A 144,179-nucleotide genomic window follows, 5' to 3' on the forward strand; every position below is an offset into this window, starting at 1 on the left:
CTAACTAAGATACCACCCTTGGCTACATAGTGAGGTTTTTTAATTAAACTAAAACCAAGCCAAACTAAAACATAAGAGAAAGATAATTATTAACACACTTTTAAAAACGTAATTTCTAGGTGGTCTCTTAACAAGAAAACTCCTATAAAGTAACAACACTGGTAACATGGGCTACTATAGTTTTGGCTTCATTTTTGTTTGTTTGTTTGTTTGTTTTTGGTTTTTACGAGGCAGGGTTTCTCTGTATTGTTTTGAAGGCTGTCGGTCAAGCCCAGCCTTGAACTCACAGAGATCCACCTGCCTCTGCCTCCCGAGTGCTGGGATTAAAGGCATGCACCACCACCACCAGGCAGTTTTGGCTTTATTTTAAGCCATATAAATGATTAGTTCTGTGAAACAAAATAGACACTGCATTAAGTCACATATAAATTTTCTGAAATCTTTCTATGAGACAGGGATCTCTCTGAAACACCTTGGGAAAGGTTCCAAGACTCTGTGGTTTATTTATCTACAGTGGTATTCATGAGTTCAGTGTGATGGCATGTAACAGGGAGGTGGGTTTAAGATCAACGGTAACCCATAAAGATTTCCAAAGTTAGGAAGTGATATTTTCAGAAATTAGTTCACTAATATACACAATAGCAAACTACAGTGTTTCTTGGTTCAAAGGAGGTACATTTATTTTAAGATAACATAACAATTGTAGCTTTACAATTAAGATTTATATTAACAAGCAGACTTTAAGCTAAAACAATTTATTATTGACTATTCTGAGAAGTACTGAGTATCATTTATCATGTAGAATTTTTTTAAGAAGCACAATACTAAAATTTTTGTAGGGTTTAGTATTTGTGAAATTTATATAATTTGTAGAGGGAAATTTTGAAGTTAACATATGTGTATTTAGTGCATTTTTTGCAAAACATTCAAAATATTTCAGCTGCTATTATTTTTACCTCTATTTTACAGACAAAAAAGATTAAGAGTGATACAGATGGAAACATTGTAATTCACTATTCTCTTACCATATTAATTCATCAGAATATCTTATTTATTTTTATTTTTATATTATCTTTCCACCTTACAAACAGACCCACTTATAATAAAGCAATAGAGAATAGTGACTATGCTTACATTATGGGTATTACGCCCTTGGGACAATGACAAGACTTATAAAGGATCTTTAAATAGGTTATTTAATTTTAATCCACATTAACAAGGCTTCCATTTATATGTGATAATATAACTTATAGCCAAAATTAATTTGTATTTTTTCAATTATTTTACATTCCATGTACTACTGAGAACATTCTAGGCCTGAGGCATGATAAATACGCAGCTAAGCATCTCTGTGTATACATGAAATGACTAAAATTTCAAAGCAGGTGAAATTAAATAAGTATATTATACTATATTTGCACATGTATATTTCTATATTGGTACAATAAATAATACCAGACAAAGAATGTGGAAAAGTCTAAAAAACACAAAACAATACAATTAACACTGAAATAACAATAATTTTATAAATAAGCTGATGCAGATCAATTTCACATTCAATAACTTAGAAAAATAAAGCCAGTGTTTCCTATTTTCATAAGCAAAAGCAAAGTAATGGTTGGAGTGTATGCAAATTATACAAAATACGTCTTATGGAAAAAGATACATGAATCTATTTTAGGTATTACATTAATAATATATAATACATGCAATACATAAATATATTAACTTAAAGTCATTGTTTATTTTATAATATCCTTGTATAAACCAATTTTATCAGGTAGTCAAAGTTGTATTAAGTATTCTAAAATTCTTTTTCAATGTGAAAATCTAGGATTTCTTTTTCATCTTTCCTTCTTTCTTTCTTTTTTTAAATTTGCGGTGTTGGGAATTAACTCTGAGCCCTCAAACATGATAGGCAAGCCCTCTGGCACTGAGCTACTGCCCCAGCAGTTTTTACTTTTAGCAGGATTTGTCCAAATTGCCCAAGTTGCCCAAATGCATCAGAGCCCAGGCAGGTCTTGAGTTGCGACCTTTCTGGCCAGTCTCTCAAGTGAAGAAAGTTTTAAGACATTGTTTCAATATAAAGAGTTATACACAAATGGCTCATCACTGCTGGCTGTTTGGATCAATTTTGCATGTGGTCCTTTTGCAAGAAACAAAAATTTATCTTCTACCTATTAAATATACATCAAACTTCTAAATCATTTATATTAGTTTGGATGCTACACACATAGTTTTAACAATATCCAATATGTTACTAATATTATTTCCATATAGTCTGCTTGCAATTAGGAGCAGCACCTCGTGCCCTCCATGGTAATTACTACTACCACTGTCCTGGCTTCTAACATCAGCACTATGTTTTCTTAAAAAAAATCTAAATTGCTTTTTTAAATAAAATACCTGAAATTCTGTTGACTTTGGTACAAAAACAAAATACACAAAAACAGCAAAAACAAACAAAAATTTACACAAATCCAACAATGTATATTACATAAGTACTTTTAAAAGTTGAAAGTACAATGTAAACCATCATATTATTTAGTAAATTTTCACTTGTTTTCTGAAACTACTTCGGTATAATTAAATACAAGGTACATAACAGGAACTTACTAACAAACCTAAGGGCCCTAAGACAAATCGGAAGCAATATTCACTGTCTGAAAACAGGTTCATAGTCCAAACCATAAGAAAATGTGTTTTTGTTTATAAGTTATCTAAATTCTATGATGCATAAATTATTTTGAAATAAAGGACATTTCTAATAAATAAATAAACAATCTAAATACATTCTCAGATAGTCATCGGGACTACCCAAATACTTGTGAAGGGAATGAAAAAGTTCAGAATTCAGTCAAATCACTGTGAAAGCAGTAAGTTTTCTCTTGGTGGTTCTAGGGATCAAATCCCAGGCTAATTAGAAGATTCAATTTTCCTCTGTTTTACATTGATGAACTCAGTTCAAGGAAAAAAATGTCATTTCATAGTATTTCACCTTTCCCTTTCTTTTCTGCATGCTCTGACTTCACACTTGGATCCACGCTCATAAACTTGTTTCATGCTTGTCACATAGATCATAATCCTTCCATCTTTGCTTTAGGAGGATCTAGTTAAAAAAAACCAATGCCAAAGCAATATTTATGTAGCTCAAGGTAATGACATTAAGCAAAATTTTTACAAAATTATGCAAAACAGTAAGGTATCTAATTAAAAACCATTCATATGAAATATAAGAATGACGTATTTAAAAAACACTTTGAAAGTTCATAGCTTTTAAAAAACTATTTATCTGTTTACTGATATTTGTGATGGGACAGTATTTGAATGTGCCATGGTGTATATGTGGAAGTCCATTATCATCCTCCATCATGTCGATTCAAGTCATCAAGGTTTGGGCATTTATCCACTAAGACATCTCACTGGCCCAACTTCATATTTTGTTAAGAAACTTCTTTAGTACTCAGTTTCAGAAAGGCATAGATTTAGGTAATCATTTTGAGTTGTGGTTCAATGCACTAATACATATCATCACGGTTCGTGTGACGCTACTTCAAGTCAGATGGGAACACCATACACAGGAATGTATAAATGCGACAGTACTAATTTTTCAGTGCATTGTTCTTGTTTCATAAGGCAGTACACAATTTCTTACAATAGAGGTATGGAAGACCCAAGTAGTGAAAGCATATATTAAGAGAAAAATAAGCCCGCTTGTCTCTCAATGTCTTGGACCACTATTGCCCAAAGCACATTCCATGTAATACTCGGCCTCCAAGCTACCTCACAAAACACTCATAGAAAGACAAAAACAAATAGTAGCATAGTGAGAGTTGATAATTTTTTTTACATTTCTCCAAGGTGCCAGGCTGATGGTTGATTATGTTGACAGCTTGACAGCACCTGAAATCAATGGCCATGGCAGACAAGCCTCTGAACACAGTTGTGGGGAGCTGTGCATATTGCAGAGTCAGGTGGGGTGATTCCCCACTCTGACTGGATTTTGAGCTTTATAAATGGGGACAGGGCAGTAAGCAGCAGTATGCAGTCACTGCTCTCTGCTTCCCCATGGAGCAAGAGCAGTGACCAGCAGCTTCATGCTCTTGCTGCCTTCCCGACAGGATGGACTGAGTACCATAGACTATGAGCCAGAGTGAACCCTTGCTCCCTTAAGTGGCTTTTGCTGAAATATCTGATCATAGCCACAGGACATATAAAGACACAAAGAAATTTCTGTTTTTCTTCTTAAAGACTGTTACCAGCACCGTGAGGAACCACTTTGGGAAACAAGGGATTCAAACTTGAGGAAAATCGTAAGGAATACATCTAAGAACATATACTCATTCCTAAAGGAGCAGCAAAACCTCCATCTTGGGAACCTAACACGACTGACCAAAATTATAGTTATTATTGATGTATAAAAACAAAAACAATCTTCTTTCTGGAGGTTAACAAGCTTGAGATATTTCTTTGATTCAAACAAAACCAGGACAGACTTCCTGAACTTCTCAGGGCACAGCTGTCTAAAATAGAAGCATGACTTCAAGACCACAGAAACCAAGAGTAGGGATGTGAACCAGTGGGAGAGCAGCTGCCTCGCATGCCCATGGCCCTAGCGTTGATTCTGAGCAATGCAAAAAAGGGTGAGAAACTTACCTATGTGTGAGAATTAAAATAAGAACACAGCTTAGTATAGTGCCACACACCTAGACGCACTCTTTAAAAGTAAAGCTGCCATTCTGTGGCAACAATTTAAAACCATGCTCTTGGAAAAGAGTAACACAAACTCCCTAGACGCTCAAGATCTATTATAAAGCATAGCTTAGATTTATTATATTGTACTTGAACAGATACAGAACTGTACACTTAACATAAAAAATTCCTTCTTTCATTTTCGCTTCTTCAGATAGTGTCTCACATACCCCAGCTTGCCTTGGAACGGGATACGTAGCTGAGGATGACCTTGGATTCTCCTGCTTCTGCCTTCAATGTTGAATGTTGGAAGAGGGTTCGTGTGGTTCTGGAGATGAAACCCAGGGCCTCAGGCATGCCCGGTGACCAACCTAGCTAAGTCCTCACTCCCGAACACACACTTTTTAAACCAGGATGCTCTCATTGTCTCCCCTGTAGGTAATAATTACATTTCTTTCAGCTATTTTCTTCTCTTATGGAACCTGGGACTTAACATGTGCTCTATCATTGTGCCCTAGTCCTAATCCCTTCCCAGCTATTGTTTAGATGCAATAGAAATATGTCTATTTACTTATTATGGGAAAAGTAGACTAACCCTAAGTTAACATACTTATCTGCTATGAAGTTCTTTTTTCAGGCAGGATTTGAAGGTCGGATACTTCTGGACTGTTTTATAACCCTGTGGAATAAAGGATTACAAATGTCCAAATGTATGTGAGGGAGATCTGATATAATTTAATTTCTATGTTGAATCTCTAAGGCAAACTTATGGACACAGAGCAGGATGATGGTTTCCAGCGGCTGGGAGGATTTGCAGACACAGAAAGAAGGGAAGCACAGGTACAAATTCTAGTCACACAGAAGGAAAGCACTCCAAGACCACTTGCACAGAATGGTGACCACAGCTAATAACCATGTGCATGTCAAAACTGCTTAGACTAGATTTAAATGCCTCACACTACAAAGAAGTACGAGATTATATCAATCAGATTAAGATAACCACTCCACAATGTACTCATGTAACAAGTGTGCAAATACTAGTAAGACACTGTGGGAGCAGAAGTACACAAAGCATGATCAACAGAAGTGAGACTCATCGTACTTAGAGGGAAAACCACGCCCAAAGTTTTCGAATGAGCAGTGTCGTTCATACTAAATTAAACCCTGTTATTTTTGAGAAGAAATAAATGGATTCCTAGGTACAGCCTTACAAGTGTCTGAAGCTACATGTGAAATGTTAACAAGCTACCACTAGGTGGCACTTATGTACAACAGCATCTTCTCCCAGACAGTTCAGGCTGAAAGTCATAAAACAAATCTTTGAATTACAAATGTCCAAGATGATAATCTTTCTTTTTTCTATATGTGAATTCTTCTACTTCAAATGTTTATCCCCGACACAGAAAGAAGACTACAAGCTGCTAGTTTTAAAGGGATTTTTTTTCCTCATCTATTTCTGGAATGTCCATTATGTATTTAACTTGTGTAAACATTTACTAAGCCATATTATGGGGCTGAAATTTTAAAAAGTGATATTTAGAAAAGGGAAGATTATCTCCTATTACTTTTTAATATGTCAATGGGAAAATAGTTCAGGAAAAATTATTTTGACTTTATTTTATAGGAATGTATATGCAGTGACTTAAGAGCCTCAGTTTCCTAAAGGAAACATTCAATGTGCAACACGGAACAGTTATGTTTCCTTATTTACAACCAAGTCTGAAAGCCAATGAGAAGATCACATTGAAAACAACAACAACAAATGGCAATACCCTCCCCCCAAAACAGCAAAAAAGACATTCCCTTAATTGAATACAACGATGAATTAAGTGGGCAGTGGTGGCACACTCTTTTAATCCCAGCACTCAGAAGGCAGAGGAAGGTACATCTCTATGAGTTCAGGGTCAGCCTGGTCTACAGAATGAGTTCCAGAACAACCAAGGCTACACAGAGAATCTGTCTTGAGCCCCCCAAGGTCCCCCAAAAACCCAGTCTCCCCCAAAAGCTCCAAACAACCCCGAAAAACGCTGAAAAAAGAATTATAAATCAAATTTATTATATATTTGTATTTTTAAAATTATCTTTTATCACCTTGCATTGTTTTTGAAAGGTGGTAAGGCCTACATCATCTTAGTTTTCTAAACAATCATTTCATGTTTATAACCTTAAAATTTTACATAAATTCTTTTTGAACTTAGTTTTCAAAAGGATTATCAATAGGTTTGAAATCTGCAGACTTACCCGGAATCCTCTATGGAGTCTGTCTTTCATAATTCCAATAAACTCTTTATAACTTAATTGGTCATCTTTGTCAACATCGAAAATCTTGAATATGGTGTTCACCAAATGTGGTGAAAGTTTCAGTCCAGTAGCTACATAGACAGCACGTTTAAATTCATCTAGATAAATGTCATACACAAAAAAGAAAAAGCAGTATCTTTTTTTAGTCTATGATGTTAATTACTACAAAAGATGTAAAAAGTTGTTCTCTAAACATGAGCCATAATGGAAGATAGCACATGATTTTCACGGATGAACCTGAAGAAACTTCTGTGAGGGAGAGGACCACAGAGTATGCTGACAAGGGGCAGTCTTGGTGAGGTAGAACAGGGAGGACAGAGGACCTGGGGCAGTGTTGGATAGACGGTGAGGTCAGGAACCTGTACACTCTCCCAACAGGCATTTGGGAAACTTGAACAGTTTTCCAGCAAAGGAAAAGATATTATTCCAACGTTTGAAAGAGTGACACAATAAAAATTTTCCTATTTTCTAGTTCCAGGAAATAATAAAGCACCTTTCAGATCTGAACTAAATAATCTGATACTAATTTCTTTTTAAAGGATCTATTATTCCAGTAAGATATGCTATATAAAATATATTTATATAATATGTGATTTAAATATACCATATATCATTTGTGGAGACATATATATACATATATATAAATAATTTGTGATAACATACATCATTTGTGGAGACATGCCTCTAATTCAGTGAATAAAATGAGGCTATACAACAGACATAACATGTGAGTGTTGAGTGTTGAAGCTGGGGGTTTGAATCCAGGCCCTCATGATTCAATGCTCCTACCCCTTCTACAGTTTTCACAGAAGTAATTATTATCAATATTTGGTGGCTGTAGTATGGCTTTTCACTAGAATCTGAGATTAAAAACTCAAGACTATACTTTGAGTCTAACCTATTAGATTCTGGCAGAGGCAGATAAAATTGCCTTAAAGACACAATCATGCCCTACACAGCAAGAAGTTTTTATAAGGATATGGTTAGAAGGAAGAGAATCCTAGGAAAAGGATTTGGCATTTTAGTCAACCCATGAGCAAAGAGTGAGAAGATCCTGAAGACACCAGTATTTGAAGTTATATGACAGATGTGTTTCTTTGTAAATTAAAAAAAAGATAATCAATTTTATATCAGTCTCAAAAACTGGTTAATGTAAGTTATTAAGTGGCTATGCTCACGTATTTCTGGTTTCTGATTAGGCAAAGATCAGTGAGAATTTGTCACAGGCTGCCATGTGTTCCCTGATGTTACCAAGTAGCCACAAGGTTTCTTCTTAGACCCTTTACAATAAACATTATTAGTTTTTCCTCATTATGTGAAATTAAAGGTCAAAAATAAGCCCAGTAAGAAATCAGCATATTTCCCTAGACTATGCATACTTTTGAGTTTTAGACTGATTTCCCACAGAAATTATAAAACTAGACTTTCAGGTAAGCTGATGCATGATCAAACATATCTCACTAGCCTCTTTCCATAGTCTCTAGGAACAAGGTAGAGATGTCTTGACTTTAAAATTTTGAAGAATGATTGCTTACCTTGTCCTATGGAACGGCTTGCAAAGTTATACATATTGAGAGCTATTGCAAAGTCTTCTAAGTTGTTCAGAAATTGGAAAAATGACCGGAACTCATCAAACGTGATGCCCTATTTTGGGAAAATAAATGTGAAACAATTAGTATTGACAAATATATTAAATTAATTGTAACACATTTAATAGGGGGAAATATTAGGATCTGAAAAATACTTGCAGATATTTTTCTAACTAAACAGTAGGACTCACTCAGACATATTTCTATTGGGTAGCACTACTATTCTGGTAACAGTAAACTGAAGACACTGTCCTGTCAACATCAAGTTTCAAAAAGTACTTCAATTAAAATAGCTGGAAAAGTTCCAATTATGATAATTCTCTAAACACCTTGTCTTAAACCCATAAAAACATTTGCTTTGCATATTTATCCTTTCACATGATTCAGCATCAGGTCATCAATATGTTTATAATGACAATACAAAAATCAAGATGTTGACTAAGCGTCAACTGTCACTTATTGAACTTGTTCAGTCATTCAAAGACACCAGGGGGAAGTGCAGTGACTGCAGATGGCACCAAAGACTTTGAAGGACTGTGTTTATTCAGAACAACCTGCTTTGGGATGGTTCATAGGCTGTAGTTCTATTATTGGTGTTACTTCAGTTAAATAGGAACATTATTTGAAATAAGAATAAGTATCTCAGGTTTAGATGTAATCAACAAAATTTAAATAATTGAGAAATACGCAGGGAAAAATCAAAAGATCAGAGAGCCAACAGTTCCAGCTTCCCAAATCCTGGCTTTGACGGCAGGGTAAGTGAAGAGGAGCATTGAGAAGGCAGTGCTGGGTGTCCAGGGAACTAATGAGGAAGGTAATTTTCCAGACCTCAACTTTGAAATTCAAGCATGGTGACAGCTTTCTATCATTCCTAGTATCACCATGAAAATTACACCTAAGCCCCCTACTTCTTTTGGTCTTCTGAGTTCTATCAGAATTGACATGTATCCAATTCTCACTTCTCACCACCCACTGTTTTCCTGGTTATTTATGAAATATCAAAGTATTTTCTCAAATAAATTAAGCTTGTTCTGTCCCCAGGCCCTTACCATTTATTGTTCTCCTGTTTAATACTCTTCATCTGATTTTTTAAAGCATTTTTCCTTAAATTAAAAGCAATCTTACTTTACATACTGATCCCAGTTCCCTCTCCCTCTTATCCTCCCATTCCCCCTACCATCGCTCCATCCCACCCCTCATCCACTCTCCAGGGAGGGTGAGGCCACCCATGGGGGGTCATCAAAGGCTGTCACATTATTTGGGGTCAGGGTCTAGGCGTTCCCCCATGTATCTAGGCTGAGAGAGTATCCCTCCATAGGGAATGGGCTCCCAAAGTCCATGCACTAGGGATAAATACTGCTCCACTGTCAGAGGCCCCATAGACTTCCCAGGCCTCCTAACTGACACCCATGTTCAGGGGGCCTGGTTTGCACCTATGCTGGTTCCCCAGCTGTCAGACTGTTTGCACAGCCCATTACATAAGGCTCTGTTCAAAGCTCCTTCTGAAGAACTCTACCAGCCTGTTGTCTTTCTTCAGTATCTATATTCTTGGTTCTTTTCATAGCCTTTATCTTCACCTGAAAGTATCTCTTTGTGCTTACTTATTTTGTTTTTCTAGTAAAATATATTCCTATTGAAGGAGAATTTGCCTATCTTGTCATTTTACCATTTGTGCCTGTAATAAGGCCTCTTATTTAATATCTGTGAATGAAAATGAAATTAGTTTGGAAATGTTAAGTGCCATCCAGGTATCAGCTTTTCCTTCTTTTCTGTTACTGGGGCAAAAAGGATGAGCAGTGGATGGAAGGGAAAGATTGAAGTAGAGGACAGTACAAGAATCACTTGCTTACAGACTTGGGTTTGAGTGGACAAGTATCCAAAGTCCTTACTTTTCCAAAAGAAATATGCCAATGCCTGCAAGGTTGTTCTGTGAGATGATGAAACAATCCAGAACAAGCAATCACCATACGATAATAACTGTAGAGATATGTCTACAAATTAGTCTTGTGGAAAAACTGAATTTAACTTTAGATGTTTTTATTTTCAAATAAGTTTAGATATAAAAATTATTTTTAAAAAACTATGAAAAGTTTCTATAAAGTCATCCTGTAATTTGACCTTCAGAGTTCGTTTTATAGATTAAAAGCCATGTATAACATTATATAGCTTGAATAGCATAATATATAATTTTTATTTCAAGGGAATTATCTACTAGTTAGGAAAATCCAGCATAGTGGGTAAAACAGATAAAAGTTCTTTTATTAAAAGATAATGTAAAGTAATAGCTAAATGCATCAAGCCTTTTTTTTTTTTTGGTCCCCTCATTCCTTAGGGCAGTCTGAGAGTTGTTAAAACTGTCACAGTGTCTACTCTAAACAAACTCAAACTATTTGCAAGTTTTCTTGAACAGTTTAACCTGATCCTTCCATAAACAAACAGAAGGCAATAGATCCCAAACATCCCAGGCTTAAAGGGACACTTGTGACAGCAGTTTCTATTTGGTTGCAATGAAGCATTCAAATGCCACTAGATAATGCAACTGCTCAAAAGGCCTGACACCACATTGGCTACCAAGCAAATACACAAGGGGTTGTCCTGGGTTCTTAACCATTCATGGCATCCAAACTTGTTGAAAAGCCTCACTTCAAATGCAGATAAGATCACTCACTCATCAATGGCACTTTTCAAATGACCTTTTGTTAGAGGTGCTATACAAATGAACAGAGGGTGACAGAAATAATGTCAATATCAGCTGCCTTACATGTTTTGGTACTAGTCAAAACACCTAACTCACCAGAATTCTTTCAGAAAATAATAATAGTTAAAATTTGAAAAACAAAGTCTTAAAGATTTTTTAGTATATCTAGGAATATTGATCTCTATTTTAATTCAAAATTAACAGTCGTTGGAATACAGAGGGAAAGAATGAAATATATCCAAAAATAGTTTTTAATTCACAGAGGAGCTAGATTAATAAAATCATTTAATAAATCTATACAAAATGCCACTTTGTAGATAACATGTTTCAAAATAATGGATGTAGCAAAATAAACATAAGGGGCTAAATACCTTTTCTTCGGGTATACTGTAGCGCACATTTTCCAAAAATACCGTTGTATTTTCCACATTAGTATACCGTAGAAGAATGTGGGCAAAATCTTCTTCACTGATAGTATTCATTCCATTAGAGTAGGAAAGAAATTCTATTTCTAGAACTTCTGTTTGTAGGTTGTCCATAAATCTGTGGCAAAATAATGAAAAATAAACAAGATAAATGACCAAACATTTACTGTCCTAGAAAAGGTTATATGGAAATAATTTAATTATATAATGGCTCAAAGCTTCACTCTCTGAGAGAAATTACTGCTCAGTGGCTGTGCTACCTGAACTCATGTCTTCTCTGTCAGGGCTTGAACCTGCCCGTGTACAAAATGGTTAACAGAACCTTGTCAGGTAGAAACGATACTGGCCATTATTACTGTACTATGGCTTATTGAGATTGAGGGACTGACTAAGGGACTTTCTTCTAAATACACAAGATGCAGTAATCTGTAAATACACATTTTCTCTATCTTTCAGTAACTATGTATTGTAAATACAATCAGAGGCAGCAACGGTAGTGGACACTACACGGTATATTTTCTGTTAAGACCAGAGTAGCACAGTATCACTGTACTAGATGATTTCCCAAGATCACCTGACTTTAGCAGACTAATAGTTTTCAACAGAAATTTAGCTCACCTATAAAAATCTTCAAAGTTGAGCTCAGCTTTTCCTTTCTTTCCAAAAAAGTGTACCAGCAGTGTAGTGTCTGCTACTAAGCTTGTGATGTCATCAGCACGCTTAAAAACATAATATAAAGTTAGCAGTAAAAAGAAAACAAACAAACAAAAAACAAAGCAAAACAGGATGCTCAGTATTTCTCTGAGAAGTCTATCAAAATATAAATCAAGAGGTGCTGGAGAGATAGATCAGAGGGCCCAGATTTGGTTTGCAACACCCACAAAATAGCTCACAATCAACTGCAACTCCAGCTCCAGAGTGTCTAATGCCCTCTTTTCATTCCACAGGCACAGGCACACACATGGTACACACACATACATGAAGGCCAAAAACTTTTACCTAAAGAAATAAAAAAAAGCATCTAAAAAACAAAGAATGTAAAGATACAAACATTAGAATGAAGAACAAGGGATATAATCATGAATGTAACTATAACTAAAGTGGTCAAATTTTAAAAACTGAAATTTGAACAACACTGATCCTTATTCTTGAAAATGTTAAAGTCATAGATATATTTTAAAAGTATCCTATCTGAAATTATTATGAACATAGAGTATCCATACTTTATATTATCTAAAGATAGTTTATTTTGACATCATTTAGTTATGCTGTTTTATTTAATTAGTTTTTTTCTTAACAACCTGAAAAATTCATTCAAAAGAGGGATATTCTCCAAAAATACTGACCACATGGAGATGACAGAGAATGAACCCAAACTTTCACAAAACAGCTTCCTTTAACAACATTATGTAACAACTGATTTTTAAAAATGTTACAATGTGTTTAGAAAGAGGAACTACAGTAGTAACCTGTCACTATACTTTTTTTTTCAAAGAAAAGCATCCTGTAACTTTTTGGGTGGTCAAGAAGTTAATTCCCCAGAATCTCCCCTTCTTTACTCAATTCAATAAACTATGTTTCAGCAAACACATTCGTCACGTGTGTGATTATCTGTGATTATATTCCTCATGTGTGCAATTATCTGTGTGTGATTATATTCCTCATGTGTGCAATTATCTGTGTGTGATTATATTTCTCACGTGTGTGATTATCTGTGTGTGATTATATTCCTCAGTGTGTGATTATCTGTGTGATTATATTCCTCACGTGTGTGATTATCTGTGTGTGATTATATTCCTCACTGTGTGATTATCTGTGTGTGATTATATTCCTCATGTGTGTGATTATCTGTGTGATTATATTCCTCATGTGTGTGATTATCTGTGTGATATTCCTCACGTGTGTCATTATCTGTGTGATTATATTCCTCACGTGTGTGATTATCTGTGTGATTATATTCCTCACGTGTGTGATTATCTGTGTGTGCTTATATTCCTCAGTGTGTGATTATCTGTGTGTGCTTATATTCCTCACGTGTGTGATTATCTGTGTGTGATTATAGTCCTCACGTGTGTGATTATCTGTGTGATTATATTCCTCAGTGTGTGATTATCTGTGTGTGATTATATTCCTCACGTGTGTGATTATCTGTGTGTGATTATTTCCTCACGTGTGTGATTATCTGTGTGATTATATTCCTCAGTGTGTGATTATCTGTGTGTGATTATAGTCCTCACGTGTGTGATTATCTGTGTGTGATTATATTCCTCATGTGTGTGATTATCTGTGTGTGATTATATTCCTCACGTGTGTGATTATCTGTGTGTGATTATCTGTGTGATTATATTCCTCAGTGTGTGATTATCTGTGTGTGATTATGTTCCTCAGTGTGTGATTATGTTCCTCAGTGTGTGATTATCTGTGTGTGATTATCTGTGTGTGATTATTTCCTCACGTGTGTGATTATCTGTGTGTGATTATCTGTGTGTGATTATGTTCCTCAGTGTGTGATTATCTGTGTGTGATTATATTCCTCACATGTGTGATTATCTGTGTGATTATATTCCTCACGTGTGTGATTATCTGTGTGTGATTATGTTCCTCAGTGTGTGATTATCTGTGTGTGATTATATTCCTCACGTGTATGATTACAGTCCTCACGGAGCTGAACTGCTTATGCAACCTCAGTGCCTCATTAGCCTTCCTCTCTTGTGTCCCTTCCTTCTCTACCTTGTCATCAATTCACACTTAATTTATAAATTCAAGTACACAATTCAGGAAATTCAAATGATCACAACTCACAGGAAATGTAAGAAAAATAAGCAGTACTACCATTTTCAATATGAGTAAATCGTTGCGCATGTCCACTGAAGGTGAGTAGCTAAAATAGTACTCATCAGTGTCACGAAGCTGAATGTTTTTCTAAAACAGATGGGTCTCATGGTAGTTACATTTCACTCATCATGTCCAAGATACATTTTGGTATTAATGTGGTTCCTTAAAATGCTCTTCCTTGTCTTTTATAAAGCTAGTTGTTCTAGTTTTCAATATTAGCTGGATCTTCATTTCGTTTCTCTTGGACCAAATATTATTTTCTACTAACGATTAGCACGTGGCGGAATTAGGTGTCTACTTCCCCTCTTACATGATCCTCTTTAACTCTAGCACACTGCTTTCTAAAAAAGTATTCCATTCTACTTCGACTACACTTATCTTTCTTTAAAACTTGAGTTTTTGAGCACATGACTTTAATTCTAGCATTTGGGAGGCTGAGACAGGAGAATCAATAATTCAAGGCCACCTGGTGATATATGAAATGCTATCTCAAAAAACTAAACCCAAACCCAAATCCAACGCAAAATGCCAAAACCTCTTATCTACCCATTCTTTTATAATCAAGTATAGATTTTCCTATGCTTCCTTATACTTTGGAAGAACCCTAATATCCATTTCTCATTTTAATTTACTGAGAAGTCCAAAGTACCCTCAGAGGTCCAAATCCATGAGGAAAGCCCTATTATGCTCCAACCTCTTTGAAGATTGGAAATCAGGTAGCTGAGTATCACATACTATCTTAAAAATGTTTGTTTGAAAGCCGGGCGTTGGTGGCCCACGCCTTTAATCCCAGCACTCGGGAGGCAGAAGAAGGCGGATCTCTGTGAGTTCGAGGCCAGCCTGGACCGACAGCCTCCAAAACAGAGAAACCCTGTCTCGTAAAACCAAAAAAAAAAAATGTTTGTTTGAAAAGCATATTATTAATGTGTCCCATGTGCGGAAGGAATGACTCTGAAAGACATTAATTCACCAATAACAGGGTGGAGGAGGTAGATTGTTCTAATGGGAAAAAGACAGGATTTAAAACCAACAGTTTCACTGATCTGGATCTTTAGCTTAATTTATCTTTAAAAAGGAAATAATCCTGTCTAAACAACTTGAAGGAGAATACTACAATACGAAGATAATAAAGTATACACATGTTCCTGTCGACAGTCATAGGTGCAAATATCACTGGGAAAATCAACTGATGTTACTCATATATACTTATATGATTTTTGAGTAGTCTCACTCAATTTACTTTTCCCTGAAGAGCTTAACTGTAAATAGGGTAGGTACAGATATCTTGGAGAGACACTCAAGTTCAGCTTAGTAGTAGGCACTAGCCTATTAGCATGAAGAACCAATGTACCTGTCCAGAAGCTAGAGAAATAGAGCAGGAGGTAGGTTTTTCCTGCTTTTTAATTGAAAAAAAATCACACAACATATTCTGATCATTTTTTACTTATTTCTGTCAAGTTTAAGAAGTTGAAACATGACTTAGATAACAAAATGGTAATAATCTCCAAAGATGATGGAAAAAAAGATCTTCACTTCCAGTCTTCAGTGTCCATCTCATCAGTTTCAGTCTGCACTTATTCAGGCAATCCAGATCCACAGAGGGATGAGTAACACTGGACATTAGAGAGCACACAGAACAAAACAGAAAGTGCAAATGGGGGCCCCTCCCTTACTGCAACTGAGCACTGGAGGCATTGAAAGCTTTACCAGTCTCCTTGGTATTCTAATAGTTTACTTAACATTGTAAGAATGTGGAAACAAAATAAGACTTTCTCCCTCTGAGTCTTGTGATTATTGTAAAAAAAAATGAATTCAGAAAATTTCATAATGAAGTGAAACAAACCAAACAGACCCTTACAGGCCATTTACCCTTAAGTTCACACTCTAAATCTTTTTTGGTTAAAAGTTGTATTATTTGGGAAGTAGCTCAGAGGGAGTGGGATACAGTTTAGAGGTACTGGCAGTGTGTGTTAGCATGGTTCAGTTCTCAGCACCAATAATAAAAATATCACTAATGTTATTTTAATTTTCAAAATTTATATAAAATACAAACACATCAAACTATAAAAATAAAGTTTTAAGACAGCCTTTTTTTTTTTTTTTGGTTTTACGAGACAGGGATTCTCTGTATTGTTTTGGAGGCTGTCGGTCCAGCCTGGCCTCGAACTCACAGAGATCTGCCTGCCTCTGCCTCCCAAGTGCTGGGATTAAAGGGGTGAGCCACCACAGCCTGGCTTAAGACAGCCTTTTAAAAATTCTATTTATTACAATGTGAAAATAACTTTAATCTACAGCAAAGGGAAATCTTTAAAGACAACATAATGAAGTTTCTGAATAATCTAGGGCATAAATAGAATTTACAGAACAGAAAAAATTAAATTTCATTTATAAAAATCAAAATTTTGAGAATACTTGTACTGATGAACTTATTTCAGTATGATATACCTGTTATACCGTACTCTGAATTTTACTCAGAAATTAATGCTAGCTGTGACATATAAAATTTTTCTTTATATCATTTTACAGTAATTTAAAAAACCTGGTTCTCTATAATTTAAAATATCAATAGTTTAAGCAGCTGTGCAATGAGAAGACGAGAGACTAAGATCTAAGTTACCTATATCTTAAGAGTTGCATATTATATGCAATGAAGAAATACATAAGTATATGTACAAGCTTTTCTTCTGAACCAGTTTGAATTCTGTCATACTAGCAATCCATAGTAACATGAGAAATTCTAGTAAGTTGTGACTTATAGCTAATTCTCATTTTCTATAATGTAAGAGTGTAGTAACAGAGATCTCCAAACGAGGTCCCACCTCAAACTTTAAAGAAAGAAAAGCAAAAGAAGTCATACATGATTGTGATGTATTTCAGCTTGTGTGTGTGTGTGTGTGTGTGTGTGTGCGTGCATGCGTGCACGTGTGTGCACAGGAATCAATGTTAGAAGTCTTTCTTACACTATCCACCTAAGTTTTTGAGACAGGGTCTCTCCATGATCCTGAGCTTTGCCAGTGCAGCTAGATTGCCAGCAAGCAGCAGGGACTTGCCCTCCCGTCTCCTCCTCCTGCAAACTGCTGGCACCAAAGAACAAACAGCGTGCCTCTGTGCCCGCCCTTTCATGGATGCAGGAGGCCTGAATTCGGGTCCTCATGCTTGCATGTCAGCATTCTAACCCTGAATCCTATAGTTAACGTTTAGAAGAGAAATGAGATCAAGCTTAGTATTAAAGATGAAAGCCTGTTGACGGTGGCACTACATGAGTAGGGAAGGCAGGCAGGCTGTCCTGAGTGTAGCACTACAGGGTCCACCAGCGTCAGGTTCAAACCCTAATAAAGCAGAGTCTGATTTGGCTGGGTTCTTATTTAAACATGGATGGCAATCGTAGATGATGTAAAGGTAAACTACTTCTCCATTCCTTGAACGATTGTGCACTTCACACCATTTTACACTTCTGTAAACCGTTCACTGTATTAGTTGAGGAAGTTTAATTGTTCAAATAGAACATAAGAGTTAGCCATCTTTTATAAGTGAAGCTTTTAGCATTTCATGTAACACCATTGTTGTGTTGTAGGATAAATAGTCTAAGAGAATTTACAAATCTGTATTACTATTTCAAGTTTCTAGGTAGTGGTCCTGAATTAAAACTTACTATTATTTCCTTTTAATAAAAGGAAAGTTGTGCCTTATATAATAAACAAATCCAATTAACACAGACAATAATAGGCACCTCCTGTCAGTATAATGAATATATTAAAATATTTTTTCTATACTGTAATTATATATGGCACATAGAACCTATCAATTTACTGAAAGAAGAAATAGAAAAACCATACATTATTTTTGCTTCATCTTGTGAGTCTAAAACAAAATGAAGATTAGATTAACAAAATGACATCTAGTGCAAGGACCACATGGAGGCTTCACTGTACCTCTGCGAGGTCTGAAAAGAGCGCTTGGCTTGTGTTACGTCTCAGGGTATCCCAGTAGCTTCTGGAGACGAGTTCTTCAGTATCTGTTTTAAGTACCTGCACAAGTTTTAAGAACAACATCATAAGTCTAAAGAATTGTCACAGAGAGGGACAACTTACATGATTTGCATATCTTTTATCTAAGAGAAGAGGGCCCATTAACTCACCTTTATTGTCTTGCTGCTGTACACAACAGTATTATGTTACAAGCTAGGAGACCCATGGTACTTCCAGGGATGAAATAGTATAAACATGTTTCTAAGCACAATGTGGCTATGCCAAAAAAATCAAACTCTCCAATCTAATCTGCCTTTTTGTTGAGACATACATTTACTTCTACAAAAGTATGACATATGGAGATTTTTGTAAATTTGTGGTAACCTGTTAAGTGCATATCTAAATTAAAAATTAGTTGTCTTATCATCCATCTTGCTAGACTAACAAAATAAAAATAAATGTATCCATACCTAGTAGATACAAATTTTAATACAAAGCTTGTAAATATGTGATACACACACACACACACACACACACACACACACACACACACCACACACACACACACCTGTTTAAATCAAGTGTAAACCTATTCCAGGATTTGGCAGCTGTGTCTACTATGAAAGATAAGGTATATTTAATGCTCATAAGGGCAGGGCATTCATTTTCATCTCATTATTGGCCGGTGTGATGGAATTTCTAAGGTCAAAAGCTACTAGCCCAACCTGAAACTCTAAACAAAAATAATTAAAATCAGCTTCTGTCTAGACGTTCAATGAATGCTGAAGTAATCAGGCTTATACATCTTTTGGTTACTGAGAGAAAGAAATATCCTATTGCAGGATAATGGAACTTTTCCCTTTTTCTTCTGTCTTACTTTTTAAAAGGCAGGTATCAGTGAGGTATGGTGCATATCCCAGATATTTTATAGAGTCTAGGCAGGGGACTGTTTGATCCTAAAAGTTCAGGGCCTAATTGGATAACACAGTGGGACTCTATTTCAAGCAAATAAAAAACTGTAGCATGCACTAGGAATATTTCAAAGATATTTTTCTAATTTTTGCTACCTTCATAATTAACTAAACTTCACCGTCCACTGCTAACAGTTAACAGACATGCATGCTTGTTTATCAATGTGGCCCCAGGACAAGGATCTGTCATTACTGCTTTTTCTGACTGAGCTGATGACAAACAGTTACAAAGTACACCGGGAAAACTGGCTAAGTACAAAAGTAGCATAGTGCATTTTCCTTTATACAAACTAGAAATAACCTCAATAGATACTAGATTAACAACTAACTCTTATTTTATTGACATATTTTGAACATTTTTGCATTTTATCTGTCACTGGGAACATTAAAACATGATTTTAAAAGGTGTATTAAAGCCTGGCTTGGTGACGTATGCCTTTAATCCCAGCACTTGGGAGGCAGAGGCAGGCGGATCTCTCTGAGTTCGAGGCCAGCCTGGTCTACAGAGCGAGTTCCCGTCCAGGCTCCAAAGCAATACAGAGAAAACCTGTCTCAAACCCCCCCCCCAAAAAAAAGGTGTATTAAATTTACTAAACCAGAAAATATAGCTTATTGGCAGCTATCACAAGAGCTAATGAAAACAACTTAGTGAATCCATGCTAGTAGGTTTTTACATGTAGAGAAAAGAAGCAAATTTATGAACTTAGAATAATAATCTGGCCGGGCAGTGGTGGCGCACGCCTTTAATCCCAGCACTCAGGAGGCAGAGGCAGGCGGATCTCTGTGAGTTCGAGGCTGGACTGATAGCCTCCAAAACAATACAGAGAAACCCTGTCTCGTAAAAACCAAAATAAATAAATAAATAAATAAATAAATAAATAAATAAATGAATAATTAATCTGCATGGCAGGCTACCAGAATTTTTTGCCTCTTTCAGCTTCCCTACAGGTAAAAACACTAGAAAATTTATAATTGTCTGTATAATTTACATTAAAATTAAGATATTTAAAACATAACAGCTATATAGCCTCACAAAAGCTTTTCTCTCATTCTTCACTTAGCTCTAGATTCTAAATCATGCTAGAATATGAGTTTTTAGATTGCTGTAACTGTCTAAATTTCTGTTTTATCTTATACCATCTCTTAAAACACAATGCTTCTAAGGGAAGATTCAGTATTTTCACAGCTATTATTATTGTAAGTCAAAGACAGATGCTAGAGCAGTGGACTGCTGGGCATTCCCACTGATGCCTATCTATGTCTGGTCTCAAGGTAGTATTTAATTTTTAATGAATAACTTTAATGATATAATTAACAGTGAATTTTTGTAACACACAAAACTAGTAGGAAGATTTAATAGCAGAAAAATATAAATAGGGCTTTGCAATAAAATCCTCATCTTCTAGTAGATAAGATGCTTAAACTAGAATTTAAAATGAAGAAATACAGAGCAAATTTAGTATTAGAATCTTTAAATTTGAAGGCAAATGGATGGCACTAGAAGAAACCATCCTGAGTGAGGCAACCCAGTCACAAAAAGACAAAAATGATATATACTCACTCATATATGGATTTTAGACATGGAGCACGGCATTGCCAGCCTACAATCCCACCACCAGAGAGTCTGGGAAGCAGGGAGAACCCTGAGAGAGATATGCATGGTACCTTGGATCAGGGTTATGGGACGAGATCTCTTAATTGGATTGGGAGCTGGGGGGGCAGAGAGATGGGAGAAAGAGAGGGGGAAAAGACGAAGGGAGAGGAGGACATGGGAGAGCTTGAAGGTTGAGCCAGGGTAAGAATAGAGGAGAGAAGGATGAGAGATACCAAAATAGAGGGAGCCAGACAGACTCTAGATATCCCCTATGTGGAAGGATTTGGCAATAGGGTGGGAGGGAGGGGGGGAAGGGGAGTGCGGGAAGAGGGGAGGGAGAGGGAACTGGGATTGACATGTAAAACAAGCTATTTAAAATTAAAATAAAAAAATGATAAAAAAAAGTTAATCAAAAAAAAGTTGGAGGAGAGATCTGGCACTAGTGAGATCTTCACAGATCTACAAGAATGACACCAACTGGCATTAAAGCTACCTTAAATGCCCTCCCATGATAATGAGATATACCACCTTATATGCCATCCTAGAACCCTCATCCAGTGGCTGATGGAAGCAGAGGCAGACACCCACAGCTAAAAACTGAACTGAACTCCTGGAACCCAGCTGTAAAGAGGAGTGATGAGCAAAGGAATCAAGATCAGGCTGGCCAAACCTACAGAGGCAGCTGACCTAAACAAGGGGGAATGCGTGGACCCCAGACAGATGACTAAGAGGCCAGAATGGGACTGATTCAGACACCTGTACCCCTGCCCCAAACCTGGATGTCAGAGAAGAGGCCTTCGCAATCTGTGGGACCTTGGAGAATAGAGCAGTATTTATTCCTGGCATATATATAGACTCTGGGAGCCCATTCCACAGGAAGGGATGTTGTCTCAGTCTGGACACATGGGGGAGGACATAGGCCCTTCTCAGGATGATATGACAGACTCTGAAAATCCCTAATGAAAGCCCTTACCCTCCCTGGGGAGCAGAGGGGGCGTGGAGTGAGATGGGGGATTGGGAGGATTGGGGGGTCAGGAGAGAAGGGGAGGGAGAGGGAACTGAGAGTAACATGTATAAAAAGTTAAATAAAGAATATAAGTGTCAGGTTAAAGAAAGATATTAAATGTACAATTGTAACAGATAGCTCCAATCAATGCTTTTGCATATAAACTGAAGGCAGCATTAAAGACTTCTTGAAGACATCTCACTGTGTGATCTCAGCTTTCAGCCCTTTACCAGTGGAACAAGTGCAGACTTTCATTAAAATAGAGAAAAGAACACATGGACTGTTCAATAGAACTTCAAAAAAGAATACAACAGGCAAAACGATGTTCTACCAAGTCTGACCTTTCTGTCTGTCTGCCTGTCTGTCTGTCTGTCTGTCTGTCTGTCTGTCTGTCTGTCTGTCTCTCTCTCTCTCTCTCTCTCTCTCTCTCTCTCTCTCTCGGTCGCTCATATTTGGTTAAAACTCAGAGACTATATATTAATGGGATTTCTTCTTTTTTTTTTTTTTTTTTTTTTGGTTTTTACGAGACAGGGTTTCTCTGTATTGTTTTGGAGGCTGTCGGTCCAGCCCGGCCTCGAACTCAAAGAGATCCGCCTGCCTCTGCCTCCCGAGAGCTGGGATTAAAGGCGTGCGCCACCACTGCCCGGCATTAATGGGATTTCTTAAACTTTGCTAAGTTGTTTTCTTTTTTTCTGCCAAAGCAGGGTCCTATTCAAGTAATTCTCTAAAATCCCATCACTGATATCTGTGATAGGAGTGCAGAGATGGAGGAAAGAAAGGTCAAAGGCTGTTCAAAAGAAAGACTTAGTGATCTGTCACTGTGATAAGCAGAATGACTCCCCAAAGCTATCCATGACTAAAAATGCAAATACTTTACACACTTAAACCACAACCAAAACCTAATAAAATTATCTTTATATTTTGTGTCAAGCAAGCAGGCAACCAACAAGAAAAAAAAAACCTTAGTAATCATGGAATTGCAATTTAATGTTGTTAAGACTAGTTTTCACCAGGTCTGCCAAACTCGCAGAGAGAAGCTAACAGACATGTAAGACAAAATGAGTGTCCATGAAAGTCTAGAAAGCGGTGGAGGAGAAAGATGGGAACTGCCGTCAGGTGAAGACAATGAGTTCTCAATAATTAAACAATGTCCTGTTTTTGAAGCTCAAAAACACCCACCATAGATAAAAGCAGGGCATAGAGGCTCACTGAAGCAGGACTACAGAATAACAAAGACAAGGAAGACTTCAACAACAGTCTACTATACTCACTGAGATCAGTGCTTTGTTCCACCATCATCAGAGAAGCTTCCTCCTACAGCAGATGGGAACAGATACAGAGATCCACAGCCAGACATTATGTAGAGAGTGAGAAACCCTGGAACACTCTGCCCTAAAGGGGATGCTATCAAAACTAACACACCCTTCTGTTTGTTTGTACTGTCCAATTCTGATGTGTTAGTATTCATTTTATTATATTTCATTATTATTCTTTAGAAGCCTGTATGGTTTCTAATGAGAAAAAGGGCATGGATCTATATGGGAGGGGAGGTATGGAGAAACTAGGAGAAGTAGAGGGAGGAGAACTGTAATCACGATGCATTATATGAGAGCAAAATCTATTTTCAATAAAGGGGGGGAGGAAAGGTGGGCTGGGAGGAGTCCCAGCTTACCTACGAAAGAAAAATAATTACATTCAGAATTGGGCTTTTAATTTCATTTATAGAAGTGAAACAACAGTGTATAAATCTTATCATCACATGCTGAGAAGCATATATTAAGATAGAATAAAAACATTTTCACAGAGAGGTTTGTTTGTTTTTCTCTTTGGTTGTGATGTGTATTGAATCTAGGGCCTTAGACATGCTAAAGTTCAATGGTAGAGTTATCACTGAGCTATATTGCTAAATCATCATTTTCTCTTTTAATTCATGAAGGGACTTGCTCTTGATGATGCATTTTAGAGTATTAGACTAAAAGGTTTAGAAAGAGGTAAGATTAAATTAATTGTGTGGACTAGTGGTACACATGCATATATACATATGCATGATGCATGCACAGGGCAGATGCCAACATTAGTTATCTTCCTGCTTCACCACTCCCTACCTTATTTTTTGAGACAAGATCCTGTACCTAAAGTTCATCAGTTTTGCGAGGCTGGCCCATGAGCTTTAGGGTTCCAACCATTCTTGTCCCACATTCCCTCGTGCTGGGATTACACACATGTCCCACTTAACCGACCTTCATGTGGATTCTGGGAATCAAAACTCAGAAGGGTAGGTACTTTATAAATGGAGCCATCTCCTTAGCTCCAAAACAGAAATTGAGTAAAGAATGGTAAATATGTAGGTAATTCTAAATGAACCCTGACTTCCAGGAGTGGTGGCACACATCTGTAACCCAGCACTTGAGAGGCTGAGGCTGGAGAATCAGGAGTACAAAGGCAGCCCAAGTTTCAATGTGACATTATCACAGATACTGATGGTATGTATTCAAAATATCTAATTTGAGATATCAGAAAAAAGAATAATGCAGATACTATACAAGAATTCAATTATCTGTGCTGAGAAGCATCAGAGATAGTTAACCATCCTAAGGGTCTCTGTTACTAAGGAAGAGCATACAGATATTGCCTAACACTTTATTAGTTTGGGTATATTCATAAAAAATTTGGAAGGCAAACATAGAAATATATTAAGTGTCTTCTAAACTTAAAGAAAAAATAAATTTCAGTTAATCTAAAGAAGGAAAGGTAAAGCTAGGAAAAAAGAACGACTTAAACAGAGAAAAATAATTAAATTCCACCTCAGAAAGCGATCATAGTAATGTACATCAACTGAATTTTCTAGTTAAAGAGCACAGACTATCAGCTAGGAGAAAGAGAGACGAGTACAATTCACAAAATATACCATTAACAATTTCCCAGTTAATGAGAAAAGCAAAGCTGAAAAGGTAGAGTAGGCTACTGTTGATGAGAGACCAGTCATTCGCAGCAGCTTGCTCAGTGTGAATAAATGAAAAGGCCAGGCAAAAGCTAACCCAGACACATCTTAAAGACTCTTACAGATACTATCTGCCTTTGGTTTTGTATCGAGACGTGTACTGATAGTACAAAAGCAATGAATGCAAGTCCTGGTAATTGTGCACAGTGAGCTGAGACAGTGCCATCAAAGACCAACGTCACCACAATCTCCAGTGCCACACACTCTCAGCTGGGGAAAAGACTCCATTTAAGAATGCTCTTGCTCAGACTTCTGAGTACAGATTTTCAATATCTGGTGTAGCCATACAGGAAGAACCCATGGAGCACTTTCACTGCATACACAGGGGCTGGAACTGCCCAGCAAAAGACAGTCTGTTACAAGCTGAACTAGTACCATGTTCACTCGATAGATAACTGATAAAGCCACTGCTTGCAGCAATAAAGGAGACGAGTTAGAACTACCTCCAATGACTCCATTCATATAAGGTGTAAAATGAGTAAAACTAAAGTATAGTTTCAGAATGCACAGGTAGTGAAGCAAAGCTCTTTCAATAAACCACAGAAGCAGGGATCATTTTGGGGACACAGAAGAATCATGACCCATGACCAGGGACAGTATGAAGGGATATAGCAACATTGTATTTCCTGAGCTAGTTTATAATTATTCATTTTTTCCATTAATTTTGAGCTAAAATATTTTTAAAATCAGGAAAAGCTTTATTACAGGAAACAATAATAAAAAACCTAACATATTAATTAAAAAGGTAGTCTATATGTATAACTAAACTAAAGATTTTATAAGGCAACCCCCCAGAAATCTAGTATAGTACCTACCAGAAATTTAGCTAAGACATAATTAATTAATCTATATTCTTATACATGTAATAATGTATCAAAATAGATAAATAAAAATGAAGAACATTTTGAATGGACAGTTAATCTGTAATTGTAACATTTATTTAATATACCAATTGACAAGGGCTGGAAAGATGGCTCAGAGGTTAATATATCAATTGACAGATCAAGCAGACAAAACTGCCAGTCATGACAGAGAAGACTGAAAACATATAACTAGCATGTATGGCAATATATATGTAAAATATATGTACATATATATTATAACTCTGCATCATAAACTAGAGAAGACATTCTTTTAAACTAATGATTATTTATGAATATCAACATTTAGCTCATAAAACATATTTCAACATGTGATGAAATACCAGAGAAATGGTATTAAAAATTGACACATTTTCTGATAGAAATATAATTGGGGTAGTTAAGAAACATAGTCTAAAAAAGTCATATAAGGGATGTTGAAATCAAACATTCTTGGTCTTGGTTACTTGAATTACTTATTCTTTGAATTTTTTGTATGTCTTCATTACTGTGGAAAATAACCAAGACTGACTACATGAGAAATATAAAGCAGTCTGGGTTATTCACAGCAGAAGTGCTACTGAAGGAAACTACTATATTCACAGACAAAAGGGAACAGCCTCAGCCTTCTACTGCAGCAGGAAGGGTTAACACAGGCAGACCTGGAACAGGCTACTTGAGAGGTCAGAGTGTTTGTCTTCATGTTCAGATCCCACTTCCAGGAAGTGCCTCCTTCCTGAAGGACTTGAGGATAATCATCACTAACTGATAAGAGACTTTCTCTTATAGGAAAAAGTTCCTAAAAATCAAACAAATTCTTAAAAGAGTTAAATTATATAATCCACTTGAGAATGTGGATTAGAACATGAAGTTATACAACATCATATTCATGTGCATTTTACATATGGACAGAAGCTGTCCTCAATAAAACCAAATGAAAAATGTGCTAACCAACAAAATAAGAAAATGTTTTCCTGGTCAAGGATAATGTGAATAAAATATACACTGTTTAAATGTGGCTATTGAGAATCTCTTAAGGCCTGAGGCTGTGAAGTCTGCACAGTTGGAACTACATGGTAACTACTTAAGAAAGTAAAGGAACCATTAAAACTGCCACAGTTAAAAAGTGGCTCATACAATGACATGGAAAATAAACCATAAAGTCATAAATACTATTAACCATATGTTTAAAAGTACATGTGATATTCTAAGGTGAGATTTTCACTTTATAAGTTCTTACAAAATTTTAAATGATTATCAGAGAAACATCAATTAAAATTTCTCTTACTGGGAAACAGCAGTACATTCTATAGAAAATGTTTCCCATTTCTTAGACAAATTTAAACAATTAGGTATGTGAGTCCCACAGACTCTCCAATTAGTCCCTGTTCTTCCTTATGAACAGGCAGGATTCCCTGTGCTTTATGCTGAAACTGTCTCCAATATGTGTTCAAATCTAAAGTAAGTGTTTTTATAGTTTAGAGTAGCTAATTAAACAGCACAGAGGTGATATGCCTACTTTTAGGATTGGGTACCTTAAACACTTGCCCCTGAATTCAACGAGTTTTCTGGTGGAATTTCTACAGGCTTGAAGGACAGCTGGGGAAATTAAATTAACTACACATGTTTATAGGAAAGGATCAGGTCTATTCTGAGCAGGTTCTTAGGTGCTGGGCTAACCAATAAACTGTTCTCAAGAGAACAGAAATGTCACAATTAGGGCATTTATAGAAATTTTCACAACAAAAGCATGAAGTTCACAGTTGATTTGTGTAGTAATGTAATGAGTAGCATCTTATACATCTTATACATCTTTTTAATAGACCAGAGAAAGTAGACAAGCAACAGAGTTTCAGAAAAGATGATAATGGAGAATTTAAAAGTCTATTAACAGGCTTTTATTGGAACTGACCAAGTCTAGATTTTGATTTTAAAATACCCATGTTCTTCAGGAAGCAAGCCTATCTGCTGTATTATTTTTGTATGACACTTCAGATATTGCTGAAAAATATAAAATTTCAATTACTCTACCAGAATTTCTGGTGGCACTTTTTCACTCACATTTATTTTAATTTACAGATACATAACTAATAAAGATATACAATTGTTTTCTATATTTTTGTCTTATAAATTAAGAAATTATTTTGGCTTGATTGCATCTTACTGTATTCAACAAATTCCAAAACATTTTAAATAGCAGATACAGCTTTCTATAAAGAAATAACGTTATCTAATATAATAGGTGAGGGCTATATACATAAAGAACATTTAAAGTGTTGTACATACACTATTAGTAGGAGAATGGTATCCATACAGTTGAAGACGCTGACATAGAGCACAAAGGGCCAAATGAAGTGTCACATTTCAGAATGAACCCAAGTACAGCAAAAGAAAAAAAGAAAAAGACGACAAAATAATCAATTAGGAAGGGCAAATCATTATGCTACATTCTCTATAAAGCACACACACATGTGAGATAAATGTTAAAGATGAGTAGCAAAGTTTTTAAAATCTAATATAATTAAACATTAAATGAATTTGGTTCATTTCAACCATTTTCATTGTACGTGAGAAAACCACAGCTGTGAGTAAACATGCTCCCCTTAAGCATGTAGGTTTGTAGAGAGGTTTCAGGATCTTCCATACGATGGGATTGCTAGATTCAGCAGCATGGAGGTGACAATGGTATGACAGGCCTACTCTGGAACCTACTCTCTACCATGGTGGTTATGACAACAGAGTCTGTGAAGCAGTATTAATACTTACCTGGAGAAGTGAGGACTACATGAGAAGGACCCTCTGTGTGGTCTTAGCACAGACCTTAGTACACAGTGGCCATTTCAGACTTTTATTGACACAGAAGTATTTTAAAATTTTGATTTGGATAAGCTTTTTTTGTTTTGGTTAAAGAAACCTTGAAGTTGTTATTAAGGCTACTGGCTAACATTTTAATGTTTATTATTATAATTATATATTCTACTAGTAGGTAGCTAAGCATTTTAGTTCATTTAATCCTTATAAAATTATTCTATCATTTCAACTGTAAAACTAAAAATATCGAGACAGAGAGGTTAAGAATATTGCTGAAGATTACACAGGCACAGGTAATATTCAAACCCTCCAAACCAGGCTCAAGAGTCTGGTTTACTTTCTTTTGGGGCTTTTTCTTATTTTTTACTATAAGGCAAATTTTAGTTGCTTCAAGTTCAACCTACTGTTTAGAACACATGTACATGTTTACTATTGTTTGTATCACTCTGACAAAAGCATTTGCATTTTACTTGATCCCCTATAGACAAAACAGTATAAAATAACTTCAGATTATAAAGTATGACTAATGCACTGAAGCCAGTGCTGTCACTATCAAGTACAGTAACGAGGATTTGTAGAGCACTCACTGCTGAATGGTGCTGTCAGTGAGAGGCAAACTAAAGACTGCTTCAGAATCCCTGGAAGGGACATCTGAGAACTAAACTAGGTAATTAACAGTGCCTTTGAGATCAATTACTGCAATGAAATCCTTTACATATATAATATAGTTATACACAACTCATGTGTTATTTTTACTTGTTCTTTAAAACTACATTTCTTTCCCAATATATTTGCTAAGGAATGTATCATTGACATAAGACAGATCATCTATGAAAAGCTGATCTAATACAGATTTCATAATTTACCTAGATATTGCCTAATTAATCCAAGCTAATGTGATTTCCATCACTATTATGAAATACTCATTTATCTTGTGTTTTTTGTAGCACTATAGCTTTCTCTTCTGTGTTGTGTGCGAGTCCTCCCTTTCTTCTTTCCCTTTGTTATCCAATGTATGTATTTTTAAAATGCTAACGACTAGAATTATACTTCTTGTTAAATATCTATTATATATTAACAAAAACATAGTATACTTCTGGTATTTAAGTAGCATATGAATAACTGAAGATGGATAAAAGTACAGAATTCACAGCTGGCCACCATAGGTTCAAATTGTGACTTTGCCATTGAACAGTATTATAACTTTGGATAAAGTATTTAAACTTTATAATAATCAGTTCCTCATCCTTAATTATGTAAAACAGGAAGGTTGTTGGATAGATTAATTGACAAGATGCATGAAAAGCATCTACCCTTGTACTTGATAATAAGGACTTAGGGCCAATCTGTTATTTTTATTATGTAAACTGGCCTGTTATGAAGACTGAACTATCTGGGACAAAAAAATGAAGACTGAAAGGATAAAATGCTGTCAATTCCAACTTCAGAACAAAGCACTAATATGTAACCCAGAAGAAGAATCTATACTATTCCTAAGAAATGCAGAAAGCCCATATTACTTCCTTATATTTGCCATTCATTATGTTACATTATCATTAAATTCATTCACATAATTAAACCTTTGCATATTCACCTTTAAATTTTTACATGCATAATGATCTTATTAATCTATTATAAGATATACCCTTCAAATCTCACAGATAACAACAGTATGGATGAAAATGATATAATGAATATGACTGTGGGTACAGATATTTAATATCAATATTTAACATAAATATTGATATTGATGTATAAGATACTGAAGTAATTTTATTACATTAAACCTTCAGAAAGTTTTCAATAAGGGAAAAGATCCAAATTTTAAATGTTACATTGTTTCAACATGTACAAAATAATTCTCACCTGGAAAAACCCACTGAAACTACTATAAAGTATGTCTTACCAGCATTGCACGTTTTTCTTCATCTCCTTTAGTTTCTCTCTTTTCATTTTTTTTCCTGAATATCTCCTGAAGCTATAAGGAAATAAATCAGGAACCAAATTCCATCAGAATTGAGTCACCTACATATTAGTCTATGCTAAGTACCTACTAAAAATAAACAAAATAGTTTCAACACCATTTAATCTACTCTAGATATATTTTCTGATGGCAGAATTTTTCACAAGGAAAAATACATTCTTTGGTACTGGCAATTCACAGTTGAGTTAAATGTGTCTAATGTCACAGTTTCCTTTGATCTCTATGACACAAGACAGTGAGCCTGAGGCATAGACAGACAGAGATGGAAACTGCTGGGCTGTAAACAACATGGGAGCAGTCCTGAAGGACTCTGTTAGAGTCCAGCTTTGGTCTCACACTAATGTCATTTCAGGCCACTCAGTGCTCTAACTTGTTTATGTATGAACAAAGGACAAGATCACCTGTAAAGTTCTTGCATTGTAGAGAGACGACTGCTGAAATCATGCCCCAGATAAATTAATTGTTTAAGGCTTATTTTCTGTACATGGAAAATGAGGAAAATCTCTTGCCTTAGAGAGAGCTATATAAAATAAGTATCACAATGAATTACCTACCTATTATTTCTAATTAAATGTGAGCTAGAGATTTAAACAGTATTATAAATAAAACAATTCTTTATATGCCACCTCTTTTTCCTACTTTTAAACAGGAGAATATATAGAACGGCAGAATTGAACATTGATATTAAAGGGAGATTTTGCTACTCTAAGAAATAAATTATCATTACTTTTTATTTCAGAAAAAAACAGAGAAAGCATTTTGCCATAGGAACAGATGTAGGACACAGAAGTAAGAGAAAAAAAAAAAAACCAAAACCAAAACAACCCCAAATTGGAAGGGGCAGATGGGAAAATGAGTAAGCAACTACAGACTCTGACAGACCATGTAACAGGAGAGGAAGATCAGAGGTCAAAGCTCTTGGTCAAAGAAAAGGAAGGGGACAGGGGAGTGGGTCCACACACCTAAAGTATAATAGTGAGTGGAGAGAAAAGGAGAAGGGAACGGTGAGTTCAAACTGATAAAAAGGAAATCCTATGGTAAAGAGCTGCGGCAAGGTGGCCAGCAGGAGAAGCTGAGTATTTGTTGCACAACATAATCTCAGGAGGGATTATTATCCACCAAGTACAAAGTACCTGACAAATTCCAAACTTCCACCTATATTCATCTTTAAAAACACAATATAACTTATACTTCCATAATATAAACATTATTTGAAGTATTATTACATTAATATCCTAACAACAAAAAACATAACATATAAGTAAGCAATGTTTAATTATTAGAAAATACAGTATATCATGTACATACCACCAAAAATTCCTTTTTATCCACCATCTCATTTCCATCTGTGTCAAACATGTTGAAAGCTATTCGAAATCCTGCATGAGGCTCTGCCAGAAAAAAAAAACCCGGAACAAGTTTTGATAAAATGAAAAGAAAAGTATTTCAAAGTACAAAATCCATGCATTCAACAGATAGATACATACACTGCAGAAAATAACTAATAAATGAAAAGCAATATGTTACTATAAGTTAAATACAGCAAAAGTTATACTGAGGGGTACATATATTTTATTTATGTATTGCAAACTTAGTAGCAGAACTCACAATAAGCTTTTTAAGTACTTGACTATTACTTACTGGATAGCATTAAAGAAAATATTTGACATCTGTCTCTCTAAAAACAAATATCCACATTCTGCCTATTTGTTAAAAAGCAACTAGGAGGTAACTTCATTTGAATTTTCCTGGATGTTCCACTGCTTGAAGTGACAGAAAAGGAATAAAAATACAACATAATGCACCAGTTAAAATTCTTCAGAAAAATTTAAAATCACCTGTGGAATAAATGTGATCATGAGAGGGTACAGATTTGGGGTTAAACTTTAAGAAGCTTCAAAAACCAGAAACTTTGATAAAGTGTCTTAATGTGTAATTCCAGGCTCTTCAAAATCTAAGACACGATTTTCTTTCTGAGAAAGACTTTTATGTCCTGTGAGCCAAATTAATTTTATGAGCCTTTTCCAGAAGCTCATGCTTTTTTATTGTTTGGTTTTTCTTTTGCCATTTCTCGAGTATAAACAAGAAAATCTGGATGGAAGAAAACTTGGATTATCTTTCAAGGAGGAGTTCTCTGAACAATACTTTTTGGAAAAACTTCACCTTATACCTCTGAATTGGCTAGCAAAAATCTAAAGGCTCCCCCTACTCAACTAGTAAACTTGCTAGCCCAATCGATCTGAAATCCTGAACTTTGCAAAGAAGCGGATAGCCCTACTTTCTTAATCCATCATAACCATCTCTGGAAATATCAGAAATGGAAGCCAGTCCCTTATGAGCTTATTTCTTGTAGGTATTTTAGGAATATGCATTTACTTTTATATTATCATTCATGAAAACTGACACCATATATGATAATCAGATTCTATATTTTTTAAAGATCTGAAAAAATACATGTGTAAAATAACCTTTATCAGCACTGTTTAGAAGGGGAAATGACAAGGAGGAAGCATACACAGGCACATACCATATATAATGTGCCCACTTCATCATAGTCTCTTTTCACGCTTTTATTAAGTCTCATAATTTTTCTGTCATACTCTTAGAAAATGTCACAGCACCAGACAATTTAACCTGCCCATAGTAAGCAAGCCAACTATGTATTTTCCTTACTCTCACACCACACCCTGTCCCATCTAACTAAGTGGCTTCCTAATCAAGTGTCCCTTTTAATTCTCCATCACGGTTTATTTAGGTATTTATAATTTGCATCTTTGTATCCAAAGACAATTTTAAAAACATCTCTGATATACCCCTTAACCCTCTGGTTTCATGGTAGGATCATCACAGATTAGGTTACAGGTTTCCAAGCTGGATCAGTCTCGTGTGGCCTGACTATCAATGGCAGAATACTCATTTTTTTCAACACTAAAATCTTAATCATATTATGAGAATAAACAATGTAAGGGAAAATAAAAGATAAATTTTGTTATATAAATGGATTCACATGTTCGCATCTCCCTTTTTTTGCGGCCATATCACTCACAACTAAGGTAAGAATAGCACAGTATAAAATCTCTAAGCACAGAAATCAAATATTGAAACAAATTTGTTTGTTTGTATACATTTCCATAGATTTCCTCATCTGAAATTTCTTAGAGCAATACTCTTTCTTTTTCTTCATTCACTCAACTATTTTCTGAAAGGGTACTATGAATAAGACATTGTTCTTGATATATACAGATGGCCCCAAAGGGTAACATTTAGCCATTACAGACCTTCCACTGCTGTCACACGACCCACATGTAAGCCAATAGTTTCACATAATCTAAGTTCTGTGAAGGAAATAACGCACAATGAAGGGATTAAAAGAGAAGGGCAAGAGAGCTATTTCAAAAGCGGGGCCAAGAGTAAAGACTCAAAATTTTGTGTCAAAAGGAATCCTGAATGATACTGCCCTTAGGAAGCTCTCTGAGAAAAGCTGATGGCTGAATGGGCAGGGATTTCCTCCTTGTGGAGGGAGTTTAAGAAATGGACAGGCCAGGCGCTGAAGCACAGCGAGTACAGCACACAATTCCTCTGCTGGAGGAAAAGCAACTGAACAAAAAGCTCTAGTAAAGCTTCATATACTTCATAAACACTACTGTGTTTGTGCCAGAGAGAGTGAACCACGGCAGTGGACGGATGATGGGTATTTGGACGACTCGGCAGCAGTGAGGAGACACGGGCTTGCTACTCTTTCACAGTAGATTTGCAGAGAACCTGGTTTAAATGCATATAAGAGGAACTTAATAAACCACTGTAGGTTCTTATCTTTAGAGTCTTATGTGGCTTAATCTCCAGAGAATAATATATTTATATATGAACATTTTACTATTGTCACAAGACAAAGTATATAGGTTTTTGACTCTGACTGTGTTACACTTGATATTTTCCTGTGATATTTAGACATGAATTGTACAAGTCAACATACACATGAGGTAATTTCCAATATTATGTTAAGAAAGACATATTTTTAAGATTATAAGAAAAAATCATCTAGAAATAAATTTAACACATGTACTTACTTGTTAAAATACATAAAAGAAAAAGATATTCAGTGTAAGAAATCACACCTAGAAGAAAACAGTATCAATTAATGCTTTGTAAAATACTAACATTTTTCACAAACATAAAAGTTATTTTACACAAGAAAAACTATGAATTGGTTTAAGACATATGCTAAAGATTGTTTTAAATGAGATGACAACTTTACAAAATAATTGCAAATGTAACTAAATTCATTTTATTTAAAATTTTCCACATGCCGCTACAAAATGTCCATTCATGATAATATACTGGCAACAAAAGCAAAATTTAAAAATTGATTTACAGTTTAACTTTTTTTTTGAGACAGGGTTTCTCTGTATAACCCTGGCTATGCTGCAACTCCCTCTGTAGACCAGGCTGGCCTCAAACTTAGAGATCCGCTTGCCTCTGCCTCATGAGTGCTGGGATTAAAGGCATGCGCCATCACCACCAGGCTACTTTAACTTGTTACTTGTTGTTAATGTATGAAACTAACATAAAAAAGGTCAGAAATGCTATAAAGAGCTTAGTCACTTTTTATGTAACACTTGAACAAAACATTTATATTTACTTGTTTAGTTATTTGAGGTGTATTCAAAAATAAAACCTTATACTTACCAGTTTTGGGGGGTCAAATGATCATTTACTACTTTTCTGACAGTTTTCATCCTTAATTCATTCTATGAATTTTTTTTAATTCAATGGCCCTCAGTTTATGTTTTCTGAAACTTGAGTTCTCTGTATCCCATAATTACAAGTTTTACTAAGGATGTGTATAAAGTAAATACAGATTCTATTTACACATTTTTCACTTCAAGGCTACACTTTTCTATTCTTAAAGCTAGAATTAATAGCTTAATTGACCAAGAAAATACTGAAAAAATTAAGTTCAGGAGTAAGTCTACAATATTTACATAGATTGATGTTTGGGAAAAGGTATGAAAAACAAACCATCTTAAATAGATTATGGACTTAAAATCTCCACTTATCATGTTCCTTGAGGTTCCACTAACTCTTTGTTACAGAACAAAGAGACTAGGAGTTACTGTCAGGCAGTTTGTCAGGGACCTGAGGGAACTACCCAGGGGCTAGAAAAGCATTCTCTTTTGTTTATACTCGAACATTGACCTAGAGACAGACAGTTCTGGATGACTGCCATGAAAGTTATGGGAGAGTTTGAAATGGTCAATGGTCTTGAAGACACAATTACCTAAGAGTCCTCTTACTATACTAATTCACTTAGTAGATGACAAAGATTACAGTTGATATTAAGTACTTGAAAATGCCATATAATTACTGATGACTAATCCAAGACTTCCCCTATGATAGGGTGAACTAACAGGAGACCTAATTGACTGCAGAGGGTCATGGCAGGCATTTTTCTGTAGGACTACCTGGCTACTGAGTTGGATTAATATGCACCCAGAAAGAGAGAACAAAATGATATAATTTAAAGAAAATAGTCAAGAAAAAAAAATACTATGAGAGCTGAACTATAGACTCACAATGCTTCCTAACTATAAACATAGAAAACCAGAAGAAAATTAGAAGATTAACCCTTTGATTTACTCGAGGCTAACTTAAATGTGACAAACAATAACATAAAGTCAAATGCGCGTATCTAGTGATGGTACAGTCTCTAGAAGTGAAGGAGAAAGAAGATGTTAATTAAATCACAGAAATTGGGAGGTTTAGGCAGGATGGTAAATTCAAGGACAGCTTTGGGCTTTTTAAAGAGACCTTGTCTTGAGTAGTAGAGAGGGAGAAAAGATGACAACTAGGTTTTGAAAATTCAATTAAAAATTTTTAAGAATTCCCTTAAAAACATGACATTGGTAAATTACTATTTCTTGATCTATTATTGTTTTCCTATGTGTTACATACTACTTTTATAAGAAGCTGCTTATTTTTTTTACTGAGCTATAGCTAAGAAGATAAAATCAGTTTTTAAATTAATGTTCAGTAATTTAAATATTTAGCTTTAAAAATTTACCACCACTTAATCTTTGTACACACACACACACACACACACACACACACACACACACACACACGTAAATCAAGTAGTCAGTGTTTCTCAACTACCTAGCAAGCTGGTTTTAAACTCTTATAAGACCACAGTTAAATGATCTTGCTAATATCAAGAATATAAGACAGATACAAAGTATCTTGTAGGTAATTAATGGGCAGGCATAGTTATTTAAATTTTGACTAGTCCAAATAACTAGACTCCTTATAGCAGCAACATTTGGAGAGCTCAATAATCACAACTGACCAATGGTTTCTATATAAAACAGAAAAGAAATATGAACAATTCCATCACTGCAAACATCTTTACTAAACAGTGCTAAATGAATACTCCCCCCTGAAAAATAAACAAAAGCAGAAAGAAAACATAAAAGAAAATAAGCATATAACATTCAAAGGGTTAGCTTTTCCAGTCTAGTGTTTTCTTAGGTAAAAAAGAGAATTCTTTCTTCTATGTATTTTTCAGATTATATTTGATCCATTTATTTTTCCCATGAGATATATTAAAGCAAAAAAATTTAAAATTCATTATACTTACCTATTCTTTTTGAGCTTTGAAAATTTTCAAGCAATTATCTCACTCTAAAACATGAATAAAATTATCTGAGAATATTTTTGCTTTTGGATATGTCTTTGCTATGTAGTCTAGTTTGGCTTCAAACTCAAAACCCTCCTTTCTTCAGGCTCTAGAGAAGCTGAGATTACTAAACTGTATCATCTTGCCAAGATCTCCAAGGAGAATTTTAATATACCTGAGTCCAGAATTTAAATTAAATTCTAGTTTTAAAAAATGTCCACAATAAAAGAGTATCTCTTCCATTCATATTCATTTGAACAATTGGAAAAATAGTATAAAAGAAAACTGCAATTAAACCCAAGATACTTCTTTTGCTTTTCCCCCCCTCTTAATCAGGGCATCATGTAGCACAGGCTAGCCTTGTGTATTCACTAACTGCAGAAGTAACTATTATTCCCTAGATGCAAAATGAAATGAAGAAAACTAATATTTGATTTAATATTTTTGAAAAGTATTTTCTATAAGCAAATGTAAAATGCTTTTCAGTATGGTTAAAAATGATGAAGCTAAAGAGTTCATGAAGTATATATATATTTGTGTATGCATATAGTGATAACATAGTCCTTAATCACACTAACCAAAATGACATTACCTACCCAGAAACATTTGCATTTTGTGATATATATGTATACATGTATATGTATGTATATATGCATATATACAAATACATATATACACACATATATGTGCATATGTACATATATTCAGACACACATATTGCAATTTTAAATCCATGTCAATATTAAAATGCATAGGCACTCAGGTTAGCTTACCTCTTTCTTTAAGACTTCGAAAGAGCTTTGATGATCCCTTCCAAACTGGTGGTGTTTCTGAGAGCATCTGACTTAATTCCTATAAAAGAAGGATTGGAATACTAATAGTAGTCAAATCAATTTCTTACAACATGAATCTTAATAAAAATGTAAGCATCCTCCCCAGGAAATTCTTTTAAATTACCAGAAATGTCATTTTATATGACATTCTATACCTGTGCTTCATTCTACTACAATATTTGCCCATAATGCAAATATCTAAAGATCCTATATTAAAATTGGAGTCATTCAAAATTTCAGATAAATTTCCTAACTAGATGCATATAGCCAAGATGACTACATTAAGATAAAACAGCAAGCTTGAGTTCTGGAGTGAGGAACAAGGGATTGTTTTATAAAAGCCATGTGTTCTCCTCATTACAATCAGGTGACCAGCTGATTCTATATTCCTCTTTGCTACATGCCCGGATTGATCTGGCTTTGATCAAAAGAAGCAAATGAGCAAAGGAATACTCTAGGAATGAATGGGGTATTTTAATGGTGACTCAAAGAATATTAATACTGGGTAAACAGAATATGGATTTATAGTCACATTTCTAAGGGTAAATTTTCACTGCTGCTGAGAAATTGTTGGAGAATTTAAACAGTTGAACCATTGCTTACATAAAAATATTTGAGTAGATTATACATATTTTTAAAAAAAGAATAAAAATAACAAAGTAACAGCTATAATATTGTTGTAAAGAAAACAAGTGAAACTATTTGGTAAAGAAAATGAAATAATCTGAAATTTAAAAATGACTTTTCTGAATAACACATTTTTAGTAAGACATTTTTAATGCAGAAGCCACTAGTACTAGATCTGATCCTTATCTGTCACACTGTGTTTTCCAACAAAGCCAGCATCATCTAAAAACTTAGGGAAATGCAGAGTAGCATTTCCTCCAGACCTTCTGCACTAGACTTGTGTTATCCCCGATTGCGAGGTGATTCTTATGCACATTCAAGTTTGAGAATACCTCAAACAGACTTCCTGGTAAGTGGAATCTAGAAAGTGACTGTGATTTTTCCTAAATCATACTTTTAAATTGCAAAGCTGAGGTATCAGGAAAATAAGGAAATCCTTGGGATGTCAAAAGCAGGAGTATTTTTAGGGGATTTGCAGACTCCTGGAAGCCTGTATGTGGATTCTAGCATTCGTTTCCTTAATGGGTTCTTCTACACTGCAGGTAATACATGCCTAGCTGATGAGCAGTGCCCAATAGGGGATCATGGCAAACAGGTAAGACTTCAAGTGTGAACGACAAGGAGTCTGGGATATTTGCTGTTTAGATGAAACTAAAATATTTTCATTAAATTAAGAAATTGAACAAAAACTTTTAATATACTATACATACTTAAATTTATACAGTTTCTGTTGCATAAACCTTCTCCCATCATGTCTCCCGATCTCTGTTCTGAGTATTGCAAGTAGGGAACAAATATACATTTGCTGAATTAATTTTACTTTCCTAAAGTTAAAGGTCTTTTTAAAATACTTAGGTAATTTTCTTAAGTGAGTATAGTTTTTTTATCATATAATCAGTATGTGTACACACACACAAACACAAACACACACATGAATCATACAGAAAATTTGTTTAGGTGTAGAAAAGAAAACTTATACTCAAAGACAAACCGGGCTTCAATTTTATTTAATATTATTTTAATACAACTCTCTCAGCATTTTATTATTGTAAATATTAAATATTTACTCTATATATACTGTTTTGTACTTTCATCTTTGTTTTTTACATAATAAGGACATAGCTTCTTGCCAATAATCTTTATTTTGAAATTGATAACTCTACAGTGGCTGTTCATGATAGCACTTTTGAAAGTCAGTTGTGATAACATCACTTATGCAATCTTCAGAAAAATCTGCTGATACCCATGAGAGAATGAGGCTGAATAAAACGAACAGCTTCTCAGAATCAGGAGGATTACTTTGATTCCCCAGGTCCTAGACAACATCAGCATCCTGCCACTTGCTGTTTGCTCAACTGTATCAGTTAGGTCTACAGCCGGATGCACACAGCTCTAACGCTTACTTGTTTTATTCTGTATTACCATGTTATCTGCGGTATGACACTTTACAATTATTTGATCCATTATCCCAATGACAATTTTTGTTTCTAAATATTTTGTTCTTCCATCAGTGTGTTAGGAAACATGAATAAGATAGCAAGTGTGAACATTTAAACCTCTCTAGCATACATACCTATAAATAGGACTTCAGATACACATTTTAAATTTCATCAGCCATTACCAAATCCCTCCCCAAAGCAATTGGCTTCTTCATGCCCTTGCTCATTACTGACAATGTCAAATTTCTGGAAGCTAAACATTTGGTGGATATAGAATAGAATATTATTGCTTTAATCTGCATGTCTGTGGTTATTAGCAAGTTAAACTATTTTACACACATTTACTAGCTATTCTAGTTATGTTGCACACTTATTTCTTATTGAGATGATTGTCTTTTTAGTATCCATTTACAGAAGTTCTAGATAATTGCAAGATCCTCTTTTAGTTTTTGGATGATAAATTATGAAAGCATTTTCATAATTTGAGATTTTACAGTATACATATATAACTACAGGAGTATATTATGATGTGTTCACCCTTCTAAGTATATGAAATATATTTCAATGAAGAATACAGTTATTAGGCATGATGCTTGGGAAAAAAGAATATAATCTACCTGCAATTAGCTTTTATAGACGGTGGTGGGTTCTAAAGATTAGCTTCATTTGACCCCACAGGGAAAGCCTCTTATTCTTACACATGACTGGGGCATCAGTCTTTTCTCTAATGATTTACAGATCTTCCCTAAAATGCCTCTGGATTTTTCTATTATTTATTATTCACATTCATCTAGTTAAAATATCCTTGCAATCATATATTTTAATTATAAATCTACTATTAATCTTTACCAATCTTATTAATAGGAATCATGTGTTTTCATCTCCATCACATCTTTTTTATTTCCTTTTAAAAATTATTCTAAGTATTTTAGAGTCCTAACCCAAATGTTTTAAAAAGTGAAAATTAAAATCAATTTTGTCAAAATTATATTAGAGTAAGACTAGTATTAACACTGATTTATAGATAAATTTGAATATAAGTATTTTATAACTAGTTTAGTACCCATGAACATGATACTATAACTATTCCTTTCCTTGAAAGGCAATTTTAAAGTGCTGTACTCACTCTTTAATACATGTGGTGGTTTGATGCAAATGGGTCCCATAGACCCATCTTTGAATACCTGGGCTCCAGTATACTCTTGGGTGGCTGTCTAGGGAGGATTAGGAGGTGTGGCCTTGCTGGAGGAAGGATGTCACTATGGATCAACTTTGAGGTTTCCAAAGACCTATGCTATTTTGAATCAGCTTTCAGATCACAAAGTGAGCTCTCAACTACTCCTGCTGCCATGCCTTTGCTTTGCCATCATGGTGTCCAACCCTCTCACACCGTAAGCCCAATTAAACACTTCTTTTGTAAGTTGCCTTGGTCCTGGTGTTCTGTCACAGCAATTGAAATGTAACTAAGACAGACACAGGCATTAGGGAGTGGGCTGTTGCTGTGACATACGTACCCATGTGGGTTTTGGATGAATGTGAAAGACTGGGGTTTTGAACTAGAGAAATGGTTGAAAACTTACAGGGATTAATGGACCACCCTACTAGGAGCCTGAAAGGCAGTCCTGAGAGCTATGTGGACCTTGGAGGCCCAGGCTCAAGCGACTTTAGAGGGAAGCTAGGACTTTAGGACAACTGTACTAGAGGCCATTTTTGTGCTATTTTGGGAAAGAACATGGCTGCTTTGTGCCCTTGTCCTAAGAATTTTCCTGGGGCTAAATTAAAAGGCAATAGACTAAATCCTTTGACAGAGGAAATTTCAAGACAGCCTACCACTGACTCTATCAGATGGTTATTTATAATCAATATTATGCAGGTCTAAAAAGAAAAAGCACAAGTGGGGAATAAGAGATATGAAATGTACAGTTATAAGAAACAAATAACATCAGGAAATTTAATGTTGGAGTCAAGACTTGTGCTGAAAGGATAAAACTGAAGAAAAGCCTGATCTAAAACAGAATAGAGAGCAGTGTCCTCAAGGGTAGGTCACAAGTAGCTTTCAACTTGTGAAAGGAAAAGGCCTAAGGAATCCCCCTTCCTAAAAATCAACAAAGGAAAGCTGTTGTACATGTAATTCAAGGGGGCTCCATTCCAGTGGGCAGCTAAATCCAACAGTTTCATCTACATGGTTCTACACTAGCAAAGGGGTTACACAATCTTCTCCATGACAAAGGAGAACAGCTGAGGCCAGGCACTGTGTGGCAGGGCAGTACTGCATGATGGCCCTGAAAGTTCATTGTGTGAAGCTGTAAAAGTGAAGCCTGGATTGATGTTAGACGTGCTGGAGACATAATTATGTTCCAAGGAGAGCCACCAACAGGGAGTGGAATCATCCCAAGAGAAAAGTTATGTTGCAGAGAGCAAAGAAGGGCAGAACCATTTCATCTCTTTGATACCAGACACAAAACTACAGGATTTGGAGTTTGCCCTTCTGGCCTTCAGTCTTGCTTTGGTCCAGTATTGCCTCACTGTGCCGCAATGCCTCCCTCGGGGAATGGCAATGTAAATTCTGTGCCACTGTATGTTGGAAGTATGTATTTTTGCTTTTGATTTTGGAGGCATTACAATTAAGAGATTGCCTTGAGTCACAGACTTTGGACTTTAAATTGCTGTTGAGACTGGAAGACTATGAGGACTCTTGAAGTAGAACTAAGTTGATTTCACAATTTCAAATTAAGTGGTCTGGGGAGGGGAATGAGGTGGTTTGAATGAGAATGACCCTGGAGCATCTATGTTTGAATATTTGGTTTCCAGTTCATGATGGTTTGGGGGTACATTAGAAGGTGTGGCCTTGCTAGACAAAGTATGTCACTGGGGGTGAAATATGATGTTTCCAAAGACTTGTTTCATTTTGAGCTAGCTCTCTGCTTCCTACTTTTGGATCAAGATGAGAGCTCTTGTTTCTGCTGCCATGCTTTTGAACTGCCATCTAGAACCATGAGCCCAATGAAATAATTGCTATCCTAAGTTGCTTTGGTCATTGTGGTTTGTCACAGAAATAGAAAATTAACTAAGTTAGTACACTTTTAAGTACCTCATAGATTTTGTTGCTATTGTGAAATATATCTTAATGCAGTTACATAATTGCTATTATTAATTTAAAATTAAATATCAGCATGTTATTACCTTTGATTCATTTATTTTTATATATAGTAATAACTTACAAAACTTTTAATGGATATGATTTTTTAAAATTGTATCACTATAGTCCTTACAATTCCTCTTCTCCACGCTCCATCCCTATTTTCTACTTCTCTTTCTCCTTGACACACTATATATTATGGCCATAAAACAGTACTTAAGAACCTGGCTACTTTGGAGACAGGTCCTTCAAAAATACCACTAAAGTTATCATTTGAGATCCCCCTAAATTAGTAGAGGAAAAACCAAGTGAAACAGAGCCAGAAGATGGCCATAGAAAATGAGAAAAGCCCTGGAATAAATCACCCTGCTAATGCCCTGATCTTAAGTTTCTAGTTTGCACAACTGTGAGAAGATAAATGCAGTTTCAGCCACTAGGCAGTGGTACTTTATCAGAGCAGTCTAGAATTCTCAGCTAACGAAGTATGTCTCCTTGCTAGCCCTCTCACTAGGACGGCATCTCCCTCTAACTTACACTTAACCATAAAGACAGTGTTTCTGAAGTTTCACAAGGAAGCATGCATTTGCCATTATACGCTTTTGAGAATTCTCCTTTACTAGTTAAGGAAGTTAAAAATAGCTATGTTAAAAGCAGACAATCATCAGTGTATTAGAAGCCACTCTGAGGCCTTCCCTGACGACAATACCAATTGCCTGAATTTTATGTTAATTTTCCCTTAGTTTTGCCTACTGTGTATGTATTCTTAAATACTGTAGTCGTACTTCCCCAGTTTTGAATTCTGTTTGAATGGAGTTATATGTTTTGAAAATCTGTTGGGTCTATTACTCATATGCTTGTTTTTTTTTAAACCATGATGAACAGTCTACATACAGACTTCTGAACATTTTCTGTGTGTAACTGATGGTTTCTCTAGGTATGAGCAGCAATGTGAAATGACCTAGTCATAAAGTACATTAAGCTTGACTTTCCTAGGTACATGTGAATGTACTGTTGTAGAATTAAACCTCAGGCATGGACATGTTGGGTAAAGAGTCTCTCTCTATATATAAAATTTAGTAGATAATTCTAACTGTTTAAACAAGGAACACTATACTAACACATGACAATTAACCACTATCTTCACTAGTACAAGGAACTGCCAATTTTATTTACTGATATTACGAAGAAGAATAATAATATCACCATTATGGAATTTTCATTTGTAAAAACCATATATGTATTATATATAATCAGATAACGTGCATGTGTGCTTACACATGTGTGTATTGTGTGTGTACATGCATATGTTGTATACCAAGAGCTTTAACTTACCTGTTTAGAAAGTGACTTCCACGTTTTAGCAACTAAAATAAATATAAAATAATTAGATAATATTGTATGTAATGTAAATTCATATTTAGTAACCATATATAACTATAACTCAAAATCAAGCTTTTATCTTCAAAAGCAAGTTTTTACCCTTAATATTTGAATCTAAAATATGATATTCTCACCATATCTATTTATCTTAAATACTATAACTTACAATAAGCAAAATAAATGTCACAGGATTTTCCCCCATAACTAGATTACGGTTGGGCCCTTCTGAATCCATAAGGTAAGTTATGCTACTTAACGTTAAGTATTTATGGGACTTTAAGGACAAATAATGATACTTATAAAATATTCATGTTGGAATGAAGTGAATGAGTATTTCTGGAAATAATTCATAGGTGAGTGAGGTCTGTCCAGGATAAAAATGATAGTGGCAAAGAGATGAAGAGCTAATAGGTGAGCTGGGAAATTTCTTATCCAACTGGCATTCTTACTTGTGTATACAGCTGTTCTAGAAGTATTTTGAAGGCAGAACTGTAGCAGCTGAATAAAATATCATTTTCTTGATCATGTCAGTGATCTCAGTTTAAACAGTTAAATGCAGGGATAGATGCACAGCCCAAATTGTTTCTCTTGTTCAGCTGTTCTATTGTAAATAGCTAAGAATTATATACAGGTTGGTAGTCATTAAGTCCTACAGTATATTTGCATTAGGAAAACTGGCTATCAACAGTTGTTTTTACACAGCAAGTCTGTACAATTAAAAATATATAAATTTAAAGATATATGGAAGATGCATTGCTATTAAACACTTTAAGGCAACATACTAACTCATCTTAAGATCAAATGTGAAGATATACTTTTATAAAATTTGGAGACTAATTTTTCTTGGAGATCAATTCTCCTCCATTTTACAACGAATCTTTTACCTAGTAGTATATATTAATAGGTGATCAAGCACTGAAATCACAAGAATTTGCATGTAGCCTTACCTATGTTACTGTACACATAATTCTGCAATGGCTCTTTTTAGTGAGTAGAACAAAGAAATAACAGTTTCGGAAAAGTGAAAGAAAAATCTATAAAAAGTACACATACATGGACATGTTCTTATGCAATACTCAGAAACTATTTATCCAACGAGGAAGTTAGATTTACTCTTGAGTTTGTGGTTTTATGAGATTTCCACAGTAGATTATTCACAAAAGACATATTCATTCTGCAGGAAATGTACCATGTTCAGTATCATTAGCTGTTAAAAAACCATTAAGGTAAGTCTTTAAAGGGTGTTCGACTTTCTAAATTCCTTATTTTATATGAAATCAGAGTATATAGTGGGTATATCTCAGTGGTAGAGCATTTGACTGCAGAGTATATAAATATAACAGGTGGAGGGAGGCATTAAATCTATGCTAGATTTAATATTAGAAGTATTTCATTTCTCAGGTTATAGGCTGATGTTCATCGTATCTGTGATAAATTTTTGTATTTGATATATTTTAACAGTGTATTTTAAAATATAAATTAAAATGATTCTTGAAGCAAAATAACTACATATTCTGATCCTAGAAGGGAAATTTATCTTTCAGACTCTAGTCTAAAGGGAAAAATAAGGAAAACTAATTTCCAAAAAAGTTACAAACCAACAGGTGGTATATTTTAGAGTTAGCACTTATTTGAGCTACAATTATGAAATAAAGGCATTTTCCTATTGATTGTAATCATAAAGATGTTAAAAATCTGATTATGAATTAAAATAGTAACAGTGATGGTGATGACAATAGATCCAAAACTTGTTCTATGCTGCCAGCCACACACAACTTATTCTCAAAAAATTCTTCATGAGGTTATTATTATTTTCATGTTAATAAAATTAGTATAGAGTACTCAAAAATAAAGAATAAAAACCCATATTATGTCGGGTCAATTAAGTCAAAGGGCTATAAATCTTACATTAGCCTTATAATTACTATTTAAACAGCCCTACTCAATCACAACTTCTACTTTTAAATTTTTGGAAGGTTAAAATCTTGCACTATCAAACCTCTACCTCAAATTCGAATCCAGCTGCATTCCCTTTCCCTGTCAAGAGTCAAACATCTTGAACAGGTAATTGTCAGTCACTGTCTTCATTTCTTTATCTGTTATTCCACTCTGCAATCTAGTTTTTGTCCTGGTCAATTCCTTGAAATGTCAGTGAAAAGTCATCAGCAACCTTCATCTTATTAAGTCTGGAATATTCCTTGTCCTTATGGAACTTGACTTCCCAGCAGTGTTCCACTCACTTGACCACCCTAACTATTTCCTTTGCCTCTATGACTGAACCATTCTGGTTTTTGTTTTGTTTTGTTTTTTCCTTGTTTCTCTGAATAGTCCTGGACCTAGCATTTGTACACTCAGTTTTTGAACTTAAAGAGTTCCTCAAGGGCTAGCTTCCAGTTATGTAAAATATTATAATATTTCTCTGGACAATTTTAACATACATAGCTACTAATCATGTACAAGCAAATCCTAATGTTTAGACCTCTCCCTGATCTTCACTTCCCGAGTAGTCAAAGCATCAAAAGTCAATCATTGAAGGTTGTGATGAAACTCAGCATATACAAAGCCCTGGGTCCAATGTCCAGCACTGAAGGGAAAGAAAGAATTAAAAGCTAGTCTGCACAAGTTTGACAAATTATTGAAAAGAAATAATATTTGGTTTTTCTCTCAAGTAAAATGCTATAGTTGCTCTAGTGTAAAGTATTATATATTTTATGAGAAACTGAAGCAAATATTAGCCAATTTATTGGTGCATTAATTTTTAGTTATCTTTCAGTGAGCTGAAACTAGAAAAATCCAACTTGTACATATTTGATGTATCTCAAATACATCAGTCAAAAATTTAGTGATGTTTATCCTCCTCAACCTCATTCTTACAACCCAGCTGTCCAGTTAATCTAGCCCAACCCCCTTCATACTAGAGAATCTTTCAGTACCATCTTTGAGAGTTTGAGAGCCTGAACAACCACTGGCAAGTTGTGACAGTGTAAAAAGAGAATAGCCAAGCTCAGAAGAAAGTGTCCTCCCTTTCCTGACCACCTTTGTCTGTAAGGGGGAATTTTCTTTCTATACTTCATTGAAAAGAACATATTAAAACAGGTTGAACACAAAAGTGTATAAAGAATCTTGTTACCCTTTACTAAGTCAGTTATGAAGCAACTGTCCAAATGTTTGAAATCCACTCCTTTAACATATGGAAGAGTGGGGAAGAATTAGTTCATCTTTATCCTTCAGGAGGCAGGACAAATACAGAAGACATAAAAGCAAAATTCTTGAGCAAGGATAACTTCAATGCCAGGCCTCTAAGTTACTTTATTCATTTTGGACATAGGAAATAATAGGTATAACATTAATTTCTTCTAAGAATATCTAAAGTAAGTGGTATTTAAGAGAGTGACTCAAATTTTCTGCAATTTTCAGTCTGCAAGCATTGCGTAACAGAATGAATTCTGAATTATTAAATCGCTTTTGTTATGTATTCTAAAATATGTATATTGTTTCATATTTTTACAAAATAGAGATTTTTCTCTTCAAAGTTCATTTTTATTGTCAACTTTGTAACCTGCCCAGACTGCTTAGTATCTATTACCTTTACCACCGTTTTTGGAAATGTTTGAAAATTATCATGAAACCATTAACATACTAAGATTATTATGTAGGTAATTTAGAATCTTTACTTACATTTGGGCTCATCTGTTGTAACAGCCAAAATAAAATCATATGGAGTCATGAATAACTGTCCTTCACATTCTATAGATGCAAATAAGCGAAATCGTTTCTCTCGAGATGTAGCATAGAGGTCCAAATCTTCACTAACAACTCTGCCAGTAGCAACCTGTGGTTAAGAAAGCAGGAAAATATTAACTGGGAGAAGCACCACCACCTTTAAGAAGACTGATGCTTTTAAACTATTAGAAGTGAATTACTCAAGTGAATCTAAGACTGAAAACTATCTTTTTTGTAACCTCAATCCCTTCATAAACCTTCAATCTCTACATAAGGAAATTTTTTACAATAATTACATGAATTAATGTTTGAAGGATCCTACTACAATGTTGCTAAGGGGTTGAGTTTTAAACTGTCATCCATCAGAAGTCCTTAGGGTTTAGTTGGAGAGAACATTACAGACCCACTGGCACGGGGACACCAGTCTTTGCCAAGTGCTTATATGTACTCTATGGACTTGTCTGTCTTTTCTAGGGAGAAACCAATGCCTTGAGGGTTGTTGCTTATAGCTTGTGATACCACTAGAAAAGCCTTGGGGCAGTGATGCCTGAGGGCTGGAGCTGAGATCATAATCTAGAACAAAGTACTGGTAGCACCAACAGTATTCTGAATTTTGCACAGAGCCAACATGAACAGGATTGGCAGGGCATGCACATAGGCATTTGAAGAGTCCCCTGCTTCTCTCAAGGCCTTTCTTAGTAGACAGACACATAATGCTTGAAAATATTTAACAGTATCTACAAATAATACTTTGGGATAAATTCGTAGAAATGACTGGTCAAATAATCTTTTAGATACTAGCAAGCTGACTTCAAGAAACGTATTTACCTGATTACAAATTAAGTATTTACCTGTTAAAACTACTTTATATTAGAAATAAATCTTATTTAGAATGAGAATATCATCTATCTTCGTTTTTGTCTAGGAAATTATAACACAGACTATGTACAAACTATTAAAATCATCTAGGTATCTAATACACTGGGAAGCTATAAGAAAATAATTTAAAGGAATTCTCTACAGGCGTTGGTGGAACACATGGGAGGCAGAGGCCCTGTGAGGTCAAGGCCAGCCTGGTCTACAGAGCAAGTTCCAGGATCGCCTCCAAAGATACACACACACACACACACACACACACACACACACACACACACACACACACACACAAAACCTGTCTCTAAACCCCCCCCCAAGAAAAAAGTAATCGTCCATACTAAAAATGTTTTTATACCCCACTCCCCAGTCACACCAAGGGCTGTGGACATGTTACTTGGTCTTCAGTTATAGTCTTAGCCGCCTTCTACTTTTTTATGGGTATATGAGAAATTGAGCATACGGTATCTGTTTTGAAGGAATCTATATGGAATAACACAACACTAGTTGGAGAGAAAAGGAGATAAACATGGAGGCAGAGCGCCAGTCAAATGAAACCAAACAGAAGAAAAAAAATGCATTGAAGTGGTGATTATACAAAGGCCTGGCTGTGATCTAGAGAGAAGGCTCAGTATACTGAGCATACACTGATTCAGCACATACTGCTCTTGCAGAGGACCCAGGGGTCCCTGAAACTCAGTCTCATAGCTCACATCCTGGTGACTATTACATAATACCCCGTGATTGTGTTCTTAGCAGATCATCAGCTTCCAGCAACCCCAAAGCTAAGAATGTCAATGAAGGAGGGTCAGAGGAATAGGGGCTGATCTGGGAAACAGGGACTGTCCCCTTTAAGAAAGGCTGTACTTACTCTGGGACTTACCCTACCCCAGAGGAGGAGACAGGAGATGGTCAGAACTCTGTCCCATTGCTCTCTTGTTGGAGCCCTCCCAGACCCTTTATAGGCACTGTTTGTCGTTATAATAGTTTGTCATCTTGCTCATTTTCCCTGGTGTTTCTCTATTCCCATCAATCTGTAATTTTGTGTTCAGGAACTTCAGGATCTCTACTTTCACTTTCAGGCATGCTGTAACATTTCTGCCTTAGATTTGTATACAATATCTGTCTGTCATATTCATCCTGGCTCCCTCTCTCCATGTCTATATGTAGACACGCTATGTCTAACACCTTCTCCCCCTTCCATCTCCCCTCTGTGACCCTCAATCTATTTCCTCTCAACTTCATTTTCTCTAATTTGTTTTTGACAACCTGTAGTTCAACTGGTGCTCTCCATATGTGCATGAGTATGGGGCCATCAACCTAGGCATGGGCAACATATAAGCAGCCATGTCCCCAAAGGAGTGGTTCTTCATTAACAGCTATTATCGATTACCCACCGGTCCTCTCCCACTCATGTCAGAAGTTTTAAAACTTAGCTTACAGACTAGGAGGTATCTGTAAGGCTTCTTCATATACCCTTAGTATAGGTTAATCCAGTCTCAGCCCCTTCTCTTCCTGCTGTCTCTTGCCCAGTCCCATCTACACCTTCAGCCCAGGGTATTACTCCTGTTATTTCATGCCACTCGTGCATTAGTATCCCCTCTGATTTTAGTTTTTTGTTTGCGGTGCAGGATCATATAGTTTTCCCACATATTATTTACTTCGGTTTAGCTGCATACTACCCCATCACCCCATCCCTCACTCCCTTTCATTTTTAATCTTTCCAATCTTGGCATTCATTTCTTTAAAAGATAGTTTATGTTTGTTTGCATGCATGCATGGAGTGCCCATGGAGAGATCAGATCCCTTGAAACTGATGGGATCCGATCCCTTGACACTGGAGTTATGGAGGGTTGTGAGCTGCACAGCCACCTCTCCAGCTCAACTCCACCCAGTATTCGTGTTTTCCATTTTCATCTTGCCCATATTTTACCATCTCCACTCTTTTGATGCATCTGCCCCAACATCTTGTTTCCAATTACCCAATTTCCACATGCATTTCAAGTTAAAAATACAACACAAAAAGTCATCACTAGGACCTAGATACGCCATTGTTTTGTGGGTTTGAGCGATATCACTGATATAATTTTTTCTTAGCTCTACTTGTTTGCCTGTAAGTCCCTTTTTTTAATATTTTATTGCTGAGTAATATTTTATATTGTATATGTACCACATTTTCTTTATTAATTGTTCAATTGATGGACATCTATGTTGATTCCATTTCTAGCTATAGTGAATACAGTAGCAATGAACACAGAATGGGATTATTTCCCTGATTTCTTTTTCTGCATGATTCATTGGAATGTTGACAGGCTACTGCATCTTGTGTATTACTGTTGTATCCTGACACCTTATTGAACATGTTTATTAGCTCTAAGAATTTTTTGGTAGTCTTTCAGGTCTCTTATAAAACTGATCATACCTGTATTTGTTGAGTATATATTTAAACCTGTATGATCCTTATCACTTACTCAGGATGAAGTGACCTTTATCTTCTCTGATGTTTTCGTTAGAAGTCTGTTTACTCAGATAATAGGATATACACTATATTTTTAATTTTGGGTGTTAAGATAATCTCACAATATCGATTTTTCCAACCTGGTAATATAGAAGTCTATTCAGTCATCTCTGACTATGTTTTTTTTTTAATTTAACAATTTCTTCAGATAGTCTGGCTATGTAGCCACAGTTGGCCTTGAACTCAGAATTCTTCTGCCTTGGTCTCTAAAGGGCTAAAGCTATAGGAATGTACCATCAATATAAGATTGAAATGGTTATTTCTGATATATACTAAAGCTCTCGACTTTCATGCATTTGTTTTGTATTAATATACCTTATTCAATATTTTTATCAATTTAATAGTTTTTCTTAGATGTTTCCAAGTAAATAATTATAAATTCTTTAAAAAGGTGGCAGTTATAGCTTTATCCATGTGAACTGGCTTAAATATTAAAAGTCTATGCCTGTAAACTGACATTTAATAATCCTAAAAATTTAAGAATTCTTGATATGTTTTGGGTTTTGTGGATAATGAGTCTAAAGAATTGCAAGTACCCAAAAAAAAAAAAAAAAAAAAAGAATTGCAAGTAGCCGGGCGTTGGTGGCGCACGCCTTTAATCCCAGCACTCGGGAGGCAGAGGCAGGCGGATCTCTGTGAGTTCGAGGCCAGGCTGGACCAACAGCCTCCAAAACTGTGAAGAGACACCAAGACCACAACAACTCTTAAAGAGGAAAACATTTAAATTGAGCTAGTGGCTTATAGTTTCAGAGGCTCAGTCCTTTATCTTCATGGCAGGGAGAGAGAGCATGGCAGTATGTAGGCAGACATGGTACTGGAGAAGGAGCTACTACATGTTGAGATGCAGGCAACAGGAAGTGGTCCGGAAAACCGGGCCAGGCTTGAGTATATATGAAACCTCAAAGCCTGCCTCCACAGTGACATACTTCCTCCAACAAGGCCACACTGACTTCAGGGCCACATATCTCAGTATTTTGACGGCAGAGTTTGGGGGCCCTCACTACCAGACGGGCTACAGTTCATTAAGTAGTTTCAGTTGGCTGGTCTCTCTGCCTCACTTGGCCCAGATGCAGGCATGAGGTGGTGACCACCAGTTTCTGTGAGTCACATGGGGGACAGGCTCCAGGTGTGCTGCGACACGCCTGGTAGAAGAGTGCCTGTCAGTGATCGAGGATGCAGAAGGTTGGTTAATTAAGAGGCCACCCAGGGCCACTGCTTTCTACAGTCAAAGGTATATTGGCAAACTCCCATCTTCCTCTTGGGGCCTCAGTGGGCACACCACTGACAGGTGCTCAACTACTTCTAGGTGCAGGTAGAGGAGCTGTGCTGACAGCTACTTCACTGAGCCACACTATTCAGAGAAGGCTTCGAGCAGTTTCTTGTGGGGTACAGGTTATCAGTCTTTACAGGTAATAATGGTGATGGCAGGTTAACTGTTTCATTTAACTATTTCAATCGAGGGAAGATTCTAGTTTTAAAAATCCCATATGGAGGAATATACTAACACAAATCTGATTTAAGTATTCAAGTTGGAAAGAATTCCTTAGACATTTTTTCTAACAGATTAAAATATATAAATGTGCATATTTAGATTTTATTAGAGAATGCGTGTACGCATGAGTGTGTGTGCGTGTAAATGGAGTTCTTAACTGGTATAAATAATAAAAGCTCAGAGTCAGAAAATCCTGAGAGATCAGAGAGGAGGAGGAAGCCAAAGCCACCTTTACCTTATTGGCTTCCCAGCAGGAAAGAGAACAAGTTCCTATTTCTCTCTGCTTATATCCTTTCTCCGCCCAGCCATCTCACTTCTTGTCTGTCTAGAGCTCTATGGTTAGCTAGTGGCAAGCTTCATCCTCTGATTTTCAGACAAACTTTATTCGTCCACTTTTCAGAAATGAGCAAACCAAGTCAGGAGAGCAGCCTGGGTCAGGAAGAAATTTAGTCCTTGGAAAATTAGCAAAAGGTCACTGGGGTACAGGGTAGGAATTCAGGAACTTTCTTTAGACATAAAACTGGGACCAAGTCACAGGGATCAGTTCTATCAACAAAGTTTAAATGACCTTGTGAGCAATGAGCTCACTCCTTACATATTCCTATTGGCCTGATGTTTGTGGTGAAGCTGGCACTACAGGTAGACAGTTAGGTGAACTTTCATACTAGGAGAATATAGTTAATATAACGGAGTTAATTTATCTTCATTAAAATATCATCTCCTTCCACCAATGACAAGGGCCCTTTTAAGTTAACCACTTCTCTATTTGGCAATTAGTCTCAATTTTTCAAATGTAATAATCACTCTGACAAAAGAGAGTTCATCTCTCTATTATCTATGGATCCAGAAGGATATTCTAGGACTAGGGTTGAATGTGGGCTCAAGCCACTGTGCTTCACACAGCAATTCATAGACCCGGGGTATCGATGACTGCCACAGTCCATCAAGAGGAGGGAGAAAGACGGCAAGGAGGTTCATGTGGGAAGCACTTACGTCAGGACTAGGAGACGCCATCTGTCCCTGCTCACGCTGATCTGAAGAGAGTTTAGTCACTTGACCACACAAGGGTGTGAGATGCTGGCAACTGAAGAGCAATGCATATCCTAACTAGTACAGAGGAAGGGAAGAGATCATGGCTAACAGTTTACACTCTCTGTCACTCTATGCTTTGGAACATCAAGTACTTATGTGTCCAGACACAGTCCAAGAATAGAGTTGTATGAGAATTTTGAGTGCTTGTGAGAAAATGCCAAGAAAACAAGAATCTTGTGACCTCAGTTTCTTCAAAACATGGAATTGTTCTAGGATCGGGTTTCTTGCCCCTTCCAGGTATAGCAGATAGGAGTGAATTTACTTCGATTTACTCCTCATTACAGCTGACTACTGTTATTTGTTTATAGATTTCCAAAGAAAAACATGATTTTTGCCACATGTTGCTTGTCCTTACGATTTTACACTTTATTCAGGAGACTCTTCTTAACCTGCAGAGTATAAACTGCCTGGCGCTCTGAATAAAGTTGGCTATTGCATGAGACTTTAGTCCATCTCATTTTTAGGCCCTGATCTCCCAAGTTCATGTCACCAATTAGAAATCTAATCACTCATGTCATATAAAGGACGAGGGAGAAAAATACTACAACTATGGATGTGAGAGGGATTTATAGTAACAACAAATAATCCAAAACTGAGGTATTAAAAGATCCATGGGAGGTAACATCTGAATTGTCTTCATCAGTTTGCAGGGACACAAGCTGCTGTGACTCACTCTGGCTGAAGTCCACATCACATTTATAGCCACACAGGCGTGCCTCTCTCAAAGTCTTCAATACAGCCATCATGGACTTTAAATTTAATGTTTGTATTTGCCTTTTTTTTTTTCTGGCTTTGTTATTCTCAGATTTGTCACAATGCATCTGGAACTTCCTTCCCTGCCACCCTGCCCCCATAAACACTGCCCTATGATTAAGAGGAGATTCTGATCTGGTTTTCTCACCCTGCATGTTGAGATGCACATGGTTTTTGCTGTTTTTCAAAAAAGCTATCTATGTATCTAGAGGAACCCAAACAGTAATTACCATTACTGCCCTATAATTTATAAAAGGTAATTTCAACTAACTACAGCTGAGCAGATCATGATCTCCATATTTTACTCTTTAATTAGAAATTGAGGTATTCCTAAACTAAATCTGGTGACAAGTTGCTATAGTTGGAATATCAACCAAAATAACCAGAAATCTAATCTAAAATTCTAAAAGTTAAACTTCTTTCATCGTTGTTAGCAAACTTCACTTTGAAAATAAAGTACCATCAAATTTCAAAATAATGAAAGAGTACATGAATAATATTTAAAAATATTATCAATTGAGTGTAATACAACTAGAATTTTGTGCTTTACATTGAAAAATATGCTGCCTTTTGCAGGGAACATCACATTGTCCATTCTTTTGGTATTCCTCACAACCCCACGGGACAGGCTATTGTGGAGCGCACCCATGCCACTCTCAAACAGTATTTTAAGAAAATAAAAAAGGGGGAGTATGTTACCTCCCCCAATATTCAGTTATCCACCATACTTTACATTTTAAATTTTTTGACCATAGACCATAATAATTTGTCTGCTATGGAGAGACATTGGAACAAACCCTCCCAGTCCTTGGGATGGGTCAGATGGAAGGACTTAATTACAGGAAAATGGCAACCACCCACCCCCCCTATTAGCTAGGGTCCGAGGGGCTGTTTGTGTTTTCCCTCCAGGAAGTGAGAAGCCTATTTGGGTCCCCGAACGGTGCATCAGGCATGTCAACCCCAATACTACTCCGGATACTAGGAATGCTCACCATGATAAAGATGATCCAACCATTGCTGAACACTCAGGTAAGGGAAATATGGGCGTTGGTGAGGATTCCCCCCCATGTTGATGCGAGATAGTTATTCCAGCTCCCTGTTCATCAAATTTTATAACACCAATAATACATTGGGAGCGGCTGCCACCAATGAGATTAAAAAGTCAGAAACTAGACATTCTGAGTTTCCCCCTCCTAAGCCTGATACCAGGGTCAGGAAGTAGGGGAATCCAAGAGATTGCCAGTGGCATACGCCTTTAATCCCAGTGGCATACGCCTTTAATCCCAACACGCCTTTATGAGGGAACATCCTGGGTTGAAAGTTGGATTGAAAATGGGTGAATAGCCGGGCGTTGGCAGCACACGCCTTTAATCCCAGTACTCGGGAGACACAGGCAGGCAGATCTCTTGAGTTCAAGGCCAGCCTGGTTTACAGAGCAAGTCCCAAGACAGCCTCCAAATAATACAGAGAAAAAAAAATTGGTAACAAGCTGGGCGGTGGTGGCACACGCCTTTAATCCCAGCACTTGGGAGGCAGAGGCAAGCAGATGTCTGTGAGTTCGAGGCCAGGCTGGACTGACAGCCTCAAACAATACAGAGAAACCCTGACTCAAAAAAAAAAATTGGTAACAGTAAAGAGGTACTGGGATTAAGTAAAGAAAAAGAAAAAGACAAAGGTATATAGAATGGAAAATTTTGTTTACATTTAAGTTCTATTTTGTGAGTCATCTCTAAAAACTTTTGGCCAAAAGCCTGGCCTCTCCACCTCGCATCTACAGAGTTACAAGGAGTAGGTACAGCTGTACCCCATGACTGTAGCTCAAATGGAGGAATGATAAAGAACATACAGGACTTTTTAACCCTTTTAGTTCAAGGATTGGCTGGAGTTGTTCTTTTACATAGATTTCAATTAAGGAAGCTTCATTGCAACAGACTAATCATGACCTAGGGAAAAAGGATGACTAAAAGATGCATGTATGTTCTGAATGTATGGTGTGGCCACACCGGTATGTATGAAATGTGATTGTGAATGCGTGAGTGTGAACTGCTTATATGATTAAAAGGATACTTAAATCCCTTCAAAAATAGCTAAGACGCTACCTAGATTGCTTTAAATATAGCCAAAAGGAACATCCAGCCAGTCTGTTAATGTTTTAACAGAAAAATTTAAGATGCAAATGAGGCCTTCTCAGCTAGTGAGAGCTCTACAGGTTAGATTGGGAAAGACTGCTCACAGACTTCAAATAATTTTCACAAGTTATTTGGACACATTATAGTTTACAATCTTTGAGTGATTTTCAGAAGTTTTTGGGAAATATTTAATGGAGATGTCCTTTTTAATGGGCATCTACAAATAATCTAAGTAGTAATCCCAATTTACCTAGATAGTTAACCAAGGAGGGTAGACAAATCCTTCTACTATTATGGTCCAGCTTCAACAGTTCAAAAAAATTTTTTAGAAAATAAAAAAGGGGAATAATATCCCCAGTCCCCACATGACTCATCAAATAATACACTCCTCATTTAAAAATTTTATAATGTGAATGCCAGTGAGCTTCAGACAGATTCTGGCATGATGGAACTTGAGCAACCATTGCTCAGGTCAAATGGAGACATCCATGTACTAGACAGTGGAGAAGACCCTAATTTGGGGTCGAGGGCATGTTTATGTTTTCTTGTAGGAAAAGAATAAAAGCTTCGGCATGGAGCAGAGAAAAACTGGACCTGAGACCATGGGAGCCTACCTAAGCCAGTTTGAGTGAGATCTCCTAAATCAGTGTTCCTGAACCTTGATGTCATCGAATCTAGAGCCCAAGAAAGAAAGAAAACAGTCGGTTCGAGATTTCCAGTTTCTCAACAGACCTGCTGCATCAACCTTCCGGACCCATGAGTTTTCATCGTGAAGCCAATAGATAAAAAAAGGACCCATTTAAAACATTTGGACATTCGTATGGACTGTGATGAGGGGCAAAAGCCTCTTTTCAGTAATTGAACAGGACATGGTCACTTGAAATATCAGACTTGATGGTTCCTGTTTCTGGAATCACGACTAGGCCAGTGTATTTTTCTAGAGAGATGCAACTTGTCCTAATGCGACAAAAAGGAGACTTTGACTCAAGTCGCATAATCAGCTGACGTTAAATCAACAAACTGCATCACCACAGGAACAAATTGGTGCTCTGTGGATAGTGCAACAAGCCCATTGTTCATATTTTTCATAATGCTACATGTGTAACATCAATGATTGTACCTAATGTATCTGTGCAAGTGCACTTTCTAAATGCTTTCCTGAGCAGATCTTGGAACAATTGTAAACTTTATCAAATTGTAAATGTAAATCACATGTGGGTTACCCTTGTAACAGAATGTAAATCACGTGTGGGTTACCCTTGTAACAGACGAAGGCTGGTAGAATGTTATGGCCCAGATCTGGTGATGGGTACGGTGATGGAGAGGCGCTATGTCAATGGGGGTCCTGGAAATGGTGGCAGTGGCAGTAGGCATTCTGGCTTTATGCCGAGCTCAAACGTGCCTTGTTCCAGAGGCAAGAGATCCGTAACCAAGTATTGCTTAGCCTAGCCCATGGCAATCCCGATAGCCATGAAGGTTGGTTACAGATGATTTAAAGTTGGGGTGCTCTGATGACGGGCAACCTGTGGGGAAGACCCCTCCCGCCTAAGACAGGGGTTCAAGGTCCCCCAAAGACGGGAAAGGGAGGGTGACCCTACTTGACCTAAGCCAGGAGTGCCTCATTTAAAAATAAAAAGGGGTGAATTGTGGGAACACCAGACCTTGAGCAGAGACCCACTTCCCCTTCTGCCTGGGAGTAGGCAACTGTAAGACAATGTTTACTAAAAACATGTTTACTAAAAACAATACAATGCCCGGGAGCAATAAGTTCCTGGAAAAGGCCTGCCCACAGAAACCACCCTGACCTCGACCTTGTCCAAAGACTAACCGCCCCTTCTGCCACGCCCAGATCAGTTTCTGGAGTCAGAGCAGAACCAGCCAGGGTAGAGGAGAGAGCAGAAGCTTCTCTGGTGGGAGCCTTTCTTAGGAAGTTTTCTTGAACCTTTTTGGAACCTGCTTAAAGTTTTCTTTACATCGTTGAACAAGTCTCTGTGTTGTCAATCCCCGACACCCTCCGCACGTTCTCGGACACAGGCCGCGCAGCAGTCGCGACATTGCTATAGTTGGAATATCAACCAAAATAACCAGAAATCTAATCTAAAATTCTAAAAGTTAAACTTCTTTCATCGTTGTTAGCAAACTTCACTTTGAAAATAAAGTACCATCAAATTTCAAAATAATGAAAGAGTACATGAATAATATTTAAAAATATTATCAATTGAGTGTAATACAACTAGAATTTTGTGCTTTACATTGAAATATTCTAACTAGACATTGAAAAAATCTTATTGCACTCTCTTTTTAACAAAACAAGAAAATAAAGACACCATGCACTTATGGTAAGACATTGCCATTGTGTTTTAAAATTCTTTGTAGCTTTGAAATATGATCTGAGGAAGCCCGGGCTCCTTGTACAGCTAAGGATGATAACTACCTTCTGACACACCAGCTTCTACCCCTGCGTTCTGGAATTACAGACATGTACCACCACATCCGATTTCATCTGGTACTTGGATTTGAATCCAGAGCCTCATGTATTGTGGGCAAGTGTTCTACCAATTCGGCTCCACAGACCCAAACGTTTTTTTTTTACATGTAGCAAATTTTGTAATGAACTGGAATTTTTTCACATTAGATATTATAAAGCACCCATTTAAAACTACCCAAGCACGGGTCTCAAGGCTGGCACATGTATTATCTGTTCTAACAAGGCCACAGAGTAGAAGACAAAATCATAGACTTCTAGAATTATCAGAAAATTTAAACTTGTCTTTCTTGTCTTTGTACATCATTCCTTCTAAGAAACTGCATCTAACATTTCCTAGAAAACTGGAACAGTGTGACATTCTTCTTCACATTAGTGACAAATATTTGGGGATCTTTTTTATTTTTATTATTTATTTTTAAATTTAAACTTAAATTAGAAACAAGGGATCTTATCTCCAGGAAAAAAATGTTTCATTTCTTCACTATTAAAAATCTGTGAGCTTCACTTTAGGTTCTAAATCTTATGTTTCCTACTTCCCCCACCCCCCCCAAAAAAAAGGAGATTTTGGGGCTGAGGAGATGGCTCAGCAGATAAAAATATTTATTTATTTATTTTACAATAACAAGGACCTTTTTTCAAGCCCTCTGCACCCACATAAAAGCTGGGTGTGGATGCATGGGCTTCCAACTCCAGAGTTGAGGGTGATAACAATTACAATGGCCACCCAACTAGTGTCAGGTTCAGTGAAGACGTTTTGACAAGGGGGAATGAAGCACAATGTTATCAGAACACCCAGTTGATCCAGTTGATGGCCTCTCCTGGCCACACGTACACAGCAAGTGCATATGCTTACTAATGCACACACATTCACGTGAGTATGATTGTGCATGAGTGCACACACATAATTAGCAATAAAAATTAGTGACCATCTTTAGGTTACTGGGTAGACCCTCTAAAGTCAAGCTGACAGAACTAAGATGAGCTCACAGGGGAAAATTTTAAAAGCTGTATTTGTAATTACCATGCTTTCCAAAAGAAACAAAAATAATGTGTCAATGCAATTATCATCCTGGAATTTCCAAGTGCAAACCTTTGCAAACAATATTTAGACGTTACTTATTACTGTAGTTTAACTAAGGCCTCGAGGCAACAGAGCACATCATTATCCTTCCTATGAATAACAGAAAGCAAAGGTTCACTGCCAAGACAGAATCTCATGTTACTTCGGGTCAGCAATGTGAAAATTTACTCTGTGGTAAGGTCTGATTTTCCCAGGGAGGCAAGATTAAATGCCAGATAAAGGATTTACTACTAGACAATTAGAGAAATTAATGCCTACAAGCTGATAATACCATAAAAAGGTGATTTGAAACAATTACTTGAATAGTGTACAATGAATTACTTTTTAGCAATCAAGAAACAGAGAAATGAGAATGAAGAGTAGCAGGAAAAATAAGTATCATTTGTATTAATCTGATTATTTAGAATAGACATCATTACTAGTTTTCTTTAAAATACATTTTTAATTCAAATAATACTAAATTTTAAAAATAAAAATAATGTATTCAATTATACATAGGAAACTGAACATCTGGTTATACGTCCTATCTGATCCTGGCAACTGTACCAACATTTTTATAAAACCTTAAAGATCAAATAACTTTTTACCTTTACATTTAAGAATCTGTTGGACAAGAATCTTATGGGACATACTTATGACTCTATTCAAGTAGCTAGAAAAACTGTTCATGGTAGTATTATGTTTAACTTTCTCATATGACTTGAGGCGTATTTAAGAGCCTAAGAAGATAAAAGAGGTAACACTTTCTTAGCTTGCTGGGTGGTCCAAAGGTTAAACATCAAATTCCTGGTGCAGGAAAATCCCTAAGAACTCAAGGTAAATGTTTTGATGATTAGCAAATATATCTATATGGAAAAGCACAGATGAATACAAGTCAGTAGTATATTCCTGGATGAGATTAGATAAGAATAAAGGTGTTAATAAAGAAGCGATCATTTCTGAGGGGTTGTTTTGCTTCATTTTATGTGCATGGTTGTTTTGCCTGCATGTATGGCTATGCACCACTTGCATGCCTGATGCCCACGAATGTCAGAAGAGGGCAGCAGATACTCTGAACCTGCAGTTACAGATGGCTGTGAGCCTCCCTCCAGAAAGGGTGCCAAGAATCAACCCTGGTTCTCTGAATGAGTAGCCAATGCTCTTCACTGAGAAGCCATTTCACCAGCCCCAAGTTTTATGTTTCTATCTGTATTGCTGCAGTAGCTTATTCTTTACAGGTTTGTATATTTCTTAACTGATAAGCTAGAAATGAGGGCATTCTTAAGAAGCAGTACAACACCAAGAGCTTTCAGTTTAGCTCTTGTCTATTGAATAACTTATTCTGCTAATACTTTCCCTGCTTGACAATTTCTTCCTCTACTGAATACCTATTGCACTACTACTACTGCCCTAGAAAGTCTGTCTTACTTCCCCATTTAGCAAGATGCCTTCTCCTCCCTCCTACTTTTTTCCTACCTTTTCCAGCAGGGCTGTTGGAAGAAGAAGTCTAACATTTCCTGTCTCACATTTCTTCTCATTCTCCTTTGAACTTAAGCAGGCTCTACGTTCTTCCTCTACTAAAACTATTTGTCAAGGTTGTCAATGACTTCCTTCTTGCTTAATCCAAAGGTCAATTCTCAGTTTTCACCTTACACCATTTGACACAGTTGGTAACTCTGCTGAAAAAATTGTTGTATAGTTCCTAAACCTCATTCTTCTGCTACTCCTCTGTCCTTCTGGCAGTTCCTTTTTTTAAATTAAGAATTTATGTTTATATGTATGAGTGTTTGCTTGCAAGTATGTTTGTTCACCATGTTTATGTCTAATGCCAGGTGCCAGACTTGTGAGAAAACTCTATGAAACCAAGACAAAAGTCTTGTGATTTCAGTTTCTTCAAAAAACATGGAATTGTTCTTTTTTTTAATTGTATGGTTAACCTTTTCAAGTTACACTGATTGATTGATTGTATGTGTGTGACTGACAACCTGTGGAAGTTGGAGGCCTACTTGGGGGAGTTATTCTTGGAATGGGCTTTCTAGCCCTTCCCAGGTGTAGCAGATAGTGAGTTTACCTCAGATTAGTCATTACAACTGACTATTGTTATCTGTCTATAACTCTCTATGGAGGCATGTGTTTGCTGGGCATGTGTGGCTTGCCCTTGTGGTTGTATACTTTACTTATGTGACTCCCTTCACCTTTACACTATAAACTGTCTGATACTTTGAATAAAGTGGCTATTGTATGAGACTTTAGTCTGCCTCATTTATTGGTTCCATTCTCCAAGGTCCTGCCACCTCTATGGAGGTGACACCCAAGGTGGCCAAAAGAGGGCATAAGATCCTTTGGAACTGTAGAGAATGAACAGACAACTGTAAGGTGACTTGTGGGTACCAGGAATCAAACCCTTGTCCTCTGCAATAACAGAAAATGCTCTGAACCACTAAGACATCTCTCTTAGTCACTCGGTTGGGATACTTTTCATTTACCCCAAGTCTTAAAAATCAGCTCTTAATCTTTCTTTTCTTTTTAGCTACAATTATTCCTCATGATGATCTCATTTAACACATAGGCAAGAATTATTAATTATTTAAGTTTCCTGGGTTTCCCAGTGTCTACAAGAATTTCTGGCTTCTAACTGGTTCTCAAACATCTGCTGAATGAGTGAAGGTATGAATGTAGTTGTAAACCTTACTGTAACTGCTAAATGAAGACTCTTTTAATGATTACAATATAGTTGTAAGAATTAGCATCAAGGCTAGAGTGTACTCAAGTGAGTGCAAGGTGAGCATGAGTGAATCCCTGGGACTGATGCTCAGCATTGTGAAAAAAGAAAATCAAACAAACGAATACCAATAATCTGATACTTTGTTATAGTTTAGGTATTATATGTTCCCCCAAAGAGGTTCATGTGTTTGGATCCTTGGTCCTCAGCTGGTGACAGTTTGGGAAATCTGTGGAACTGTTAGGGCATGGGGCCTAACTGAAGAAAGCGTGCCATTGTGAAGCCAGGCTCATGTCACTAATCTGAGGCTATAGAACCTTTGGAAAATGGACAGTTGGAAGTGGATCACTTAGCATAGACGGGATCAAGTCTTAATGTTATTGCCCTTTCAGGGTTCCTGTCCTTTTGCTTCCTGAGTGCAGCAACTCCTGCACCATGGAGCTCTTAATTGTTATGCCTTCCCCATCATGATGATGGACTGTATAGTCCGTATCTCCTTTTAGTTGCTTCTTGTCAGGTATTTGGTCATATCAATAACAAAATTAAAAAATACATATCTCTTAAAAATGCTTTAGTTGACTTTAGAAAATGCAGATGTAGAAGTATGATAGTAAAACATAATCATGTTTCAAAAATACTCAATAAAATACTGGAAAATCGGATCCAAGAACACATCAAAACAATCATTCACCACGATCAAGTAGGTTTCATCCCAGGGATTCAGGGATGGTTCAACATACGAAAATCCATCAATGTAATCCACAATGTAAACAAGCTGAAAAACAAAAATCACATGATCATCTCACTAGATGCAGAAAAAGCCTTTGACAAAATCCAACACCCCTTCATGATAAAGGGCTTGGAGAGATCTGGGATAACAGGAACATACCTAAACATAATAAAAGCTATTTACAGCAAACCAACAGCCAACATCAAACTAAATGGTCAGAAACTGAACACAATTCCTCTAAAATCAGGAACAAGACAAGGCTATCTACTCTCTCCATACCTTTTCAATATTGTACTTGAAGTTCTAGCCAGAGCCATTCAACAACAAAAGAAGATCAAGGGGATACAAATTGGAAAGGAAGAGGTCAAACTTTCACTATTTGCAGATGATATGATAGTTTACTTAAATGACCCAAAGAACTCTACCAAGGAACTCTTACAGCTGATTAACACCTTCAGCAAAGTGGCAGGCTACAAGATCAACTCAAGAAAACCAGTAGCCCTACTATATACAGATGATAAAAGGGCTGAGAAAGAAATCAGAGAAACATCACCCTTTATAATTGCCACAAACAACATAAAATACCTTGGGGTAATGCTAACCAAACAAGTGAAAGACCTGTATTGCAAGAACTTTGAGTATTTGAAGAAAGAAATTAAAGAAGCCCTCAGAAAATGGAAAGATCTCCTATGCTCTTGGATAGGTAGGATCAATGTAGTAAAAATGGCAATCCTGCTAAAAGCAATATACAGATTCAATGCAATCCCCATTAAAATCCCAGCACAATTCTTCACAGACCTTGAAAGAACAATAATCAATTTTGTATAGAAAAACAAAAGACCCAGGCTAGGCAAAACAACCTTACTCAACAAAGCAACATCTGGAGGCAACACCATCCCCGAACTAAAGCTCTATTATAGAGCTGTAGTCCTGAAAACAGTTTGGTATTGGCACAAAAACAGACAGGTAGACCAATGGAATCAAATTGAACACCCTGATATTAACCCATACATGTATGAACATCTGATCTTCGATAAAGAAGCTAAAAATATACAATGGAAAAAAGAAAGCATCTTTAACAAATGGTGCTGGCATAAATGGATGCTGGCATGTAGAAGAATGAGGATAGATCCATGTCTATCGCCACGCACAAAACTTAAGTCCAAATGTATCAAAGACCTCAACATAAATCCAACTACACTGAACCTCTTAGAAGAGAAAGTGGGTGGTAACCTTGAATGAATTGGTACAGGAGACAGCTTCCTGAACATAACACCAGTAGCACAGACAGTGAGATCAACAATTAATAAATGGGACCTCCTGAAACTGAGAAGCTTCTGTAAGGCAAAGGACACAGTCAGCAAGACAAAAAGGCAGCCCGCAGAATGGGAAAAGATATTCACTAAACCCACATCTGACAGAGGGCTGATCTCCAAAATTTACAAAGAACTCAAGAAGCAAGTCTCCAAAACACCAAAGTATCCAATTTAAAAGTGGGCTACAGAACTAAATAGAGAATTCTCAATAGAGGAGTCTAAATTGGCTGAGAGGCACTTGAGAAAGTGCTCAACATCCTTAGCCATCTGGGAAATGCAAATCAAAACAACTCTGAGATACCATCTCACTCCTGTCAGAATCAAATCAAAAACACCAATGACAATTTATGTTGGAGAGGTTGTGGTGAAAGGGGAACACTCCTCCACTGCTGGTGGGAGTACTGACTTGTACAACTACTTTGGAAATCAGTATGGAGATTCCTCAGAAAAATGGGAATAAACCTACCACAAGACCCAGCAACTCCACTCTTAGGCATATATCCAAAAGATTCACATTCATATAACAAGGATGTCTGTTCCACTATGTTCATAGCAGCATTATTTGTAATAGCCAGAACTTGGAAGCAACCTAGATGCTCCTCAACTGAAGAGTGGATAGAGAAAATGTGGTACATTTACACAATGGAGTACTATTCAGCAGAAGAAAAAAAACCAATGGAATCCTGAAATTTGCAGGCAAATGGATGGCACTAGAAGAAACCATCCTGAGCGAGGTAACCCAGTCACAAAAAGAGAAACATGGCATGTATTCTCTCATATATGGATTTCAGACATAGATCTGGGGAATGCCAGCCTACAATCCCAGGGCCAGAGAGCCTGGGAAACACAACCTTCATTCAGTGGCTGATGGAAGCAAAGGTAGACTCCCACAGCTAAGCACTGAGCTGAACTCAAGAAAGCCAGTGGCAGAGAGGGAGGACTGATGACCAAAGGTGTTAAGACTGGGCTGGTTTAACCCCCAGAAACAGCTGACCTGACAATGGTTAGCTCTTGAATCCCAGACTGACAGCTGTGAATCCAGCATGGGACTGATCAAGACCCCCTGAATGTGGGTGTCAGTGAGGAGGCCTACATAATCTATTGAGCCTTGGGTAGTAGATCAGTATTTATCCCGGGTATACAAATAGACTTTGGGCTCCCATCCAACAATGAGAGATGCATTCTCACCTTGGACTCTTGGGGGAGGGTCAAGGCCCTGTCCTGGATGAAATGACAGACTATGGACACCCCCATGGAGGGCCTCAACCTCCCTGGGGAAATGAGGGGATATTGGGGGGATTGGTGGGAGGGCGCGGGAGGAGGGGAGGGAAATGGACCTGGAATTGACATGTGAAGCAACCTTGTTTCTAATTTAAATTTAAAAATTAAAAAAATGTAAAAAAAACCATAATCATGTATCTTCCCTGGAATGGGACATTTATTTTAATGATCTATCCTTAATTTTCAGATACACATATTACAGACTACTTGACATAGGGTTTCACTATGTAGCTCCTGATTATATGGAACCTGCTATACAGACAAGTTTGACCTCAAATTTACCAAGATCCTCCTGCTTCTGCCACCCAAGCGCTGGTATTAAAGGTGTGAGCTAAGATACCTAATTTTTATAAACTATTCATTTTGTGTGTAGTAAATAAACTGAAAACTAAAAATAGAATGTTCAGCTTTCAACCCACTAGAAGGACAAAAACCAGGAAAATGGGCTCAATCTACGCCAGAGGATATAAATGAAGGAACACATATTCACAAAACAGTAAAACAAATGCATACATGTTCCCAATCACAATAAGTAGATGCAATCTAATGACAAAAGACACAGAAGGAACATATAGTAATAAACAACAAAAGCAAATGTAAACTTGTTTCCAGTCACAATAAATACAACAGAGTTAAAAACGCCTCATTAAAAAAGAATGCTTCATGGGGTTAGTGAGATTGCTCATTAGTACAGTGAATGCAAGATTCCCAGCTTTCATTTTGTGCTTTTCAAAAATTGCTATGTGTCTCTTAGAACTGTCAGAGATAAACATTACTGATAATATCTGAAAATACATGAAATTTAAGGCTAGTATTAAATGGGACAATGAAAAACTCATAACTAACCATGAAATAAATAGCTATAGATCATTGAGCAACTATTAGAGAAATGTATTATGAATTAAAAATCAGAGTTGAGGTTTTGATAATTCTCTATTAAAGTAGAAAGAATCCATATAAGAAGATTTGAATAACAGAACACAATATGATGATTATTAATACTGTTTGTAATAAATAGACTATATAAATTAACCATTTATCACAACAAAATTATCAATAACATAAAATTGTGAAAGTAATTGGGCTGGGAAATAAATAATAAAAAACTTTTAAAAGGAAGTATCAAGAATTAAGTAAAGTAGAAAATTGATTTCTCTATGACATGAAGATTAAAAAAAAATCACAATGATTTTCAGCAAGAAGCTAAACTTCCTGAAAACAGAAATAAATTACCCACGTTACTTGGGAAAAAATAGGGAAGGTATATAAGTTCAGTGAACTATTTATAGAGTAGATACTTGCACATAAAGTTCAGGGATATATAAGTCACAATGAAATTACCTGCATGAAAATGATAAAATCAAACTCAGAACACAAGAATAGGTGAAAGAACGCAAGAATAGACAATTAATAGAAAAGAAATGTTAAAAGGTTCTCTACTACAAGTTGGGCATGGTGGCCAGTCCATGCCTTTAATCATAACAGTCAGCAGGCAGAATAGGTGGACCTCTGTGAGTTCAAGGCCATTCTGGTTATATATGAGTTTCAGTCCAACCAAAGGTACATAAGGAAACCCTGTCTGAAAATAAAATTAACAAACGTCTCTACCTCACTTATTATTAGGAAAACAGAAATTAAATTGTACTGAACAATATTAAGTGAAGGTGAAATATAGAAGCCTATTCTACTAATTGCATATGAAATATATTTTGGCAAAACCATTTTAAAAAAGAATATGGACAATGAATTGGATACAGTAGATTTAGGGGGTGATATAAAATTCCCAAAGCACATAGTCGGCAAAAAATAGTTATAGAAAATTTGGTCTTAAATTTTCTTGTTTATAAGAAATATATGTTTAAATGTAGATACACAAATCTTAAAATGGTGTATTACCTTTTTTTAAAGATTTGTAACTTGGCTGGGCGGTGGTGGTGGTGGTGCACGCGTTTAATCCCAGCACTCGGGAGGCAGAGGCAGGCAGATCGCTGTGAGTTCAAGGCTGGGCTGGACCACAGCCTCCGAAACAATACAGAGAAACCCTGTCTCATAAAACCAAAAAACAAAACAAAACAAAAAAATTTGTAACTTTTGTTGAATTTCTTCTTTGATAATTTCACACATTAAGTGCATTCTGATTACCCTTTTCCCTCTCGAATCTCTTTATCATTCCACTAAGCCCTCTCTTCTCAAAATTCCCTTTCAAATACCTCCTCCTTTGTTTCTGAGATCCATTGTGTCTCATCTGTGTGATCTTGGGTTTGGAGCCAAATGGACACCTCAAGGAATAGGCAACTAAAGATCTTGACTGCCCCTACCTTAAAATCCATCAGTAACCAATACTCACTTCATTTGAAACAGGGTAGGCCCAAGGGACTTGACAATACATGACTGACTGCTTGCTGGTGGACTCAGTATTGTGTAGGTATTGTATGAGGTTATGACTACAATGGCTCTGCCATTCCCCAAAGCAATATTCATAACCATTCTCCCTACCATCCGGCTCTTATATTCTTTCTTTTACTCTTCTGCAATGACTCCCTAGCCTTAGAGGTGGTGGTATAAATATCCTTTGGTGGACTAAGCACTCAACTGTTAAGAATAGTTATCTTTTACAAAAACATATTTCTAAAATTATAATATATATAATCAGTATATTATCTTTTAACAAGCAAATAGAAAATGTATTATTCTAATTTGAAAAGCGTTAACAGTCTATAGAGGCTGTCACCAGTGTCACACAGACAGCAAATGAATCTAAGAGTAGAAGTCAGTTGTTTTGATACCCAATCCAGTACTCGTTCCTATTACACAACTTGGTATACTGGAATAAAGTACACTGCTTTTGCAATCCTCGAGGCTTACATTCAAATGTCAGCTTCCCCACTTTCTATTTAGGTAACCTTTTGGAAAAATACTATCTCTCTGAACTTTAGCTTCACAATAGATAAATACCTATAAATTGTAAGGACAAAGCAAAAATTAGTGGGGATACTTCTTTCTCTGACAGTCAAGAGAATCTCCTCTTTGTTGGCTAACTCTTGAAATAGTCAAGAGGCTCAGTTCCATGCCACAGGTTTAAACTAAGTTTCTCTGTGTTGCTGTAGGTTGGATGCTCACTACATTTGTCCACAGTGATACAATATTACAACTACCTGCATTTCCTTGAGCTTCTCATCTGCCTTAAGTCCTATCACTTTTCTCTCAGCTTCACTCAGTTCCAACCACTTAGCATATATAATACGGTGAGACTATTTCTTGAGTCACAGCTAGCTAAACACTCAATTATGACCAGGTAGGCCTGGCTATACAATGCTTCTGCTATGGTTTGAAGATGAAGGTCCCTGTTAGAGTCATGTGTTGAAAGATTGGTCTCCAGCTGGTAGCACATTTTATTTTTTTGAAAATTTAAATTTAAATTAGAAACAAGGTTGCTTCACATGTCAATCCCAGGTCCCTGCAGCACATTTTAGGAAGTGCTGTTAACTGTAGCAGATGGGGCTTAATTTAAGAAAGTCAGTCACTGGGGGAGTTTTCTGGCAGTGTTGTGTCTTATTTCTAGACCTTTCCTCTCATTTCACTGTTTCCTTTCTGCCATGACATGAAGAACCACCTCTTCCCCATGCTTCGTTCTCCTGCAGCCATGGTGTTCTGCTTATGGTGGTTCCCTAAAAAACGGAGCCAAGGGCTAAACATTAAAATCTGGGAAACCTAGACCCAAAATCAATCTTTTAAATCAATATATATATATATATATATATATATATATATATATGAGAGAGAGAGAGAGAGAGAGAGAGAGAGAGTTTTTCTAGGTGGCAATTAAAAGAAAGGAACAAATACATCACCTATGTTTACACTATTTCTCTCAAGTATGTCACCTTGAATTTAACAACTATATTACTCAGCTTGGGCTGCCAAAATAAAATACCACAAACTTAAACAACAGAAACTCATTTCTAACTGTTTGGGGTTTGAGAGGTAGAAAATCTGAGAACAAGGTGCTGGCGTAGGTGTTTTATTGCAAGGGACTTGGCTTGCAGATACCCACTTTCTGTTGTGTCCTCCCTGAAGAGGTGATGATGCCATCTCTGTGCCATCATTTAACCGTGATTAATACTTAGCAGCCCAATCTCTGCCACAGCCACACAGGTTAGAGCCTCAGGATAGATTTGCAGAGGACACCAACATTCAACACATACTGCCAATCATAGAGCAACTCATCTGCTCCCTTTCTCTACACTCTCATGCAAGCTTAACAGATGCTCCAGCAGGCCATTCTTACCAAGTGGGCATTTCACTCTGTGAATGTTTTAGAGCACCTGAAAACAAACAAGACAGTTCTTAATATCACATCCAGAATCCCTGGGCACCTGGTCTCTGTCAGGGGAACTGTCTGCTTCTTTGACCTATAAAAAGGTTAACTAGCCAAGACCCTCCCTTGAAACTCCTGCATCCCCAGGGTTTGTGAGGAGGTCGCCCACATGACTGCATTAACCAATGGCACCCTACTGCTATGATTTCACACTGACAGTTCAAGGAAGCCAGTCTCTTTGTCTGCTAGCCTTGGCCCAGCACCTGAAGGTTCTGTAACTACTGAGAAGACTCAAATTCTGACATAGGGAGAAAGTTTTCCTTCCATGTTTGCTTATTTCTGGAGTATTCTTCCAAATCTTAGTCTTTTCTTCATAGCTAATCGCTCATTGTGATATTTTTTTTATAATACTACAATAGTAAATACATACCATTAGACATTTGTTAAAAACCACAAATGTGTAACACCAAGAGTGGAATTTTAATGTGTGTATATATTTCTATCTACCAATACTGGGTAGTAATAACTTGTAAATGCAAGTCTATCAGTTGCATCAAATATATCATGCTGCCAGATAGTGGTAGTACAGAGAAACTGCATATGTAGGCATATGGGAACTCTGTGACAAGAGTTTTATTCATAACTCAGGCTGGTTTTGACCTGGAAATCCTGCGGTCTCAGCCTCCTGGGTGCTAAGATTATAGGCATGCATAACCACACCCAGCTAAAATAGTGGATTATGGAATGGAAATAAGATTAAAACAACCACTAACCAAATAAGATACTACTTAGCATTAAAGATCTTTATAGGTGAAATGGACCTCATGTATCCTAATTCCATGACACTTCTGAAGTGATGAAATGATCTCCCTGAAAGGTTAAATGGTTTAATTATTGTCAAAGAGGCTAACAGTGGCAGAGAACTCAATGTTTTTATACATTCTGCCTTATTTTAGAAACACTTTTAAAGGCACAGTTAACACACAATTCTAAGGAAGCTTTTATGATTTCACTCTTGCAGACTATTTACTGATGCATATTTAAACTACTGAAGAAAATGTTGGAAATGGCCCCAGTGTGAGACAGTCATCCACAGATGCAGAGAACAAGTCATTCAAATAGATCAAATTCTCTTAAGTTCTCATCCTCCAGGACCCACACAGCTTTTGCCAGAGCAGGCTCCCAACCTGCCACTGGATCATACAATGCTCTTGAGAAATGCTAGGTCTGTCGAGGTATTTAAACAACAAAAACTAAAGTCAATACATTGTTCCTACTGTGAGGAAACTGTGATGCTCAAACAAGAAAGCAGATGAGTCAGTTTCATTAATCCAGGTGGATGCATTTTTGTAGGCTGACATTATGAAAGAGTGAACATATATTGATATGTGTACACACACATACACACACATATATAATATTATATACAGCTATGTTTATAAAAATTCTTTGATTTGGGATTTTATCTGTTTTTTATCTTTTAATAATTTTTAAGTAAAATATAACATTCTTAAAGTGAGAGCTTAAATATTAAGACCGATATTTGAAATGGGTAGTATAGAAACTACATTGACTATTAATAAATTAAAAACATTTACTGAAAATGTATAGACAAGGGGTGGGGGAATATACAAAGATGTCAAAGATTTGTCAACTAGGGGAGACAGTTGTTCTTGATGGCTAATACAACATACATTTTCTCACAAGAGAATTTCCAACTTAGTAAGGTGTCAACTTAGAAAAAAGAAAATTTGTTGTATTTAAAACAGAATATACATTCATTCTAACTTCATTGCTTTAGATGGGCAGTATATTGTGCTTTCAGCGTGACTCAAACAGGATGAACAGATTCAGTGGTAACTGAAAACATAAAGGGGTAATTACCATATTGTGCACTGGAGAAAAAGTTGTTTCATATTGAAGGGCTACATCATTAAGGAAGATTCCCCTGATTCCAACCAAACCTGTTTTCCCTCCTTCCTAAGCATGTAGCTGGAGTACATTTCTCAATCCCTTCCACTTAGAGATAGCCATATTACTAAATTTAGAATGTGTAATAGGAATGGATGGAATATATGTCATTACTAGGCCTGATTCACAAAACATCCTTATCTATGTTTCACCTGTTTTTTTAAACCTTGTAACTGTGTAGGATGTCAGAATTCTGATTAATCTTGGAAGCTACCAGCTAAAGAAAACAAGTTCATCTTACACTCTGGGTCCCTGAATAATCATATGCAAGACAGAAACATGGAGAAGCCTTGTTAACCATATACCTACTTATCAAGAAATGTTACATAAATAAGTTTTACTGACTTAATCCACTGAAATTTGAAGGTGTAATTGCTATTGCAAACTAACCTACCCTATACAATGATATTAAAAGATTACACTGTATATTAACTTGAATATGGGTCTTAGAGATGATGTGAATGTCTTAATGGGAAACAAAATAAAAGCATATTGTCAGATAACTTAATCAGGTGTTTCTTTATGGAGAAGAGTACTGTGGAATAAAATATTTAACTAAGTAAAGATGTATTACATTTGTTTGTGTTACAGAATAATTGTTTAACCATGCAAAGATGTGTTGCATTTGCTTAACTATGTAAAGATGTGTTACTGTTTCACCTTGCCTGCCTAAGGCACCTGACTAGTCTAATAAAATTTGAAACCACCAATAGCTAGGCAGAGGAAGCATAAGTGGGGCTGGTGGGCAGAGAGAAAAGGGGGAGCCAGTCAGCCAGCCATGATTTAGAGGCTGAGGTCTGAGAAAGCCTGCTACAGAAAAGCACATCTCAAGGAAAAGAAAATCCTCCTGGAATGTGCATTATTCCTGAAGGGAGCTTATTCAAGGATTTTGTATTGGTCTAAAGTAAAATGTTTGCATTTAAACAATTTTCATTTACCTTTAGAAACTCAACCTATCCCCAAGAATCCAACATATTTAATTAAACTAATATTCTCTCATCATTTACTAACCAATTTTTGGTGAATGATGATACCCTGTTCACCTCTGTTTCTAATTTCCCCTGGCATTTCTGACAGTTCTAAGCCACTAATGCTAACAAAGGTGGCTATGCACTGATTCTATATCGATTACCACCTTGCCAGTAGCAACTTGTAGTCATTTCTACTTAACTTTTTTTTTTTTTTTTGGTTTTTACGAGACAGGGTTTCTCTGTATTGTTTTGGATGCTGTCGGTCCAGCCCAGCCTCAAACTCACAGAGATCTGCCTGCCTCTGCCTCCCGAGTGCTAGGATTAAAGCCGTGCACCACCACCGCCTGGCTTTCTACTTAACTCTTAAAGAAGACTTCTATACACAACTCATGGTCTTCCTCACCACGCCACATCATGTCAGAAATAACTCCAGTGTTCAAATAGATTGATCATTTAGTAAAGCCTCAAGGCTCACTGATATCCTAACATTAAGCCAAAGGTGCAGGATTTGCTAAGTACCCTAAATCACCCTATAGCTAGCATTATCTCTAACTCCTGACATATTGACAGAATTGACAGCAAATACAAATATGCAAATTGTGATTTTCTCTCACTGGCTTCACAGGGAAAATTCTCTTGTGGAACTGGGAGAAAGGAAGCAAGGTGAGAAGTAGGCAGACCTACTTGCGAAGAAGTAGTAAGTTGAGAAAAATGTGTATCTGGTAGAAAATTTCTACCTTAAAAAACGAAGAGAGATCATGTGCCTGTATCAAGAAGAGTTGAGGAGAGCCTCACTGGAATGTCGGGCGGCACATGCTCCAGTTTCTCAGAAGTTTGGATAACACAGAATCAGTCCATTTGACCCTTGACTTGTCTGCCTCTCTACCTTGCCTTCTGCCCTTTCTGGTCTTTTTTTCCCCCTAGTCAAGACTTCTTCTGTGAAGAGACACCATTCATGGCAACTCTTATACAGGAAAGCATTTAATTGGGACTGGCTTACAGTTCAGAGGTTTAGTCCATTGTCCTCACAGAGTGAAGAATGGCAGCATGCAGGCAGACATGGTGGAGAGATAACTAAGCTTTCTACATCTGGATTAGCAGGCAGCAGTTGAGAGGGAATGACATTGGGTCTGGCTTGAGCATCTGAAACCTCAAAGTGCGCCCCAGCAACATATCTCCCCCAACACCTTCTAGTGAAAGACTGCTACCCAGGGCCCCCCTAGGAAAAGAAAAACAAGGCCAGGCCGTTGCCTAATGAAAAAGCCCAGACCAGGTGCCTCGCCCAACTGGCGCTTCAAACAGGATGTCAAACAGGATCTGTGGTCACCAGAGCAGTCATGGGACCCAGATAATAATTGCTGAAGCGTGCCGGGGTCTTTCATGAGGTAATACCAGGAAACTTAGTCCGTGGGAACTACCCCTGTCCCCAAGATGAGCCAATGAAATGCCTGTTGCTATGCTGATACTTATGTAACCATTAAAACTCTATAAATATTGTGCTCCCTGCAAGCCCAGTATGCTCTGCACCCGTGTTGCAGTAGCATCCACAGGCGCCTGTGTACTCAATAAATCACCTCTTGCATTTGCATCCAGTGGTCTGGCCCCGGTTCTTGGGCAGAGGGTTTGGTTCAATGCCCGGCACTTTGATACCGAGGTTTTTCACTAATAGTACCACTCCCCTTGGGCCTATGGAGGTTATTTTCATTCAAGTACTAGACAAAGGGCTACACCCCTAACTTTAAAAAGAATTTCTAGAATAAGAGAAATGTGAGTCCTCACCTGACAATGTCAAACTATTTTCTGAATGTGTACAACTATAGCCAGTGGAGGAGAACTTTTGTTGCTCCACATCAGTGCTGACAGTTGGTATCAATTATATTTGGTCATTCTAATTGGTAAGAAAGAATTCCTCAGTGTAGTTATAATTTGTATTTCTCTAGGGTTAGTGGTGGTGAATACCTTTTTGTGTATTTGTCAGCCACTTGAGCATTTTGTTTTAATTTACCTGTCCACTTTGCTAGTCTCCTTCTGCAGTCTTTTTGTACTAATCTGTAGCCCATCACTAGATACTCTGCATACTTATTCCTGTCCAATGCTGTAGTACATCTTCTGTTGTTACAAGACTTGTCTACTTCCCCTTCTAGATTTTACTTTTGTTTTGAAAATCAGTATCTACATTCAGACCCTAATATACTTGAACTAACCGGATTCTGATCATGTTACAAGGAAGAGAATTTTATTTTTGTTTGCCACAGAGTGTTTTAATAGTCCTTTAAGCTTGCATAAAATTATTGTTCTATATTTAGGATAAACCTTGTTTCACCCTTTTCCTTTATCTCCTATAAACAGTGTGCATATGGATAATACAAGTCACATCATATTGTCAGATGTGTAGGAGAATGGAAAAGTTTAGATGGCTTCTATGACATCCTTTCCAGGGAACAGAATAATGCAAAGATCTTACCTAGTCAATATTCAGTATCAACTCGACAGATATCGTGATAATAAAAAGGTAGAAAACAACAGAATTATTTAAAATTCTTGTATATTGTAGTGGATTGAAAGAAAATGGTTCCCAAAGGGAGTGGAACTATTAGCAGGTGTGGCTTTGTTGGTGAAGAAAGTGGCTGACTTTTGCCCTTATCTAAAGAATCTACCTAAGGCTGAAGTGAAGAGTTTTGGATTAATTCAGTTGGCAGAAGAAATCTCAAAACAGAATGGACTCTGTTGTGTGGTTTGTATTGGTAATACTAAAGAAAATTTTGAGAAGAAAAAGAGCACCACAAAGTAGAACGCAGCAAAATACTTGTTCAAGAAATGGAATAAAGGGAGTGATGATCTCAGGGCAAGATCCCACCCAGCTAAGTTTCCAAAATTTGGCTTGTGAAAAAGAACTAAAGAACAGCTTAGAAGCGTCTGGGGTGGGGGCACACTTTTAATGCCAGCACTGGGAAGACAGACACTGAGCAGCATGATCAACAGAGCAAGTTTTAGAATAGCCAAGCTTAGGCTGTCAAAGACAAAAAGCTAGTGAAGATGTAATTGAACAAGGAAAGCAAGTTCTAGTCCCAGCAAGCAGCAGAACTTAATGGCTTCTGCCACATGGTTCTGGCTTTAGATTTAAGGACAGAAGAAAGGAGTTATGGAATAAAGTTGCTGAGGCCAGCCTGTGACAGGGGTGACCCTGAATGGAGGCTTAGTAGAGAGGCCATTGCATGAAGCTGATAAATTGAACCCTGGATTGCCTTGGGGAGCCTAAGATGTGAGAGATGTCAGAGCTGTAAGATACCTGAGAGCTGCTAACAGGGAGTAGAGCCAGTTCAAGAGAAAGAAATGTGTTGCAGTCAACAAAGATGAACAGAATTGGACATCTGAAGGGTGTTTTGACATCAGTCATAGAGATGCAGAATTTGGTGTTTGCCCAGCTGCTACTCTGCAGTCTTGCCCCCTTCCCTGCATTTTGGAATGGTTATATACATTCTGTGTCATTACATGCTGGAAGTATATCATCTGCTTTTTGATCTGCCATGCGTCTCAGAAGAGACTTTGGACTTTGAAACATGTTTGAGACACTTATAGACTATGGTATGTGGTGGTTTGAAAGAAAAGGCCCCCAAAGGGAATGCCACTATTATGTGCATCCTTGTAGTCACAGAGTGTCCCCACACTGACACACAGAAGTGTGTCACTGTGGGGGTGGACTTTAGGGTGTTTTGCTCAAGCTTCCCTTAGTATGTCTGTCAGTGGACTTACTCTTGCTGTGTGTCTGCTTGCAAGCCACGATGCTCCCGTCATGATAATAATGGACTGAACCTCAGAAAGTATAAGGGAGCCACCCCAATTAAATGTTTTCATCATAAAAGATGCTATGGTCATGGTGTCTCTTCACAGCAATAAAAACCCAAACTAAGGCATACATACATGTTCAACCTTGGACCCTTGTGAGGGTACAAGAAAGAGTATATGCTCTGTATTCTAAAATATTCACATTTTCAGACTATATAATAAATACATCAAAGAATACAGGGGTATAACCTGAAGTCCACAGAAAAACCCACACCTACGTTGAAGACTCTCCAAGGCTGACTAACTAGAAATTCCTGATTGTGAAGAGATGGAATGTCACAAATCCAGGGCCAAATGATACCGGGCTAACTTTCCAATAACCATTAATTGCCTCCCTACTTCTGATATATTATTCTATGACTACCATTTGAAATTTTGGGAGATGTATTAACTTAATTGACCATCAGCTTTTTTTCACCAACCCAAAAGGGATGAATGTTACTGAACAACATGTAAAACCTACACCACAGATTTCCCACTTTGCTATACTCCACCTACCTACCTGGTGTTTCCACCAATTTCTTTTGTTCTGTAACAAAAAAAAAAATCCATGAAGTTTCATTAATGAAACCACTACCATGTAAGAGCATGGTGTCTGTTCCCCTAGAGCACTCCTATTTGGGTCCTGAATACCCTACCTTATTCCCTTTGAGGTGATGATTGTTTTTACATCCACAGCCAGCCAGCCAGCCTTCTGTGGTAGCCTTCACTGTTACTGCTTCCTCTAAGTACCATCTTCAACTGGCTTTCATGACCCTCTTACTTTCTTTCCCGAGTCTGGACCTTACTTCTCCTATCTTCAGTGCTCTACTGTCAGTTCTTTAAGTCACTGATGCTCACAGGGCTTTCCCCTTACTCTGCTTTGCTGTTCTCATATTGTAAACCACACCATCCATTCGTATGATTTTTAATACTTATTTCCAACTTTATGTCTATCCCACAGAGAGTTCTCAGGAGAGTGTGATCTAAGTATCAAACTGGAAAATTTTCTTTCATCATTACCCTCACCTCAGTCTTTAATAATTTTTTAAAATTTTATTTTATTGATGGAGATACTGGGGTTTGAACTCAGGGTCTCCTAGGTGCTGGGCAAGTATCCTGCAACTATACTACCCACCAGTCCTCATTTCCCTCTTTAAAAATTCCTACTTAGTTCTCAAGTCTCATCTTAATGTTACTTATTCCAGGAAGACGCATTTTTTAAGGTGTTAAGTCTAAGGTGTATTTCTTTTCTGTGTGGTTCTATGATACATTCTATTTGTGGTACATTATAGTTATTCTGTGTTCTCACTAAATTATAAGCTGAGACCATCTATGAATTTTATTTCATTTATCACTCAATTTCCTAGTAGCTATTTAAATGTTAAATTTTTATTTATTTTTGAGAAAGGGCCTTGTTATGTAGCTCAAGTCACTATACTGCCCAGGCTGACTTCAAACTCATGATCTTCCTGCCTCTGTCTTCCAAGAGCTGAGGTGACAGATGTATACCATCACATTTGCCCTTAATAAATAGTCTATGAATAAAACATTTAAATGAACAATGAACAGATGGATATATTTTATTGTACTTTCAAATGGAACATGAAACAGAAATCTTAGTACTACATCCAAACAATGTTTGGGACAATAGTTTAAAAAATATTAATCACTTAGGGCTGGAGGCACAAATCAATAAGGTTCAATCTCCAACATCATCAAAATAAATAACTCAGAAACAATTATTTACACAGACTATGTCCACTACCACAAATGATTGTCTCTAGAAAATGTATTATGCTTTAGCTTACTTATCAAAGACAATTACCATGTGTATTCTTAAGAGAAAAAATAGGTGAGGGGACGGCCACTGTTTCAGCCTGAAATGTCCCCCATATGTTTCTGTTTTGAAGGCTCCTTCCCTCGTTGGTGGTGCTCTTTAAGGAATCCTAGGAACCTTTATGTATTTGAGTGAATCAGCAGTAACTAATTATGGATGAAAGGAGTCACTTGCTGACAGAATGACTCAATTTATAGCTATTATGAGCCAGGTGGTCAGCAGTCTCGATACTTAATTTTACATGTGCAACATCTCAAACTAAGAAAACATAAAAGCATTTGATTAAACACTAATGCTGAAAAACTAAAGATGTATACAAAGAAAACCACTTTATCATATACTTAGAGTGATGAAAGAAACAACTGTATATATTTTGTATCTGCTATTGAAAAAAACTATAATTATTCTGTTCACACCTGTTCATGCTAATATAACTCAAGTTTCTAGGCATTAGTCCTCACAGCTACATGGTACAACATGTGACCCCCAAAGGGAGTATCACCATTAGTAGGTATGGCCTTGTTGTAGTCTTGTTAGAGGAAGTCTATCACTATGGATGTTGGCTTTGGGATCTCATATATGCTCAATCCACACTCCATGAGACAGTCCACTTCCTGTTGCCTACAGGATGTAGGATTCTCAGCTACTTCTCTAGCATCATGTCTGCCTGCACACTGCCATGTCTCACCATGACGATAATGGACTGAAGCTCTGAACTATAAGCAAGCCACCCCAATTAAATGTTTTCCTTTATAAGAGTTACTGTGGTCATGGTGTCTCTTCACAGCAATAGAAATCCTAACTAAGACACATAGTTCTAAGTCTTAACCAAAACAATGTGGCCTCTCATAAATTATGCCTCAATGAAAAGAAAAGATCCAAAATAAAAAACTGAAGATAAGATCTGAAGGTGAGATCCTATGACAGAAAACACCTTAGAAAGTAATGTGAATGCAGGTTCAAAACATTGAAATACTTTTTTGTAAGACTATCCAGGTTATAATGTAGTCTATCATTTCATGTTCATCACTAATTACATTTTATTTTTAGACTATTCGTTCGAAGATTACTACATCTGGAGGTGAGGGTCAGCAAGAATGACAACAGGTCAAATACTAGTTCTCATCTACTGGCAAAACCTGATTTACACATCAACCTGAAATTTCCACACTTTGCTTTACAATGGTGGTACTGGGCGTCTGTTAGATACAGGGGGAAAAAGTGATTTGAATTTTCTAAAGAAGTAATTTAGGATGACCTCAAATGGAGTTTGGAACTGTATGTTGTTTCTTCTTGAAATGTTTGCCTTACCTTAATAAATTAAAGGTAAAAGAAAAAAAAAAGGAAAAGTCGGTAAAGCTGGTAAATTAGCTCAATTTAATCTTTCTACAAAGCATGTGTGTGAGTTACTTTTCTGTGATAGGGTACTCTGACAAAAAGCAACTCAGAGGAGAAAGGGGGTTAATTGGGCTTAAGATTCCAAAGAGGTTACAGTCCATCACTGTGGGAAAGGCATATAGCAGAAGCACCAGGCTAGTCTGGCAGGAAGAAGGCTGATCACACTTCATTTGCTCACAGGAAGTAGAGGGAGAACAGGAAGTAGGGCCAGGTTATAAAACTCAAAGCCTGTCCAGGAGACACACTTCTTCCAGCAAGGCTGTACCTCCTACAGATTCTATAGCCTTCCCAAATAATGCTTCCAGCTAGGGACCAATCATTCAAACAAATGAGGCTATTAAGGATATCTCATATTCAAACTGCAACATATATGTGTATATATACACACATATATATTATACCACATATGTATTCATTTGTGTGTGTGTGTGTGTATATATATATGTATATATATATGCCACATGACAAATAAATACATGAATGCAACAAAGTTTAGGGTTAACATAATTGTTTTATGATTCCAATTGTCCGCTTTAACCTTTAGATAAAGTATCATTCATTTCTTTAAAATTATTAAAGATAAATTATATAATCAATGTCTAAAAGGGTGGCTACATTTTCTTAAAACAGTCCAGCTCTGTGGTGGTTAATATTGGTTGTCAACTTGACAGGATCTAAAACCACCTAGGAGACAAACTTCTAAGCATGTCCACTACGGAGTTTCTAAACTGGAAAATTAGTATGGAAAAAGCCCATCCCAACTGTGGATGACACCATCCCATGCAGTGGACTGAATAAAAATCAGTGAGCTGAGCATGAGCCTTCATCTCTCTCCACTTCCTGACTGTGGCTGCAGTGTGACCAGCTACCTCACACTTCTGTTGCCAAGACTTCTCCACCATGAAGAACTCCTAGGTGACACTGTGAGCCAAGATAACACTTTGATTCCTTCAGCTGCTTTCATCAGGTGGCCCGTCTCAACAATTAAGAGGTACCTAACACAAACTCTAAATCTGGCTGGATTTGGAAGAATAAACACTTCTTTCTTGAGGTTGTATGCAAAACCTAGACTTCTAAAAGTGAATGTATCTTTGTAGTCACACTGAAGACTGGTTTAATGCTCTGTGGATGCTTTTTCTTTTTTAAAATTAAATTAGCATTAGAATTAAGTTAGGATGTCAGCTTAAATTCAGACTCACAGCAGTTCCAGAAAAGAAAAAGAACTAAAATAGTATAAAAAACATTACCAAAAACTTTTAAACATGAATTTCCATAATGAAAGGTCTTTAAGTATCTAGCACAAACAATGAAAAAAAACATTCAAGCCAAAGCTCATTATGGTGAAAATTCTAATATTTAGATAATAAAAAGATTATAAAATGTTTTACAGAAAGAAAAATTATCTCCTGCAAAGGTGTGACAAGGGCAAGGGTACTCTGGCAAGGGTAAGACACAGGATTTTAGTATCATTTTACTTCTAACAATACACAGAAAGTGAAGCAATAATAATTAAGTAAATAAATACAAATAATAAAAGAACTGAGGAGATTATTCAGTGGTAGAGCACTTGTGTAGCATGCATGATGCCCTAGATTTGATCGCAAGTAACATTAAAAAAAAACCCTCTAAATATGAACAAAGACAAAATAAACTCACTGACTACTTACCAGATGTTCCATTCTGTTCCAAGTATATTAACTCATTTAATCCCCATAACCCCCTTTGAGCCTGTTAGCCTCTTTTACAGATGAAGGAACAGGCATTGAGGCATACATACTTAATTTATAATGCCACCACTAGTAAGTGTCCAAGTCAGATGTCTAGCTTTCTAAGCATAGTCATGTAACTATGTGTCAAGGTCTGTCAAATCTAAAGTCAATTTTTAAAAAGAAGGAAAGAAAACACTATTTGCATGCTCTTTACCATGTTAATGTTTCCAGATCAACCACAGCTGACTAAAGTTCTTGCATGATCAATCAAGACACAAATGTCATGCTATTCTCCTAAGCCAGAAAACAGCATATGTGTCGTGTGGAGGGCTGAAGGCTGAGTGTTTGCCAGTACTTTACTATTTCGTTTTTTGGATAAAAGTACTTTACACAGTGTGCTTGTGATTTAGCACTAAATGAAGGTGCTTGGTGTAGGTTCCCTAACTTGAATGCACAGCCAACTTCACCCAACACACACACAAAAAGCTCTGTACTTGTATCTGAGCACTACTGTACACTTACAAATGGCATAAACAATATAAATTTTTAATAAGGTTAAAAAGGGCACAGCTGCCATTTTCCTAAATTATTTTCACCTAATCTAGTCTTCTATTCTTCTAGACTCTCTAGACCAATTTCCTAAATCATGTACATGACAATTAAATACAGAGCTGAATGAAGCACCACACCCTTACTCCTGCCTTACCTTACATCACAAACTTCGCTACAGTTCAACATTGTCATGTGATGCCTCTCCAGCAGTAGGCCACCTTTGCTGTCCTATCTATGTTCTGTTTGTTTTGTCACCTAGGGATTCAGGTTTTAATGAAAAAGAGAAATGTACTTCTTTTGAACAAGTTTCCCTTTCTTTTCCAGTTTGGCAGCATCTTTCCTGGGATTTCCACACACTAATGCAGCAGGTTTTGATCGAAAGGCACCTTTAAAACTCAGCCTGCGCCGGGCGGAGGTGGCGCACGCCTTTAATCCCAACACTCGGGAGGCAGAGGCAGGCGGATCTCTATGAGTTTGAGGCCAGGCTGGACCGACAGCCTCCAAAACAATACAGAGAAACCCTGTCTCGTAAAAACAAAACAAAACAAAACCTCAGCCTGGGCTTGCTTCTCTTAACATTTTCTCTTGCCTTGCCCAGTTGGTTTCGTTCTCCCATTCACGCGGTCCTCCATTTCTTCTTCGTTTTTATGTCTGTCACTTGTGGTGAGGGGGGTGTGTAGTTTGCATTTGGTTGCTCCACGGTCGCTGCAGCAACCTCTAGGGGTCCTGATGCATCGGTGACAGCATCCTCTGCATCTTCCCAGCATCCCTGCGAACGGGGACGCCTGGCGTCGATCTGTGTCGCTGAGTGGAGGCTGCCCACTCGCTGTTGAGGGTTCACAGTGCCTCCACAACCTGCACTGCCAAGCGTCGCCGTGGCCCCCAAGCCCTCCCCGAGCAGGTGGGGACACCTGGCAGCCCCACCCTCCGGGGGGTCACCGGGGCGCGCAGGCGCTCAGGCACTCACCGTCTCCTTAGCGGCGGCCACCGGGATGGGTAGCAGCCCCCTGGCCCGGGGCAGGTCCTCGGGTTCCGGGACCGCTAGCTCCGAGGGGTCTGCTCTGGGGTCCCCATACAGCTGGTAGCACACGAAGCCGACCAGCCCCCCGCCCGCCGCCGCCGCGATGCTCAGCTCACTCCAGCGCCGCCGCCGCCACGCCGCCTCAGCCACGGCCCCCTCGTCCTCCTCGCGGCAGGAGAAGGGCCGGCCCGACAGCCCGGGAGCCGTGCCCGCAGGCCGCCCCCACGGGGACAGGAAGGGCTGCTGAGGGCCGAGAGGCGGCGACAGCCGAGGCGGCGGCCACAGGAGCCTGCGGAGCGCGGCCATAGCGGGAGCCGCGGCGGGAGCCGAGGGTAGCGGCTGGGGGACGGGAGGGGGCGGTGCTGAAACCTCGCGAGAAGTCGCTGCGGTGCGAGCCCGTGCTGCGGCCGAGCGCCCGCAGCCGCCGCCCGGGGCCTTTCCGGAGCAGCTTTGGGGGTGCCGGGTCACCGCGGGGAAAGCTATGGAGCTGCTGAAAGGCCGGGTTGTTCCCCGTCGTGCCACCCCAGCTCAGCCACGCCGTCGTCTTAGATAACGGCCCCCGCAGCCCGTGGCACCTGGCGAGGGAAGCCACGGGGAACCGCTCGTCGGCGGAACTCCAGGAGCGGAGGCTGCGGGGGCTACCCGGCGCCCCTCCCAGAGACGCCCCGCTCCCCTCCTCCCCTGACACCCTGGGAGAGACTGGTGGCAGTGTCTTCACGTGCACAAAGAAACGAATTAAGAAAGGTGCAGACGTTTGCTTCAAGTCCCAAGGACTGCGGTTCTGAATCCAAAATAGGTGTTGGGACTGCATGGTGGTGGTTTCTGGACGGGCAGGCGCTAATGATTTGTAGTTAGCGGTAATATGTTTCGGGAACACTAGTATACCTGATAGCACTCAGTCCAAGAAGACTGTCCAGTATGTAAAACAACGGATTTTCAAAATTCTTAAGGCTCGGTTGGCATCACTGACAACTGCAGGGTGCCCTCGTTAGGTTTGCACACGTTATACTTTTTGTGTGTGCACATTGTCGGTGTCAGCTTTATGACTTGAATTACACTTGCCCTGCTCTTCAGGTAGAATGGTGCCAGGAACCCCTGGAATGTTTCAGGTCTAGGATAGACAATAAAGTCCAGTAGTTTCAATTAGTCGGTTATGATTCTTGTTAAAAGCTAAAGACAGAGACAATCAAAATGAGGTTTTCTAGCCTAAATCCTGCTATTTCTGTCCCTCATCTGCAAGTAATCTAACACATATGCTGTGATACGTTTTGCTTTAATATAGGCTCATAGAACTTTATTTCCTTGAAACTACTAAAAATGGTAAAAAAAAAAAAAGTCTGTGACATATAAGGACAATGTCTATTTTAGGATATTATTGCTTTTCCACTTAAGCCTGTTAGTAACCAACAGGAAGACATGGCGGCTCCTTACTTTTCCAGACTTTTTTCTCAATGTTTATAGTTTTCGAATTCTAGAATTTTTCAGATTTCCCAAAGCATGTACTTCCCGAAGTACATGTACTTTATGTATACACGTACATAGTAGTGTGTGTATCATAGTTCCTCTAAACTTGTCTTCTTTGAGCTGAACGCAATTTCCAGATATTTTTGTAAGTTTTCCAACATGAACTATTATTAGAAATTTGGACAGGCTAGATTTTTATTGATGGCATGTTAAAAGCTAAGACTCCAGCAGTCTATGGGACCTTGGGTAGTAGATCAATATTTCCCTGGCATACAAATGTACTCTTGGAGCCCATTCCACGTCAAGGGATGCTTTCTCGGCCTGGACACATGAGGGAGGGCCTAGGCCCTGCCCTGGATGAAATAACAGACATTGGAGATCCCCCGTGGAGGGCCTCACCCTCCCTGGGGAGCAAAGTGGGTATTGGGTGGTGGGGTTGGTGGGGAGGAGAGGGAGAGGGAGATGGGATTGACATGTGAAACAAGCTTGTTTCTAATTTAATTTTTTAAAAAACTGAAATAAAAAAAGGACTATAAGTGAAACTGGAAAGAAATATATACTGTCATCCAAAGAGGAAATCAACGAATTAGCCAAGATGGTGTTACATGTATTTGGCTTATGCCCATAGTTACTATTTTCTCCATTTTAATAAAGTTATAGGTCATATTTCTTATAAGCATTTTCTATGTGGATAAGCCAAATTCTGTTGTAAGAGTATAGGGCACTCAAGTGTGGGATAAAAACATCTCACTGTGCACAGAAGTTGTCCATCTTCCCATACTTCCTTTTTTTAAACCCCAGCTCTGTTAAGAATACTCATTGTTTTCTTCCCTTGGTATATGCTCTGTAACAGTAGCTACAGCAAAGTAGCCAAATTGCCACACTCTCTGCTTATCCTTCCAAGTTTACTCCCTGAAACAAAAGTGAAAAGAAAACATGGTATTAGGAATTTGGAACTTCTTGAAATTTCAGATACTATGTTTGAATAAATATTAGACTCAGCCTAATTTCCATCTGGGGTCAATTTTAAAAGGGAATCAGTGATTACCCTCCCCCCCTGCAAAGCCCATGTTCCATACTAAGAACTCATAATTTCACTATGGTCTAAGTGAAAAATAGTGTTCTGAAAAAAAAACTAAAGAAAATTCAAGGATTAAGCCAGAAATGGTTCTTGAGGAAATTATTTATATTAAACAAGTAGAAATTAGGGGCTGGAGATCTGCAGTTTAGTCCTGATTGTACAGTAACAATTATAGTGTCTTGAAGGCTACACTTCCATATCAATAGTGGCTAAATAGGTGGCTGACCTAATGAATCTGTTACAGATCTTGTTTCATTTCATATGTATATAACATGGATTTTCTAGTATTTGTTTTTGTTTGTCTTTTGTGTTTTTTAGCAGTTGTAGGGCACAAAGCATCTCTTACATGTTATATCCTTAAATCTGCAATTGCAAATGCCCTACTTGGCCTTGTGTATTTTCAACTTAAAAATTACATTTCATATGCCAGGAAGTGGGTGTATGTCTTTATTCCCAGCACTTGAGAAGCAGAGGCTGGTGGATCTCGGAGTTCAAGGCCAGCCTGGTCTATAGAGTTCCAGGACAGCTAGTGCTACGCAGAGAAACCCTTTGTCTTCTGAGATTCATGCAGTCTCTTTGCTGTACTCCCCTATAAAAGCAAAATAAAAAAATACAGATCACATGCTTCCAACATATGATGGCATAAAATATACATTACCCTTCCAAAATGAGGGAAGGGAATATAGGAGGAAATCCTGGACCAAAGCAAGACTGGAAACAATCCAGATAAACTCCAAATTGCATCTCCATGTCTGATGTCAAAATGCTCTTCAGATCTCCAACTCTGTTCAACTTTGTTGACTGCAACACGCTTCTTTCTTTTGGACTGGTTCCCTCCATTAGAACCTCAGCAGCTATCTCACAGCTCTGGCATCTCCAACATCTTGGGGTCTCCAAGACAATCCAAGCTTCACTTTCACAGCTTCATACAATGACCTCTCTAGGCCTCAATTTAGAGACACCTCAACACATGTCTGGTCTCAGTGGCTTTCCTTAGTCATTTCTTGACTTTAAAGCCAGAACTATGTGGCCAAAGCTGCCAACTTCTGCTTATTACATCTTCACCTGCTTTCTGGTTTCCATCACTGCTTAAGCTTGGCTGTCCTGAAACTTGCTCTGTAGACCAGGCTGACCTCAAACAATGAAACCTACCAGCCTTTCTGCCTTCTGAGTGCTAGGATTAAAGGTGTGTACTGCTACACCCTGCTCTGAGCTTTTCTTTAATTCCTTTTCACAAGGGGGAAACTTAGCTGGGTGGGATCTTGCCCTAAGGTTACCACTCCCTTTATTTCATAATGTATATCTCCTTGAACACAAGCCTTAGCTCAATTCCACTTCCTGGTGCTCCTTTTCTCCTTGAATTGGATATTTTGCATTTTTCCTTACTCAGCTTGCTCCTTTTCATTATAAATCGTCACTAGAATTAACACTAGTAACCACACAAGAATTTACACAGAAGAGTCTATACTAGATTGTTTTGAGACTTCCTCTGGCAACAGAATCCAAAACTCTTCACTTGAGTCTCAGGTAGGCTCTTTGGACAAGGGAAGAAGCAGTCACATTATTCACCAAAATATCGCAAGACCAGTCTGTAGGCAACATACTAAAATTCTTTTCTCTGAAGCCCCTTGAGCCAGGCCCCTGCAGTTCATCAAATCACACGGCACCACTGTCTTCCATGCTCCTACTAGTATGACCCATGAAGCATTAAGTAAAGCATTCAACTTTTTTCTAAATCCACAGTCCCAAGGTCCATATTCCTTCAAACAATAGTATGGTCATGCCTATCACAGTGATACCCCAGTTCCTGTTACCAGTTTCTGTCTTAGCTAGGGTTTCTATTGCTGTGAAGAGATACCATGGCATGGCAACTCTTACATCATCATTTTGGCGTACAGGAAGATATGGTGCTAAAGAAGGAACTTAGAGTTCTACATCTTGAACCACAGGCAGCAGAAAGAGAATGTGTCACACTGGGCATGGCTTGAGCATAGGAGACTTCAAAGCCCACCTCCACAGTGGCACACTTCTTCCAATAAGACCGCACCTACTCCAACAAGACTACACCACCTAATAGTGTCACTCCCTATGAGCTTATGGGGGCCAGTTACATTCGAGCATCCTGTTCTGAAAAAACAAAACAAGAAAAGTGGCATCGCCTGACCTAACTATGTTAGCTTTTTGATACTTGCCATCTTGTAAATAAGGGAGTAACTTTTACATATTGAAAGTGTGAAACTTAAGTATGCCTGTCAGAAAGAGCTTAAACTCCCATAGAAGCTTATCATTTGTCTTAATTTGTGCACCTGAGCTCCCAAAGCCTGACTCGCTGGAAGAGAAGCACATGCTCGTATGTGCACGCGCTCTCCCTCACCTCCAGGTCTGCTCAATCCTGATTACAGCAGGACTGTAATAATCCCAGTCTTCTCCTTGAGGCAAGCTGTCCCCAACATCACCCCCAGTCTTGGAGGCTGTGAGACTTAGAGGCAGTTTGTACTCTGTGTGATTACAATCCTCCCTTCTCTTTTGTCCTGAGAGCTAGCCACCAGGACCTGGAGCGCAATTCCAAATGTCTGAGTTTGTGATAATGAAGTTAGTTACCCGAGGCATGAGGGATTCACTTTTTTTGAGAATCCCCCACCTTCAGGGACAATGATCTGTGCTTAGCCTCTTTGCCTTACTCTGACCTAAGGTGTAGCTGAGCAAAGTGGAGTCAGAACAATTATGCAGCCCAGCTCCTGCCACATGACAGGGCCTCAGTAGTTAGTTAAAATGAAGGGATTTTAATGTGATTGTGAAATGGAGAGGAGAATGTGAGGATACAGAACGAGAATGGCCCTTTTTAAATACACAGGACTCCAACAAATGTGCCTATTAGATAAAAAATAGATTTATTTCCTGAAAAATCAGGCTGCATATCTGGAGATGTGATTGATTCAAATGGTAGTGATGATTTTTCTTGATTATGTACATGACAGCATTTTGAATGATAAGAGATACTTGTGTGTGTGAGAGAGACAGACACACAGAGACAGACAGACATACACACACAGAGAGAAAGAGAGACAGAGACAGAGAGAGACAGAGAGAGCCTGAGGAGGAAGGACTAACTAAGAGACAGCAGATACCTGCCCTCAAAAGTCACCTTACAGAAAGAAGGTGGCCCAGATACAAAGCTACAAGAAAATCTCAGGGAAAGCCGCATGTTCCTGTCAGCCCTCTGTAGCTTCTTCCCGGTTGGATCAGCTGCTGCAGTCTTCCCAGTGACTTAAGATTCCAGCCTCTTCAGCCTTCCATTGTGGACCAAATACCAGCATCTTTCCATGGAGCTTTTGGGCCTTTGGTGCTAATTTGGAGCCACAGAGGCATTCAGCTTCATGGGCTGAGCAGGTACCAGGTATTTCAGCTTCTTTAGCATGCAGACAGCCATTGTTGGACTCCCTCACCCTGTCATGTAAGCCAGCCTAGTAAATTCCCCTTTATAATATGCATTCACTCTATTGGTCCTGTTTCTCCAGAGAACCGTTGCCTACTGTAGAGGTCAAATGGAAAAGTGAAACGATCAGAGGTGGAAGGTAGTCATGGAGAAGGGTTAATTCAAGAACATGTTTTGGGATTTTAATTCAGAGGCTAACACTTTAAATATCTAGTACAATCACATTGGGCTAGAGCATGAAATCCCAGTTCTTATGACCCCCTATGGAAGTCCAGCACAACCCATGGCCAATACTCACTGACCGGACTGGTCACACATCCCTTTTTATTATCATGTAGCTCTCTGTTAGCAGTAACCAAATTGTTACTAATGCACATTTATATTCTAACATCAAGCCATTCTAACACCAAGTCATGTTTGACCACACACATTACTCCTATTTAGTGTTTTCATGTTTGACCACGTACATTACACCCATTTAGTGTTTTCACTGTAATTTTCAAGGTCTTTTCTGTTGGTGCTTTATTGCTCAACTCCTACTGTGTAGTCCTTAAAATTCCTGTCTTTGCCTGCCACTTGCTGGTAGGGACTTTTCCATTACTTAAGGAATATTATAGAAAGCGGCTCAGACTTGCTATCAGCAAAGCTCCCTGTCCAAAGCAAGTGAGCCCATCTTATTGTCACTCTCCTTTTGTTCATGTGTTGTGGTGGTGTGGATGAAAGTGACTTCTGTGGGCTCCTAGGGAGTGGAGTGTCGCTACTAGGAGGTATGGCCTTGGTAGAGTAGGCCTGACATTGTTGGAGGAAGTGTGTAACTGGAGGTGGGCTTTGAGGTTTAAAATGCTCAAGCCAGGCCCAGTGTCCCTCCGTCTTCCTCTTGCCTGCCAATTCAGATGCAGAACTCTCAGGTGTCTCTTCAGGACCATGCCTGCCTGTGCACTGCCATGCTTCTCGCCATGATGATGACAGAAAACCTCTGAACTGTGAGTGAGCCATGTCAACTAAACGTTTTCCTGTCTAGGAGTTGCCAGGGTCATGGTGTCTCTTCACAGCAATAAAACTTTGATTGAGACAGAAGTGATAGTAATTAAAGCTCCATGCCCATCAAATCTGGCAGAAAATAGCTTCCTATTTCCTTTATGCTAGCCAACCATTACACAGCCACAATACCAAAGCAGCAGCATAAGTAGTGATTTTCTGAAAACTGTTGGCAGTAGTTACTAAGACTCAACATACGCTTGTCATGTTGAAATAACATATGCGAGGACTTAAGTCTCCCAAAGTCTCCCATAAGTATGCATTCTGAGCTGTATCACTTGTAACAGTCAACAGAATATAAGCTACTCAGATGTCCCTCAGTGGAAGTGTGGGCATAAAGAGACTCATTATTTAAGCAACCTGATAAAATAAGAAAGAATTCTAAGCTGCAATTGCATGTAATCACATTGATTTGCTTTACAGAATAACAGAGTCCAAGAAGTCAAACACAATAACTCATTTAGGGAGCTGGAGAAATGGCTCAGTGCTTAAGAATTAGCAACTCTTTCAAAGGACCTGGTTTGACTCCCAGCACTCACATGGCAGCTCAGAACTGCCTGTAACTCTCGTTGCAGGGGATCTGACACCTGCTTCTGGCTTCCATGGGCACAAATTCAGTGAACAGACATACATGCAGACACAACAGTCACACGATTAAAAACAAATTTAAAATTTTAACCATGTATTATTTTGTGTGTATGTGTGTGCACAATTGCATGTGAATCTCGATCATGTGGAGGTCAGAGAACAATTTGCAGGAGCTGTTTCTTTCCTTCCATCTTATGGGTCCTAGGGATTAAACCTGGGCTATCAGGCTTGGCAGCAAATGCCTCTGCTCTCTCAGCCAGCCCTATTAATGTTAGAATTCAGGATAGTTGATTTCCTACATAGATGATGGTGATGAGACCAGCTAAGGAAAGAGACTTTTAGAGTTCTGCAAATATCCTTGGTGAAATGACACAAGTGTCTCCATTGTGAGTATTCAGAGAGCTATACTCTTAAAATTTGCATGTCCTTTTGTATATGTCTCTATATAAATTGTTTATTTTAAATAAAATAATTCTTCTTGATGATCTTACACTCTATCAACTAGAAAATCTTATCGTTACAAACTATAAATTTAGGAGCATATGGAGTTTACTGTTAACTAAAACAATAACATTAATTGAAGAGTTCAAGACTAAAAGGAAATTAGATGATCTTGGCATAAACTACAGAACTTTCTTCAAAAAGTGGTCTACAATCTGTCTTTTTCAGTGCCTGGAAACTACAAAAGATGGTCACTAGCTATTATTTTTTATTTATAAGTATAGCTAAAAGGAACTTGGAATTGTATGCAAATGCTCAGTGTTTCCCCTTCTGTGGCTTTCAGATCTCTCTTCTGAATGTCCATATGGACAAACTCAGTAGGTACCTGGTCTTAGCGCCTAGTGCAACTAGTGTATACTCTTGTCTCTGGCTCTAACCCCAGACTGGCATATGTTAGATGGGAAATTGCTTCAAGGGTAGATATCCAAACAGAAGGACAACCTTCAGAACAGATGGACAGCTCAGCATAAAGAGGGGACCATCAGAGAATCAAAAGTAGCAAGGAGAATTCAGTGTACATACATGGGGAAAATTAGTGGACCAGCAAACTAGTTTCATGCTTTGCCAACATCTGTGATTTAGTGTTGTTTATTTAGAATTTGGACCAAGTAAAAATTTCAGGGCAAGCTCAGAATTCACATGAAAAAGTGGATGTGTAGGTCTGCTAAGGGCGAGCTATGAGAACAAGACTGATAACCACAGTTTCTTGGAAACTCCTCCAAAAAGTTGAAGCACACAACAGAAAGAACAAACAGACAAATGAAGAAATGTTTAAATATTTCTGCAACGTTAACATTGTACAGTCAGAGAATACTGAAATGAATTTAGGAATAGCCTAGTTTCATTTTTTTTTAACCTTTTGTAAGTTTTTTTCTCAGGAACATTTAATGGAAATTGTCAAAAATCTTATATGAAAACCTGAAGTACAAAATAGATAACTGTTAAAAAAAGCCCCTCATTAAGAGGGGAAGGACTAGAAATCCTATCTATATAATATCCTGTACAGTGTCCAGTCTAGAACCTTGGGTACTTGGAAAAGACTTAAAATACAGTAACAGAAATGCTCATTTATTATACTGATGAGGAAACTAAAAGCCTGTTGTAAACACAGGTTGACTGTGTTTACTCTGGGTTATCTAAGTCTTAAACCTAAGTATTGTGCCTGCACTTAGAAATTTCTTATATTCAGTCCATCAGAAACTGAGAGACACATTAGGACACATTGATTTGCAGGGAATATAATCATAATCCCTCTCACTCAATTAAGAGATACATTTTTAGACAAAAACAGTCAGAGAAAAGATCCTAGACAGTTTGAGAATATTCAATCTCTGTACATCTTAGTTCAAATTATAAAGGGAAAGCATTAGCTTAAGCCAGTGTGATAGAGTTGGGGAGTCATAGAGCAACAAAGCTGTTGAACTGTGGAGGGAGCAGCCTCCTTTAGATGGCCCTATGGTCAGATGGGTTGATAAAGGTTTAATGACTCCTTTGGGAATAGAAGAGATGGGAGCTCTAGTTTGTAGCATTTGCAGGTCAGATCAGAGTATAAAATATTCCTACCACAATTATCTTGAGCTACCAATATGATATATTTGATTGTAGAGTAGGGAAGAAATGCAGTGTACTGAATCATCAATCAGACTTCCTATAGTCTGTTTACAAAAGAAAAGCACAGCGAAATAAATAGGAAGTGGTGAGTTTTAGTACTTATTACCTTTTGTATTCATATTTAGTTAATGAATGTAAATTATAGTGACTTTTAATTTAGTCTACCTAATGATAAGTTTGTGTAATTCAGCATTTGATACCATCCATGGTATACAACTGGTTAGAAACTTTTTTGGAAAATTCAATAACAGACATAGAAATGCGACAGGGTAGATTAGACACTAGTCTAACCCAGAAAGGCTAGGGTTGAGGATTTGTCTTTAGCCATAAGTGGCCAAATGAATTTACTCATCTTTAATGAAGAGAAGGATACCTGTTCTTCTTGCTTCCACAAGCCTGTTCATTAGTTTCAGTCAACCTACATATTAACATTTTTACCATTTTTTTTGTTCCAGAATTTGGGAATGCTTCAGACCTGAAGATGCTACATGGGTGCAACATGCTACTTATACCAGGTAGAGACTGATGTAGCTGGATCTGCAATATTTTTACTTTATAATTCTAGGAAATGAGGTCTTATGGGTAAACACTAATTTTTAGATTTGATCAAAATATATCTCAAATTCATATATCAATGATTTAATGCATTTAACCAATGCTTAAATTTATTTCACTTAAAAGTTTGTATATTATCCACATGAAGGTATTCACTCATAAAAGAAAGTAATATTTGAATAATTTATGCAATGTGTTCTGTCTATTAAAATAAATTAGTGTGCCTCAGAAACTAGGGATTGATCTAAACACAGCTTGAAGATGCAGGTGTTCCTAAATTCTTTGGCAAGTGAAGCATATCAAAACCCATGCACTTCAAAAATGATTTCCAATTTTTCAAGGTGATCTCAATCTGTGCTCCTGCAAACCCTGAATGACCAGACCACATCAATCCAAAGGAAGTAGACTTTTCATTTGGTAATAAGACCTTATAGGAAACCACTAGATGATCTACCCTAGCATCATTGCTCATGTGTACAGGTCTTCTTGAACAAGTTGTTCCAGAATAAGTAGGTCTGTTCTTCCTCCCTTGAGTGCAATATAAAGAAACCACATTTGACTAGAATCTTGATGTATGTAGTATTTGTTTCAGGGTATACACTTTGATCAAAACTTATGCCATGGAGACTTATGCTCTGTGAGACCCACAATTAATAATTGCACTCATGTCCATAGCTAACTTCAGATGTCACACTGACTTACTGACATGCTTCAGAAGACTACATAAATACAGATGTCACATTGACTTACTGGTGTGTTTCAGCAGAGTTCTCATGGTCACAACTAATACAGGTGTCACACTGACTTACTGGTGTGCTTCAGCAGAGTTCTCATGGCTACATAAATACAGATGTTATACTGACTTACTGCTGTAATTCAGCAGACTTCTCACGACTACATAAATACAGACATCACACTTACTGACATGCTTCAGAAGAGTTTGTCTTATGGCAAATTTGTTAATGTGGAAGAGTAAAATTAACAATCAACCCACAAAATTCAAGATATTTTCCAAAACTAAGGTGATCTTTCAAACTGGAAATTAGCCAAATGAAGAATTAAGAGTTGAAAATTGTCTTAATAGGATGGTTTACTCAGTTAAGTCTTAAGCAAGTAGACACTTGCTGAATAAGTCTCAAAAGTTGGTACAAATGCTCGTTTGCTCTTATTTCAAGTCAGTTCACTGAAGTTAAATTTTCTTCGAATCTTTCTGACAACTATGCAGTATGACATGACTTTAAACTAGAAGGGGTTACTGCAGAGATGTGAACCATACCTTTGGGAAAGGGGCTGTTTTCTTTTGTAAGGAATGTTTGATTCCTTTTTTTTCTTCATTGAAATGTAGTTGACATTTATTGAGTTTGGAATGTCTTGGATGTTAAATGTACTGTTCAAATAGTTTTGCCAAAGACGTTTCAAGACATAGAATATATTGTTACTTTGGGAAGTTTCCTTCTGTCCCTTCCAGTTAATCCATTATCCTTCGTATCCAAAGTTAATTGTCTTTGCACATTGTGCTATTTATCATTTTCAAACAATCTGATTGTCTGGCTGTTCAACTCAGCATGTTATTTGGATTTATACATCTTTTTGTTTATACCAATAATTGCTTTTGCAGAATAGTATTCTATTGGCCTATATTATGGTGTAGTGATCCAGCCTCCTGTTGATGGTCATTGGTACTATATTCAGTTTTAGCTCCCACAATCAGTTGTGTGGACGTATCTTACTATTTTTAATGCCTGCATGTAGAATTGCTGAATAATTGCGTAGATATGTGTTTAGCCATTTAAAAAACAAGAGCATTTTCGAAAGTGGTGGTGCCATTTTACACTTTCATCAACCAGGTATGAGCAGTCCAGTTTGATCTATATATGACATGCAGCGCTGTCGGTTACCCTGCTCGGACACCCCTTGGGGGAGGAGCTGAGAAGACACAGCACCAATGACTCAGGCACTGGGAGTCAGCGATTTGCAGAACGCTGCAGTTTATTAAGTAAGTTAGACCTGCTTTTATAGCCTCTCCCAAGATCCTATTAGCTCAGGCAGCTGACTATGCTTCCTTGTCCTTTCCTCATTGGTGTCTTTGAGTCAGCTATCTCTCCATCAGCAGTCTCTGGGCATAGAGGCGGGCTTGGCTTGGGGGAGGAAGTGTCTGCCTCCTATGAGCATGCTCATGAGGGCACTGGGGGCAGGGCAACTCAGGCTTGAGTAGGCTGGCCACAGTTTCTCCTACAATAGAGGTCAGAAAGGTAGTTACTGAAATTTAAGTGGCTAATGCCTAGAGGCATTGCTTGAAAAATTACCTGGAAATTGGCTGAGTTTTGAAAGCCAGTATTTATTTAAAGCTCATGATTTAAAAGTTTATGTATAAGTGGGTTGTGTTCAAATAAAAAGATTTTGTTGTATAGATAGCATTTGTACAAAATGGGAGGTTGTAGATAGACCTGCACAAATATTATACATGTTTAGGGGAGCTTCAGAAACTATACACTCTTGGATTTGTTTTGAAGACTTGTCAATATTGAGTCTAATAGTTAGAACCTTCTTCATCTCCCTTAGAACTGTGATTCTAAGGGAAGGAGCATTTAAATCATTTGAAGAGACAGACTTGTGAAAATTAGCCTGTACAGTCAAGTTACTTAGCTATATTCTCCTTAAATATTACTATGACTAGAATATCAGAACATTGTGTTGGGTAGCACTAGAGACAATCTAGACAAGCATTGAGAGGAGGTGACTGAATGGATTCCTACTTCCCAAGAGAAACTCTGTCATCTGGCTTTTGTCTGCTTCCTGTGTTAACCTAAATGCTTCCCATTCCCCAGGGATGGCTTCAGGCCCCCCTCCCTAGTTAAAGCTAAGCACCTTAACTCCCCATCCTGCCACTCCCATCAATACGTAATGGGTTTCTTCTTCATTTGTTTGCCTTCAACAGCTAGCCTATAAGCTTCAGGAGGCTTAGATTGCATTTTACCTTTTAGCAGGATAGCCATTGTCTATTACATAGTAGGAACTTATGGTCTGGGCAGTTGCAAGGTCTTAGGTTAAATCCTCAGAACCTCAAAAGAAAAGAAGTGAAAGAAGTTTTAAAAGTTATCTGTGGGAGGACTGGGTTTGTGGCCAGTCTGGTTTACACAGCAATTCCCAGGCCAGTCAGGGCTGCATTGCAAGACTCTGCCTCAACAGGCAAGCATGCAAAACCTTATGTGGTTTTGAAAGAATGAAAGTATTTGTTTTTATAAAATTACTGAAAATCCACATAAATCTAATGTGCATAGTAGTTCTTTCTTTAAAGCAATAAGAATGTGAGCAAATAATTATTCTAGCTTCAGAAACCCAAGTCAACAACCTTCTAGTTGAAGCTAAGACTGAGGTGCAAAATAAATTTCGATTGTAACGGCTCCTTAGAAATACAGCTGACAGCTCTGAGGAAACAATACCAGACCTGAGTTTGCTGAAGACATAAAAAGCTGCTGTCAGAATTTTTTATGACTCTTTTTATAAAACCCACAGAATGGATTGCTGCTGTCATTCTGTTATTTTGTTGCAGATTCTGGTAAACACTGCTTGTGGGTGTTACAGTTTTTGTTTTTGTTTTTTTTTTGGTTTTACAAGACAGGGTTTCTCTGTACTGTTTTGAAGGCTGTCGGTCCAGCCTGGCCTCGAACTCACAGAGATCTGCCTGCCTCTGCCTCCCGAGTGCTGGGATTAAAGGTGTGCGCCACCACTGCCCGGCGGGTGTTACAGCTTTTAAAGAAATCTTTAGTCATTGCATTTGCCACAGTGGACTCCAAATCCAGCCACTAGCTCCTTACTATTTCATTTACTTGACTTAATTCTCATCCTTGAACTCATTCCTAAATTTCTCTGCCAGCTAGAACCTTATAGCTTGTTGGTGGGAATAGCTTGAGTCAAATACTCTCAGCGTCAACACTTTCTCGGTGTCCGAGAGCTGTGCACTATCTGCTGACCTGCGTTTTCTTCCCCATCAAGACTATAGACACTTCACAATTATCTGTGACTTTACCGTCTTGCCAATCACATGCACATTCTGATTTTGCTATTTTTCCTTCTCCCCACATTTGGAAGTCAGAATTGCATGCAGAGTTTGCCAAGGGTAGGAGTAGGAACTGGGAAATGAAACTTAGCAGCATTCCTTCCAGGCTAACTAGGTCCCCTCTTGGCCTTTTCAAGGTCTTGGCATGTGACCACACCGCCCTCTAGTGGCTGACCCAGGAAGGAAAGACCAGCAATCACTTTCCCACAGTAACAGCAAGTGGATTTATGTCTTGGTGTAGTTATTTTTCAAAAGAAAGGCTATTTCCACCAAATGTGCTTGTGTTTTGAGACTCAAGTTACATTTTATATCTCTGTATTGTGTTACTTAAAATCATTACTAATTGTGAGCAATAGCGAAGTAAGTTCAAGAAATTGAAACAACTACTTGAGTTTTCTGAAAAAGTTCCAAACATGCATATCAGTTAAGAAAAAATAAATATATTAATATGCAAAATACACCAGAGTTCCTAGTGCATTTTTCCAGGCCAGTTGTTACAGGAGCTCAGAGAGTTTATGGTTATGTAAGACTGTTGTGGGCTTTTAACTTTTATCAGTTTTTATTGTTTGAAAATTTCATACATGCATATAATGTGTTTCAAATCCACCCCCATACAAACTGCCTCTTATTTCCTCCTCTATCTTCCCCACACACCATTCCTTTCTCGACAACATCTGCTCTGCTTTTCTAAAAGCCACTGAGTCTGTTTAGCGCCCCCTGTGTGTGGGTGGGTGTAGGGCTGTCTACGGGAATATGGGTAGCCTCTCACAGGCTACATTCTTAAAGAAAGCTCACCCTTTCAACTGACAGTAACTCCTTAGCTAGGCATAGGACTTAATAATCCCCTCCCCCATTCATTGGGAGATTTGGATTGGCTTGATTTTGAGCAGGTCCTGTGCATCCATGGGCACGCGGTCACAGCTTCCAAGAGTTCATGCATGCAGAGGAGCTGTCATATCAGGAAGATACTATTTTCCCGCAGATGCCTATTTTCTTTGACTCATGAAATGATCCCTGAGCCATGGGGGGCTGGGGGTGTAATATGTATGTATGTATGTATGTACATATATATCCCATTTTAAGTTCAGTCTTATTCTCTGCAGTTTGGCTGGTTGTAGGGTTTTGTATTAATGTACAAAGAAACCAAAAAGCAAGCAAAAATTTCTAATAAGACTTGAGAGATGTGTTAATCTATGAGTACAAAGCAAGAACTTATTGGACAGTTTATCACTATGTCCATTTTGCAGAATATAGAATTAGGTTTTGCCATGGGTCCTGTGACCTAGCCAGTCATGGGTTGTGGTTCCGGTTAGAGGTGATAGGGTTGAGTTCTGTCCTGTGGAGAGAGCTTTAAACCAATCATTTAAAAAGTGGTTGGTTTCTCCTATGATCCTCATGCCCCTGTTGCACCAATGAGTCTATTTTGTCAGGCCTGTTGCTATAGTAGGTCCCAGAGTCCATACTGCTTTTCTGCCCCAGCAGTGTGCATAGCATTTGTCAATGCGGAAGCCAGCCAGTAGGGACTTCAAGGTGCCAGTAGGGACTTCAAGGTGCCAGTAGGGACTTCAAGGTGCCAGTAGGGACTTCAAGGTGCCAGTAGGGACTTCAAGGTCTGTACCATCTTGATTCCTCTGTGTTCTCTGACTTGAGAGTGGTATCTTCAGTGATACAGTCCTTCCACCAAATTCTGGAAGATAATCAAGAACAGTGGTGAAAGCTTGTCATATTTTGGGGGGTGCATGAATGGGACCACAGTAACAAACTATTCAAAAGCAGGTATCTCATGATGGCCTATGGTCTCTGGAAGGGGCCTTGCCCCCACTGTATACTCTGTTTAAACTCCTTTTATATGCATATATTTCTGGAAGTTTCTATAGTAGAAGTTTCTGTGGGGTATTTTCAGTTGTTTTAGAGTTAGGTACCCTCCTCATACTCTTTTCTGTCCCCTGCCCTCCCACCCCTCCCACTTTAACCTTCCATGTTCCCTCATTTCCCTTTCTTGCATTCATGAAACTTATAATTTAGCAGGACTGTAATGATGAATCAGCATTGCTTGTTAGGATGGAATTCAAACCAGAGTGTTTGTAACTCAGACAATCTCAAAAACCATACTGTCATGATCTATGTTCTTAGCATCTATCTAATTCTAAAGAGACAACAAACTTATTAATTTAAAAACTTATTCCCTATGTTTTATGGAACGATTCATTATTTGAGACCAGCCTGGTCTGTGAGAGCTTGTTTCAGGACAGCCTCCAAAGCAATACAGAGAAACCCTGTCTCAAAAACAAAACAAAACAATCCTTATATTTTCACACACAGTGCCTCTAGTGATTTCCACAGTACTCATGCAAGCTGAAGAATAAATTTACTATTCCAATTTTATGAAATGAAGAAGTCTGAGTGTTTTGAAGATAATAAGGTTTCCTAAGGTGTTATAACAACCAATGACATTATCCTGCTTATGTAGAGCCAGACATGGAAAGAAAAAAGATATAAGAATAATAAATTCAAAGGGGAAAGGAAGATAAAAGGTTAAAATTGTATTATGTGTTTCTATTATTTTGTTCCTCTTTATGGTTAAAGAAATGGAGAATTGAGGCCCTGTTTTCAAATTTAAGAGTGTGTCAATACAATGGTTTTACTTTTCTAATTCAACCTCTAGGCTAGAGTTATGCATCATATTTAATTTCTGGGTCTCTTTGTTTTCTTTAGTTTAGACATTGAACCGTTGGCATTTTGAAAAAAACACAGGCCAGTTGTTTTGTGCACTGCCCTCAGTTGGAGTTTATTTGACGGCCTGATGATGTCAGGTTATGAAGTTTTGACTGGAAAAATACAACAGTAGCGTTGTGCTCTTCAGTAGGGTCCATGATCTTACTGTTATTGTCAACTTGACAAGACTGATAGATAGTATGGTGATTAGTAAAACACACCACTCATGTTTCCAGAAAGGACTGCATCATGGCGGCTCTGATTGGTCCCTTGCTTAGATCATAACGTGACAGTTTTATTGGGAAGTAGTAAAAGGTAGAAAGTAGGCGATTATCTTCAGGGGCTAGATTTTGCCCTGGACTCTTTCTTTATCTCCTCTCACTCTGCATCCCATTTGTCATGAGGTAAACTTCACCACACATGACTACAATGTGTATTTATTAAAAATAAATACAATGTTCTACCTAAACATGTGAGGCCAAGCAACTAAAGGCGGAACCCTTTGAAACCAGGAGCCAAAGAAAGCTGTTCTCACTTAAACTTTTCTCTCAGGCAAAAGAGGAAACTGGAGTTTATCTGTCACATTGCTGTGATTACTGCTCAGGTAGAACAGTAGTCACTAGATTGATGTACTGTATTATAGTACATTATGTATACCATGGCCACCTGCTGCTAGAACTATTGGTTTAGTATGTATTTCCTCACATGACCACTTTCAATGGTGGTGTGTAATTCATAGCTATTAGAATTCTGAAATCTCTTGCATTGCACACACACACACACACACACACACACACACACACACACACACACACCACACCACACCACACCACACCACAGGATACAGGTGGACAAGGAAGGGAGAAAGAAGGAAGGAGAAAGAAAGGAGAGGAAGAGGGAGAGAGAGGGGAGAGCAAGCTAACACTGGTAACCACTTGTAATTCAACACTACTGAGTAAATTCTAGTCTTCCGTTCTAACTTACGTAAACCCTGCTCTCATACTCAGTTTAGTTATCCATTTCTTTAGTCCTGCATTCTTTAACTAGTACTGCTGGGAAAAGTCTTTCTCACTCAAGTTCAATGTTTATTTATTTAGGTGGTTAGAACAGGATTATATACCAAATAACTGCTTCTGCAGAGCTGCTTATTTTCTGAAAGTAATGTCTTTTCTTGTGTGCTTCTCGGTTTGTTTTAATCCATACAGCTAGGTTCATTTGTACCGGATTTTATTCTACTTAATCATCTTTGCTTATTTTATCTTACTTGTAAGAAAAATACCTTTTAAAAAGTTGAAGTTCTATAAAAAGTTCTCAGAGAAGTGTAGTGTGTAGTCTCTCTTCCATCTACTCTCTTTTCCATAGGTACCAGTTTTATTAGTTTCGAATTAATTTATTCATTTATTTTTAATAGATACACAGGTAAAATTCTTTTTACTTTCCTTCTTAAAGAAAAGATAGCACTCTGGATATAATCTTTTGTTTTAAACTTCTTAATTTATATTATATTCTAAAGAAAATGGAGGTTACTTCTACATATATTTCTAATTTTTAACCATCTATATAATGCCTCATATTTATTCAATCAGTTTATTATATACAGAAATTTATGTTGCTACCAATGTTTTATAAATGTTGTGCATGGGAGTTTTGTTTTATTTAAGGTGGGAATCATGACTTTTAAGTGAGTTATTTTTTCTTAAGTGAAGCACATATAGAATCATCGAATGTCTGAAAACAAATGTTTACCGAGAGTCTGCTGACTGAAAAGGTGTATAGGATTATATGGTATGGAAAACTGAAACTGCATTTTGTGTAAGGAAAAATCATGCCATATATTTGTATAACAGCAAGGCAAGTGGGGTCTCTAGGAAGCATAGGTAACGTTGATTAGATTGCAGTGTATACTTAAACGTTGAATAATGTACCCTTGTAAAACACTCTTCAAAATTATTTAACTTCCCATGATATCATCACAGCATGTGCAAAAAAAATCTTTAGCGTTATCTTTTCCTGTCACATGACTAGAGCAAACAAAAGAAATCCTTATCTTTTCGTTTCTATTCTGGTCTTTTATAAAATAGCATTAAGCACCATTCAAGACTAGCACATTAAAGCTTTGGTTTGGGTTTAAAAAGGTTTATTTTGCATTTCAGACAAATTGGATTTGCTGAATTACAAAGTAAACAAAACAAAACAAAACAAAACAAAAAGCCTGCCCAACAATTGAAGTTGTGCTGGACTTTATACACAGAGGAAACCTTATAGTTTTAAAACCTCTTTCCATTGTGTATTTTCACATTTATGTCTCATAGCAACCTTGAGTACTATGGAGTGGTGCTGTCTTTATTTTACAAATAAATGATGTTAGACTCTGAACTAAAACCCAATGGAATACAGGACTTTCCTCCTCAATAACCTGGTTATGCCTGTCTTTTGGTGATAGAAAAACACAGAAAAATGCTAAGACACACAACGACAAGGGAGGTCTGTTATTACAGTACTTGAGCGTTGGAGACTATGCTTGAAAAGTGTGTGTGTGTGTGCAATGCAAGAGATTTAAGAATTCTAATAGCTATGAATTACACACCACCATTGAAGGTGTTCATGTGAGGAACCACATGAACCAATAGTTCTAGGAGCAGGTGGCAATAATATATTCATTGTGAAATATCAACAGTGTTATATGTTGCATAGAACTTAGATCTTGAAACAAACCTCATTAAAAGGCACTTGATCTCAGTTTAAAACCTTTAAGCATCCCCTCTTTAAAAGTGATCAATGTGTATACTCTGGCTACCTGAGTTATCCCGCTATGAGATTCACACAACTTTGATCTAACTTTCTTTGATTTAACACTGCAATTAAGAAGATTTGCTTCAAAGTAAAAGCTCATTGGCTGATGCTTTACACTGATGTGATGATGTTTACACAGATGTGCTTTGAAATCTTGATTATGGTGGATTTGGGGGTCCCACCACAAAACAGGCTGCTGTTATCGGAAAGGTAAAATAATATGACATTTACCTGGTACAACCTTTAAAAGAGACTTATCAATGTATGTTTCTAAAGTAATTGATCTGCTTGCTGTTTATAGCGTGGGCTGTAGTTTTATTTTGTGTCTATCAACAGTAAATCACTTGCTCTAAGGGCTCTTTTATAGCTGGGTTCCACAAGGGTCAGTAGTTAGGCCTGTAGTGACAAAAAAAGTGTAACTTTACCTCCTTTAAAGCACCTGCCAATTAATTGTCCAAAGGAGCTGGAGGAGGAGGGGAAGGAGGAGGGAGAGAAGGTGACAAGGAGGAGGAAGAGGATGGGGGAGGAGACATTTAGAGAAAATAAAATAAACCAGTCAAATCCATCTGAGCTCCCAGGGTTCGGCTTTTGCTGAACAGAGCACCAAAGAGACTGAAAGTCTAATATTAGCCATTCTTAAAAACCCTCTGCATAGGGAAAGGATAAATCTGACCAGTGATTCTCAACCTCTCTGTCACACGTTTCACTAGCTAAATCTGGAGGCTAGCTAGGCTTACAGAGTTTTAGCATTTAAGTAGACTTATCTCTAACTCCATCAGGTCAATCTTTAGTCTGTAGAAGTGTTTCGGCACTCCTAACTTTTATCAGCTATATTTGAAATCCCAAGCACTTATCGAGAACCAATACTATTTCTGTTTAGTTGTGTTCTTGGAGAGTGAATTAAAACAAACAAACAAACAAACAAACAAACAAAAAACCAAAAAAAAAAAAACAAAACCAAAAAACCAAGGCTAGCTTCCAGGAAATTGCAGCGGGGAAAAAAAAAAAAAGGAAGTGGTGGTAGATTGGATAAGGGCCCCGAGGGTTCCATCATTGATGACACTATTCTAGACACTTATTTTGTATCCACAGCAAATTATAAGACTGTGAACCAGCCTATTCGGGTGTACTTATAATCCCTCGATTCATGATTGTACTGTGCTGTTTTATTATTCCAATGAGAAGCCCAGGACCTCCCCACACAATTTATGAGTTCCACATAGATATAAAGCAATCCTGGTTATATCATTTGCTGAGTTAAGATAAACATTAAAGAGAAGTTGAGAAGGGAGGCAGGGTGTTCCCAACCTAAGTTTGATTATGTAAAGAAAATCCCCCATCTAAATGATAAAAGAAGAGAGTAATGCTTGTACATTTTATTAGTGTTTGAAAATTAGTGAGTTAAACTGTCAAAGCTTTGATTTTCCTTTCATGTGTGTCTAGGCAGGCCTAAGCCTCGGGTAACGCCTTTTCCCCTTCTCCCTCCCTGCCTTTCTCTGCACCTGTCCACTGCAGGCTCCCAGCAGCCCCCAAGGAGTCCCATTCTCTTGTACTCTCTTTCTCCTCCTCCCACCCATCTCCGGTTCTGTGTCCCCTCCCCCTTCTGTATCCTGTAAGCTTGGCTCCTTCTCCCAGCCGTCTATCTCTGCAAATGGGCTCACATCAAAGGTGGTTGTACAGCAGCGACCTGGCAACATCGTGGTTGTCCCAGAGACAACCCAGAATACCAGGGGTGTCGGTTGAGCCTCCCCGAATTTGTTGGCTGACTGACTTTGGCCAAGCGCAGGAATGAGTTTTCCAAGTGCTCGGTTTAGTCACTTCCGAAGAGCAAAAACGCGTTGAGAGGAGGCTGGTTTAAGATTTCAAACAAAACCAACCTCCTAGGCGCGCATGAAAGAACTTGATTAGCATATGTCAAGAGGACCCGCATATATACCAGGAGTGTATGTGTACACAGGACTCTGATCTGATCAGTTTGCTGAGCTGGAGCCCCAGCCCCCAGCCCCAGCCCCAAATCAACAGCCTCAGCTCTAGATGTTTCTGCAAAGCCAGCAGCCAGCTCTCACCTACCCAAGGAGAGAAGATTGCTTCCAAGACATTGCAGAGCACTGTCCCTGCAGAGACCTCACAGGAGTAACCCAGCATTAACTTTTTGCGCCTGTTTTGCTATAATTTTTCTACATTACCCTCGCCACCCTCGCTCCACTTTTTATTGGGGTTCTCTTGTTTTCCGGAAATTCCACCTTCCTGTGGGGCCCCTCCATGGCTCCCTTAACCGAAGTCGGGGCCTTCTTGGGCGGCCTGGAGGGTTTGGGCCAGCAGGTGGGGTCACACTTCCTGCTGCCTCCTGCAGGGGAGCGGCCGCCTCTGTTAGGCGAGCGGCGGGGCGCGTTGGAGCGGGGCGCCCGAGGCGGCGGGCCGGGCTCGGTGGAGCTGGCGCACCTGCATGGCATCCTGCGCCGGCGGCAGCTTTACTGCCGCACCGGCTTCCACCTGCAGATCCTGCCCGACGGCAGCGTGCAGGGCACCCGGCAGGATCACAGTCTCTTCGGTAGGTACAAGCAAGCATCCCACCCTTGTGCCCTCAACTCCCATCCTCTTCTCTTCTCATCTCCCTCCCTCCACGCTGCCGGAGGGAGCATGAGACCCTTGCACCCAGTGGGTGCGAGGTGCTGGACCCTGGGCTGGTGAGAAATTGTCCTGGCCTGGAGGAGTCCAGTTTCTCGTGCAGGAGTGGAAGAGAAAGCTTGGATGGCCATGTTCCTCACGGGGGGTGGGGATGGGGGGGGAGGCTACGACGGTACCCTGTTTTCTCTACTGCCTGGGGGACCCAAGTCTTGGACTAGGAAATCTGTTCACCCCCCCCCCCGCCCCTATCCTTGCCCCGAAGTCCTTGCTTCGCAGGCAGTTTTATTATTTTAAGACGTTCCTACATCGTGTTCTCTTCTTTCCACACTTGTAATTCTATGTCCACTCTTTGAAAATTATTAACGGGAAGCATTCTGGTTCTTAAAACATGCCCCGCAGTTACGCAGCTAGTCCTCCGAAGTCTCACTCTGAAGGGATGGTTCTTAAACAGGATGTCAATCTTCATGGTTCTACTTAGAGAATTGCCTGAGCAGTTTTCTGAGCTCCTGGCTAGAGGGAGGGAGAGGGATAGAGGGAGGAGGGAGAAGGATGGAGCATGCCCACCTGGCCAAGATTCCCTTTAGAAATTGCGAAACTCTCTGCGAAAGCAGAGATCTTGGTATTGACCTTAGGTAAGAGGAAATGGGAAAGCGAAAGAAGATATGTCTGGGAACACAGAGAATCTTTTCTATATACAGCCAGTCAGCTGTGCCCGGGAGCAGAAGGGGTTAATAGGATGAAGCTGATTTTAGATTAGATCAGTACAGTTTCTACAGTTAATTACTCCCGGTCCAGCCAGGTAACTAGCAAGCACCCTCCTCGCTGTGTGTCCTGCTTTCTTGCCTGATCAACAGACATGATAGGTTAACTCCTATGGCTTGTTAAAGGGGCCTTCTGATTCTAATATCCTGGGATACTTCCCTCTCCTGAGGCTACGTTTTTTTTTCCCCCATCAGTTAACTTGCTGCTATCAGGCTCAAGGAACTTTCCTTACTTAACCTGTGATGTGATTATATTTAAAAAATACGTAACATCATTTATTTGTCACCAGCATGAGGAAGCACCATCTCATCTCGGAGTCGCTCATTCTTGTCACCCCCATCTTATTCTTACACCCCCATTTCCTTTTGCACTTGTAGTGCTCATTAAAACTCTGGAGAAGTGTAAATCTCCACCCCAGGAGCGCGTGTAACCTTAGATGGGGGAGTAAGCATGTGGTGGTCATTTGGCAGCACTTAAGGGCTTAGAAACCCGACTTTTAAAAACCCACGTGTTTGCAGCTTCCACTGATCTCTCCCAAATTCCCACTAACTGTGAGTCAAGAGTGTCATGACCTAGTGGCCAACCTGGGGTCACTTTTGGAAAGTGTTTTTTAAATGGAGGAGGCTGATAATATGAATTTGCTGACACCAAGCACCCAGTTCTCGTTGTCCCTTAAGGATGAACGGCCTCGACTCATCACATAAAATTCTCCCCAGATGTAGTAGCTCTTTCAGGAAAAGGAGCGAGCTGGGGGCTAAATGTAAGCAATATCCGACCTTTCTCCCTCACACCAATGCAGTAAGGACATTCTTCCTACAAGTCACTTGTACTGTAGTTGTCATCTCTTCCACTGTGGTGTTCTGTCTCCTTAGAAGACAGATTCTACTGGAAGGGATTAGTGAATACTTGCAGACGACTAACCTTCATTGAGCTGTATTGAAATCTGATCCTTTAGGAATGGGTGTGGCATATTCTTGCTAGTACACTGGCACATAAAGCTTATATGATTCTTTAGGAAAATATAACTTTGATTCTGTGCTGACTTAAGTCAAGCTTTAGTGGGGGGTTGTGTAGAGAAACAAAATAACGACTGTTATGTAAAAGGGCAACCCGTATTGATACGTGAGCCTAAAGGAGCAGCCTCTTTATGATACATTAAAGTGTTCTGAGTGGCCTAGACATCACTACTGACTGCCAGAGGATATGGGACAAGGTCATATTTAACGTAGGCAACATAGTGTGCTTCTCCATCCTCTTTTGCTAGTTTCTTAATAACTAAGTGTCAAATGATATCCATTAAAATAAACTCACTTCTGTGATGTTAAAATAAGAATTTTGAAAAAAACCCCTCAAGGATGGCTATTTTAGATATTAAATACCACTAAAATAAGTTTATAGTAATTTGAACACAACAAATATAAACTCAATTTTTAAAAATTTAAGACCATATCAATTGAACATAAATAGAGTTCTCAGTGAGGCTAAAATAATATCCCATCTGAGCTACCTGGATCTCTCTAGCAGAGTTTCTCTGCACAGTAGTATAGAAGGAAGACTTTACCTAACACGTAAACATAGAATCATTCCTTTGGAAAAAAGTGTAGCCTGAGATCAAACATATTCATTTAAAGCCCTTTCCTTTATTCGCCTCTATTCTCCATGGATTTGTCTGATGTGGTTGCATTGTGGGTTGACTCACCTGTTTATTATGATTTGAGAAAAGGCTGGCTTTGAAAACGATACCAGAAAGACAAAGGACCTCCAAGTCTTTTTCTGGGACACTGGGCATTAGAAAATCTACCTAAAATCTGTGATTACCTCTTAAGGAAAGTGCTTCATGTCTATTCTTTGGAAAAGAATTAGCTCAGTTGCCACCTCATATTATAAATAAGAAAGACTTGTCAAATCTCATTTAAGAATCAAACGATTACAAATTACTATGTGGTATACTATTTCTTTGGAGAGAAAAAGGATCAAAATTTAAAAGTGTGGCTAAAATCTTTAGGAGGGACACAAAAACACACGTAATCTTTTCCCCATCAGTTCCATGAAAAATTGCAAAATCATTTATGCCTGATTATGTATAAGGTTTTACATGTTGTTTAATAAAGTTAAAACTATTGACTATAATTATTCTAAAGGCATGTGTAACCATTTTAGTTATGTAATTACATATTTTGGACGGCATTATCTTAAGATAAGATTTAATGTGTAGGCGGAGTGTGTCCTGGGGTAGAAAGATTGGGTGCCCAACAGCCACACATCTTTTTAATTTGAGTGAATATTCAATATAATTTAAAGCAATTATCCATTTATAATTATATCCTGGGTGAGATTCCATACACATATATTTATGCCAATTATGGTTCAGGTTTGTATTTTTGTTCCTTACATGGATCTTTCACTGGGAAGCTTGGCAGTGAGTGTGATTTTCCTCCACTCCCCCATGCCACAGTTGCCATTGTGCTTGTGTCTTGTAGAGTTTAGACCTTCCTGCTGTGTCTCATCTTCCCTGCTTCAGCCTCTTTCTCAGGGAGACTGGCTCTTCCAAGTCAGGCTATTTAGTAGTGTTTTGTGCTGTAAGATCCCTGATAGCTCTAGAGTTCTAGTAGTCTGAAAGTCCTAATAGTTCCAAAGAGCTTATCTGTCTTATTAAGAATCTGTTGTTGCTGTTGTGTTTTGCTAAAGAGCAAATTAATCTCTGGTAGAAGAGAGATTTCCATATCAGCAAACAGTCAGATTCTGTACTTTCTCCTGTCTTTGGGGATATCATGTATCCAAACAGGAACTTGACAATAAATCAAGAAGGGACTTAAGAGCAAGAGTAAGGCCGAATGGTACACATTTATGCTATTTGTAAAGCTTGGGGTGAGGGAAGGCAAAAAGCAATTAAGGATCCAACCGAGGACAGTATGTATGGCGACACTTGTCCAGCAGTTTAAGGGAAGAACCAGAAAAAGGCACCATTAGTCTAAAGGTTAGTGTGTACAGCAAAAAAGGTCACATGGAAATGCAGTGTATCTTTTAGAACTGTAGTTTATTAGTGTATTTAGTTGAGAGCTTTCAAAATTAGTCTATCTTTTAATACATCAAAATAATTCCAGAAGCTACCTTTTAAAAGCTTCAAAATAATGTTATACCTATAAGAAGTATATGAGATTGGTCTGATTCTTGTAAATGAAATCAAAATAGTTCATGAAAAATGGTTGCAGCTAACTGGTCAAGCCATGGAAGACCAGGAAAAACTCTGTTAGCTATTCATCCAAGATGACAGTAGCTCCCATTTATTTGTTGAATGCTTAAATGTGTTGATCTTTATCTCTGTGCTTCCTGCAGTTATATGTTCATTAATCAGTCCAAATCATTATTTTGTTTATAACTTCAGGTATCCTGGAATTCATCAGTGTGGCCGTAGGACTGGTCAGTATCAGAGGTGTGGACAGTGGCCTTTACCTTGGAATGAATGACAAAGGAGAGCTCTATGGATCAGTATGTATTTTCATTTTCAATTATTATTATAATTCTTGAAATAATTATTTTAATTAAAATTTCTATCAATAAAAGACAATATTATATGTGACTGACATAAGCCGGGCAGTGGTGGCGCACGCCTTTAATCCCAGCATTTGGGAGGCAGAGGCAGGCAGATCTCTGTGAGTTCGAGGCTGGGCTGGCCCGACAGCCTCCAAAACAATACAGAGAAACCCTGTTTTGTAAAACCAAAAAAAAAACCAAAAAACCAGTATCCTAAATTTAACTGTGTTGAGGTCATAGTATAGTCATTCAGTATTACTTTTAAGATTTCAACCATTAGTGTCATAATCTCACCTGGTCTTCCTGTCCATTGTCGTGAGTCTTTCCAATTCCTCTATATTTTGATCATTTCAGTTCTGGAAAAACACAAAAAGGATGCAATGTCTGGTGATCTGAAGATAGAATTACAAAGCAATTAGTAGAATTGTGAGAAAGCATGTACACACAATATTCATGTTGTATGTTGGAATAAACAATTCTGGTCTCACTATATATACATATATATGGGACACACACATACATACACACACACACACAGAGAATACTTTGAAAATATAAGAAACCATTGGACTTCTACTTAATTTTCCTTGATATTAATAATAACATACTCAGAAGCCAATCATGGGGAATTTATCATTGAATAATACATTTATAAGATGATATCTGATCTGAAGAGATTAACTTGAGTTAGGAATGTAAATTATAGCAAGATCTTGAGTATCCCAACTCAATAGCAGAGATCTATCTCATGATGGGACTGCTTAGTGATGGTGGTGAGAAGGTGATTTACAGAGCACAGGAAAACTCAAAATTGTATATTTGAAAATAAAATCAAGAGTTGGAATATTTGGTTTAAAGTTCCTTGAACTATTGGATAAAGTGATACAGAGGGAAAATTTGTAGATGATGTATAAATAAAATCAAACTTTTAACTTTACAAGGATATAGCTATAAGCAAAGACATAATATAGAGTTGAGACTTTTATGAGGAACATATTCTGAAGGCATTTCTAAAATTCTATATTTCTCTCTTCTCTTTTTTTAAAGGAGAAATTGACTTCTGAATGCATCTTCAGGGAGCAATTTGAAGAGAACTGGTACAATACCTATTCATCCAACATATATAAACATGGAGACACTGGCCGCAGGTATTTTGTAGCACTTAACAAAGATGGAACTCCAAGAGATGGTGCCAGGTCCAAAAGACATCAGAAATTCACCCATTTCTTACCAAGACCAGTGGACCCAGAAAGAGTTCCAGAATTATACAAAGACCTACTGATGTATACTTGATCAACGCAGAGCCAGTTAAATAACACCGAAGAAAATGTTCAGAACATTACAGAGTCTGTTTTTCACTGAGAGACTATATTTGTGAAGAATATCGAGAATACGGAATTAACTTGAAGAAAAGCAGGATGATTCTTTGTAAGTGGATTATATTTTCTCAGACTCATTGGCTCAGTCTTACTAGTTGATTGAAGCTGAAATCAATTAATCTGTGGATAATGTGAACCTTGCTGCTGGTGTCTCACCTCTCTGGATAATGTTTACTTGGACAGTTACTTTAAGAAGAGATACTTCATGTTGAAGAAGTAGATTGAGGTGACATAATTACTGCCTCATAAATTCTGAGGACCTTGTAGAAATCTGCAGGTTAATAACATTATATATTAAACAAAACAAAAAATCAAAATTCTAGATGACTTTGAACTACAAAATATGCCACACCAAGATGGAACAGTTCTTTTAGAAGAATGGACCTATTTATACATTTTTCAATTTACAAATATTTATTATATATATTTATTTATTAAAGAGTTTATTTTTACTGGTATATGAAGACTATACAAAATAAAGCAAACAAAAACAACAACAAAATGTTCTTTATTGTGCCTTTACATTGTTTTGGTCTTGGGTTGTAAAGAAGACTTCATTATTATAACACATTAGCCACAGAATAAAATGCTCATTTTTTTTTTTTTTTGGTTTTTACGAGACAGGGTTTCTCTGTATTGTTTTGGAGGCTATCACTCCAGCCCAGCCTCGAACTCACAGAGATCCGCCTGCCTCTGTCTCCCGACTGCTGGGATTAAAGGCGTGTGACACCACCGCGTGGCGCTCATTTCTTTTTTAATGTTAAGTACAGTGTAGGTTATATTTCTATGCAATGACTTGCCTTCTAAATATAAAACGGGCTCCACTTGGCCTTAAAAATATTCTATTGATTTGTGTTGAATTTAACACAGGCTCGAAAGGGATTTGAACATTATTTTGTGCTTTTGATAACACTGATTTTTCAGGTGAGAGATATTCTATTAGAGGAGATACTTTTAAAATGAGAAAAGTCTAAGTGCCTTAGGAAAAATCTTTTGTATTTATAACTTATAATGTTGAAGCTATCAAATCATATAGTCAATTTATATTTACTTATTTTCTAGGCTTCATATAAAATAGTTTTTTCTTTTTACTCCATGTGATCATAGAAAGAATTAGTCTTTGTAGAACCTCCATTAACAATGGCAAGGTCTTAACTACTTGAGTCAGGTGTTCTTTCCATTGGTACATCCAATATTCATTGATGGTAACCACATGCTAGTCATTGAGTCCCAATGAATGTGATGGCCAAAAGGGAGTTATTCCTGCATCATGGAGCTTAATGTGGTGCCAGAGAAAGTTTTAGAAAACAAGGAAGTTAATAGTGTGAACTGCAATGTACTTAAACAGGTAAACAAGCTTCAGACGCTGACAAAAAAGGAGAGAACAGACTCACAGAGGATGAACAGTTCAGAGAAAGCTTCTCTAAGGCGGTGAAATTTCAAGAAGGAGCTAACCAGGCGAAAAGGTGTAAATAAGGGAAAAAATGAATATTTGTCCCTTCAAGAAATCTCAGCTCCTGTTTGTTTCATTGGTGACTTCAAAAGGCATTGCTCACCAAGCAGTTACCAAGGGGAATTTTCCAGGAGTGTTTAACCTCAAAGATACTTACATTTGTATGAAATATGTAACCATTTGCCTTCTAACTTGTTCACGCAGATTTTCATAAGGGGAGGGTTTTCTTTTATCTTTTGGTTCTTTTGAGACAGGGCCAGTATAGTCCTAGCCGAGCTAGAACTTGCTATGTAGACTAGGCTGTAGTTAACTCACAGACCACAGATCAACTTGGTAATAAATGTGAGTTGATGAGCTTCTGATGGGAGTGGAACCTTTACCAGTGTGCTCTGGCTGGGGTTCTGAGCATCCCTCCCTTTACTGGTTCTCCCCACATCTCATGTTGTTGTGTAGAGGGATGTGATAGTCTTACCTCTGGGATCATGCTGCAGCTGTCTTGTTTTGGTATCATGACTGTCTGGTTGAGCAGGAGGTTTCTTCTCATCAAATAAATTCCCTGCATTGACTACTTCTCTAATAGGGATGCTGTGTAGAGCTGATTTGTCTTATTCTTTCAAATGGAAAGTTGGTGGAATTGTATGTACACATTGCAGATTGTGAGATGAATGAAGGAGTTGGAACAGAGGGAATTCGGCAGAAACTAGACTACTAATTGTGTGTAGATCGTATTTTGCTTGCTTGAATCTAGATCTGAAAATCTCTCCTTCACAACACAGTGCCACAGTATTTTCTTCATTATACGATTAAACATTTTACTGGGCATAGGGTATTTTAAAGTTCATCTAGTTCCAGTAAGAGTGATCCTAAAATTAATTTTTGAGCTAGTTGCTTGTCCAAGGCTGACTAATCGTATATACTATCCTAGCCACAGAATCTAATATAAGGATCAACTAACTGTGTCAAATAAAGCCCTTTTGGAGTCTTTCTGAGACCCCAAAGTAATATGGATTTTCTCCTGACATGGCAGGGATTATGACCCAAATAGGTTTCCAGCTTCTGCTTCTCAATGGTGACATAAAGGAAAACCCAACACAGAGCTGAAGCTAAAACTAGGTAAAAATTCGGGGTGACAGAGATAGCCATGGAGACTTAGACTTGGATCTTGAAATCCAAACACTAACTCTTAGTTATATGACAAGGTTTTATAATGTCCTGTTTCCTCCCCACCTATGTTCTTTAGAGAAAAAGTCTGAATGTGTAGCTCTATTAGCCTGGAACTCATTCTTTAGACCAGGCTAGTCTCCAACTTGCAGCAACGCTTATGCTCCACGCCTGACCAATCTCCTTCTTTTTAAATCAACACGCTGATAGCTTTTTACATTGTGCCTAGTCTATCACTGAATGTTGGATGTGTTTGGAGTATAAAACTGTCTTTTTAGTTTCACAAGTACACAAATTAAGAGCTACAGGCGTTAACTATGTGCACCCTAGGAATCTCCTCCATACACGAATGGACATATATAATGGCATTTTGGACTTTTAGATGCCACTGAAGTGTTGATAACCTTGAAGACACCTGGGAGAAGAAGAAATTTATGTTTAGTTTCCTCGGAATTCCTGCTCAGTGCTCATGCTTTTGTGCAATACCCCTCTCTGTGAGCAGGTGTGACTGCTCCCTAGAAACAGGATATGAAAAGTGAGGGGTGCTGTACTTAATATGGCAATATAACTGTCTTGTTAGTACATTTGCTGACAGTAGGGATTCTCCTTGCTGAATAGGTGAGGTAAGTGCCATAGTGGGGAAAGCCAGACTATCAGCAAGCTGCAGGTGGCTTCTAGGAGGCAAAGATAACATCCAACCGATGGCTAGCTCAAAGCCACACCCAGTCCTACAACTGCAAGAAACCAACTTCTGCCAGGAATGTTAATGCAAGTCTATTAACTTGAGAACAATTGCATATGCTGCTAATTTTTAACGTTTTATGTAAATTTTAATGTGAAAACTAAAAAAATAATAGCATCAATATATTTTTGTATGACCCCCAACTCAGATAGGTCTAAAGAACCCTCATATGGACCATATTAATTCATGTCTTTCATACTGCTATCCCAATGTCTTCATCAGGCTATAATGTTACATTTTAATTATGTGGAACATATACATTTGTAGTAATGTACTTATCAAATATTCTGTAAGTAGAAACATTTAATATGCATGATTGTATTGCTGAAAATGTCCTACCAGGTTTTCCTTCTATCATATCACAACCCTGATCATCTATGATTATCCTAGAATGGGTTCCAATCAGTTTTAATTGGCTTTTCTAGTGGTTGAAATATCATAGCTTGATCTCCATAGTGGAAAGGCATCTCCCAACACACAACCATTGCCTACAGGGTTGTGCTTGGTAGGATAAAAGTTCACACAACAACAGCTTCTGATTGGTTTACACATTTTCTTCCAAAGAGAATTTAAGTATTTATTTTGTATATTTCTGTTAGCCTGAAATCACTATATTTCCTTATTTCATCAAGAAACTTCAGTCCCCAAAAGTTGCTGTTGTAGGGAGCAGAGGGCTATAGGGTCAGTTCATGCTTACCTAACATGGCACTGATATAGACATCCAGTATTGGCTAAGATGCCTAGTGCTGGACATCTGTGGGTGAGTGTGTGGGGGAGTTGGGAGTGGGGAGGCAGGGGTATGAGTCAGCACAGATTGGCTATCACTAGATGCTTGGGGAACCCAATAGTAAACAATGATGTAATCTGTTATATAACTGCTTTTGGCAAAATGCCACATTAATGTGGGTTCTGTATAAATATGTCCCGAGACCAAGGGTAGGTGCCCTAGCCCTGAGTACTTAAAAGTATGTAGCATGTGCTTGAGGGGCTAAGCATCTTTAATTTCCTGGCCCTTTTGATTCCTTCTCTGTCCATGCCCCCAGAGCTCAGGCCCATCAGATTTATAAGAAAGTCTAAGTTTGTAACAGCGTGTTTAACAACCACCCAAAATCGTTCCTGGTAAGAACCATGTTATGCTAGTCAGTGAAGAAATTAGCTTTATTGCTTTGTCTCTGGTGCATTAATAAAGGTTCAGGGCTTACCACTATTGCCTCAGGTATCTCCATGATGATGAATGTCACAAAGTATTCTTGAAGTTTTCCCAGATCTATTGACTAGACTGTTACTTCCAACCACTTGCTGGAAGTCATGAATTAGGGGAAGTGGCACTTGTGAAGGGAGAAATTACTTTGAAGCTAATGAATACAATTGTATAGCCAATCTTTTTTTTTTGCTCTGAATTTTGGCAGCCACCACACTTTGCATTATTTGTAAGCAATGGTCCTAGAGTTATGAGACCCAGAGGGTAGAAATCAAGTATAGTGTTTCTTAGAAGCAACAGTGGACTTTTAGCATCAATAAAGGCGCTTCTGTTCTAGGGCTAGCTTTAGGACTCTACCAGCATTCTCTGAAAGCTGGCTCAGCACTTCTTTGGGGATAATAATTCTGCTCTAGTGATTATAATATTTAAATTTAATGGCAGAGATCTCATTTACCCATTCTTCCCTGGAGTGACCAATTATCACCAACTGAGTCCCATGGGTAGCAAACGGACTCAACGTTCACTCTAAGAATTGTTATTTTAACTGCAGCAAAATGAGTAGCTGGAGACTTACTTTCAACTTTCAGTCCTGTTGTTTGTGCAGGTACATGATAATAGATCTCCATTTTTGGCAAAACACCGAGGAGTCATGTTTTGGTTCTGTGGACTATATAACATGGAAGACATGCTTTATTATCTAATGTTGAACTTGCTACATGATACCAAAGTGGCAATATTCTTACGTAGCAATTTCTTTGCTTCCTGTTGAGTGATGTGGCTTTTAAGAACAAATTCTTTTTCTTATTGGGTTCATAATGTATTTGCTTCCCATCCCCCCTCCCCATCCCCCCAGGACAGGTTATTTTTCTGTGTAGTGCTGACTGTCCAGAAACTTCCTTACTCTACAGACCAGGTTGTCCTCAAACTCAGAGAGATCTGCCTACCTCTGCCTTCCAAGTGCTAAGATTAAAGGCAAGCTCCATCACCACTATACTGTCGTAATGGCCCGTGGATATTTTCTTCTGCTAAGTTGTTGAGTTATTGGTAGCCATCAAATTAATGAGATAAGACAGGGTTCTGGATACAACTATTTTTAATTGCTAATCGACATGGCATCTTTGAAATGAATGCATTATCCACCTGTGTTACATAAAAGGCTTCTAGTTAAACTCCATGTCCTTAGATTATAACATGTTGCTTGGGAGTTTGTCCCCAGAGTAAGATAATAAAGGTATGATTCTGGCTAAATGAAGGTAAAGTACACTGGTGACCAAAATCAAGAGATCTGCATTTGCTATATCGGTGACTACGGATTAGTAAAAGGCTGATGTAATGTCCTTTTCTATTTTAGACTAGTCAGACCAGTTTGATAGAAGGATACGTGGTGTTTGGGGTTATTCTCAGTTTCTCCAATACCCCTATTATGTAATTTGGTGTACCTCCACTACAACTTGGCATCATTTCATATTTGCCATTGTGCGGATGCTGAATTGTCCTAGAGGTCCTTTCTCAGCACAGTGCTTGCTCTGCTCCTGTTCCTACCTTACAGAATTGCAATAACTCTCTTGCAATTACCCACTCATGGAAAAGAGATTCCACTCCAGGAAAACTTGTTTGGATCTCTGCATATATCCATTACCACATCTTAGGAACTTCAGTTCCTTCTCTACGGATCCTTCAACTGCTTGATGAGTTTTCTTTTTATATTCAAGTTCCCCAGAATTCCTGCTCTTTATTCTGTGTCTAAATGCTCTTGAGGTTCTAAGCAGGTCACAGGATTTAGTGTCTATCCAGGTGGGTATGCTATTAGGTGGACCTGCCTGCCGAGAACCTTGGAACCATTTTTCCTTTTCTTTGAAAGACAGGGTCAGATCCCCAGACTGTAGGTTTCTTAAGTTTAAAGAGATCAGAAAATAAATCAAAGAAAATGCTTTAGAAGTTGTCCTTTGTTTTTCATGTGCAGGGAGACGTCTATCCTCAAGATTTACGAAGTCCTTGTTTCTGAGTGCCTTCTCTTGGCTCAGTTCCCAGTCATTTTAAAGTGGCTTGTTACTATCAGTGTGGAGACTTTGCCAAGGTTGTTGCCATGGCTTCAGTGCCAGCAAATTTAGCTGATTCTTGCGGCCTATTGATCTCTAAATCTTATCAGCTCACCAGCAGTCTTCTTATGAATTTGAGGTCACATTAGCCTAAATATAAAATGCTTTTGTGTTAGTCACAGGAAAATTATTATGCAGGTATTACATAATTCCAAAGATTTTCATTAGCCAGCATTACCACAGTTTCCCATGACATTCATGCTCTCATTGAAAGCTTTTCAGGGAGCAGAAACCCAACCCTTTGAATGCAGACTTAAATTTCGAACAGGCAGGTTGGTCAATGCAGAAGGACTTGTAGGGAGGAGGGATAAATAACAATAAGGATGCTTAATAAAGTCTCAAGGAATCGTATTGTTTTATACTTAACCCAAATTATATATAATATCTGTATATCTACAATATATGTCTATGTAGTTATGCCACTTACGCTTACAATGCTTCCCTTAAGAGCCATGGAGTATTTAAGAAAACTCCAGTACTAAGCATAAGAAACCTCTGTTTGCGTTGTAGTCTAAGTGATGCCACAAATAACATAATTTACTGCTGCTGCCCTTGGTTGTTTCTCAGAAGTCACTGTTGCTGAAGACACCACAGACTTCAGGTACAAGACTCAAAAGCTTCAAGCTGTGTCTAACCTGAACACCTTCCTGAGGTCTAGCTTTCATAGTACCAGGAAGTACTATGTAAACTTCTAAGGAAGGGAAGAAATCCTATGAAGTTGTGATATCAATGAAGTATAACAATGGCCAACATAACAAGAAATCCCTAAAGTTGCAATAGTAGCATTCATGTCTTGGCAGTAACCAACATCTATCTAATTGGACTTAAGACTCACTCAATAGGAGAGGTATCGTGACTTGCACTAGAAACTTAGCCAACTATTAAGGGCTAGTGAAGTCATCCATCTTTAATGAAAACCGCTACCAATAGTAGGCCATCATAATTCCTAATTGCATTCTAAAACTGAGCCTATGCCTGCAGATAAGCATAGCTATCACCTGCCATCATAGAAGGTTCTCTTTACAGCACATGAAGACCATTAAAGAAACCACAATTGGACCTAATGTAGACGTCATGTGGAACCCAGCCTCAACAGATACATCTATAACATAACTCCTATATAGAAGGCTCAGGGAACTCCATGGAAGAGGGGGCAGAAAGATTGTAAGATTCAGAGGATCAGGAAGTCTGCTGTGAGATTGTGTCTTCTAGAAATGATAGGTAATTTACACCCATGATACCTCAACAATATAGTTTCCTAAATAGACATATCACAGCTTTCCACTACTAGACAAAGAACTACAGATAAGGAATGACTGCCGAAAGAGGGAAAATTAGTCTCTCCCATGGATAAGCCCCCTAATTGATTATCCAATATATGCATATACATACATACATACATACATACAAAATGAGAATAAGAAAATATGAAGGATCTGGGAAGGGTTCAAAGGAAGGAGGGGACATGGGAGGGATTGGAGGGAAAACAGGGAAGGGGAAGTAGCATAATTATATTTTAAATGAACATTTTAATGAAAAAAATATAAAAATACATAAAATTTAAAAACAGAGTAAACTTGCTTTAACTATTTAGTCTACTATCTGGAACTTCCCAATGCAGGACAAAATCATTATTAATATTAATTATGACCCTAGAAAATATTTTCTGAATGTCAATGTAGCGAACAACATATTAAATATAATGTGCTAATTATTTTTAAAAGATTAGTTTCTAAAGATAATCCTCTGGGTCTTTGTGTTCATCTGTCTGTTTTGTCTGAACAGTAGCTATTTCAAATTTCTCCTTGTTAACCTCCCTGAACCTTTCATTCTACTATTTCTTGATGTTTTCCTTTTTTTATTGTTGTTTGCATTTTTGAATCACCAAGTAGCCCATGCTTAACTGGAAGTTGTTATTCAGCCATGGATGGTCTTTTTTTTTTTTGGTTTTTCGAGACAGGGTTTCTCTGTGGCTTTGGAGGCTGTCCTGTAACTCGCTTGGTAGGCCAGGCTGGTCTCGAACTTACAGAGATCCGCCTGCCTCTGCCTCCCGAGTGCTGGGATTAAAGGCGTGCGCCACCAACGCCCGGCTTCCATGGATGGTCTTAAACGCATGGTGTTCCTTATTCCTCAGCCTCTTGAGTATAAGCATATGCTTCTATGTTGCATATATCTATACAAGTATATTCCACTATGTAGCATATATCTATACAAGTATATGCTACTATGCCTGGCTTCTTATGGGAGATTTCATAGTTTAAACTTCATATCCATATACAGACTGGAGATTAAATTTTGGGTAATTTTTGCCCATGAAATGACTAGAACTTAAAGACACATGGTATGCATTTATCTACATGCTAATTAAAGATGCTTGAAAACTATATACATATCATTTCAACTACTATAGTTTCAAAAGTACAAACTCAAGAATAATTTTAAGACATATGCCTACAGATGCAATGTATAGAGATATAAAAATGTCCTGATTCATTAGTATACTTGAGGGTCCTCTCATGGCTTACCTTTTCCAAATTGTATTTAGAAGAAATAATCCACATTAGTTCTTTTAGACACTCTAATGGAGTTTATGGTGCAGAATGTTCATTAGGCAGTGACAGAGAGCAAGTAATTGTAGAAGGAAACGCAAGAGAATAAAATTGGGCAGGATAGTTGATATGTGCAATGAATGTCAGTCAGGTTTGCCCATCTTGTCAGGGAGATGTAGAGCTGAATGGCCCTAATACTCTGGGTAGGGTTGACTAAAGACTGTTATGTTTTCTCAGATCAGTTGCTACATATTGACTTCCCAGGGAATTCAAGCTTTCTGTAATCAATGCAGGGGACTGAAGTTGGAGGGAAAAAGAAAACCTTCCTCACGCAGCAGTGAGATAGAGGGATGCAATATAGAGAGTGCCTGTCCATATATAGTCTACCACTCTTTGCTTTGACCCACATTTTCCTAAGTGTTTGGAAAGTATTTCCAGGATTCCATTAGCCCCATTTTGAGGAACTTTGAACAAGTTCAGTGGGATAAATCCTAGCCCCTGCCTCTGAAGGTGGACACATAGTCACGAGGGATAGTTACATTCTTGAGTTGCCTAATCTCCATTCCCCTTACTCTCACTTAGTTGGCTGCTACTCTTGGTGACTTTGGGTAGTGCAAATGAGAATCTAACAGTGAGGACTTTGTGCCCTTGGATTTCATAAATGTTTCATACTGGGGTTACTGCAAATATTTCATTTGATTTCTAATTTTCAGAATGTTTTAAGAGACACCACACTTGGCTCTATACACTTTTCTCCATATTCCAATTATTGAATGCCAGCCTGCCTCCTACTGAAGATTGGGGCCAAGTATCCATGTCAAGATGATGACCCTTGTATTTCTTGCTGGTTACTGCACACAAGGAAAATGAAGTACCAAGGACAGTCAGTCACAGGCTATAGCTTAATGGGACTTTTGATATGTTTGCTTGAGGAAATTCCTCTCTGAGAACCAGGATCATCAAAACCGCTGAACTAAGAGTCTGGGAGTAAGATATGTATATGTATATATATATATGTGTGTATATATATATAAATATATATATATATACACCTAGCTGCTGTTGGGAAGGATGATATGCAGAGACATTTCTTCCAATATTTCTCAGTTCTCTCTCACTGGGATCATAGCACAATATAGAAACATCTGAATCATGATTTCTGCTACACTGTGGAAAATATGGCTGTATCACTCCCGAATTTGACTTTTATTAGAGATTTCATGAAATTACTGTACCTCTTATCAACAACAGCTGGTGGATGGTATAGAACTTGTCAAGACTAGTGCATCTTTTGGTTATGGACTTACTTTCCAATACTACTCTGCTCTGTGGGATCTTGTGAATAAAGGACAAATTCTTGCATGGTGATGCTGACTGAGACACTGTGGACTGGAAAAGCAAATCCACACAAAAGTCTATTCTTCTTGGAATAAACTATATGCCTTCCTATGTTACCTTAGCTACTTCCCCCATTGCTATGAACAAACATCCAAAAGAAGCAACTGAAGGGAGGGAGGGTTTCTTAGGGCTCAGGTTTTAAGAGGATATGTAATAGGGAAGCCATGATGGGGTCATGGTGGATGGTGGCCATGGAAGCCAGAGTATGAAACTACTTGCTTTCATGTTGAAAGATCAAGAAAAAGAGACCGAGGACAGGTAGGATGGGCTATTACTCTCAAGTGACCTGCTTCCTCCAGCTAGTACCCATTATAGGTTCTACAACATCCCCAAACAGAATTATTGGCTGGGGACCAAGTGTTCAAACACATAAGCCTGGGGAATTTTTTTTAAATTTTAGCATTTTCTTTTTTTAAATTTAAACTAGAAAAAAGCTTGTTTTACAGGTCAATCCCAGTTCCCTCTCCCTCCCATCCTCTCCTGCCCCCCACCAACCTGCTATGCCATCCCCTTTCTGCTCCCCAAGGAGGGTGAGGCCTTCTATGGAGGATCTTCAAAAGTCTGTCATTTGGAGCAGGGCTTAGACCCTCCCCAGTGTGTCTAGGCTGAAAGAGTATCCTTCTATGTGGAGTGGGCTACCAAAGTCCATTCATGTACTAGGGATAAATACTGATCCACTACCAGAGGCCCCATAGATTAACCAGACCTCCAAACTGACACCCACATTCAAGGGGTCTAGAACAATCCTATGCTGGTTTCCCAGCTGTCAGTGGGGAACCTTTTATATCCAGCTCACATCATGGTTCTAAGAGGTACAAGTGGCTATAGAGTACCTTTGAGGGATGATGCCTAATGGATGCAGATTTGGCTTTTGTTGTTGGAATGCTGGACATTCAGAGATACTGGTATATCTATACTGTTCTGTTTGAAGTTCCACTCTAAGGACCCTCCCCCATCACTCTCCAAACACTGTTACATATCAGAAAGCCCACCAAATGATGACCCTTCCCCAGAGATGCTCAAGATCACTCCCACAGGGTATTTACTTTATTTTTTGAATGTTCTTTTTTATTTAAATTAGAAACAATCTTATTTTATATATCAATGCCAGTTCCCTCTCTCTCCAGTCCTCTCATGCCCCACACAGACCCCAATCTCATTCCTCTTCTGCTTCATAGAAAGATGAGCCTTTCCATGGGGGATCATCAAAGTCTGTCACATTATTTGGGCCAGGGCCTAGGCCCTCCCTCTTGCATCCCTCTATGGCGAATGGGATCCCAATGTCTGTTCATTCCATAGGTATGAATACTGTTCCACTACCAGAGGCCCCATAGACTGCCCAGGTCTCCTAACTGACAACCACATTCAGGGGGCCTGGTTTGGTCGTATGCAGGTTTCTGAGCTGTCCAGTCTGGGGTCCATGGGTCCCCCTTGTTCACATCAGCTTTTTCTGTGGGTTTCCCCAGCCTGGTCTTGACCTTTTTGCTCATCACTCCTCCCTCTCTACAACTGGATTCCAGGAATTCAGCTCAGTGCTTAGCTGTGTGTCTCTGCTTCTGTTTCTATCCTCTACCGGATGAAGACTCTAGAATGGCATATATCTGTCTCATTGTAGGGGAAGAACATTTAGGATAGTTTCTTCACTATTGCTTAGAATTTTAGTTGGGGTCATCCTTGTAAACCTCTGGACATTTCCCTAGTGCTAGATTTCTCTTTAAACTCATACTGGCTCCCTCTATTAAGGTATCTCTTTACTAGCTCTCCTCTATTCCTCCCCAGACTCAATCTTCCTGGTAACTCATGTTTTCCCCTCCCCTCCTCTTGTCCCCTTCTCTTTCTCATAACTCTGTCTCCCATCCCCCCCATTGTCCCAATTTACTCAGGATACTTTGTCCCTTTCCCCTTCTCCAGGGGACCATGTATATCTCTCTTAGATTGCTCTTTGTTTCCTAGCTCCTTTGGAGGTGTGGGTTGTAGGCTTATAATCCTTTGTTCTATGTCTAAAATCTGTATATGAGTGAGTACATACCATGTTTGTCTTTTTGTGACTGGGTTACCTCACTCAGGATGGTTTCTTCTAGTTCCATCCATTTGTGATGGAATTTCAAGATTTCGTTGCTTTTTTCTTCGGCTGAATAGTACTCCATTGTGTAAATGTACCACATTTTCTCTATCCACTCTTCAGTTGAGGAGCATCTAGGTTGCTTCCAGGTTCTGGCTATTACAAATAATGCTGCTATGAACATAGTGGAACAGATGTCCTTGTTGTATGAATGTGCATTCCCACAAGGTATTTAAACTGGCCTCCAGAAAACATAAGCATAGTTTTCTTGTCTGTCTACTACTATCTGGTGGGCTGGAAAAATCATCCAGGAGTGTTGTGTATATTAAATGTGGGCTTTTGCCGGGCAGTGGTGGTGCACGCCTTTAATCCCAGCACTCGGGAGGCTCAGGCAGGTGGATCTCTGTGAGTTTGAGGCCAGGCTGGACCGACCACCTCCAAAGCAATACAGAGAAACCCTGTCTCGTAAAACCAAAAAAAGTGTGGGCTTTTTTCTAATTTTATTTGATTTGGATTGCTGTGTCAATGGAGAGGCTTATCAGGGCACAGAAATTTTTCATATATATCTTGAAAATTAAAAGTCCATGATGCTGGACTGGTATTTAACCTCTATTTCTGATACCACAAACACATCTTCATGTGGTGATTATTCAAGCATGAGAATGGCCAAAGCCACAGACTGATTGAGATTATCTTGCTGAGGCATTTTTGTGTACTTGATTGATGCCTGCTCTATGATGAGAGCTCTTGGGTAGGTCTCAGATTATTTCCTTCTTCAGGGATTCACACATGCTAAGCAAGTACTTCTATCACTAAGTACACTCCCATTCTAATGCTTACACTTTGTTCCTTCTCTCTTCCCACTTTATCCCCTAGTCCTCACTCAACCCATTTATAATCCATAACTATTCTATTTCCTTTTCCTAGGGAGATCGACCTGATCACTCAGTCCCTCACTCTATATCAAACCTCTGTGGTTCTATATAGTTTGGTTCTCATAGATTTAATCACTCATGTACACATAAAAGTGAATGCGTAGCGTATTTGTCTGAGTTATCTCACTCAGGATTTTTTTTAGCTCTATCAATTTTCCTGCAAATTTCATGATTTCATTTTTTAACAACTGAGTGATATTCCATTATGTTAAATACCCCATTTTCTTTAAAAATTCATCTGTTTAGGAGCATCTAGGTTGTTTTTAATTTCTGGTTATTATGCATAAAGCAGCAATGAACATTGTAGAACAAGTATCTCTATGGTAGAATGACACATCCTTTGGGTATATGAACAAGAGTGATATATTTGGGTTTTGAGGTAGATTAACCCCATTTTCCTGAGGGAGCACCACACTGTTTTCCACACTGGCTGTACAAGTTTGCAGTTCTACCAGCAATGGATGGATTCTTCTGGGATCCTGCTAGTTGTGGCCACTGGAGGTTCCAGGTAGAATGTGTTTCTAGGTATTGGAAGCTGACACTTAAGAGTGGGGATGGGCTAGGAATGGTGTGCTGAAGGGGTTCACAGGAGGAAGAAAGCAGGATGTAGCATCAGGATCTGCTTAGTCCCCTAGGAATGGGGGCTGGATGAGAAGATGAGTCAGAAGAAGGTTGGAGGAGAGTTGTGTGAGCCATTGGGAGCAGAGAAGAAGAGGCCACAGAAGGTAGTCTGTTATAAAGTTGGGGGTGATACTGACAGATTGGATTTAGAGAAGAGGGGGAGGTGATTACCTGTATTGAGCCTACTTTCTTTTGGCTGGAGTAGCCTATACATTTCAGGGAAAATATACAGGGGGTTAGGGGGTGCGGGGGAGGGTATGGTAATGTGATGAGCAGTGGCAAAGGCTGGAAGAGAAGATCTATGTGAGCCATTGGAGATATGGGACAGGAGGGGGGCTGCAGGTGATCAACCACAGAATTGGGGGTGATGCTGGGGGTTGCATCTGGGGAAGCAGAGGCAGTGGTGAAGGTCTGGGGTTAGTCGCTTTGCTTTCCTGGCTGGAATGGATATTTTCAATAAACTTGGAGTGGAGCATGAAAACGAGGAGAGAATCACAGGCCTGGCAGAATGTCCTTCAAGGTGACCGTTTGTCTTTGCTTAGACGGAACAATGAGGACGTTTTTGTATTTATACTCAGAGAGGCAAAAATAAGTTGATATCTACTATAGCCAATTCTATAAACAATATATTAATAAATAAAAAGTAAAATATTGATATGGCAAAAATATGTGGCGTTGCTTTGTAGTGTGAGAAGAAGACATATGTACTATTTGTTCTAAAGGAAAATCAGAATTTAGTCTTTGGATACATCGCTACTATCATCTAGTTCAATCCCTTCATTTTGCAAACAAGAAAGTTTTTTTATCTCATTGATTCTTTTCAATAAAGCCATGAAACAGTTTTTTGTTGTTTCTAAGTAGGTAAATTTATCCACTCGCTTTTAAAATTCTCTTTTATGATGCTGGATAGCAATGGTGAAATTAGCATGTTTTGATCTTTGTGCAAGTTGTTCAGAAAGAACTTAAAAGAAGTATTTAGGAAAATCCAAGTGCTGAAACATTTAAGATATGCTTTGTGGTCTCAATTTTCTGTGATTGCCAGCCAGAAAGTTTTCTGATTAAGATGGCTTGCCAATTCCCTGCCAAATACATTATTTATCATACTAATGGGGATTTCCTATTAGAGATGTCAAAGACTAAATGTTGTTAATGTCATATCCCTTAAAATAATTGGTATAGTGAACTTGATGTCATTCTACTAAATTAGTTAAGAATAGGACAGAGGTTCATGAAGACAAACAGGTAGTTTTCTGAAATACAGTAGACTCAGGTGGGTTAGAGAATTTTAATTCATTATTGACATTGAAACTTGAAGCTGATTATAATTGAATCTATGTTTCTTTTTCTGAGATCTATTTTCTTGAAAGAGTCAAATGACTTTTTATCAATGACTGCATTTAGTTAGATTCAAATAGCAGTTCATATAACATAGTTTGGTGTATAGATTTTAGAAGACCATGGATACTCTGAAGTGAGGTAGGTTTTGGGAATATGTACACCTAGGTAATGAAATTAATAAGGACTCTAAATTTTACTTAGTGTTAACAATATAGCAAACATACGAGGATCTGTGATTATAGGTATGTATCACTAGACCAGGAGTATTTTTATGATTAAAAAATTTCACAATCAGAGTTTGTGATATGTTCTGTAAAGGAAAATAATGCACCTTAAGAAAACCCCTCAACTGAAGAGTGGATAGAGAAAATGTGGTACATCTACACAATGGAGTACTATTCAGCAGAAAAAAACAATGGAATCCTGAGATTTGCAGGCAAATGGATGACACTAGAAGAAACCATCCTGAGTGAGGTAACCCAGTCACAAAAAGAGAAACATGGCATGTACTCTCTCATATATGGATTTTAGACATAGATCTGGGGAGGGCCAGCCTACAATCCCATGGCCAGAGAGTCTGGGAAACAGAAACTTCATTCAGTGGCTGATCGAAGAAGAGGCAGACTCCCTTGGTTAAGTACTGAGCTGAACTCAAGAAAGCCAGTAACAGAGAGGGAGGACTGATGACCAAAGGGATTAAGACTGGGCTGGTTTAACCCCCAGAAACAGCTGACCAGACAAAGGTTAACTCTTGAATCCCAGGCATCAGCCTGGGAATCCAGCATGGGACTGATCAAGACCCCCTGAATCTGGGTGTCAGTGAGGAGGCCTAGGAAATCTATTGAGCCTTGGGCAGCAGATCAGTACCCATCCCAAGTATACACACGGAATTGGACTCCCATAGAACAATGTGAGGTGCACTCTCACCCTGAACTCTTGGGGAAGGGTCTAGGCCCTGCCCTATATGAAATGACAGACTATGGACACCCCCATGGAGGGCCTCACCCTCCCTGGGGAAATGAGGGGATAACGGGGGGGGGGATGGGGGAGGGCATGGGAGGAGGGGAGGGAAAGGGAGAGGGACCTGGAACTGACTTGTGAAGCAACCTTGTTTCTTATCTAAATTTAAACTGAAAAATAAATTAAAAAAAGAAACCCTACAAGAGATAATTCTTTCAACAAAGAAAATCAGAATAAGCCTTTCTTATGTATGAAAACGAACCTGCGTGTGTGTAAGGCAGAATATCTGTAGCTAGTAAGCCAGGTGTCAGAATGAAAAAAGCCTCATGGTGATGAAAAGATCTGATATATCCAAAAAATTAGAAAGGTGGTCAGGGAATCTAGAGTAATCAATGCAGACAAAAGTATCATAGGATGAGATGTAATATGAACATCAGCATACGGACGTATGCCATATCATACAGGCTTATTTGAATGTGTTTATTTCAAAGCAGTGGAAGGTTAAGGAGAAAGGCAATATTTCATCAATGTCTTTTAAAAAGACAACATTGGCTACAATATAGACAACACATTAGGGCAGAAAGAAAGTATTTTTTGGCAATGTGAAGTTATATTAGTCTGGAAAGAACTGGGATAGCTTAGCTGGAAATGCTGGCAATGAAAATGAAGAATAGTGAATTGAGTTAGAGTGTTCTGAAGATAAAATACGGGAGCTGTAGAATATTAAACATGGGAATAAAAAAGACATGTCAAGATGTATCCAGATTTTTGGTTGCAGTAAATGCATGTATATATGTTGAAGGTGTTCAATAATATTATTTGTAGAGATAATTCAAGACTAGATGAGGCAGTGATTAGAAAAAATGAAAAGTTCAGTTTTGAAATGCTAATTTTATGATGCCATGGAGATGAACAACCAAAGGCCAAGCAAGGAAGTGGACATATAGGTCTACAAATGTTGGCTGGAGATGCACGTTTTCAGTTATTAACATATAGATGTTAGGTAGAAAAATAATAAAAGTAATGAGATATATTAGAACAAATAGAAGAGGAGAAGTCATTTAAAGAGAGGGGAGAAGAAAAATCAGTGAAGTGCCACATTACATGATCTAAACAAAGGAATAAGCAATCAATCATGTTGTGAGTCACATGAGATCCAAACATTGACTAAAATTGATCAAAGTTGATTAATATTGGCATTTTGACAATCAATGGTGACTTTAAGAGCAAGGGGAACAGATGTCACATTAGAGCAGGTTGAACAATGAGAGATGATAATGTGGAGGGAAGGAATAGAGACAGTTATGGTGGATACTGGTAGTCACCTACTCATTAGCTCTTTCCTCAATATTATCAAACCCTTGTTCTTCCAAGGATCTCTGAGTGGTCAAGTCCCTTAGGGAAGCACTCCCTCAGAATTTTGGAGTTGAATTGATATTGTCTAAACCAATCATAGTAGTTTCATTCATTTTGACATGTGGTTTGTTAAGCTAGGAAAATGCTAAAAACTAATATCAGAGTTAACCAAACAGCTCCAATTTGGTGACATTATTTACACATTGATTATATGCAATTGTTTTATTCTGGAAACACCTTTACTATCTGGCAAAACTAATGCTATTTATTGCTTTCTTGTTATATATCAGATGTTGCAGACTGTACTTTATCACTGAGGCTAAGTCCACAAGAACCATGAAAAACACAATTATTATTTTTTCTGACTAATGAGCCAAGGCACAGAGAAATTAGTTAAAGCGTCCTTGGTCATAAACAGGTAAAATGGAAGGGACAATCACTGACCTTCATAAGAAGACATGAGATTGTGCTTTCTCTACAAAATAGTCTGCTATATATTGTATCTATCCAAGGGGTATTTTACTCCTATGCTCGTCTGCACTTGTCTGTTTTCTTCCTTGCTCAGACTTGCCCTTTTGATTCCACTGGCTTTAAGCCAGCTATATTGCACATGAAGATTAACTTTGTTGATTTTACCAGGCTGACCCCATTGGAAGATAAGCTTTCTCTGAAGATGCTGGGGGAGGGCGTGGACTATTTAAGGACTGACCACAATAAGAGCATTATTTGTTAAATTTATTACTGTATATTTCACATTAAAGAAAAGACATTCATGGCATTATTTATAAAATTGTGTCAAACGTACTCTGAAGAATTATACAGTATTTCCAGAACCTGATTTTGATGTAATATGTGGATCTGTAGTGTTTTGAAAATCAAGAGCAATTAGTGCACATTATGTTTTTCTAGGAATTAGAAAAACATATTTTCATTTATGACAGTCATGCTCCAAGATGTAAGAACAGTTCATAACTTTCATAACTTGTTTTATCATCTCTAAAATAGACATTCATGACATACATAGATTTCATGTTTTCAAATCTAAACCTCAAATAAAACAACCTAAAATAATATTTTCTTGGCACTGTAAAATATTTACCCAGCAGTCAGTAATTTAGGTGCTTGATCACCAATAGTTTAGTACCGGTGATAGACTAAATGGATAGATATGCAAATAGACAATAAGTTGTAATAAAAACACATTAAAAATCCCCCAGAAATGCAAGGTGGTAGATGTTAAAAATGATACTGGGTGGAGAGCACTAAAAAGCAGGCTATTTATTACTCATCATAACTACAAACTGAAAAATGGAAATATACGTGAGATGTAATACTATATAAACTCAATAAAGATGGTAGTTCTAAGATGGTTTTATTAGGTGAGTATAGGAGTCACAGAAACCAGTTATCCTCCTGTTTCTAAAATCCAGGAAAGAATTAATGAGCCCCTAACAGAACTGCCAATAGAGTAAGAAACAGACAGTATTTCTTTTTTTATCTCTTTCTTTCTTTCTTTATTTATTTTTCAGTTTAAATTTAGATAAGAAACAAGGTTGCTTCACAAGTCAGTTCCAGGTCCCTCTCCCTTTCCCTCCCCTCCTCCCGTGCCCTCCCCCCAACCCTCCCATTCAACCCCCCCATTATCCCCTCATTTCCCCAGGGAGGGTGAGGCCCTCCATGGGGGTGTCCATAGTCCAGACAGTATTTCTTTAAGCTATTGTTTATTAATAAACTATCTCAAAATGAATATAGCAAATAATGATTATTTCTCATCAATCTATGGATTGACTGAATGGTCCTTTTCCTTGGATTCTTTCCTGAGGCTACACTGACATAGTCCTATCAATGAGGTTTAATGGCACAGAGAACAAGCTCAAGGTACATGGTTAATAAGACTTTATTTGAGCCATATTTGCTTGTACCTTTTGGTCAAATAAGTCACATGTCTAAGTATAGCAAAAGGAAGGGGAAAGGTGGACTATACTTTGTGACAAGAGACGTGGCAAGTGCTTTTGACAAGTTTCAAAGGCTTTTCAAGTCTATCACAGATGGCTCAGGGAGAAAATGATATTTGAAGGAAAATGAGACGTGGTAAGAGAAAGGGAGATTAAGGTTGTCAAGTGAGAAATAGTTGTGCATGGATAGAAGCAATGACTGCAACTATGAGATCGGGAGATTGATTGATAACTGAACAGGAGATTGGATTTGAGTGTTTTGAGACTATCTAAAATTTCTGCCAATAATCTCAAGTGGGCAAGAGGGTGGATCCAGGAGATTGCTGACCTGCAAGCTAAGAGTTAATGGCAAGCTTCAAGTTCTATTAAACATAGCAATAGAGGAAGACCTGATGTCTTCATCTGGCCTACATATGGGTGCACACACACATGAACACACTCTTGGATGCTATTATCCAGATACTCATATGTATGCAGTATACATATATACTAAAATAAATAAATAAATATATATAAATATTTAAATTAGCTATAAGACCATGAAAGGACAGAAGAAACTTTGATGCATTTTACTACATAAAAGAAGCCAATATGAGCCAGGCATTGGTGGAGCACATCTTTAATCCTAGCACTCGGGAGGCAGAGGCAGGTGAATCTCTGAGAGTTCGAGACCAGCCTGGTCTACTAAGCAAGTTCCAGGACAGGCTCCAAAACAATACAGAGAAACCATGCCTCGAAAAAAAAAAAAAAGAAACCAAATATGAAAGGCTGTCTAGTATATGATGCCAATAAGATTAAGACAAAAGAATAGAGCAGTGGTTCTCAACTTTCCTAGTGCCATGACTCTTTAATACAGTTCCTCATGTTGTGGAGACATCAACAATAAAATTATTTCATTGCTGCATCTTAACTGTAATTTTGCTACTGTCATGAATCATAATGTAAATATCCAATATGCAAGGATATCTGATATGTGATCCCCCAGGGGTCACAATCCCCAGGTTGAGAATCACTGGTATATAAAGGCTAGTGGTTGTCAGTGGTTGCAGGACTAAGTGAGGAATGAATAGTTTTGCCAGGGTGAAAGTACCCTGTACAATATTTAATTTGTAAAGGATACATGCCATTATACATACACCGAAGCTTACACAGTTTACAATACTCAAAGTTTACTTTTATGTAAAATAGAAATTTGAAATAAAGATGTGTCCATAAAAATTAGTGAATACAACAAAGGTATGTCAACAGTAGGTGAGACAGTTCATTCATAAAAGATAATGTATAGAATTGAGAGTGAGACAATAAAAGTTGAGTTCTGATTCCACAACTTACTAGCTGTCCAAACATGAATGATCTTAATTTTCCCAGTGTCGATATGGATCCAGTAATAATCATTCTACATGTTTCAGCAAAAGCGGATGAAATTGAAAATAAGAGACAATTCAAAATAATAGTTGAAAATTTAATTTTATGTTGATCCCACAATCCCTCTTTCTTGTAGCCACTGTAATATGACTAAAGAACCTAAGCATTTCTCAGAACCAAATAAACTTCCAGAAAATTTTGTACCTAAGCTAAAAGAAATTCTTTCTTTTAGAAGCTGTCTTGGTCATGGTGATTTATCACAGCAATAATAAAGTTACTAATACATCTCCCACCCTTTCTTTAGTCGGAACCACAGGGAGATACTTCTCTGGTGTTCACTGTGAGGACTTGGTAGATGCCCTAGAGTGAAGTTCATGATCTATTAGAGCTCTTATGATTCCCTAAGGTTTTAATTTTATTGTTAATAAGCAAATAATTAATGCTTTCTATTTGTATGAAATGTACTTTGCAGTCTAATGCTCTCCTGGCCTGCCTAAACAACTTTTATAACTTTCATGTATATGAGAACACACACAAGTAGACAAAAGGGATTATATCAAACTAATGAGCCTATTCAACAGAATGAAAAGACAACTGGAAGAATGGGAGAAAATATTAAAAAATTACTTGTCCAACAGAAGATTTATATCCAAAATACACGAGGAGCAACACCAAAAAATCCAATCAAAAAGACCTAGGATATCAATAGATATTTCTTAGAAGACATGCAATTAGCCAACAAACATATGACAAAAGCTCAATATCATTAACTACCAGAGAAATATAAGTCAAAATTACAATGAATCATCACACCCCAGGTAAAACAGTTATTACATCAAAGATAAAAACAACAGTAAATGTTAGTGGGGATGCAGAGAAATAGGAATTTTGTGCACTGTTGGTGGTTATAAAACCAGTATAAATGATCTTCAAAAATCTATAGGTAAGAACTCCCCTCTTAGCTGGGTGGTGGTGGCGCATGCCTTTAATCCCAGCACTCGGGAGGCAGAGGCAGGCGGATCTCTGTGAGTTCGAGGCCAGGCTGGACAAGACAGCCTCCAAAACAATACAGAGAAACCCTGTCTCGTAAAACAAAAATAAATAAATAAACAAACAAACAAATAAATAAATAAATAAAGAACTCCCCTCTTATACAGCTACACCACTAGTAGGTTTATATCCAAGGGAAATGAAATAAACATAGCAAAGTCTTTTACATTTACTGTGGGACTATTCACAATCACTCAGATATGAAACCAACCATGGTGTCTATTGGTGGATAAATAGGCAAAGAAAAGGTGGTGCATGTACATAATAGAAAACAATCTAGCTATAAAACAAAAATTGCAGAAGTATAGATGAAGCTGGAAGGCATTGTAGTAAAAGAAATAAGTTAGCATGAAAAGACAAAAGCCCCTGGAGTTTTTAACTTTCAGAATTGTTCATATAAAGTCTCTAGAAAGCTGCCAATTATAGTTCAGGCATCCCACCACAACACTGTTTCCCACAGAGGTTTTGCCTACTGTAAATTGTGTTCTATATGTCTGTCCGTTTCTTGAATTTGGAGTACAGCAGTTTGCCCTGTGATCTCACTTCTCTGACAGATCTAAGAATGCTTATTAGTATCCCACTGAGTTTAGAGTTTTGTTTATTGTTAGATATAATGGCAATTTTGTCCCACCCCCATTTTCAACAATGTTCAAAAACCTAGGTTTTCTTGTGTACACTTATGTATGGCCTAGAAGAGCAAATCAGCAAAACATGTGTTACATGGTTTTGTGACAATGTTACATAAGACCATGGGAGAGAAAAACAGCTCTACATGGAAGGCAGTTGGCTTAAATAATGAGTGAAATGGCCAGCTGCAACAGTGACGCTGTAGGACCAAAGGTTGGGTTTCACTTGAGGGTTTTTGCTATAGTGCCTCCACATTCCAGCATTCTCTTTAATCACTGCTGTGTCCTTCATTATCTGGATGACATCAATGACAATGATTTCAGTGATACTAAATCAACTCTTGATGACTAGAGAATTTCTTATTTGGGGCTGGCAAGATGGCTCAAAAGTCAGAGGTGATTGACACCAAGCCTGATAAAGAGTTTAGTCCCTGGGACCCACATGGTAGAGGGAGAGAATTTATTGCCTAAAGTTGTCCCATGACCACCCCAACATGACATATTTGAGTAATCCCCCAGACACAGCACATATGTGTAACACCCACATAAACACACGAGGGAGCGTGCGCACATGCATACACACACAGCGTAGAACATATATATATATATATATATATAATACCACTCACAGTAAGTAAATGAATAAATACTGTAAAAATAGTTCCTCACACACACAAAAATTGAGGTACTAGAAGAAGAAAAATCATTACATAAGGAATGGAAAAGAGATGACAAGTAACAAATGTTTAGATAAATACAACAGATTATAGACCATTTTACTCTTGTATTAAAAACTTACTTTTTATGACTGATAGAAAATAGCATTATTTGAAGATTTTCAATGCAAATCAGTGGAAAAGATAACTATAATAAGTAGGGAGCGAGACTCAAGGGAGCATCATAGTGAATAAGATTTCTGAGCACCATTGTCTCTACTAAGATACTGATTTCAGGTTATGTTTGAAGTTGTGTTTGTATTTGTGATCCCTAAGACAGCAACTGGCAGATCGGCACAAGATGATACTGTCAAAATATGATGGATTACCGTGGGACATTAAAATAAAGCTGAGGTGTATAACCCTAAAGCAGGAAGAAGAGGAGGGTCAGAGAGACAACCACCATCACCACCACCACCACAACTGGAACAATAAAACCAGATCATAAAACCAGGTACCTAAAGACAGCAGCACCACCACCACCACATGCAAACAGTCTAACCATGAGAATTATGAGATTAGCAGGATGACTAGGTCAGATCTATGTATTCTTAAAGAACTTCACTTAAAGTTTAATACAGGTAGATTAAAAATAAAGTGAAGAAAGAACAGAACAAATTAGCACTACACAAGGAAATTTCCTTGGCAAACAGGAGTCATCCATAAAGAGCTGTGTTACATGATAATCAACCAACTCATCAAAGACACAGAAGAATCCTTAAAATTATGCAAGAATGTAGTGATATATATTAAAAATACTGAAAGAAACTGGATATACCTCTGCACCTACATATATACTTATATCATCTTCTAGGCATCTATCTATCAACTACTTGTCATTGATCTATCTGTGAATCATTTGTCATTGCTTGATTGATCAAACAACTAAACTAATAAAATAATAACCAAGACACATGAACAGAGTTTAGAGAAAGTTCATTGAGTCATTTATAAAGATGATATTTGTGACACTATTTCTTAGACTTTATAACATCTTACTCTCTGGTCCATATTTTCGTTTATCTTCAAGATTATAATATAATATAATATAATATATATAATATAATTTTCTTTTCCATTTCTTCTCTCAAGCCCTGCTGCTCTCTCTTTTAACTTCCAAGCCCCCCTTTTATTAATCATTGCTATATGCACACATTTCCTTTTTTGTGAAAGGGTAGAATTATCATCTTGTTATTATTTATAATACAATGTTTATTTATAGTACAATATTATTTGTAATATAATCGGTATAGAATCTCACTACTTCATTCTTTTTTGAAACTAAGAATGCTACAGGTTTTGAACTGTTGGCTGGTTATACCTTTCAGACTATGGTTAAGCAAATACATTAGTCATCACTTCACGGTTCTCTGTCCCGTTTAATAAAATTGGAAGGTTGGCCATGCAACTGACTTCAAAGTCTACATGGCAACATCTTGACAATCATTCACATGTACTTCAAGGAATACCACATTGGAACACTTTTCACAGAGGGAATGAAAGGAGGCTTGACCATCCTGCAAGCTCCACACTATGTGACTACAGCCTTGGCCCCAGCAGGGGCCCAGCAGGGGCTTCCTAAAAGATTTCTTGTTCTCTATCAACTCTACCATTTTGGCTGTTTGAGAGGTATCTGGTAAATGAGTGCAGGAATCAATGAGAATGGATCAAAGATCCCAGATGTGGTTTTCTTACAGACTATAATAAACATAATTTCTGTACTATTAAATTACAAAAGGAGAAAAAACTATTTGTGGTAGAATACTAAAAATGTATGTTTTAGGCATATCTAAATTAAGCTACTATTACATGTAGTAGTTCTCAAAAATGTTAATGACATTTTCTATGCACTCTAGCTTTGTGATTCTCAAATTAATTTTCCAGATATAATAATTATTTTAAAAGTTAAAATTTCCCCAAGTCCTGGCTTTTTCATATATCTTAAAAAATTTATGAAACAGGGAACTCATTTTGAGAAACATTTTATATGCATACTACCTGACCCCAACAAGTGATTTTACAATTTTGGATATCCATTTTCAAAACAAATTTTGAAATTTGAGTATTGCTTTCAAGGAATGCTCTTGGGTACTGATGCTATCAGGCAACTACACATTGAATTATGACCCGGTTAATTAGAAGAACTTCAAAATTAGGTCTGAGATGAGAGGTTCCTTCTCCATAATGTTCTGACAGAGTCCTAAGACTAACAAATAGCTCGACAGACCACCTCACTTTATTCAAACACACATCTCTCACATTGAAAACATCTTGCAATCAGGCCAAGAGAGCACACACATAGAAAACACAACTGAAAGATGAGAAACAGAAAACAGACTCAAAGAAGGTAATAAAAAGGGGAGGAGTGTTAGCCATCCAAAGCAAGCCTATTGTTCTAACCTTAGAGGGTCATAAATCTGGGTTCAGCCTCTCCTAGACCCAGAGGGTCAAGGAAATCTAAGTCTTCTTTGGGATATTAGATCCTGTGGAACAATCTAAATTGCCAAGCAACACATAAGTAACCGAATAATTGGACCATTCACCCTTCAACATTAATAGATTAGTTAATGTCTCCTCTCGAAACAGTGCAACTCAAAGTGACAGTTCCCTCCCTGAAGTAACATGAAGATGATGAGGAATTCATTGGACCTGTGCAGCTTCATTCTCATCAAAGACAAACCCTCATTCACATGAATGTCCCAAATAATCCACGAAAGGGTCAATCTCATACTATACTATGGATGAAAACTATTTAACATGAAATTAAAACCACGGACTTGTTTACTTTCAAATTGCCTTTGAAGTTTTAAAATACATCAACCACAAGAATCACAGAACAAGTGATTACCAGGGGGGCAATGAGGGAAAGAAACCTACCAAAATTCTAAAAGACTAGTACATGGAAAGTAGAAAGAAAGAAGCAAAGATATCCTTTTTCTTGGTTTAAATTTCAGTGAAAAGGCCAGAACAAATAGACATTTTTAGTATTATATCAAGGTACTTGGCTGGCTAATTTTTAGTGGGAGCTTTTCTTGAGTGCTAAGATCCTGGCATAGAAAGAACAGATGTAAAATAACTATCTTAAATGTGGTGCATGCATGTCTTTAGATGTGGAAAGCCATTAAAAATTAACTAAGTAGGACTGGAAATGACTTAGTTGGTAAGAGAGCTTGTTGCTTTTGTAGACAATCCAAACTTGACTCCCAGCACCCACATCAGGGGACTCAAAACCACCTGTAACCCCAGCTGCAGAGAGTTCAATACTCTCTTCTGGCCTCCAGGAAAATAAAAGTAAAACAAATCATTAATACTATTACCTAAGCCTTTAATGAGGCACTTTTGACCCATAAGATATGTCTTAGTTATTATTGTATAGGTTTTCAGACATTTAAAATACTATCATACAGGCCCCAGCATGTGTGAGGACAGTCACTTGAGATCCATGCCATGTCTCTTGGCTTGGGTGGGCAGAAATCAACCACAAGCCATCTGGTGCTGCAAGGCCTGTGCACAGGTGAGGAGGACAGTCATGCACCATTATGATGAGCAAGTAAAGGTCCAGATTGCTGTCTAGGACCATGTGTGGGTCCATAGTCCTATCACAGGATGAGATTGTGTTGTGCCATTGTTGCCACAAAAAAACACATGGATACCCAGTATCTGGGCCGCTATCTGTGGTCATGTTGGTATCCAAGAGTTGTGCTGCTCCAGGGCCTGTACAAACCATAGTGACATATGTTGCCAGCTAGGATGTCGTCTATCACTGGGCTGTGGCCAAGTGCCATGTCTGGTTCCATGGCCCTGATGCAGCCTCTGTCTGTGTTGATGCCCATAACTCCTGTTACCACCAAAGGCAGTAAGATGTGGATGACCACCTGGTGGAGATGATGAGGGAAAGCTTGCAGGTTGACCAACCCAGAACCAGGCCTATGAGTTAGCCCACCCCAACATCCACCTCATCTATGATCTGTTGGAGCTTGTGAAGGGACCAGACCCACAGATCCAAAACAGCAGGGTGTCCATGACACAGGACAACAGTGAGGGGTGATTATCGGTAGTGTAGGAGAAACCAGAGACCTCAAACCAAATTAATGACTCATAGCAATGAACATTTACAAGTAAAGATGTATGGACTAAATGAGGAAAACAAACATAGAAAGGAGGAATTTAAATAAACAGCAATAGGTTTTTCATTGTATCCTGTTGAAAGGTAACACCACCTATTCATTAATATTACAAAAAAGATATTGGGGAAAGGCGTTGGTAGCTATGCTAAAACATCCAGACTCACAATTCTTTAAGGATAACACAGGATGGCAGAAACTCATGACTTGACTAAGAAAATCTGGACAAAGGTAGATGATGTAAATAAAATGACATAGCTGAAATTTACTCTAGCATCATAATTAATTATCCATCATTAATATTCTGTAATGAGATGGAAACAATGAACAAAAATTTAAGTTACTTCTCGCCACTATAGGTAAACACAGAAGTTTCAAGCAGTAAGGAAAGTGTATTCAGAATTATGAGGACTAAAGATTGCCCCTCAAGTAGTTATGGCACCCTGAATCAGTCACTCTTTCCCTCAGCAACTGGTAACAGAACTGTGACCTGTAAAGTCAAGTCCGCGGTCTCTTTTGGTGACAGCCAAAGTTTGTCTTCCAGGCTACTCTGCCTGTACCCTGTCTATGTCAGACCAGTACCTCCAGTCCATGCACACTGCCATCCTTGTAATGTCCTGGGCATGCACATGTCCTTATTCCTCTTCCAACTTGACATAAAATTTGTGGCCAGATGAGGCTGTATCCACTTTCCAAAATGAGTGTTAAGGAATCCAACACTGCTGCTTTGGCTGCTATGATTTGAGATTGTCCATTCAGGGTCCATGTTCTATTTACTAGGTATCCTGCTGCCCCTTGCCATTCTTTTTGATGTCTAAGGTTGATCTCAAAATTCTCATAGTTACTTCTTTCCTAACCTTATCTAGTTTATAGCCATTTCATTTAGTAACAGTTTGCCACAACATTTAGTGACAAATTATAGTTGCTCAGGCTTACTTTTGACTTCTGGTTGCTCAATTTAATGGATCTTTCATTCTTAAACCTCTTAACTAGTTTATTTGGAATCCTACTGTGTTTGTCCTTAGATTGTACCACAGTTATAAGCTCTTCTTATCACCTCCACTAGTCCTTCTCTGGCTCCTTATGATTTTTTTCACTTGGATGGTACAAAGGCATCCTAACTGGTCTCCATATTAGCATCCTTCTGGCCATTTTCTGACTATTCAAGTCTTTTGAAAATTGGAGTACTTGTCTATCAAGCATCGCAATTCATCTTCAATTTACTCACGTTTGAAATCCAAGGTTTTTACAATAGCTTTCATAGTCTTCTATTACCTGCTCCCTCTTCTAGTGTGCTGCTTTCTTTAAGAAATTCCTTATTAATCCATCCATTTCTTACTATTTCACTAATGTCCCCATGTTTGGCATTAGCTGTTTTCTCTGCCTAGAAAAGTCTTATGCCAGTAATCTAACCAACACATTTCTGTCTTGCTTTTCATCTTTGCTCAATGCTATTGTCTCAGTAATACCAGGCAGTGATTATTCTTCAATGTCAACTTGATAGGATTTATAATCATCATGGAAATAAATCTCTGTGCATGTCTGTGAGTGGCTTCCACCCTAAATGTGGGCAGCACCATTCCATTAGTTGAGGTATGAGACTAAATAAAAAGGAGGTTATCTGAGAAGGATCTCTCACTCTCTGCATCTTGACTGTGGGTACAATGTGACCAACTGTGTCAAGCTTCTGCTGTCATGGCTTCCTCGCCATGATGGAGTGTATGTTTGAAGTGTGAGACAACATAAAATATTACTTATGTTGATTTTGTCAGATATAGTGTAGAGGCAACAAGACACACAGCTAGTAGAGAAAACTGGTACCAAGGGTCATCACCTGGAAGGTGGTACAACTGTGTCGTGAAGAGAACTAGGTTCCATCCTGAGCTGGCAGAAGGACTTGGCAGAATAATCTGTATCAAATTGGTTGTAGGCATAGATGATGCAGAATAGGGAAGACAATAGAGTCTTACATTACAGTTCCAGAGAGTTATAGCTTTGAAGTTGGACTGAATGTACTTTGTATTATGAGATGGCTAGGAGACTAGGGTATAAGGGGTAGGTGGTTATGGCATTCAGTTTGTGAGGTCAGACAGTTCAAAGTCCCTGCACAGATTCTTTGAGAGGCCACCGTGTGAAGCTGCAGAGGTAAAGCCTAGGTTGCAATGGAGACATCATGAAGTTAGAGATACAAGAACTGTGGGATGATGCCTAAAAAGGCTATGGGTATTGTGCCCAAAGTTTGAACCCCCAAAAGACCACCAAGAGACTTTACCTGATGCAACAGCAGAGATTCTTTTTTTCCCTTTTTAATTCAATTTATTGAAAATAGAGACTGCACACCATTTAGATAACACACGGTTACTCCATGTGTATTTACATACTAAAGTCATTTCTCTTTAATGGTGACCATAATCACATAGAACGAAAGACTCAGAAAGAAAAGGGGAATTAAATTAATGTCTAATTTTGTCTCTCTGGTTAGATTTTTCTACTAATGGACATTCGAAGTCCAAGAAAATCCCCACACCTAAGATTAACATAACTGTAACCCTCATGAAAATACTTTTGATTAGCAGTATGTTATTTAGAGTTGAGTACGTTCAACTTTTAGTCATTGTAATTGTCTTTTTAAAAATTCTTTTAGTAAAATATTAATATCAATTCTTGATTTATAAGAAAAATATACTTTTTAATGATTATACATAGAAAATGTGCCTAGTGATAATTATGCTCAATTGACTAATGTTTTTTCTTATTTCTAAGCTACTGAACTCTGGAGATTTAACAGAGGCATTCATTATTCCTCCCCCCATTTTCTGCTCAGGTATGTCCAACAAATTCTTTCTTAGGGGTCCTTTATTTTTTATTTTATTTTTTATTATATTTTCTTAAAATTAGAAGCTGGGCGTTGGTGGCACATGCCTTTAATCCCAGTACTCGGGAGGCAGAGGTAGTGAATCCCTGTGAGTTCGAGACCAGCCTGGTCTACCGAGTGAGTTCCAGGACAGCCTCCAAAACAATACAGAGAAACCCTGCCTCGAAAAACCAAAAAAATAAAATAAAATTAGAAACAAGCTTGCTTCACATGTCACTCCTAGTTCCCTCTCCCTCCCCCTCCTTCTCCACCCCCAGGCCCCCACCCTATCCCCATTCCCTTCCCCAGAGTCTGTCATTTCATTCAGGGCAGTGCCTAGGCCCTCCCCCAAGAGTTTGGGCTGAGAGAACATCCCTCATTGTGGTATGGATACCCAAAGTTCATTTGTATGCCAGGAATAAATACTGATCTACAGCCCAGGACCACATAGATTGTCCAGGCCTCCTCACTGACACCCACACTCAGGGGGTCTGTATCAGTCCCATGCTGGCCTCCCGGCCATCTATCTGGGGTCCAAGAGCTCCCCCTTGTTCAGGTCAGCTGTTTCTGTGGGTTTCACCAGCCCAGTCTTGACCCCTTTGCTCATCACTCCTCCCTCTCTGCAACTGGGTTCAAGGGCTTCAGTTCAGTGTTGAACTGTGTGTGTCTAAAAGTAGAGATTCTTTATTGTGAGTTAACGTGGGCCTCTCTGTCCATCTGACATAGCAATGGAGCAGGAAAGCCTATGGAGACAAGTGATTATGGCTTAAAAGTGATCTGTAAAGGGTGAAGTTGAAAAGGGAGTGAGTCGGTTAATATTGATTATCCATGTGACAAGATTTAGAATCACTATGGATTCAAATA

At 38.0% G+C, this 144,179-nt stretch overlaps 2 protein-coding genes across 5 annotated transcripts; one reads left to right on the top strand and one right to left on the bottom strand.

Moving 5' to 3' along the window:
• Positions 1 to 654: 654 nt before the first annotated feature.
• Micu3 (mitochondrial calcium uptake family member 3) lies at positions 655 to 84,958 on the bottom strand. Of its 4 annotated transcripts, none has more exons than XM_040731798.1 (15): positions 84,552 to 84,958; positions 48,505 to 48,658; positions 44,779 to 44,810; positions 38,182 to 38,260; positions 34,803 to 34,850; positions 32,044 to 32,126; positions 30,658 to 30,729; positions 28,227 to 28,265; positions 18,473 to 18,568; positions 12,324 to 12,424; positions 11,652 to 11,823; positions 8,529 to 8,637; positions 6,934 to 7,091; positions 5,303 to 5,371; positions 655 to 3,109 (listed from the first exon to the last, which is right to left on the bottom strand). In XM_040731798.1, the coding sequence occupies exons 1-14, from the start codon at positions 84,909 to 84,911 to the stop codon at positions 5,303 to 5,305; spliced, it is 1,572 nt and encodes a 523-aa protein (XP_040587732.1). In that variant the 5' UTR covers positions 84,912 to 84,958; the 3' UTR covers positions 655 to 3,109. The 4 variants fall into 4 exon arrangements, with proteins under 4 accessions (XP_040587732.1, XP_040587735.1, XP_040587734.1 ...); XM_040731800.1 differs by lacking the exon at positions 655 to 3,109 and adding an exon at positions 4,807 to 5,020; XM_040731799.1 differs by lacking the exon at positions 655 to 3,109 and adding an exon at positions 4,807 to 5,124.
• A 21,751-nt stretch (positions 84,959 to 106,709) lies between these two features.
• On the top strand, positions 106,710 to 113,228 carry Fgf20 (fibroblast growth factor 20). The gene is made up of 3 exons (XM_005066638.3): positions 106,710 to 106,998; positions 111,223 to 111,326; positions 112,419 to 113,228. The coding sequence occupies exons 1-3, from the start codon at positions 106,710 to 106,712 to the stop codon at positions 112,662 to 112,664; spliced, it is 639 nt and encodes a 212-aa protein (XP_005066695.1). The 3' UTR covers positions 112,665 to 113,228.
• The last annotated feature ends 30,951 nt before the right edge of the window (positions 113,229 to 144,179 follow it).

The sequence above is a fragment of the Mesocricetus auratus genome, unplaced genomic scaffold (assembly GCF_017639785.1).
Source record: "Mesocricetus auratus isolate SY011 unplaced genomic scaffold, BCM_Maur_2.0 Super-Scaffold_100026, whole genome shotgun sequence".
Taxonomy (NCBI): Eukaryota; Metazoa; Chordata; class Mammalia; order Rodentia; family Cricetidae; genus Mesocricetus; species Mesocricetus auratus.

Bases quoted from the DNA above. Each gene is read 5' to 3' on its own strand.
- Micu3 (XM_040731798.1), bottom strand. From the start codon at position 84,911: ATGGCCGCGCTCCGCAGGCTCCTGTGGCCGCCGCCTCGGCTGTCGCCG. The intron at 34,851-38,181 runs GTAAGCTAACCT...GTTTTCTTCTAG, and splicing joins TCGAAGTCTTAAAGAAAGAG to GTGTGATTTCTTACACTGAA. The intron at 18,569-28,226 runs GTATGTACAACA...AAACTTGTGCAG, and splicing joins ACCATTCTCCTACTAATAGT to GTACTTAAAACAGATACTGA.
- Fgf20 (XM_005066638.3), top strand. From the start codon at position 106,710: ATGGCTCCCTTAACCGAAGTCGGGGCCTTCTTGGGCGGCCTGGAGGGT. The intron at 106,999-111,222 runs GTAGGTACAAGC...TTATAACTTCAG, and splicing joins GCAGGATCACAGTCTCTTCG to GTATCCTGGAATTCATCAGT. The intron at 111,327-112,418 runs GTATGTATTTTC...CTTTTTTTAAAG, and splicing joins AAGGAGAGCTCTATGGATCA to GAGAAATTGACTTCTGAATG.